General features: G+C 45.7%; 1 protein-coding gene across 3 annotated transcripts; it reads right to left on the minus strand.

Moving 5' to 3' along the window:
• Positions 1 to 26,824: 26,824 nt before the first annotated feature.
• tle3a (TLE family member 3, transcriptional corepressor a) lies at positions 26,825 to 119,685 on the minus strand. 3 transcript variants are annotated; one of them, XM_041849871.2, is made up of 21 exons: positions 119,290 to 119,685; positions 118,698 to 118,900; positions 115,500 to 115,606; positions 113,668 to 113,731; positions 103,788 to 103,832; positions 78,030 to 78,092; positions 77,365 to 77,439; positions 54,061 to 54,253; positions 50,516 to 50,523; positions 47,427 to 47,546; positions 47,003 to 47,053; positions 44,690 to 44,839; positions 43,929 to 44,061; positions 37,907 to 38,073; positions 36,950 to 37,020; positions 36,066 to 36,315; positions 35,517 to 35,764; positions 30,318 to 30,465; positions 29,669 to 29,819; positions 28,330 to 28,406; positions 26,825 to 26,943 (listed from the first exon to the last, which is right to left on the minus strand). In XM_041849871.2, exons 2-21 carry the CDS (start codon positions 118,719 to 118,721, stop codon positions 26,836 to 26,838), a joined length of 2,253 nt encoding a protein of 750 aa, XP_041705805.1. In that variant the 5' UTR covers positions 118,722 to 118,900; positions 119,290 to 119,685; the 3' UTR covers positions 26,825 to 26,835. The 3 variants fall into 3 exon arrangements, with proteins under 3 accessions (XP_041705805.1, XP_041705804.1, XP_045063835.1); XM_041849870.2 differs by having other exon boundaries at positions 77,335 to 77,439; XM_045207900.1 differs by lacking the exons at positions 115,500 to 115,606; positions 118,698 to 118,900; positions 119,290 to 119,685 and adding an exon at positions 115,079 to 115,099 and having other exon boundaries at positions 77,335 to 77,439.
• Between the last annotated feature and the right edge of the window lie 24,494 nt (positions 119,686 to 144,179).

Genomic DNA, 144,179 nt, shown 5'->3' on the forward strand with positions numbered 1-144,179 from the left:
CAGCTCTTCACTGGGAATAGAGACAGCTCTTCACTGGGAATAGAGACAGCTCTTCACTGGGAATAGAGACAGCTCTTCACTGGGAATAGAGACAGCTCTTCACTGGGAATAGAGACAGCCCTTCACTGGGAATAGAGACAGCTCTTCACTGGGAATAGAGACAGCTCTTCACTGGGAATAGAGACAGCCCTTCACTGGGAATAGAGACAGCTCTTCACTGGGAATAGATACAGCTCTTCACTGGGAATAGAGACAGCCCTTCACTGGGAATAGAGACAGCTCTTTACTGGGAATAGAGACAGCCCTTCACTGGGAATAGAGACAGCTCTTCACTGGGAATAGAGACAGCTCTTCACTGGGAATAGAGACAGCTCTTCACTGGGAATAGAGACAGCTCTTCACTGGGAATAGAGACAGCTCTTCACTGGGAATAGAGACAGCTCTTCACTGAGAATAGAGACAGCTCTTCACTGGGAATAGAGACAGCTCTTCACTGGGAATAGAGACAGCTCTTTACTGGGAATAGAGACAGCCCTTCACTGGGAATAGAGACAGCTCTTCACTGGGAATAGAGACAGCTCTTCACTGGGAATAGAGACAGCTCTTCACTGGGAATAGAGACAGCTCTTCACTGGGAATAGAGACAGCTCTTCACTGGGAATAGAGACAGCTCTTCACTGGGAATAGAGACAGCTCTTCACTGGGAATAGAGACAGCTCTTCACTGGGAATAGAGACAGCCCTTCACTGGGAATAGAGACAGCTCTTCACTGGGAATAGAGACAGCTCTTCACTGGGAATAGAGACCTCTGAGACAGCTCTTCACTGGGAATAGAGACAGCTCTTCACTGGGAATAGAGACAGCTCTTCACTGGGAATAGAGACAGCTCTTCACTGGGAATAGAGACAGCCCTTCACTGGGAATAGAGACAGCCCTTCACTGGGAATAGAGACAGCTCTTCACTGGGAATAGAGACAGCTCTTCACTGGGAATAGAGACAGCTCTTCACTGGGAATAGAGACAGCTCTTCACTGGGAATAGAGACAGCCCTTCACTGGGAATAGAGACAGCTCTTCACTGGGAATAGAGACAGCCCTTCACTGGGAATAGAGACAGCTCTTCACTGGGAATAGAGACAGCTCTTCACTGGGAATAGAGACAGCTCTTCACTGGGAATAGAGACAGCTCTTCACTGGGAATAGAGACAGCTCTTCACTGGGAATAGAGACAGCTCTTCACTGGGAATAGAGACAGCTCTTCACTGGGAATAGAGACAGCTCTTCACTGGGAATAGAGACAGCTCTTCACTGGGAATAGAGACAGCTCTTCACTGGGAATAGAGACAGCTCTGAAGTAAAGAGTGGGAACAAATGAGGTCTGTGATCTAACCTCCCCCCTTCCTCCCACCCATCCCCAATCATCCTGCACCAATGTTCTCTGCTCTCAGTGTGACAGACAACCAAGTCTTTGTTACTGTCTGAATGGAGGTTAAACATCCCTTGAAATCGGAGCTCTTTGGCTTTCTGGACGCATAATTAGAGTACCAGCCTTTCCGTGTCCCAAATGGTACCCTTATTCTCTAATAAGGCTCTGGTCAAAAGTAGTGCACTATAAAGGGAATACGGTACCATTTGGGACGAAGGCCAGCGTACCAAATGCCTTTTTCATGGTAATGTGAGTGTTTTCCTCTCCCTGTAACCATGGTCAGACCAGCAGTATCACGCTGCTGAAGGACGGGCAGAAAGAAAGCTAGTTGGAGATACGGCGCTTCTCTCTCTGCTACTTTCCTCCTCCTCTTGGTCTCCATCCCTTTTCCCCTCTTTTCTCTCTCCATTCCTCTCTCTCTTTTTATAATAATAATAATAATAATAATAATATAAGCTATATGCAATTTAGCAGATGCTTTCATCGAAAGCCACTTAAGTCATATCATCTCGGAGGGCAGGGGGGAGGGAGGGAGGGATCGACGGGGTGATTTACTGGCAGAGCTAAGAAGTGTTGTGGTCTGGCTGCTGGAGACAGGGGCAATTATCCAGCCAGGATACACACACACACACACACCAACAGATTATTAGATGGAAGCAGTGAAGGACTGAGTGTGTGTGTGTGTGTGTGTGTGTGTGTGTGTGCTGGGGTTGGATCTAGCAACTAATATAATAGTTAAAACCACACCAGTGTTTTCTTCAGTAATGAGTCTTGCAGCTATTCTACCTCCAGCTGTGCCTTAATCAAAGAACGGATGTGAACATCTAATGATGATGTTAGCATAAAGAGCATAATGATTATAATAAAACACCTTGTACCTCTTCATCTCCACATCAAAGCAGCAGAATGAATGCTCTCTGGTACCTTCTGGTAATCTGATATTCTGGTACCTTCTGGTAATTTGATATTCTGGTACCTTCTGGTAATCTGATATTCTGGTACCTTCTGGTAATCTGGTACCTTCTGGTATTCTGGTACCTTCTCAGGGCATGTAGCTAGCTAAGTATCACACAAACCTAATGACGGTTTCATGTTGAATTACTGTAGTGGAATTCAGTCAGTGGATACTTGGAATACTTGGAATACTTGGAATACTTGGAATGAACACAAAGGTAAGTCTTTATTGTGTGACTTGACTGTGCTACTCTTCTCTTCTCAATAGTAAACAGCCTTTACCAAAAAAGGGCAGGAACCAGGAGGGTCTGTGAAGCACTTTCTGACAACTGCTGATGTAAGAAGGGCTTCATAAAATACATTTGATTGATTGATTGATTGAGGGTGGTCCTGCCCAGTAGACAGACATCCTTGTGACCCTAATATCCAAAACACAGTGACCCTAATATCCAAAACACAGTGACCCTAATATCCAAAACACAGTGACCCTAATATCCAAAACACAGTGACCCTAATATCCAAAACAAAGAGTGACCCAAACATCCAAAACACAGTGACCCTAACATCAAAAACAAAGAGTGACCCTAATATCCAAAACACAGTGACCCTAATATTCAAAACACAGTGACCCTAATTTCCAAAACGCATAGTGACCCTAATATCCAAAACACAGAGTGACCCTAATATCCAAAACACAGTGACCTTAATATCCAAAAACCTTGAGATGCTTCTTACGGAGCCACTCCTTAGTTGCCCTGGCTGTGTGTTTCGGGTCATTGTCATGCTGGAAGACCCAGCCACGACCCATCTTCAATGCTCTTACTGAGGGAAGGAGGTTGTTGGCCAAGGTCTCGCGATACATGGCCCCATCCATCCTCCCCTCAATACGGTGCAGTCGTCCTGTCCCCTTTGCAGAAAAGCATCCCCAAAGAATGATGTTTTCAACTCCATGCTTCACGGTTGGGATGGTGTTCTTTGGGTTGTACTCAGAGCTTCAAGTTCCTTGGTGTCCACATCACCAACGAACTATCATGGTCCAAACACACCAAGACAGTCGTGAAGAGGGCACGACAAAGCCTATTCCCCCTCAGGAGACTGAAAATATTCGGCATGGGTCCTCAGATCCTCAAAAGATTCTACAGCTGCACCATCGAGAGCATCCTGACTGGTTGCATCACCGCCTGGTATGGCAACTGCTTGGCCTCCGACCGCAAGGCACTACAGAGGGTAGTGCGTACGGCCCAGTACATCACTGGGGCCAAGCTTCCTGCCATCCAGGACCTCTATACCAGGCGGTGTCAGAGGAAGGCCCTCAAAATTGTCAAAGACTCCAGCCACCCTAGTCATAGACTGTTCTCTCTGCTACCGCACGGCAAGCGGTACCGGAGTGCCAAGTCTAGGTCCAAAAGGCTTCTCAACAGCTTCTACCCCCAAGCCATAAGACTCCTGAACAGCTAATCATGGCTACCCGGACTATTTGCACTGCCCCCCAACCCCATCTTTTTACGCTGCTGCTACTCTCTTAATTATTTATGCATAGTCACTTTAACTCTACCCACATGTACATATTACTTCAACTACCTCAACTAGCCGATGCCCCCGCACATTGACTCTGCACCGGTACCCACCTGTATATATAGCCTCCCTACTGTTATTTTATTTTACTTCTGCTCTTTTTTTCTCAACACTTTTTTGTTGTTGTTTTATTTTACTTTTTTTTTTAAATAAATGCACTGTTGGTTAAGAGCTGTAAGTAAGCATTTCACTGTAATGTCTGCACCTGTTGTATTCGGCGCATGTGGCCAATAACATTTTATTTTATTTGATCCTTCTTCTTCCTCCAAACACGGCGAGTGGAGTTTAGACCAAAAAGCTATATTTTTGTCTCATCAGACCACATGACCTTCTCCCATTCCTCCTCTGGATCATCCAGATGGTCATTGGCAAACTTCAGACGGGCCTGGACATGCGCTGGCTTGAGCAGGGGGACCTTGCGTGCACTGCAGGATTTTAATCCATGACGGCGTAGTGTGTTACTAATGGTTTTCTTTGAGACTGTGGTCCCAGCTCTCTTCAGGTCATTGACCAGGTCCTGCTGTGTAGTTCTGGGCTGATCCCTCACCTTCCTCATGATCATTGATGCCCCACGAGGTGAGATCTTGCATGGAGCCCCAGACTGAGGGTGATTGACCATCATCTTGACCCCGTTGGGCGTATTTTTTGTTTTCTTCAGGTGAATGTGATTGGTCGTTGACTCCCCTCTTTCAGGGAACAGTAGTTATATTCATAACTGTACGATCTCCTGTCATTGGTCTATAGCTGTCATACAAGCCCGCTGGTCGTGTTATCAGGGCTCAGCCTGACTGACTGGAGAGACAGAGAGAGACAGAGAGAGAGACAGAGAGAGAGAGAGAGAGAGAGAGAGAGAGAGAGAGAGAGAGAGAGAGAGAGAGAGAGAGAGAGAGAGAGAGAGAGAGAGAGAGAGAGAGAGAGAGAGAGAGAGAGAGAGAGAGAGAGAGAGAGAGAGAGAGAGAGAGAGAGAGAGAGAGAGAGAGAGAGAGAGAGAGAGAGAGAGAGAGACTGTGGATAAGCAGCAGCAGCACAGCCTCTAGTCCAGACAGAGCAGAGTCCAGAGCAGAGCCCAGACAGAGCAGAGCCCAGACAGAGCCCAGAGCAGAGCCCAGACAGAGCAGAGCCCAGACAGAGCCCAGAGCAGAGCCCAGACAGAGCAGAGCCCAGACAGAGCCCAGAGCAGAGCCCAGACAGAGCCCAGACAAGAGCCCAGACAGAGCCCAGAGCAGAGCCCAGACAGAGCCCAGAGCAGAGCCCAGACAGAACCCAGAGCAGAGCCCAGACAGAGCCCAGAGCAGAGCCCAGACAGAGCCCAGACAGAGCCCAGACAGAGCCCAGAGCAGAGCCCAGACAGAGCCCAGAGCAGAGCCCAGACAGAGCCCAGAGCAGAGCCCAGACAGAGCCCAGAGCAGAGCCCAGACAGAGCCCAGATAGAGCAGAGCCCAGACAGAGCAGAGCCCAGACAGAGCCCAGAGCAGAGCCCAGACAGAGCCCAGACAGAGCCCAGATAGAGCAGAGCCCAGATAGAGCCCAGACAGAGCCCAGACAGAGCCAGGACAACAGTAAAGACATTATCTGCATCCCAAATGGCACCTGATTTCCTACATATTATGGGATGACTTTTGACCAGGGGCGATAGGGTAGTGTACCACATAGGAAATATGGTGCCATTTGGGATGCAAACTATATTATTACACAACTGTAATCACCAGGGCACTGTCTATACTGGCTGTGGCCCTGGCTGGCGGCTTTCAGTTTCACATTCATCCAGAGTAGATAACGCCCAGGAGACACACACTCACTTAAAGGCGCTGCGTGGTCAATCCGACGTCTGAATTGGCCGTACAGCATTTAGAGTGATATGGCCTCTGCAGAAGTCAGGGCATTCATACTTCTTGCGCTTCTCGGAGCAGTACAGAGCTGTTATGAAGGAAGTTGTAAAAAACACACACACAAACCCAGGACACACACACACACTAACACCCAGGACACACACACACACTAACACCCAGGACACACACACACACTAACACCCAGGACACACACACACACTAACACCCAGGACACACACACACACTAACACCCAGGACACACACACACACTAACACCCAGGACACACACACACACACTAACACCCTGGACACACACACACACTAACACCCAGGACACACACACACACTAACACCCAGGACACACACACACACTAACACCCAGGACACACACACACACTAACACCCAGGACACACACACACACTAACACCCAGGACACACACACACACTAACACCCAGGACACACACACACACTAACACCCAGGACACACACACACACACACACACTAACACCCAGGACACACACACACACTAACACCCAGGACACACACACACACTAACACCCAGGACACACACACACACTAACACCCAGGACACACACACACACTAACACCCAGGACACACACTAACACCCAGGACACACACACACACTAACACCCAGGACACACACACACACACACACACTAACACCCAGGACACACACACACACTAACACCCAGGACAAACACACACTAACACCCAGGACACACACACACACACACACACACACACTAACACCCAGGACACACACACACACACACACTAACACCCAGGACACACACACACTAACACCCAGGACATACACACACTAACACCCAGCGAGGACAGGACTGGCTAGCAACACTTGGGTGATTAGGGAGGGATTATTACTCTGTCTTTCAGCATTGTGACCGGAGCCAATTAGTCCCTAGCCATTCAGAAACATCACTCAGTGTACCAGCCAAAGGCATCAGCCAGCCAGAACTCTGGTGGACAGAGATCAGTGACTGGCACGAACACAGACACACACAGCAGACACACTCTTACTTCCTCACACACAGCAGACACTCTTACTTCCTCACACACAGCAGACACTCTTACTTCCTCACACACAGCAGACACTCTTACTTCCTCACACACAGTAGAATTATGTCATTATTATTCCATCATGGCACCTCCTTTCTCTTTGGAGTGTCCCTGATCCAAATTAGCAATGACCCACCCCAGTGTCCAGCTCCGCCCCAAATCCCTCTTACAGCGTTTTTAGATTCACTAGACTTGTTACCAGCGCTCCGACCTTTCATCTCCACATATTCCTGTTTGATTTAAGTGAGGACTCGTTCTCTCCTGGCAGACAGCCACTCCGTTCTGCCTACAAAACGCCCTCTGGATGCATGTACACACTTCACTTCAGGGAACAGAAAGACTACAGGAGGTCCTGTGAAGAACAAATGAATCCATGACAGCAGCCAGAGGAGAGGAGAGAGCATAGCCGGCTGCTATAACCTACAGCATCTGAAGAGGAGGCTGTAGTGTGAAATAACGTTTGGACTGGACTATGGACTGGGAACTCTTCTGGGCTGGGTTGTAATGGGGCTCACTTCTGCAGATAAAAAATAAATAAAACAGTATTAGTGTAAAGGACGTCACGCTGCTTAGGGAGTACAGATTCCTTCTGCTCATACAGCGGCTCGAACCAAGGACCTCTGCCTCACAAACACACGTGGCTCCCTCCTGAAGCGTCTTACCCAGTCGTGCTACAGAAAAGCTAGCTATGTGGCAGCGCAAGTGGAGACACTTCAGGCTGAGGAGTGACAAAGAAAACAGAAAACTTGAGCGTGCATAACTATTCACCCCCCCCCCCCAAAGTCAATACTTTGTAGAGCCACCTTTTGCAGCAATTACAGCTGCAAGTCTCTTGGGGTATGTCTCTATAAGCTTGGCACATCTAGCCACTGGGATTTTTGCCCATTCTTCAAGGCGAAACTGCTCCAGCTCCTTCAAGTTGGATGGGTTCCGCTGGTGTACAGCAATCTTTAAGTCATACCACAGATTCTCAATTGGATTGAGGTCTGGGCTTTGACTAGGCCATTCCAAGACATTTAAATGTTTCCCCTTAAACCACTCAAGTGTTGCTTTAGCAGTATGCTTAGGGTCATTGTCCTGCTGGAAGGTGAACCTCCTTCCTAGTCTCAAATCTCTTGAAGACTGAAACAGGTTTCCCTCAAGAATTTCCCTGTATTTAGCGCCATCCATCATTCCTTCAATTCTGACCAGTTTCCCAGCCCTGCCGATAAAAAACATCCCCACAACATGATCCTGACACCATTGTGGGGATGGTGTTCTTGGGGTGATGAGAGGTGTTGGGTTTGCGCCAGACATAGCGTTTTCCTTGATGGCCAAAAGCTCAGAGTACCTTCTTCCATATGTTTGGGGAGTCTCCCACATGCCTGTTGGCGAACACCAAACGTGTTTGCTTATTTCTTTCTTTAAGCAATGGCTTTTTCTGGCCACTCTTCCGTAAAGCCCAGCTCTGTGGAGTGTACGGCTTAAAGTGGTCCTATGGACAGATAATCCAATCTCCGCTGTGGAGCTTTGCAGCTCCTTCAGGGTTATCTTTGGTCTCTTTGTTGCTGCTCTGATTAATGCCCTCCTTGCCTGGTCCGTGAGTTTTGGTGGGCGGCCCTCTCTTGGCAGGTTTGTTGTGGTTTCTGATATTTTTTTATAACCCAACCCTGATCTGTACTTCTCCACAACTTTGTCCCTGACCTGTTTGGAGAGCTCCTTGGTCTTCATGGTGCTGCTTGCTTGGTGGTGTTGCAGACTCTGGGGCCTTTCAGAACAGGTGTATATATACTGAGATCATGTGACACTTAGATTGCACACAGGTGGACTTTATTTAACTAATTATGTGACTTCTGAAGGTAATTGATTGCAACAGATCTTATTCAGGGGCTTCATAGCGAAGGGGGTGAATACATATGGACACACCACTTTTCTGTTATTTATTTTTTTGAAACAAGTTATTTATTTCATTTCACTTCACCAATTTGGACTATTTTGTGTATGTCCATTACATGAAATCCAAATAAAAATCCATTTAAATTACAGGTTGTAATGCAACAAAATAGGAAAAAACGCCAAGGGGGATGAATACTTTTGCACGGCACTGTATATAAGAAGCATTCATGTGTTGAAATTTCCAAATTGTTTGAATAGTCAACTTACGCACAGCTCTGACACACAGACTTACCCCACCAGCTAGGTGTTTTAATGCATGTAGCCCTGTCCTTAAGCTGTTCTTGTTTATTAATATTCTGTATTATGTCATGTTTCATGTGGACCCCAGGCAGAGTAACTACTGCTATCGCCAAAGCTAATAAGGATCCTAATAAATACCCATCAAAAAATAAAAACATTCAAATTAGCCAACATCACTGCAGTTTACAGCCCTAGACAATAATTGTGTACTCACTTGACAACAATAATACATTCCTCAATGCACTGTGTTGTTGTAGCCCAGGTAGAATAATGTTATTGCAGAGCACAGCCTGGAGGAATGCATAGATCAGCACTTTGGTAATGAACTATGAGCTGCTTTGTTTTGCTGACGTCGAGGGAGAGGTTGTCCTGGCACCACACTGCCAGGTCTCTGACCTCCTCCCTATAGGCTGTCTCATCGTTGTCGGTGATCAGGCCAAATCACCGTTGTGTCGTCAGCAAACTTTAATGATGGTGTTGGAGTCGTACGCTGCCACGTAGTCGTGGGCGAACAGGGAGTACAGGAGGGGACGCACCCCTGAGGTGCCCCCGTGTCGAGGGTCAGCGTGGTGGATGTGTTGTTGTCTACCCATAATCACCTGGGGTTATGAAAATTGGAGTGGGTCTAGGTTGTCTGGGATGCTGGAGTTGATATGTGCCATAACCAGCCTTTCAAAGCACTTTATGATTACAGATGTGAGTGCTGCAGGGCGGTAGTCATTTTGGCATGTAGCCGTAGAGTTCTTGGAAACTGGAATGAGACGTGGGGATTACAGACTGGGACAACGACGGGTTGAAAATTACCGTGAATATGCCTGCCAGTTGAATATGCCTGCCAGTTGAATATGCCTGCCAGTTGTTCTGCGCATGATGTAAGAACGCGCCCTGGAATACCATCCGGCCCCGCGGCCTTGCGAGTGTTGACCTGATTAAAGACCTTACGGAGAGCGAGATCACCCAGTCCACTGGGTCGGTGGTTATTTTTAAAGAGTGCATAAAATGCGTTCGTCTGGAAGAGAGGCATCGTTGGGCAGATCACGGCTGGGTCTTCCTTTGTAATCCGTAATAGACTGTAACCCCTGCCACGTGTGGCAGGCGTCGGAGCCTGTGTAATATGATTCCACCTTATTCCTATATTGTCCTTTTGCTCGTTTGATGACTCTGCAGAGGTCATAGCGGGACTTCCTGTTCCTGTCCTCAGCCTTAGTCTCAGGGTTGGCTGTGATAGCCCTGTGTGCGATAGCCCTGTCCTTTAGCTTAGCGCCAACCTCTGTGTTAATCCAGGGCTTTTGATTGGGGAAGCAGCGAACCTTCACTGTGGGGACAACGTCACCGATGCATTTTCTAATAAAGCCGGTGACGGAGGTGGTTAGCTCGTCAATGTTATCGCCGGAGTCTCTGAACATATTCCAATCAGAGCTAGCAAAGCGGTCCTGTAGCATACTCTCTGATTCTGATGACCATTCTTCAAATGGAGCGAGTCACGGGTAAATTCCTGTTTGAGCTTCAGCTTGTAAACAGGAAGCAGGAGTACGGAGTCATGATCTGATTTGCCGAATAGCAGACCAGGGAAGGCCTTGAATGCTTGCTTGTGGGTAGAGCAACATTGGTCTTTATCGCCCCCTAGTGGCGAAGGAGACGTGTTGATGGAAGTTGGGCATCACGTGTCTTAATGACACGGAATTAAAATCGCCGGCGACAATAAAGGCAGACGTCGTTGTACTGCGCTGTTATTTGGCTGTTCGTGGCCCGCCGGTTAGCGCGCCATTCTCCTTCGACCTCTCATCAACGAGCTGTTTTCGCCCACAGGACTGCCACTGACTGGATGTTTTCTGTGTGTCGCACCGTTCTCGGTAAAACCCCTAGACACCGTCCTGCGTGAACAGCCCAGGAGGCAGGCCGTTTCTGAGATACCGGAACCGGCGCGCCTGGCACCGACGAACATACCAGGGTCAAAGCCGCTTAGGTCACTAGCTTTGCCCGTTCTAACGTTCAATCGAACATTAACCGATTCCAAGCCTCGATGCCGGTCTACCTGCTGAATATAACAAACCATGTTCCTGTGACTCGCCGTCTGTAGGAGCGAATCATTTTCGTGAATGGGGGCGGTGTACCTAATAAACTCAGTGCATATTATCCATGTCCTCGTTCAGCCACGACTCGGAGAAACATAGGATATTACAGTTCTTCAGGTCCCGTTGATAGGATAGTCTGGAACGGAGCTCGTCCAGTTTGTTCTCTCGTGATTGGACGTTCGCCAATAGATGTATTTACTCGCCGACGTCGTCTCGTTAAGCAGAACATCCACAGCTGCCGACTCGTTGAAGTAAAAATCAGATCTGCGTTTAAAAAAACACCGAAAATAGCAGAATTGGTCAGGAGCCTGTAAGACGGCAGCTATCCACTGCAGGGCCAACTTCACTTCTCTTCCTGGGTGGACAAAATGGAAAGAACATCATGATGTTTCTGTCACTTAATTTGTCCTGTTGGTAAAGGTTCGTAATGTGCAATAGCACAATGTAAGTCTTAAAATGGTGCGATAGCTACCATTGTTAACTAAATGTTTTATGCCGATTTTGTAACGTTTATTGCCGAGTTGGGAAACCTGTTGACATTGCCAGGGGCTTAGCTAGCTTTCAGCTATGCTCATTAGTGAATAAGGGGGAAACGCTAGGTAGCTTTACCACCCTGTGTTAGTACGTTTCACTCAAATAATGATTGTGGTCTAATATGGGTAATTGAATTTGAATATGAATCTTTGTTAAATCTGTTCAAGAAAAGTAAAACTGAAAAATGTCAATAGTAGGATTCTTCGGCGATGTCCTCAGCAATTGTTTTCTGTGCTGGGCTACACCTGGGAAATTGAAATAAAATGTTCATATTTCCTTTAACATTCTGTGTTGTGTCCGTCTTCTTTTTGATAAGTGAGGCATGTTTACAAATAGACCTTTGATGTTGGCGTTATACCTCAGTGGCAACCTGCAGAGTTAATTACCATGAAGTCCTTAGCTATAAATACTTTATGAATGGGGAAAATAGATTTGACTTTACTTTGACTGCATAGAATTCATAAATAGACTCTTCGTGTGTGCGTTATAGACCAGTATGACCAACTTCATGTGGAAAGTTATGAGAGTTATGACCCTCAACACGATTTGATCTGTAAAATGTACCCTGAGGATTCAAGCCTGTGGGGATCCCCATACACCATTGACCTCAGTGAGAAGAAGGCATGTCACGGGCCTACACTGGCCGGTGGGGGGAAATCGAATCAAATGTTATTTGTCACACGCGCCGAATACAACAGGTGTAGACTTTACCGTGAAATGCTTAGTTACGAGCCTTTTCCCAACAATGCAGAGTTAAAAATATAAAATAGTAACACAACAGATAACAATAAGGCGGCTATAATGAGTAGTGTTACCGAGACAACGTGCAGGGGTACGAGGTGGTTGAGGAAATAAGTACATGTAGGTAGGGGTAAAAGTGACTAGACAACAGGATAGATAATAGACAGTAGCAGCAGTATACTGTAGGTAGGGGTAAAGTGACTAGACAACAGGATAGATAATAGACAGTAGCAGCAGTATACTGTAGGTAGGGGTAAAGTGACTAGGCAATCAGGATAGATAATAAACAGAGTAGCAGCAGCGTATGTGAAGAATGTGAAAGTGTGTGTGTGGTGACGTCAATATGCATTTGTATGTTTTGTGTGTGTGAGCATATGTAGTGTGTGTGTGTTGGAGTGTCAGTGTGTGTGTGAGTAGAGTCCAGTGAGTGCGCATAGAGACAGTGCACGACAGTCAGTGCAAAAAAGGGTCAACGAAAATATTAGCCACTTGATTAACTGTTCAGCAGTCTTATGGCTTGGGGGTAGAAGCTGTTCAGGAGCCTTTTGGTTCCAGACTTAGCGCTGTGGTACCGCTTGCCGTGCGGTAGCAGAGTGATCCGGTACCGCTTGCCGTGCGGTAGCAGAGTGATCCGGTACCGCTTGCCGTGCGGTAGCAGAGTGATCCGGTACCGCTTGCCGTGCGGTAGCAGAGTGATCGGTACGCTTGCCGTGCGGTAGCAGAGTGATCGGTACCGCTTGCCGTGCGGTAGCAGAGTGATCGGTACGCTTGCCGTGGCGGTAGCAGAGTGATCCGGTACCGCTTGCCGTGCGGTAGCAGAGTAATCGGTACCGCTTGCCGTGCGGTAGCAGAGTGATCCGGTACCGCTTGCCGTGCGGTAGCAGAGTGATCCGGTACCGCTTGCCGTGCGGTAGCAGAGTGATCCGGTACCGCTTGCCGTGCGGTAGCAGAGTGATCCGGTACCGCTTGCCGTGTGGTAGCAGAGTGAACAGTCTACGGCCCCTCACACTCAACTCTGAACCTTGAAGCCAGTTCCAATGCATTTTTTTTCATTGTCCCCCTCTAATCAGGGACTGATTTAGAGTTGGGACACCAGGCGGGTGCAGTTAATTATCAGGTAGAACAGAAAACCAGCAGGCTCCGGACCTCGGAGGGTAACAGTTGAATACCCCTGGTCTATGGCTTGGGTGGCTGGGGTCTTTGAACATTTTCCGGGCCTTCCTCTGACACCGCCTGGTATAGGAAATGGGGCTAGTACAGGCTATAACGGCATCATTTTCTAAATGTGGTATGACAGAAACACACTAAGACTGGTATGACAGAAACACACTTTTGAGAACAGCCATAATGATGACTACACTGTCATTGTAATGATGCATCTATTAAGAAACCTAAATATGATCTTTGCATAAAATGACATGAATGCGCTATATAGATATGCTATGGATATATTTCATGAACCTTTAATAATGCAGTTGGGAGCGGTTATAACACGTTGATGAAATGCTTCTAGACGTGTAATGAACGTGTTGTGGATACGTAGTCAAAGTAAATATATATATATATATTTTTTTTATATATATATATACTCCCCTTTATTACTTTTCAACCCCACCATCCTTTCCCTACTTGGAGTAAATTAGTGAACAACAATGCCCAGGCCTCTACTTCCGGTCTATACTTACTATCTACACCTTATGGACAGAGTTAATTTTACAATAATTCTATTATATATATATATATTTTTTTTTTTTGTAATTTTTATTGCTCCTGAACTTCTTCTACTCTCAACCTCTCCGATCATTTTCATGATGTCCATCCGGTTTGCTTCTATATGCCATATCTTTCTAACTGTGCTCTTTCCCAAAAGCTCCCAACATACAACCTATATACTTATTATGGACACAGTATGCTTACATTATTAGCTATCTTTGTTATTATTTGTTGTTATTTGTTATTAGTCCCATCCTTCAACTCTATTCAATACCTCCCATCTATCTCTTAACACCATCCATATAGGATTTCTATTTGCCATATATATTTCAACCGTACTGTGATGTTTTACAAAAGTTCTGAACCTTTCTATTCTCATTGCTTCTACAGATTGTGAATTAAAAATAAACATTTTTGCTAAAAGTATTATTATATTATTGATTGATTGACTATGACTTTTCAGATCACCCAGTAATGCTATCTGCAAGGTTAGTTCCAGGTAAATATTGCAATCCTTTAGCCATTCCTGGACCTGTGACCAAAAACAAGCTACAAATGGACAGAACCAAAACAAATGATCTAATGATTCTGTCTCTTCACAGCAAAATCTGCAGAGCTGGGAAGATTGTATCCCCCATATAAATAACATTCTATTGGTAGCAAGAATTTTATATAATAATTTAAATTGAAAGATTCTAATTTTTGAATCCGGTGTCGTTTTGCGTGTCAGTTCATAAACACTATGCCATGGGATCGGCATCGTCAAAGATCTCTTCCCAACTATTTTGCAATCTATATGGGACGGCTGTCAATCCTTTGGTCCTTAAGTGAAACTGATATACTTTTTTATTTATCACAGTTTTCCTTAACCAATTATGTTCTTTAATGCAAGGCCGACAGACAAGTTCCTTACTTTCTCCCCCTTCCACTTTCCTCTTCCACTTTTGCGGTAAGGCTGCAATTATTTGGTTGTAATTTTGGGTAGAGCAGACATTTCCATATGTTTTTGTCAGCTGCATGTGCGACATAACTCCACCAGTCCTACCGATGATATCATTTACGAAGATTATACCTTTTTTAAACATTCTGTCAAAAATAAAGGTTTTTTGTCAATTAGTATATTTGAATTTAACCACAATATTTGTTGCATTATTTGTTCTGTCGTTTCTGGAGGATTAAATTGAAATTGCAACCAACTTTCTATGGCTTGTTTTAGAAATAGTGACATTTGGGAGATTATTTCCTTTTCAAATAACTGAAAGTGAGAGGTTGTAATCTGAATAAAGGGAAAAAGGCCTTTCTTGAACATTGGGTGAGACAATCTTACTAATTTGCTTGAGAACCAGTTCGGATTTAAGTATAACTTTTGTATGACTGAAGCTTTTAGTGATAGGTATAATGCTTTAATATTTAATAATTTCTGTCCTCCGAATTCATATTCATTATATAAATATGCTCTTTTAATTTTGTCTAGCTTGCCGTTCCAAATAAAATTGAATATTTTTTTCTCATATAATTTAAAAAACTGTTCGCTAGGCGTAGGCAAGACCATAAGCAAATAGGTAAACTGGGATAATACTAAGGAGTTAATCAGGGTGATTTTTCCACAAATTGACAGGTATTTTCCTTTACATGGTAGTAAGATCTTATCTATTTTTGCTAACTTTCTATTAAAATGTATTGAAGTGAGATCATGTATTTCCTTTGGGATATGTATTCCGAGTATATCCACATCACCATCAGACCATTTTATTGGTAAACTACATGGTAATGTAAAAATTGTATTTTTAGTGATCCAATACGTAATATAGTACATTTGTCATAATTTGGTTGTAATCCAGAGAGGTTAGAAAATGTATCTAGATCCTCTATGAGGCTGTGGAGGGATTCTAGTTGTGGATTTAAAAGAAAACATGAATCATCAGCGTACAATGACACCTTTGTTTTTAAGCCCTGTATTTCTAATCCTCTGATATTATTATTGGATCTGATTTTAATAGCTAACATCTCGATGGCCACAATAAATAGATATGCCGATAGTGGACAACCTTGTTTCACTCCTCTTGACAGTTTAAAACTTTCTGAGAAATAGCCATTATTTACTATTTTACACCTAGGGTTACTATACATGATTTTGACCCATTTTATAAGAGATTCTCCAAAATTGAAATGCTCCAGGCATTTATATATAAACCCCAGTCGAACTTTATCAAATGCCTTTTTCGAAGTCTGCTATGAATAGCAGGCCTGGTTTCCCATATTTTCCATAGTGTTCTATTGTTTCCAATACTTGCCTTATATTATCTCCAATGTATCTTCCATGTAAAAAACCTGTCTGATTAGAATGAATAATATCCGACAATACCTTTTTAATTCTATGCGCTATACATTTTGCTAGGATTTTTGCATCACAACACTGAAGTGTAAGGGGCCTCCAATTTTGTAAATGGACTGGATCTTTATATTTTCCACTTGTATCCTGTTTCAGTAATAATGAGATCAGACCTTCTTATTGAGTGTCAGATAATCTACCATTTACATAGGAGTGGTTAAAACATGCTAATAACGGTCCTCTTAGTATATCAAAAAAGGTTTGGTATACCTCGACTGGTATGCCATCCAACCCTGGAGTTTTCCCAGACTTAAAGTCTTTAATTGCATCCAGAAGTTCCTCCTCTGTAATTTCACCTTCACATGAGTCTTTCTGTGTGGCTGTTAATTTGACATTATCAATAGAAAAAAAATCTCTACAATTAGCTTCAGTTAGAGGAGATGGAGGCGACTGAAAAGAAAACATATGCTTAAAGTACTTTGTTTCTTCCTTCAAAATATCATTTGGTGAATTATGGGTGACTCCGTCAATTGTAACCAGTTTCATTAAGTTCTTTTTGGTAGCATTCCTATGTTGAGGAATGCTAAAATAATTTTGTGCATTTTTCCCCATATTCCATCCAGTTTGCATTATTTTTATAATATATTACACTTGATCTTTCTTGAATAAGTTTCTCCATTTCTTTTTGTTTTTCCTCTAATTTATTCTGAGCCTCTATGTTACAGTTTTTATTGCCATCTATCTGTTCTGTTAGACTTTCTATTTCCTTTCTTAGTATAAACTCTTTTGACCTAAATTGCTTTTGTTTTCGAGATGAGTACTGAATTGCATGGCCTCTAAAGGCACATTTAAAGGTGTCCCATACAATAAGGGGATTCGCTGTACCTATGTTATGTTGGAAAAAGTCAGTTATAAATTCCTTTGTTCTAATTATAAATAAATTATCATCCAATAGGCTTTGATTAAATTTCCAATATCCTCGCCCACGTGGAAATTCAGTAAGAGTAATGTACAGTGGGGAAAAAAGTATTTAGTCAGCCACCAATTGTGCAAGTTCTCCCACTTAAAAAGATGAGAGAGGCCTGTAATTTTCATCATAGGTACACGTCAACTATAACAGACAAAATGAGGAAAAATTCTCCAGAAAATCACATTGTAGGATTTTTATGAATTTATTTGCAAATTATGGTGGAAAATAAGTATTTGGTCAATAACAAAAGTTTCTCAATACTTTGTTATATACCCTTTGTTGGCAATGACACAGGTCAAACGTTTTCTGTAAGTCTTCACAAGGTTTTCACACACTGTTGCTGATATTTTGGCCCATTCCTCCATGCAGATCTCCTCTAGAGCAGTGATGTTTTGGGGCTGTCGCTGGGCAACACAGACTTTCAACTCCCTCCAAAGATTTTCTATGGGGTTGAGATCTGGAGACTGGCTAGGCCACTCCAGGACCTTGAAATGCTTCTTATGAAGCCACTCCTTCGTTGCCCGGGCGGTGTGTTTGGGATCATTGTCATGCTGAAAGACCCAGCCACGTTTCATCTTCAATGCCCTTGCTGATGGAAGGAGGTTTTCACTCAAAATCTCACGATACATGGCCCCATTCATTCTTTCCTTTACACGGATCAGTCGTCCTGGTCCCTTTGCAGAAAAACAGCCCCAAAGCATGATGTTTCCACCCCCATGCTTCACAGTAGGTATGGTGTTCTTTGGATGCAACTCAGCATTCTTTGTCCTCCAAACACGACGAGTTGAGTTTTTACCAAAAAGTTCTATTTTGGTTTCATCTGACCATATGACATTCTCCCAATCCTCTTCTGGATCATCCAAATGCACTCTAGCAAACTTCAGACGGGCCTGGACATGTACTGGCTTAAGCAGGGGAACACGTCTGGCACTGCAGGATTTGAGTCCCTGGCGGGGTAGTGTGTTACTGATGGTAGGCTTTGTTACTTTGGTCCCAGCTCTCTGCAGGTCATTCACTAGTTCCCCCCGTGTGGTTCTGGGATTTTTGCTCACCGTTCTTGTGGTCATTTTGACCCCACGGGGTGAGATCTTGCGTGGAGCCCCAGATCGAGGGAGATTATCAGTGGTCTTGTATGTCTTCCATTTCCTAATAATTGCTCCAACAGTTGATTTCTTCAAACCAAGCTGCTTACCTATTGCAGATTCAGTCTTCCCAGCCTGGTGCAGGTCTACAATTTTGTTTCTGGTGTCCTTTGACAGCTCTTTGGTCTTGGCCATAGTGGAGTTTGGAGTGTGACTGTTTGAGGTTGTGGACAGGTGTCTTTTATACTGATAACAAGTTCAAACAGGTGCCATTAATACAGGTAACGAGTGGAGGACAGAGGAGAAGAAGTTACAGGTCTGTGAGAGCCAGAAATCTTGCTTGTTTGTAGGTGACCAAATACTTATTTTCCACCATCATTTGCAAATAAATTCATAAAAAATCCTACAATGTGATTTTCTGGAAAAAAAATTCTCAATTTGTCTGTCATAGTTGACGTGTACCTATGATGAAAATTACAGGCCTCTCTCATCTTTTTAAGTGGGAGAACTTGCACAATTGGTGGCTGACTAAATACTTTTTTCCCCCCACTGTATATGCCTATTATATGATGGTCCGACCGCATTCTGTCCCCTATCAAAACTTTTTTTTTACTTTTGGTGCCAACGAGAATGAGATAAGAAAGAAGTCAAGACGACTAGCTTGATTCAGTCTCCGCCATGTATATCTCACTAGATCAGTATATTTAAGCCTCCATATATCTACTAGTTCTAATGTATCCATGACATTCACAATTTCCTTAAGAGCATGTGGGTGATTGTTTTTGGTGTGATTTCCTTTACGGTCCATTGAGCTATTTGAGCTACTTGCTGCTCAAGTAGGTCTCTGACCGCATTTATTTCTCTGTTTAGGCTGCATATTCACAGCAGGTCCATAAAAGAGATGGGAACTTCTCTTCTCTTTGGTGTATGGGTCGCTCAGGTGGGTGTCCAGGTTATAGGGTTAGGGATCTTTCCATCATGATAGGACAATGAAAAATTAGATCTCCTGAGTGGCGCAGTGGTCTAAGGCTCTGCATCGCAGTGCTAGCTGTGCCACTAGAGATCCTGGTTCGAATCCAGGCTCTGTCGCAGCCGGCCGCGACCGGGAGACTAATGGGCGGCGCACAATTGACCCAGCGTCGTCCAGGGTAGGGGAGGGAATGGCCGGCAGGGATGTAGCTCAGTTGATAGAGCATGGCGTTTGCAACGCCAGGGTTGTGGGTTTGATTCCCACGGGGGGCCAGTATGAAAAAAAAATATATATATATATATATATATGTATTCACTAACTGTAAGTCGCTCTGGATAAGAGCGTCTGCTAAATGACGTAAATGTATACTATATTTAAAAATGTATATCCCTCATCTACACAAAATTGAAAGCTCTCTCTCAGTACCCCTGCTCATAGACCCCCGGTCGGCTCTGGGATATGCAACCATTTCCCCTCTCACTCACTTAACGCCGCACCTTTTCAAACACAAAAATGCACACCACATGGTTGACTGGGGAAGAAATGGGCCGAGCGTGCAAACGCACCCGCATCCACATCTGCCGCAAGGGGGAAAGGACGCCAGAGAGAACACAGGACCAACCACAACAACCTCCCGCCAAAAAAGCCATGTTCTAATTATTTTTATTTAAATATGTATTATTCTGCTTGTTATATCGTTTTATAAAATACTATACTTACTATAAATGTTATTTAATATTACAATCCCTATCATTGCTAGTATCAGGTGCTCCAATATTTGACTCCTCTATTACAACTTTTAGAATAGCCATGGAGTAGTCTTTGTGTCTCTGAACATTTGGTTGTCAATATATAATTTATCCACCACTAGTGCAACACGTTTCCCCTTTTAATCTGTTTTCCTTGAAGATTGGATACAGAACTTTGCGCCTTTCTGCAATCTCCCTCGGGAACTGATCATTCATGCCTATTTTCGTGCCAGCAAGTCTTTTTCCTAGGCTTTTCACCATAGCTTTATCCTTAAAAAAAGCAAATTTGGCAACGAGTGGGCGCTCATATTTCTGTCCTCTTTTTCCGAAACGATGTACACGTTCGAGTTGGATTTTATCGACAGCCTCGAGTGGGATTTGTAGCGCTGTATGCAGGAAGTCCTTCATAATATTCTCTGTTATTTCTCCCTCCTTTTCCTGAATACGCGTAAGTACTAGATTTTCCCTCATCGATCTAGTTTGGATGTCTAGTAAGGCTTCTCTCAGAAGATTGTTCTCCTTTTTTAGTTCCCTAACGTCCGTTTCCATTTTAGAGACTGTCACTTTTAATTCTTTGGTTTCTTTCTCCATTAACAAAGCTTTTTCGTCACTCATTTGAAGACTCGCTTTCAACTCTTTTACGTCTTTACTGACCAATTCTAGTATGCCCAATTTGTCATTTATCGACTTCAACAGGTCGCTTTCCACACTAACCAGACCCAGTGGTGAAAAGCATATATCATCTGTATCAGTCGATGAGTCGCGTTTCCTTTTGGGGATCGGCTCTCCACGCTTGTCTTCAGTCATGTCGGTGTTGCGTGTTGTTGTAATTTTTGTCGATATATTTCTCTAGCTTTATAATCTGTTTTGTGTTATTATCCAGATTGAATTATATTAACTGCGAATATATGAAATGCTAATATTTAGTCTAACTTACTGATTTTGAATATTATGTTTTTATCTTGAGGTGTTTCGTACCGATTTCTATTCAATACGCCATCTTGTCTCTGGTCTATGGCTTGGGTGGCTGGGGTCTTTGAACATTTTCCGGGCCTTCCTCTGACACCGCCTGGTATAGGAAATGGGGCTAGTACAGGCTATAACGGCATCATTTTCTAAACGTGGTATGACAGAAACACACTAAGACTGGTATGACAGAAACACACTAAGACTGGTATGACAGAAACACACTTTTGAGAACAGCCATAATGATGACTTTATCACTGTCATTGTAATGATGCATCTATTAAGAAACCTAAATATGATCTTTGCATAAAATGACATGAATGCGCTATATAGATATGCTATGGATATATTTCATGAACCTTTAATAATGCAGTTGGGAGCGGTTATAACACGTTGATGAAATGCTTCTAGACGTGTAATGAACGCGTTGTGGATACGTAGTCAAAGTAAATTGTTACCGAACACTATGATTAATACGTCTACGTGAACCAATTACCTACATCTCCCCTTCACGGGAGCAATAAAGATTTTCATTAATTCTCATCTACATATAGTTTATATATTCACATAGATATATACTACAGCGATGATAATTGCAGAGATACACTGGTGTGGACAGGTGACTTTTATACAGGTAACAAACTGAGATTAGGAGCACTCCCTTTAAGAGTGTGCTCCTAATCTCAGCTCGTTACCTGTATAAAAGACACCTGGGAGCCAGAAATCTTTCTGATTGAGAGGGGGGGGTCAAATACTTATTTCCCTCATTAAAATGCAAATCAATTTATAACATTTTTGACATGCGTTTTTCTGGATTTTTTGTTGTTGTTATTCTGTCTCTCACTGTTCAAATAAACCTACCATTAAAATTATAGACTGATCATTTCTTTGTCAGTGGGCAAACGTACAAAATCAGCAGGGGATCAAATACTTTTTTTCCCCCTCACTGTATACTACAGCGATGATAATTGCAGAGATACACTGGTGACATTGACAGTTTAGTAAGTCCAAACCTCCAATATGAATGCTAGTTCTCCATTAGCTACCAATAGTAGGGTTATAGCTAGCCTACTCTATAGAAATACAACTTTACGGGGTTATAGGCATTTATTTCACTACAAAAGAGGTTTAAAGTTAAAACCAATGCTAGAGGTCCCATCGGTGTCCCATGTCTCCTCTCCTCACTGTTCAGTTCTCTTGGGACAGCTGTTAACTCATAGCAGAGATGTATTTACAGCCATTTACTGGCCCACTTCCATTTAGTGCCTGTGTTTGAGTACAAATGAGGCCCTGTCCAGAAACAACCCATAGGCCCTAGACGTATGTGGCCCTAGAGATGGTTACTGAAGCACACATCAGCCTGGTCAAAACACCTATTCAGTTGAGATGCATATTGGAATGGTGTTTGTGTGTTTGTGTGCAGGGAGTGCGTCTATAAGCATATTATCCAGGCCTTCTCAAAGGCTTCTCCCACTACTGAGCCTAACCAGGCTGGTCTGGGCTGGCCTGGTTCAACCACAGGAGTAAAGAGGAAACTCATACATTGACATGGCTATAGTTTACAACTGACAGTGGTTAGAATAAAGCATTGTGGTTAATTTTATATTTAAAAAAAACAGTTTATTGAAATATCAACAACCGCACACATGGTCAGTGATGATGCCAAAGAGAACTTGCTACATAATGTTGTGAAACCCTCACCCCTTCCATCCAGTCCATAATGTTGTGAAACCCTCACCCCTTCCATCCAGTCCATAATGTTGAGAAACCCTCACCCCTTCCATCCAGTCCTTAATGTTGTGAAACCCTCACCCCTTCCATCCAGTCCATAATGTTGTGAAACCCTCACCCCTTCCATCCAGTCCATAATGTTGAGAAACCCTCACCCCTTCCATCCAGTCCATAATGTTGAGAAACCCTCACCCCTTCCATCCAGTCCATAATGTTGAGAAACCCTCACCCCTTCCATCCAGTCCATAATGTTGAGAAACCCTCACCCCTTCCATCCAGTCCATAATGTTGAGAAACCCTCACCCCCTTCCATCCAGTCCTTAATGTTGAGAAACCCTCACCCCTTCCATCCAGTCCATAATGTTGAGAAACCCTCACCCCTTCCATCCAGTCCATAATGTTGAGAAACCCTCACCCCTTCCATCCAGTCCATAATGTTGTGAAACCCTCACCCCTTCCATCCAGTCCATAATGTTGAGAAACCCTCACCCCTTCCATCCAGTCCATAATGTTGAGAAACCCTCACCCCTTCCATCCAGTCCATAATGTTGAGAAACCCTCACCCCTTCCATCCAGTCCATAATGTTGAGAAACCCTCACCCCTTCCATTCAGTCCATAGAGAAGAGGAAAGCTACATAATAATATGAAGACAGAAAAACACTTGCAGACTCGAGTGATCACTATCGAACACAACAGCAAGTGGCCACTTGATAAAGGGCTTAAGGGGAGGGGGGCACGTTGTCGGTTTGAGATTCAGCCTCGGACAATCCCGAGCATTACACAACAGTTTTGTTCTAGACCTGCCACCTTCATACATTTACATTTACATTTTACATTTTAGTCATTTAGCAGACGCTCTTATCCAGAGCGACTTACAGGAGCAATTAGGGTTAAGTGCCTTGCTCAAGGGCACATCGACAGATTTTTCACCTAGTCGGCTCGGGGATTAGAACCAGCGACCTTTCGGTTACTGGCACAACCAGTAGTGTAGGTAACTGACTGTGTAACCTGTGTGTATCAGTCACTAACAGTCCAGAGGATAAATATTAGCTAGGGTGTTACAGTTGGATGATTGGAGGATTGTATGCAGAGCCGAGAACAGATCAGATACTGTTCAGTTAGTATATTGAAGAGTGGATATACCCTACCCCATAAATAGGGCTGGATGAGATGGCCAAAATATCATAATATCACAATATATATACTCAACAAAAATATAAATACAGCATGTAAAGGGGTTGGTCCCATGTTTCATGAGCCGAAATAAAAGATCCCAGAAATGTTCCATATGCACAAAAACCTTATTTCTCTCAAATGTTGTGCACAAATTTGTTAGTGAGCATTTCTCCTTTGCCAAGATAATCCATCCACCTGACAGGTGTGGCATATCAAGAAGCTTATTAAACATCATGATCATTACACAGGTGCACCTTGTGCTGGGGACAATAAAAGGCCACAAAAATGTGCAGTTTTGTCACACAACACAACGTCACAGATGTCTCAAGTTTTGAGGGAGCGTGCAATTGGCATGCTGACTGCAGGAATGTCCACCAGAGCTGTTGCCAGAGAATTGAATGTTCATTTCTCTACCATAAGCCGCCTTCAACGTCGTTTTAGAGAATTTGGCAGTACGTCCTCACAACCACAGACCATGTGTAACCACGCCAGCCCAGGACCTGTCATGTGAAATCCATAGATTAGGGCCTAATGAATTTATTTCAATTGACTGATTTCCTTATATGAACTGTAACTCAGTAAAATCTTTGAAATGTTTGCATGTTGCGTTTACATTTTTGTTCAGTATATTTATCATATTTGACGGTATGACAGTATTTTATGGTATTTTATGTTTCTGAATAATAACAGTTATAAACATGTTTTATGAGTAATGCATGACCCTAGAATGGCAACAATTGAATTCCAGGGTTTCCCCTAAGAACGTAAGTGGGGCGCTGCGCCACCTTGTGGACTGGCTGCGCCATGCTATCATTTAAGGCCATCTTTTGCTCTAGATTGCAGAACATGGCTGTTACTGGTGCGCCAAAAAAATCTGAGTCCAAAGGGGGGCACTGTACTGTACCAAATTAACTCCAATGATCCAGGGCCAGGGGTTCCCGAGAGGTCACTGTCTGTCCCTCCTCTCATCCTGAGGTCCTCCACTCCAACCTAATTCCCCCTGAGGTCCTCCACTCCAACCTAATTCCCCCTGAGGTCCTCCACTCCAACCTAATTCCCCCTGAGGTCCTCCACTCCAACCTAATTCCCCCTGAGGTCCTCCACTCCAACCTAATTCCCCCTGAGGTCCTCCACTCCAACCTAATTCCCCCTGAGGTCCTCCACTCCAACCCTAATTCCCCCTGAGGTCCTCCACTCCAACCTAATCCCCCTGAGGTCCTCCACTCCAACCTTATTCCCCCTGAGGTCCTCCACTCCAACCTTATTCCCCCTGAGGTCCTCCACTCCAACCTTATTCCCCCTGAGGTCCTCCACTCCAACCTTATTCCCCCTGAGGTCCTCCACTCCAACCTAATTCCCCCTGAGGTCCTCCACTCCAACCTAATTCCCCCTGAGGTCCTCCACTCCAACCTAATTCCCCCTGAGGTCCTCCACTCCAACCTAATTCCCCTGAGGTCCTCCACTCCAACCTAATTCCCCCTGAGGTCCTCCACTCCAACCTAATTCCCCCTGAGGTCCTCCACTCCAACCTAATTCCCCCTGAGGTCCTCCACTCCAACCTAATTCCCCCTGAGGTCCTCCACTCCAACCTAATTCCCCCTGAGGTCCTCCACTCCAACCTAATTCCCCCTGAGGTCCTCCACTCCAACCTAATTCCCCCTGAGGTCCTCCACTCCAACCTAATTCCCCCTGAGGTCCTCCACTCCAACCTAATTCCCCCTGAGGTCCTCCACTCCAACCTAATTCCCCCTGAGGTCCTCCACTCCAACCTAATTCCCCCTGAGGTCCTCCACTCCAACCTTATTCCCCCTGAGGTCCTCCACTCCAACCTAATTCCCCCTGAGGTCCTCCACTCCAACCTAATTCCCCCTGAGGTCCTCCACTCCAACCTAATTCCACCTGAGGTCCTCCACTCCAACCTAATTCCCCCTGAGGTCCTCCACTCCAACCTAATTCCCCCTGAGGTCCTCCACTCCAACCTTATTCCCCCTGAGGTCCTCCACTCCAACCTAATTCCCCCTGAGGTCCTCCACTCCAACCTTATTCCCCCTGAGGTCCTCCACTCCAACCTAATTCCCCCTGAGGTCCTCCACTCCAACCTTATTCCCCCTGAGGTCCTCCACTCCAACCTAATTCCCCCTGAGGTCCTCCACTCCAACCTTATTCCCCCTGAGGTCCTCCACTCCAACGTAATTCCCCCTGAGGTCCTCCACTCCAACGTAATTCCATCTGAGGTCCTCCACTCCAACGTAATTCCATTTGAGGTCCTCCACTCCAACGTAATTCCATCTGAGGTCCTCCACTCCAACGTAATTCCATCTGAGCTCCTCCACTCCAACGTAATTCCATCTGAGGTCCTCCGCTCCAACGTAATTCCATCTGAGGTCCTCCGCTCCAACGTAATTGCATCTGAGGTCCTCCACACCAACGTAACTCCACTTGAGGTCCACCACTCCAACGTAATCCCATTTGAGGTCCTCCACTCCACCATAATCCAATTTGAGGTCCTCCACTCCACCATAACCCCATTTGAGGTCCTCCACACCACCATAACCCCATTTGAGGTCCTCCACTCCACCATAACCCCATTTGAGGTCCTCCACTCCACCATAACCCCATTTGCGTTCCTCCACTCCACCATAACCCCATTTGAGGTCCTCCACTCCACCATAATCCCATTTGAGGTCCTCCACTACACCATAATCCCATCTGTCCGTCCGTCCGTCTGTCTGTCTCTAGTATATGACCTCGTAGACAGTAGCCTTCTTGTCCCCGGAGCCTGTGACGATGTACTTGTCGTCTGCTGAGATGTCACAGCTCAGGACTGAAGAAGACTCTTTCGACTGTCGGGGGAAGATACAAGATATTTAGTGACTTTCCACTCTCTCTCAAACCAATGTTTAAAGTGGACAGAGGACAGCAGACCACAATGCTATATTTGGTGACATAGATTTGTCAGCTAGCTAGGCCTATTTCACTCTCTCTCAAGCCTTATTTGTGTTTAAATACATGTAAGGGTTAAATTGAAAAAGGACGGCTGACTAAAAGGCCAGGGCCGGGTTTCCCAAAGGTGTCTAAATGCATCTTTAGAACCTTCGTAGGAGCATCGTTAAATCTCTTGAGCCGTTTCCTAAAACCATCGATATTAACGTTGCACTTAAAAAAAGCTCGTAGAACAGCTAAATGTGTCATTAGATGATTTTTTTTTTTGCCCTGCCACGTCACTTTATAACACAGAAGATCTCCACTAAACATAGCCCTGCCACGTCACTTTATAACACAGAGGATCTCCACTAAACATAGCCCTGCCACGTCACTTTATAACACAGAGGATCTCCACTAAACATAGCCCTGCCACGTCACTTTATAACACAGAGGATCTCCACTAAACATAGCCCTGCCACGTCACTTTATAACACAGAGGATCTCCACTAAACATAGCCCTGCCACGTCACTTTATAACACAGAGGATCTCCACTAAACATAGCCCTGCCACGTCACTTTATAACACAGAGGATCTCCACTAAACATAGCCCTGCCACGTCACTTTATAACACAGAGGATCTCCACTAAACATAGCCCTGCCACGTCACTTTATAACACAGAGGATCTCCACTAAACATAGCCCTGCCACGTCACTTTATAACACAGAGGATCTCCACTAAACATAGCCCTGCCACGTCACTTTATAACACAGAGGATCTCCACTAAACATAGCCCTGCCACGTCACTTTATAACACAGAGGATCTCCACTAAACATAGAATCACATGGTTTATCTATTTTGCTCTATTTTATTTGCAGCCGAAGATCCGTCGTCAGCATTGTTCAATCATTCTAATGTTAAGGTACGATTTGAATGGAGAAAGCTGATCTGAGAGCAGCGCTCCCTTTCTTTCCATCCCATCAGTATTGAAACATGCTCCAACGTTGCACTTAGCGACCGTTCTCTCTGCGTGGTGTTTTGGGAAACGCACGTTACATCTTCGGCCGTTGTAGGAAAGATGCATCTGTTAAAACACTAGGAAGCCTAAGTTCAATCACTGTCGGGAAACCGGGCCCAGATGGGCTGATATTACCAACACACCACATACACACACACACACACACACACACACACACACACACACACACACACACACACACACACACACACACACACACACACACACACACACACACACACGCTTATCTTGTCCTGTGCGGTAGTGTATTGATCAGTATATATACCTGGAATATACTGGCACCATATGGAGTCCTCCAGGTGTTCAGCAGGTTGTCCTTCCCTGTAGACACAAACCATTTCCCTGCAGAGAGGAGAGAGGGGAGGGAGGGAGAGAGGGGAGGGAGGGAGGGACAGAGAGAGGTAAGAGGGGAGGGAGGGAGAGAGAGGAGAGAGGGGAGGGAGGGAGAGAGAGAGGAGAGAGGGGAGGGAGGGAGAGAGAGAGAGAGAGGGGAGGGAGGGAGGGAGAGAGAGAGGAGAGAGGGGAGGGAGGGAGAGAGAGAGAGAGGGGGGAGGGAGGGAGAGAGAGAGGAGGGAGGGAGAGAGAGAGGAGAGAGGGGAGGGAGGGAGAGAGAGAGGAAAGGGAGGGAGAGAGAGAGGAGAGAGGGGAGGGAGGGAGAGAGAGAGAGAGAGAGGGGAGGGAGGGAGAGAGAGAGGAGAGAGGGAAGGGAGGGAGAGAGAGAGGAGAGAGGGAGGGAGGGAGAGAGAGAGAGAGAGAGGGGAGGGAGGGAGAGAGAGAGAGAGAGAGGGAGGGAGGGAGAGAGAGAGAGAGAGAGGGGAGGGAGGGAGAGAGAGAGGAGAGAGGGGAGGGAGGGAGAGAGAGAGGAGAGAGGGAGGGAGGGAGAGAGAGAGGAGAGAGGGAAGGAGGGAGAGAGAGAGGAGAGAGGGAGGGAGGGAGAGAGAGGAGAGAGGGAAGGGAGGGAGAGAGAGAGGAGAGAGGGGAGGGAGGGAGAGAGAGAGAGAGAGGGAGGGAGGGAGAGAGAGAGAGAGAGGGAGGGAGGGAGAGAGAGAGGAGAGAGGGGAGGGAGGGAGAGAGAGAGGAGAGAGGGAGGGAGGGAGAGAGAGAGGAGAGGGAGGGAGAGAGAGAGGAGAGAGGGGAGGGAGGGAGAGAGAGAGGAGAGAGGGGAGGGAGGGAGAGAGAGAGGAGAGAGGGGAGGGAGGGAGAGAGAGAGGAGAGAGGGGAGGGAGGGAGAGAGCGAGAGAGAGGGGAGGGAGGGAGAGAGAGATGGAAGAGTAGAAAACAATGTAATCAGGCCATGGAGTCATGGAAATAGGAACTCCACACCAAGAATAGCCACATCAACCTTCACAATGCAGATAATAAGCAGGTGGATCAGGACACTCCTATATGAGGGCTAAGAACTCTAATGCCCTTTTCACACTAGCATGCCAAGTCATCCACAACCAAACTGGGCTGGCGCAGATATTTCCTCTTCCATCGGTACCAGCCACTATGGTGGAGGTGTAAGCAGGTCAGCTCAGTACAGTTTGGTACAGTAATGTCTTCCTGAGCCTCAGTCAGGGGCACACAGCAGTGTACTGTGGTGTGTGTGTGTGTGTTCTTACCACAGTTGGCGAACTTGAGTGAGAGGACACAGCTCTCGTGGAGATGTAGCTGGTACTTGTCAGGTTTGGTGTGATGGAGGACCTCCACGTTACTGCTCTCCATCCCGACAGCTAACCATTCCCCTGTAGGACAGTATCCTAGAGAGAAGATCTGGAGGGGGGACAGATTAACATTGATCCTTATGAATACGTTTGGCTCTCCGCTACATACAACATGCTGAGTTTTTTATTTTTTTATTTTTTACAAGGAGCACTTGTGCCCCTAAGTTGAAAATCAAGATGCACACAAATAAATTTAGGAGCACAATGAAAAATATTTTGAGTTAATAAAAGCTAGAATCCTTCATTTTTCTAGACGCCTAAATTAAAATCCCAGGTCGTAGAACAAAAGTATTTAGGCACATATGCGAGTAAAATGGTCGCACCGTAGGGGCCCTGGTTTGGGGGTTATATGTCTTAATCAAGGGCGCAACTGGGACTTTGATACCAGTGTGTGTGTGTGTGTGTGTGTGTGTGTGTGTGTGTGTGTGTGTGTGTGTGTGTGTGTGTGTGTGTGTGTGTGTGTGTGTGTGTGTGTGTGTGTGTGTGTGTGTGTGTGTGTGTGTGTGTGTGTGTGTGTGTGTGTGTGTGTGTGAGTGAGAGGGCGTACCTGTGAGGTGAAGTCGTGCTGCTGTAGCTGGCGGCCCTCTCTCAGGTCCCAGGAGCGTACCGTGTTGTCCAGACCTCCTGTCCACAGCTTGGTCCCATCGTGAGAGATATCTATACAGCTAGCCCCGTCCGTATGGCCCTGGAACTGCCTGTGAGAAACCACACAGCACGTCCTTATAAACCATGTACGCACAAATAATGTATCCTTCGAAACCATCACTTTACATGTCACCACTTAACACCTGTAGAGCCACGGGCACCTACACAACCACTGGTCGTCTAATAATGTCCTTACAAACCACTGCCCTAAAACCACAAATATGTCCTTAGAAACCACTGCCGTAAAACCATAGGTAGTCTCAAATATGTCCTTACAAACCACTGCCCTAAAACCACAGGTAGTCTCAAATATGTCCTTACAAACCACTGCCCTAAAACCACAGGTAGTCTCAAATATGTCCTTACAAACCACTGCCCTAAAACCACAGGTAGTCTCAAATATGTCCTTACAAACCACTGCCCTAAAACCACAGGTAGTCTCAAATATGTCCTTACAAACCACTGCCCTAAAACCACAAATATGTCCTTAGAAACCACTGCCGTAAAACCGCAGGTAGTCTCAAATATGTCCTTAGAAACCACTGCCGTAAAACCGCAGGTAGTCTGAAATATGTCCTTACAAACCACTGCCCTAAAACCACAGGTAGTCTAATAATGTCCTTACAAACCACTGCCCTAAAACCACAGGTAGTCTCAAATATGTCCTTACAAACCACTGCCGTAAAACCGCAGGTAGTCTGAAATATGTCCTTACAAACCACTGCCCTAAAACCACCGGTAGTCTAATAATGTCCTTACAAACCACTGCCCTAAAACCACAGGTTGTCTCAAATATGTCCTTACAAACCACTGCCCTAAAACCACAGGTTGTCTCAAATACAGTGGGGAAAAAAAGTATTTAGTCAGCCACCAATTGTGCAAGTTCTCCCACTTAAAAAGATGAGAGAGGCCTGTAATTTTCATCATAGGTACACGTCAACTATGACAGACAAATTGAGGAAAAAAAATTCAGAAAATCCCATTGTAGGATTTTTAATGAATTTATTTGCAAATTATGGTGGAAAATAAGTATTTGGTCACCTACAAACAAGCAAGATTTCTGGCTCTCACAGACATGTAACTTCTTCTTTAAGAGGCTCCTCTGTCCTCCACTCGCTACCTGTAGTTAATGGCACCTGTTTGAACTTGTTATCAGTATAAAAGACACCTGTCCACAACCTCAAACAGTCACACTCCAAACTCCACAATGGCCAAGACCAAAGAGCTGTCAAAGGACACCAAAAACAAAATTGTAGACCTGCACCAGGCTGGGAAGACTGAATCTGCAATAGGTAAGCAGCTTGGTTTGAAGAAATCAACTGTGGGAGCAATTATTAGGAAATGGAAGACATACAAGACCACTGATAATCTCCCTCGATCTGGGGCTCCACGCAAGATCTCACCCCGTGGGGTCAAAATGATCACAAGAACGGTGAGCAAAAAATCCCAGAACCACACGGGGGGACCTAGTGAATGACCTGCAGAGAGCTGGGACCAAAGTAACAAAGCCTACCATCAGTAACACACTACGCCGGCCAGGGACTCAAATCCTGCAGTGCGAGACGTGTCCCCCTGCTTAAGCCAGTACATGTCCAGGCCCGTCTGAAGTGCATTTGGATGATCCAGAAGAGGATTGGGAGAATGTCATACGGTCAGATGAAACCAAAATATAACTTTTTTGGTAAAAACTCAACCTCGTCATGTTTGGAGGACAAAGAATGCTGAGTTGCATCCAAAGAACACCATACCTACTGTGAAGCATGGGGTTGGAAACATCATGCTTTGGGGCTGTTTTTTCTGCAAAGGGACCAGGACGACTAATCCATGTAAAGGAAAGAATGAATGGGGCCATGTATCGTGAGATTTTGAGTGAAATCCTCCTTCCATCAGCAAGGGCATTGAAGATTAAGCGTGGCTGGGTCTTTCTAGCATGACAATGATCCCAAACACACCGCCGGGCAACGAAGGAGTGGCTTCGTAAGAAGCATTCAAGTCCTGGAGTGGCCTAGCCAGTCTCCAGATCTCAACCCCATAGAAAATCTTTTTGGAGGGGAGTTGAAAGTCTGTGTTGCCCAGCGACAGCCCCAAAACATCACTGCTCTAGAGGAGATCTGCATGGAGGAATGGGGCAAAATACCAGCAACAGTGTGTGAAAACCTTGTGAAGACTTACAGAAAACGCTTTGACCTGTGTCATTGCCAACAAAGGGTATATAACAAAGTATTGAGAAACTTTTGTTATTGACCAAATACTTATTTTCCACCATCATATGCCAATAAATTCATAAAAAATCCTACAATGTGATTTTCTGGATTTTTTTCCCTCATTTTGTCTGTCATAGTTGACGGTACCTATGATGAAAATTACAGGCCTCTCTCATCTTTTTAAGTGGGAGAACTTGCACAATTGGTGGCTGACTAAATACTTTTTTTCCCCACTGTATGTCCTTACAAACCACTGCCCTAAAACCACAGGTTGTCTCAAATATGTCCTTACAAACCACTGCCCTAAAACCACAAATATGTCCTTAGAAACCACTGCCGTAAAACCGCAGGTAGTCTCAAATATGTCCTTAGAAACCACTGCCGTAAAACCGCAGGTAGTCTGAAATATGTCCTTACAAACCACTGCCCTAAAACCACAGGTAGTCTAATAATGTCCTTACAAACCACTGCCCTAAAACCACAAATATGTCCTTAGAAACCACTGCCCTAAAACCACAGGTAGTCTAATAATGTCCTTACTAACCACTGCCCTAAAACCACAGGTAGTCTCAAATATGTCCTTACAAACCACTGCCCTAAAACCACAGGTAGTCTAATAATGTCCTTACAAACCACTGCCCTAAAACCACAGGTAGTCTCAAATATGTCCTTATAAACCACTGCCCTAAAATCACAGGTAGTCTCATATACATCTTATAAACCACCATGAAAGCCATACAAAATACCAAACATACAAGACCACAGGTAGTCAACGCAAATAGTCCAGGTAGCCATGATTAGCTGTTCAGGAGTCTTATGGCTTGGGGGTAGAAGCTGTTAAGAAGCCTTTTGGACCTAGACTTGCCGCTCCGGTATCGCATGCCGTGCGGTAGCAGAGAGAACAGTCTATGACTAGGGTGGCTAGAGTCTTTCATAATGTTTAGGGCCTTCCTCTGACACCGCCTGGTATAGAGGTCCCAGTGATGTACTGGGCCGTATGCACTACCCTCTGTAGTGCCTTGCAGTCGGAGGCCGAGCAGTTGCCATACCAGGCGGTGACGCAACCAGTCAGGATGCTCTCGATGGTGCAGCTGTATAACTTTTTAAGGATCTGAGGACCCATGCCAAATCTTTTCAGTCTCCTGAGGGGGAATAGGCTTTGTCGTGCCCTCTTCACGACTGTCTTGGTGTGTTTGGACCATGATAGTTTGTTGGTGATGTGGACACCAAAGAACTTGAGCAGGTTGAGCCTGTTCAAGAGACAGCAGAGAAAGCACGCCCCCATCCACATCGACAGGGCCACAGAAGGTGAAAAGCTTCAAGTTCCTTGGCGTGCACATCACTGACAACCTGAAATGGTCCATCCACACAAACAGCGTGGTGAAGAAGGTGCAACAGCGCCTCTTCAAACTCAGGAGGCTGAAGAAATTTGGCTTGGTCCCTAACACCCACATGAACTTCTACAGATGCACCATTGAGAGCATCCTGTCGTGCTTATCACCGCCTGGTACGGTGATAAGCACGACAGAACAGCTAATCATGGCAACTTGAGGGCTCTCCAGAGGGTGGTGCGGTCAGCCCAACGCATCACCGGGGGCACACTGCCTGCCCTCCAGGACATCTACAGCACCTGGTGTCACAGGAAGGCTAAGAAGATCATCAAGGACCTCAGCCACCCGAGCCACGGCTTGTTTACCCGCTACCATTTAGAAGGCGGAGACAGTACAGGTGAATCAAAGCTGGGACCGAGAGACTGAAAAACAGCTTCTATCTCCAGGCCATCAGACTGTTAAACAGTCACCACTAGCCGGCCTCCACCCAGTACCCTGCCCTGAACTTAGTCACTGTTACTAGCAGGCTACCACCTGGTACTCTACCCTGCACCTTAGAGACTGCTGCCCTATGTACACAGATATGGAACACTGGTCCCTTTAATAATGTTTAGATACTGTTTCACCCACTTCATATGTATATACTGTATTCTAGTCATGGCTCATCCTAAATAACTTATAAATAAAAAACAATCTGGATTATGTGTGTAGTGTTTTTCTTTATTGCTAGGTATTACTATGCTGTTGGAGCTAGAAACACAAGCATTTAGCTAGGTATCACTGCGCTGTTGGAGCTAGAAACACAAGCATTTAGCTAGGTATCACTGCGCTGTTGGAGCTAGAAACACAAGCATTTAGCTAGGTATCACTGCGCTGTTGGAGCTAGAAACACAAGCATTTAGCTAGGTATCACTGCGCTGTAGGAGCTAGAAACACAAGCATTTAGCTAGGTATCACTGCGCTGTAGGAGCTAGAAACACAAGCATTTAGCTAGGTATCACTGCACTGTTGGAGCTAGAAACACAAGCATTTAGCTAGGTATCACTGCGCTGTTGGAGCTAGAAACACAAGCATTTAGCTAGGTATCACTGCACTGTTGGAGCTAGAAACACAAGCATTTAGCTAGGTATCACTGCTCTGTTGGAGCTAGAAACACAAGCATTTAGCTAGGTATCACTGCGCTGTTGGAGCTAGAAACACAAGCATTTAGCTAGGTATCACTGCACTGTTGGAGCTAGAAACACAAGCATTTAGCTAGGTATCACTGCTCTGTTGGAGCTAGAAACACAAGCATTTCGCTGCACCTGCGACAACATCTGCAAATCTGTGTTTGCGACCAATAAACGTTGATTTGATGTTCTCAGAAACCCCCACATACCTGTAGAACCCAGCACAGTACAGCAATAGCACAATACACAGCCAGTAACCAGCACAGTACAGCACTGCACAATACACAGCCAGTAACCAGCCCAGTACAGCACTGCACAATACACAGCCAGTAACCAGCACAGTACAGCACTGCACAATACACAGCCACAAACCCACAGCCTTTCCATCTTTTCCTACCTGACGAGAGTCTGGTTGTGCAGGTCCCAGACGGCGATGTTCCCGTCGCTGCAGCAGGAGAAGCAGACCTTGGCGTCGGGGGAGATGGCGAGGGCGTAGCAGGCAGGGGCGGAGGACGTCAGCTCAGCCTTGATACGAGGCGTCTGAGAGGCCAAGTCCCAGATGGTTAAAGTACTGGCCTCTCCTCCTACGATGAGGGTACGACCGTCGGGGAGCAGCTTACAGGAGCGGATGTAGTTATCCCTGTTCTGGAAGACAGAGGGAACAGACGCAATCAATAAACGCTCTGGACACCACAGCTCAAGGGATCAGGACTGAGGTTCTAGCCAGACAGACAGACAGACAGACAGACTGAAGGAAAATTAACTTTATTCCTTCCACCATAGTAAAACATATCTAGACTGTAGCAGAGAAAAGTGGTTCTGTTTGGCTGGTTAAGGCGTGGCACTAGCCATGTCAAGGTCAAGGGTTCAACTCCCACTCAGGGATCACATACACAAACACAAATTCCTTAGATCACAGTAAACAACAGCAGTAGTAGGTCCTCACCAGACAGTCCAGCTGAGAGACGGGGCTCTTGCTGCCCGGCTGGCTGATGTCCCAGATCTTGACACAGCCCTTCCCTCCTGTGTAGACGTGTCTGGTGGGGTTGGAGATGGTGACAGCACACACCACCTCGCCGTGGCTCAGCGTGTTGATCTGGCGGGCGTGCCTGGGGATCCCCGGGCCTATCAGGGCGTCCGGAGGGAACGGCACCGGCTGCATCTGCCCGTCCGCACTCACATGGAAGGAGTAGGCTCTGGAAGATGAGACATGGGCTCTCTTTAGTACTGCGGGGGTAGAGTTCATTTGGTACTAAACGAACTGAAACAGGAAGGGACTACATGCAGTTGTCCAATAACCAACACTCATTTTAGCTTTCCTTTACAAGAGGTTTTGTTACGGTAATGAACATGACCCTGATGATTGTTATTCTAACAGATATGTAGTGTAGGACTGAAGGGCTTCATCTAAGACAGACAGAGAGATAGACAGGGAGAGAGAGAAAGAGAGACAGAAAGAGACAGAGAGACAGACCGACAGACAGGGAGAGAGCGAGAGAGAGAGAAAGAGAGACAGACAGAGAGAGAGAGACAGCCAGACAGACAGAGAGAGAGAGACAGCCAGACAGACAGAGAGAGAGAGACAGCCAGACAGACAGAGAGAGAGAGACAGCCAGACAGACAGAGAGAGAGAGACAGCCAGACAGACAGAGAGAGAGAGACAGCCAGACAGACAGAGAGAGAGAGACAGCCAGACAGACAGAGAGACAGACAGAGAGACAGACAGAGATAGACAGCCATACAAACACAGAGAGACAGACGGAGAGACAGACAGAGACAGACAGACAAAAACAGACAGAGAGCAGAACCCAGAGTGTGTAGGGTACTTACGGTTTTCCTCCAGATATGGAGGTGAGACTGGCAGGAAGACCTGGTCTCATGTGGGGATGAGAATCAAACCCCTGTAACAGAACAAGATAGGGTCAACATGACATAACCTACACAACATACTATTTACATAACATACAGAGTAGCCTTGTCGAGAACCACTGGTGAAGTCAATGGTAGAAAGTAGGTACAAATGGGTGGAAACCCTGTGTAAATCAGTAACGCCTCGCAACACGTCAAACCAATCAAATGCCTTGCATGGGCGGAGCGCCAAAAGGTGCCCACTCATAATGTCTCTTTTCTTTAGTAGAGAGTTCAAACAGAGACGTTGTAATGCCTTCATCAACTGGATGTTGTGTATAAACCAACTTCTGGATAAACGGTTTTTACTGCAGGTTTTCTTCCTTTTTCTGCAAAGTGTTTCCTATCTGGTGGTAAAACAGTGACGAACATAACATAATGCTTCTACGGGCATGTGGGTGGGAAGGTTCTTGAAATGTAACATCCAATCAAAATGTAGCTGCTGGAATCCAGCTGCCCATTCTAACAGTTTTGGCCAAAACTAAATTCTCCAACAAGATGATTTAGGAGGTTTGGCAAGACATTTACATTTTAGTCATTTTAGCAGACGCTCTTATCCAGAGCGACTTACAGGAGCAATTAGGGTTAAGTGCCTTGCTCAAGGGCACATCGACAGATTTTTCACCTAGTCGGCTCGGGGATTAGAACCAGCGACCTTTCGGTTACTGGCACAACGCTCTTAACCACTAAAGCTACCTGCCGCCCCAGAGACGTTGTACACGAGACTATGTACAGTAAACACCTACAGCACAACATAACAACACCTCTTTGATTACTCACACAAACCCACACCAAGACAGATATGAACACCAGTAATCCGCAGCGTGTGTGTGTGTGTGTGTGTGTGTGTGTGTGTGTGTGCGTGTGTGTGTATCTCACCATGGGTGACCGTCCGTACGCGGCGGCGCTCATCTGAGGGGAGATGTGTATTCCAGCGTAGACACCGGGGCTGGTCAGACCTCCGTTCATCTCATGGTGGTGACCCATCATAACAAAGGGAGGGTAGGACCCCGCCAGGGACAGGGGAGTCCGCAGGGCCGGGGCCGCTGGAGAGGGATTCGGATTATTACATATGATCATATTGTTGTTGTTGTTGTTGTTGATGATGATGATGTCATGAATACACAGTATAGTGAATGTCAAGCCGATAAAGCATTGAGCGGTAGAGGTGGACAGAAACAAACTGACAGAGAGAGAAAGAAAGAGAACACATTACTATTAAATACACCCAGGCCAGGTCACAGCAGAGGACAGAGACAGAGAGGATGCCAGCCGTATAAATAGAATGGTGCCAGCCAAAGCCCTTGGCTTCCAGAGAGGCCAGATGCCAGTCCACTGGGTGTGACAGCAGCAGTATTAACCCACAGCCTCCATGCCAAAACAAATATGCACTTTTGTCATGCCATAAAGCATTTTGAATAAAAAACTGAATTGAGAAGAGAGTGAAAGAGAGAGAGACATTACTAAAGGAATACAGCCAGCTCAGTCACAGTAGAGAGAGAGAGAGAGAGAGACATTACTAAAGGAATACAGACAGATCAGTCACAGTAGAGAGCGAGAGAGAGACATTACTAAAGGAATACAGCCAGCTCAGTCACAGTAGAGAGAGAGAGAGAGACAGACAGACATTACTAAAGGAATACAGACAGATCAGTCACAGTAGAGAGAGAGAGAGAGAGAGAGAGACATTACTAAAGGAATACAGACAGATCAGTCACAGTAGAGAGCGAGAGAGAGACATTACTAAAGGAATACAGCCAGCTCAGTCACAGTAGAGAGAGAGAGAGAGAGAGAGAGACATTACTAAAGGAATACAGACAGATCAGTCACAGTAGAGAGAGAGAGAGACATTACTAAAGGAATACAGACAGATCAGTCACAGTAGAGAGAGAGAGAGAGACATTACTAAAGGAATACAGACAGATCAGTCACAGTAGAGAGAGAGAGAGAGAGACATTACTAAAGGAATACAGCCAGATCAGTCACAGTAGAGAGAGAGAGAGAGAGAGAGAGACATTACTAAAGGAATACAGACAGATCAGACAGTAGAGAGGAGAGAGAGAGAGACATTACTAAAGGAATACAGCCAGATCAGACACAGTAGACTAGAGAAAAAAAGCGGTAGCCTCACACTCAGTCACAGATGGAGAACACAGAGAGCATTCAGCTAAAGCCCTGCCAGTCTAACTGGTGTGAGAGTACCAGTACTAACCCCCATAGCAGAAATGGAAAATAGCACTGTGGCGCCGTGGTCGCCTAGGCAGAAATATCTGGAACTATTGGAAATCATTATTTATTTCTATGTGTTTGCTCTGGGGGTTGGTCACTTCCATCTCATGGTGGGGACCAGTAGGAATGAAAACGTATGTACTAACTACTGTCAGTCGCTCGGGAATAAGAGCGTCTGCTAAATTACTAAAATGTAAAATGTGGTCTTGACTTCTCAAAAGTTGCAGAATTGGGATGAAAAGTCTATATTTTTGGCCAGCTATTTATATGGCTGTTTGGATTCAAATCATTTATTGTTTAATCTGTCGGGAAGAACTACATCAAGAACTGCATGCTGTGTCCAGAGAAGGACAGAAGAGGCTCCGGGACTGGTATCACCAAGGTGGGTGCTACATGTTCAGCCATGGTATCACCAATGTGGGTGCTACATGTTCAGCCTTGGTATCACCAAGGTGGGTGCTACATGTTCAGCCATGGTATCACCAAGGCGGGTGCTACATGTTCAGCCATGGTATCACCAAGGTGGGTGCTACATGTTCAGCCATGGTATCACCAAGGTGGGTGCTACATGTTCAGCCATGGTATCACCAATGTGGGTGCTACATGTTCAGCCTTGGTATCACCAAGGTGGGTGCTACATGTTCAGCCATGGTATCACCAAGGCGGGTGCTACATGTTCAGCCATGGTATCACCAAGGTGGGTGCTACATGTTCAGCCATGGTATCACCAAGGCGGGTGCTACATGTTCAGCCATGGTATCACCAAGGTGGGTGCTACATGCTCAGCCATGGTATCACCAAGGTGGGTGCTACATGTTCAGCCTTGGTATCACCAAGGTGGGTGCTACATGCTCAGCCATGGTATCACCAAGGTGGGTGCTACATGTTCAGCCTTGGTATCACCAAGGTGGGTGCTACATGCTCAGCCATCCAGGGTTGTGGGTTCGATTCCCACGGGGGGCCAGTATGAAAAATAAAAATGATGTATGCACTCACTAACTGTAAGTCGCTCTGGATAAGAGCGTCTGCTAAATGACTAAAAATGTAAATGTAAATGTATCACCAAGGTGGGTGCTACATGCTCAGCCATGGTATCACCAAGGTGGGTGCTACATGTTCAGCCATGGTATCACCAAGGTGGGTGCTACATGTTCAGCCTTGGTATCACCAAGGTGGGTGCTACATGCTCAGCCATGGTATCACCAAGGTGGGTGCTACATGTTCAGCCATGGTATCACCAAGGTGGGTGCTACATGTTCAGCCATGGTATCACCAAGGTGGGTGCTACATGTTCAGCCATGGTATCACCAAGGCGGGTGCTACATGTTCAGCCATGGTATCACCAAGGCGGGTGCTACATGTTCAGCCATGGTATCACCAAGGCGGGTGCTACATGTTCAGCCATGGTATCACCAAGGCGGGTGCTACATGTTCAGCCATGGTATCACCAAGGTGGGTGCTACATGTTCAGCCATGGTGGACCAGTACCTGTGGAGGAACTGACTGTTGGAGAAGCAGTGTGGTGCACTGATGAAGCGCTCCGGGTCTGTTTTGGCAGACTTCTAGGCTTGGGCGGTATAACGTACATACCATACACCGGGAGGAAATAGCCACAGGATGGTTTTTCAATACCATTGAAACTACAGTGGGGGAAAAAAGTATTTAGTCAGCCACCAATTGTGCAAGTTCTCCCACTTAGAAAGATGAGAGAGGCCTGTAATTTTCATCATAGGTACACGTCAACTATGACAGACAAATTGAGAGAGAAAAAATCCAGAAAAACACATTGTAGGATTTTTATGAATTTATTTGCAAATTATGGTGGAAAATAAGTATTTGGTCACCTACAAACAAGCAAGATTTCTGGCTCTCACAGACCTGTAACTTCTTCTTTAAGAGGCTCCTCTGACCTCCACTCGTTACCTGTATTAATGGCACCTGTTTGAACTTGTTATCAGTATAAAAGACACCTGTCCACAACCTCAAACAGTCACACTCCAAACTCCACTATGGCCAAGACCAAAGAGCTGTCAAAGGACACCAGAAATAAAATTGTAGACCTGCACCAGGCTGGGAAGACTGAATCTGCAATAGGTAAGCAGCTTGGTTTGAAGAAATCAACTGTGGGAGCAATTATTAGGAAATGGAAGACATACAAGACCACTGATAATCTCCCTCGATCTGGGGCTCCACGCAAGATCTCACACCATGGGGTCAAAATGATCACAAGAACGGTGAGCAAAAATCCCAGAACCACACGGGGGGACCTAGTGAATGACCTGCAGAGAGCTGGGACCAAAGTAACAAAGCCTACCATCAGTAACACACTACGCCGCCAGGGACTCAAATCCTGCAGTGCCAGACGTGTCTCCCTGCTTAAGCCAGTACATGTCCAGGCCCGTCTGAAGTTTGCTAGAGTGCATTTGGATGATCCAGAAGAGGATTGGGAGAATGTCATATGGTCAGATGAAACCAAAATAGAACTTTTTGGTAAAAACTCAACTCGTCGTGTTTGGAGGACAAAGAATGCTGAGTTGTCCAAAGAACACCATACCTAAAAAAAACTCATTTTGTCTGTCATAGTTGACGTGTACCTATGATGAAAATTACATGCCTCTCTCATCTTTTTAAGTGGGAGAACTTGCACAATTGGTGGCTGACTAAATACTTTTTTTCCCCACTGTATTTCTTTGAAGTTTTTCAATACATTTTTATATTTGTAGCTACTTTTTAAGTAAATACCTGCACTTAACTTGTGCAATACTTTAGGAGATTAAGCAAACCCAGTTCTTCATTTCACCTGTCACATTATTTTACAGCTGATGAAACTGAGGAGTATTTCTGTCTGAAATAAAGCCCTTTTGTGGGGAAAAACTCATTCTGATTGGCTAGGCCTGGCCCCCGGTGAGTGGGCCCAGTCATGTGAAATCCATAGATTAGGGCCTAATTAAAGTATTTCAATTGACTGATTTCCTTAAATGAACTGTAACTCAGCAAAATTGTTGAAATTGTTGCATGTTGCGTTTATATTTTTGTTCAGTATACATTATGAAGCTTACCGTAGTTCCCCAGAACAGTTGAGCCAGTCATGTGTTTGTTTGTAAATAACACAACAGGAGAAAGAGGGAGCAGCTGAGTCCAGCTGTGTCTTTGGTTTAACTTGCTAGTTATCTCAGTAAGTGGCTGAATTAATGAGGTGACGGGGCATCATATGGTGTTAGCTTTCTGCCGTGTTTGAGAAGTCAAAGCGCCATAGATGAGTTATCTGTACAGCTCTCCGTTCTCGGCCCATCTGCTCCTCCCCCATCTTCTCAGAGCAGGCAGGCCCGTTGCCCTAGCGACTTCAAACTCCACACAGACACAGCGTGTAGACATGCAGCTCCAGAGCCTGTACAGTTCTTCCTTCAGACAAGCATGTGTCAAAACTTTTGTTCATTTGCTAAATGTATCTCGTTCACATTCGCTTGTAAATATCCAAACTCACCAAAATGACATTCGGTAGCTTCTAACTGTACACTACTGGTCAAAAGTTTTAGAACACCTACTCATTCAAGGGTTTTTCTTTATTTATTACTATTTTCCACATTGTAGAACAATAGTGAAGACATCAAAACTATGAAATAACACATATGGAATCATGTAGTAGCCAAAAAAGTGTTAAACAGATTCTTCATATAGCCACCCTTTGCCTTGATGACAGCTTTGCACACTCTTGGAATTCTCTCAACCAGCTTCACATGGAATGCTTTTCCAACAGTCTTGAAGGAGTTCCCACATATGCTGAGCACTTGTTGGCTGCTTTTCCTTCACTCTGCCGTTCGACTCACCGCCACATCATCATGTGGCGGTCCTCATGAGAGCCATTTTCATCATAGCGCTTGATGGTTTTTGCGACTGCACTTGAAGAAACTTTCAAAGTTCTTGACATTTTCCATATTGACTAACCTTCATGTCTTAAAGTAATGATGGACTGTCATTTCTCTTTGCTTATTTGAGCTGTTCTTGCCATAATATGGACTTGGTCTTTTACCAAATAGGGCTATCTTCTGTATACCCCCCCTACCTTGTCACAACACAACTGATTGGCTCAAACACATTAAGAAGGAAAGAAATTCCACAAATTAACTTTTAAGAAGGCACACCTGTTAATTGAAATGTATTCCAGGTGACTACCTCATGAAGCTGGTTGAGCGAATGCCAAGAGTGTGCAAAGCTGTCATCAAGGCAAAGGGTGGCTATTTTAAGAATCTCAAATATAAAATATATTTCGAATTGTTTATCATTTTTTTGGTTACTCCATGATTCCATATGTGTTATTTCATAGTTTTGATGTCTTCACTATTATTCTACAATGTAGAAAATAGTACAAATAAAGAAAAACTCTTGAATGAGTAGGTGTTCTAAAACTTTTGACTGGTAGTGTATATATAGAACTTAATGAGCTGGATTGCCTGTCTTTGCAATAAGTTATTTTTGTTTGCGCTCTTTATCATATTTAGTTAGCCTCCATCGAAATTCACAATTACTTCTGCTAATTTTGTTAGCATTCTGGTAATAGACTACTTTTGACCAGAGATCTAAGGGGCCTAATTAAAAGTAGTGCGCTACATGGGGAAGTGGGTTCCGTTTTTGGGACGCAGCCAGAGATTGCCAGTGAGAGTGCAGTACTAACCCAGAGCCTCCATGCCAGGGGGTTTGCCCATGATGGGTCGTAGCCCAGGAGTGGTGGAGGTGCCTGGGGTGGGGGCATCGCTACGAGGGGTGGGGGTGGTCGACTTCAGGCCTGGCATTGATGACTTGTCATTCTGCACAGGAAGAGAGAGAGAGAGAGAGAGGGACGGAGAGAGGAAGAGAGATAGAGATTAACAACTGTGGGCCTGCCAACTGCGTTGCAGACTCTCTTCAGTGGTTTTAGGCATAACTGTCGGTTTCCCTGTCCTGTCTGTGTGTTTTCAGTAGATGACCGGACGTCAGCCAGAGAGATAGAGAGATAATATGATAATACTGTAGCTAGACTTCTGTCTTCTAGTCGCTGTAGAATCTCTGTCTCTAACAGCTCACTGGATTTAACTAACCCAACATTTTATAATTATATATTTCTGCCATGTAGACAGAAAAATGTTTGACCGGTGGGCCCTGGTCAAACATAGTACCCTATATATGGAATAGGGATCCATTTGGGAAGCCGTTTAGAGCAAAGCAGTGAGTGAGGGACAGAAGGCTTAATCTCTGTTGTAACTAATAGGGTTTTAATAAATAGCAGTTTATGCACTCTGGAAGGACTATGGGGGTTGACACAACTAGATGGATTAAATTCAGTTTGGACTCCCTTTGCTTTGGGATTGTAAATGCGTTTCTCTCCCTGACCCTCCGTCTCCAAGCTGAATCCCCCCTTCCTTCCCTCTCGTGCTCCACGTCTCACAGCGTTCTTACATGGTGTTCCTTGTTCTTGGAGGACAGCGTGCTGCTGGAGGAAGCTACAGAGGCGGGGCTGGTGGGCGTGTCCTTCTGGGGGCGGGGCTTGCTGATGCCGTTCCCCTCGGGCGAATGAGCGGGGCTAGCCCCCCGAGGGGTGGCGGGGTCCTGGAGTAAACAAACAATCACTCTGAGCACACAGCTAAGTAAATACGGTGACACTCTTACAGAACAAACCACGTCCCCTTACCCCCAGAAACCACACCCCTTTCTGTACTAAGTCACTGAGATGTGCCTGGACACAGTCCGTCTCCATGTACGTATTCAGTCAGAGACGTACCTTGATACAGAGACTTTATCTGGCTAAACATCTATAAACAAAGTAAAGTAAGCAAACAGAGTGTTGAGTAGATCACCTGTATGTTGCTATTAGTACAGACTACTGAGCTGAGTACATCACCTGTACTAATACACCTGTATGTTGCTATTAGTATAGACTACTGAGCTGAGTACATCACCTGTACTAATACACCTGTATGTTGCTATTAGTATAGACTACTGAGCTGAGTAGATCACCTGTACTAATACACCTGTATGTTGCTATTAGTATAGACTACTGAGCTGAGTAGATCACCTGTACTAATACACCTGTATGTTGCTATTAGTACAGACTACTGAGCTGAGTAGATCACCTGTACTAATACACCTGTATGTTGCTATTAGTATAGACTACTGAGCTGAGTAGATCACCTGTACTAATACACCTGTATGTTGCTATTAGTACAGACTACTGAGCTGAGTACATCACCTGTACTAATACACCTGTATGTTGCTATTAGTACAGACTACTGAGCTGAGTAGATCACCTGTACTGATACACCTGTATGTTGCTATTAGTACAGACTACTGAGCTGAGTAGATCACCTGTACTAATACACCTGTATGTTGCTATTAGTACAGACTACTGAGCTGAGTAGATCACCTGTACTGATACACCTGTATGTTGCTATTAGTACAGACTACTGAGCTGAGTAGATCACCTGTACTAATACACCTGTATGTTGCTATTAGTACAGACTACTGAGCTGAGTAGATCACCTGTACTAATACACCTGTATGTTGCTATTAGTACAGACTACTGAGCTGAGTAGATCACCTGTACTAATACACCTGTATGTTGCTATTAGTATAGACTACTGAGCTGAGTAGATCACCTGTACTAATACACCTGTATGTTGCTATTAGTACAGACTACTGAGCTGAGTAGATCACCTGTACTAATACACCTGTATGTTGCTATTAGTACAGACTACTGAGCTGAGTAGATCACCTGTACTAATACACCTGTATGTTGCTATTAGTATAGACTACTGAGCTGAGTAGATCACCTGTACTAATACACCTGTATGTTGCTATTAGTATAGACTACTGAGCTGAGTAGATCACCTGTACTAATACACCTGTATGTTGCTATTAGTACAGACTACTGAGCTGAGTAGATCACCTGTACTAATACACCTGTATGTTGCTATTAGTATAGACTACTGAGCTGAGTAGATCACCTGTATGTTGCTATTAGTACAGACTACTGAGCTGAGTAGATCACCTGTACTAATACACCTATATGTTGCTATTAGTACAGACTACTGAGCTGAGTAGATCACCTGTACTAATACACCTGTATGTTGCTATTAGTATAGACTACTGAGCTGAGTAGATCACCTGTACTAATACACCTGTATGTTGCTATTAGTACAGACTACTGAGCTGAGTACATCACCTGTACTAATACACCTGTATGTTGCTATTAGTACAGACTACTGAGCTGAGTAGATCACCTGTACTAATACACCTGTATGTTGCTATTAGTACAGACTACTGAGCTGAGTAGATCACCTGTACTAATACACCTGTATGTTGCTATTAGTACAGACTACTGAGCTGAGTAGATCACCTGTACTAATACACCTGTATGTTGCTATTAGTATAGACTACTGAGCTGAGTAGATCACCTGTACTAATACACCTGTATGTTGCTATTAGTACAGACTACTGAGCTGAGTACATCACCTGTACTAATACACCTGTATGTTGCTATTAGTATAGACTACTGAGCTGAGTAGATCACCTGTACTAATACACCTGTATGTTGCTATTAGTATAGACTACTGAGCTGAGTAGATCACCTGTACTAATACACCTGTATGTTGCTATTAGTATAGACTACTGAGCTGAGTAGATCACCTGTACTGATACACCTGTATGTTGCTATTAGTACAGACTACTGAGCTGAGTACATCACCTGTACTAATACACCTGTATGTTGCTTACCTCATTGGACACATCTACAACCAGGTCATCACTCTTATCCCCATCACTGTCCTACAGAGAGGAACATTGGAGAAACAGTCAAAATTGACATAAAATACCTTTCTATAAACCAGCAGTTCTACTGCGTTAATTCCAATCCATTGCGTCTGTCTATAGCCCTGAATCTCTAATCAACCGTAGCAACTACTCCTATCTCTAATCAACCGTAGCAACTACTCCTAGGCACTACTGTAGATCTGAGGATTGGATTGGTGTAAACAATGTGGTCATAGCTCCATCTTGCCCTCTGATAGGCCAGCTGGAATTGTTGGCATACTGAGCACACCTATTCTGCCCTCTCAGATCTAGTGCCTGGGGGGGGGGGGGCTAGAGGTTATGGGTCAATATGGGGCTGAGGGTCAGAGTGCAGTGGGCGGGGACTTACATATCTGCTCATACCGTCCTTGTCGTCCACTTTGCGTTTCTTAGAGTCCAGACTGTAGTCAGAGGAGCTGTGGTGCTTCTCACTGGCTGTCCTCAAGCTGTCGGTCGGGGAGACGTTATTCTGGAGGACATGCACACACACACACACATAACACAAAATGTGCCATCCAAGTGAGAATTCTGTCTTTACAATACGTTAATCCCATGCTGTTCACGCTTTGACACGTTAATCTGCTTTCTATAAAATGATTAACGAGAGATAAGGTTTTGTATTTATAATCCCTAGGTTTAACCCAGAAGGGAAATGACTGGTTTTATCACGCTGCTGCCACAGGGATTGACTTGACTGTAATTTCATCACAATTAAAGAAGACTTGGACTACTTGTAATAGGATTGATCTGATCCCCCTATATTATTATCTATTTGGTGGGTCACTGCTGCTAAATTGGCAACCACTGCTGCTAAAAATGTCATTTTTGTATTTATATATCCCTTTAAAGCCCGATGTGTTATACATGTCACAATGTGCTTCAATCACAATGTGCCCCCCCCCCACATATTTTGTTTTATAGAGTGCATTCGGAAAGTATTCAGACCCCTTTTTCAACATCTTGTTATGTTCCAGCCTTATTCTAAAAAGGATTACATTATTTTTCCCCCTCATCAATCTACACACAATAACCCATAATGCCAAAGTGAAGATGGTTTTTATCAAACCTTTTTTATTTTAATTTTTGCAAATGTATGGAAAATAAAAAAATGTTTTTACATAATTGAACAGAAATACATTATTTACATAAGTATTCAGACACTTTGCTATGAGACTCCAAATTGAGCTCAGGTGCATCCTGTTCCCATTGATCATCCTTAAGATGTTTTTACAACTTGGAGTCCACCTGTGGTAAATTCAATTGATTGGACATGATTTGGAAAGGCACACACCTGTCTATATAAGGTCCCACAGTTGACAGTCCATGTCAGAGCAAAAACCAAGCCATGAGGTCGAAGGAACTGTCCGTAGAGCTCCGAGACAGGATTGTGTCGAGGCACAGATCTGGGGAAGGGTACCAAAACATTTCTGCAGCATTGAAGGTCCCCAAGAACACAGTGGCTTCCATCATTCTTAAATGGAAGAAGTTTGGAACCACCAAGACTCTTCCTAGAGCTGGCTGCCCGGCCAAACTGAGCAATCGGGGGAGAAGGGCCGTGGTCAGGGAGGTGACCAATAACCCAATGGTCACTCTGACAGAGCTCTAGAGTTCCTCTGTGGAGATGGGAGAACCTTCCAGAAGGACAACCATCTCTGCAGCACTCCACCAATCAGGCCTGTATGGTGGAGTGGCCAGACGGAAGCCACTCCTCAGTAAAAGGCACATGACAGCCCGCTTGGAGTTTGCCAAAAGGCACCTAAAGACTCTCAGACCATGAGAAACAAGATTTTCTGGTCTGATGAAACCAAGATTGAACTCTTTGGCCTGAATGCCAAGCGTCACGTCTGGAGGAAACCAGGTACCGCTCACCACCTGGCCAATACCATCCCTAAGGTGAAGCATGGTGGTGGCAGCATCATGCTGTGGGGATGTTTTTCAGCAGCAGGGACTGGGAGATTAGTCAAGATTGAGGGAAAGATGAACTGAATAAAGTACAGAGAGATCCTTGATGAAAACCTGCTCCAGAGTGCTCAGGACCTCAGACTGGGGCGAAGGTTCACCTTCCAACAGGACAACGACCCTAAGCACACAGCCAAGACAATGCAGGAGTGGCTTCGGGACAAGTCTGTCAATGTCCTTGAGTGGCCCAGCCAGAGCCCGGACTTGAACCTGAACGAACATCTCTGGAGAGACCTGAAAATAGCTGTGCAGCGACACTCCCCATCCAACCTGACAGAGCTTGAGAGGATCTGCAGATAAGAATGGGAGAAACTCCCCCAAATACAGGTGTGCCAAGCTTGTAGCGTCATACCCAAGAAGACTTGAGGCTGTAATCGCTGCCAAAGGTGCTTCAACAAAGTACTGAGTAAAGGGTCTGAATACTTATATAAATGTGATATTTCCGGTTTTTTTTTTTATACATTTGCTAAAATGTTGAAAAAACTGTTTTTGCTTCGTCATTATGGGGTATTGTGTGTAGATTAAACATTTTCCCTCATCCTTTAATCCATTTTAGCATAAGGCTGTAACGTAACAAAATTATTTTTATCTCACCCGAGTTGTATGCACTCACTAACTGTAAGTCGCTCTGTATAAGAGCGTCTGCTAAAATGACTAAAATGTGAAATGTAAGGCATTGCTCAGTGCTTGAGGCGTCACTACAGACCCCCTGGTTTGATTCCAGGCTGTATCACAACCGGCCGTGATTGGGAGTCCCATAGGGCGGCGCACAATTGGCCCAGCATCGTCCGGGTTTGGCAAGGGTGTAGGCCGTCATTGTAAATAAGAATTTGTTCTTAACTGACTTGCCTAGTTAAATAAAGGTAAAATTAAATTAAATAAATCAAATTCATCCACCGCCATCACCTCATGTTTCAGCATCATAATGCACGGCTCCATGTCACAAGGATCTGTACACAATTCCTGGAAAGCTGAAAATGTCCCAGTTCTTCTTTGGCCTGCATGCTCACCAGACATGTCACCCATTGAACATTTTTGGGATGCTCTGAATCGACGTGTACGACAGTGTGTTCCAGTTCCCGCCAATATCCAGCAACTTCACACAGCCATTGAAGAGGAGTGGGACAACCTTCCACTGGCCACAACAGCCTGATCAACTCTATGCGAAGGAGATGTGTTGCGCTACATGAGGCAAATGGTGGTCACTTCAGATACGGACTGTTTCCTGATCCACGCCCCTACTTTTTCTTAAAGGTAAGTGTGCCCAACAGATGCATGTACTCCATAGATTAGTTTTATTTATTTCAATTGACTGATTTCCTTAAATGAACTGTAACTCAGTAAAATCTTTGAAATTGTTGCATGTTGTGTTTATATTTTTTGTTCAGTGTAGATTCAAGGAAAAGAGTAAATACTATGCACACACATCTTATAGTACATGCAGCAAAAACCAAAGAGATCGAATTTGGCAAAACTCACCGTGTTCTCTGCTTATAGGAATTGACGATGGCAGGAGAGATGACAATCAATCGGTGATGACATGAAAAGAAAAACAAGCCAGTTAGCAGAACAAAACAAAACAAAACAGCACACAGGATTTGACCGCAGGGCAGAACTCTTATCAGTTTGTGACTCATTGAAGCTGCAGAAGAGCTGTTCCAGCCAGTCATCCAGCAGCCTGAGAATGTACCAGCTCATTACCCAAAGAGAATGTAGAAGAAGTCATAAAAGGCTGTGCTCCTCTTAACGAGCTGGCCTAGGGGTAGGGATGGGCGTTTGAAACGATTTCACTGTTCAAACAATATCATGATGTTTTCTTTGGATACCCGGATAGTCGAAATACGTGTTTTACTTCAACGGAGACTTGCTCGCATGACCAGAGAGATTGCCGGTGCGCTGCACTAAGGGTGCGGGAGGCGGGGAGAGAGGAGCAGGGGGTCGGGTGTGTGTGAAAGTAGCCAAACCGACTGGCGCTAGTTAGACAAAATTGTTGGCTATTTTGCTGCGCTTCCCGTCCCGTCTACATTCATTTTAAACCTGTTGGTTGATCATCGTATCAGGTTATCAATCAACCTACCAGGGTAGTTACAAACAGTACAGGAATCAAATCATCAACATGTATTGATCATATCTTTACTAATGCTGCAGAAATGTGTTTGAAAGCAGTATCCAAATCCATCGGATGTAGTGATCACAATATAGTAGCCATATCTAGGAAAACCAAAGTTCCAAAGGCTGGGCCTAATATTGTGTTTAAGAGGTCATACAATACGTTTTGTAGTGATTCCTATGTTGTTGATGTGAAGAATATTTGTTGGTCCGTGGTGTGTAATGAGGAGCAAACAGACGCTGTACTTGACAGATTTATGAAATTGCTTATCCCAGTTACTAATAAGCAAAGAAAATGACTGTGAAAACGGTTAAATCCCTGTGGATTGATGAGGAATTTAAGAATTGTATGGTTGAGAGGGATGAGGCAAAAGAGATGGCAAATAGGTCTGGCTGTACAACCGATTGCCAAACGTGTTGCAAATTGAGAAATCATGTGACTAAACTGAATAAAAAGAAGAAGAAACTACACTATGAAACAAAAATAAATGACATAAAGAATGATAGTAAAAAGCTTTGGAGCACCATAAATGAAATTCTGGGCAAAAAGGCAAATTCCGCTCCATCATTCATTGAATCAGATGGCTCATTCATCACAAAACCCACTGATATTGCCAACTACTTTAATGATTTTTTCATTGGCAAGATTAGCACATTTAGGCATGACATGCCAGCAACAAATTCTGAAAGACAAGCATTGTAATTTTGAATTCCGTAAAGTGACTGTGGAAGAGGTGAAAAATATATTATTGTCGATCAACAATGACAAGCCACCGGGGTCTGTCAACTTGGATGGAAAATTACTGAGGATAATGTCTGACGATATTGCCACTCCTATTTACCATATCTTCAATTTAAGACTACTAGAAAGTGTGTGCCCTCAGGCCTGGAGGGAAGCAAAAGTCATTCCGCTACCCAAGAATAGTAAAGCCCCCCTTTACTGGCTCAAATAGCCGACCAATCAGCCTGTTACCAACCCTTAGTAAACTTCTGGAAAATATTGTATTTGACCAGATAAAATGCTATTTTACAGTAAACAAATTGACAACAGACTTTCAGCACGCTTATAAGGAAGGACATTCAACAAGCACAGCACTCATGATGATTGGCTAAGAGAAATTGATGATAAAAATATTGTGGGGGCTGTTTTGTTAGACTTCAGTGCAGCTTTTACATTTACATTTACGTCATTTAGCAGACGCTCTTATCCAGAGCGACTTACAAATTGGTGCATTCACCTTATAGCCAGTGGGATAACCACTTTTGACATTATCGATCATAGTCTGTTGCTGGAAAAACCTATGTGTTATGGCTTTACACCCCCTGCTATATTGTGGATAAAGAGTTACCTGTCTAACAGAACACAGAGGGTGTTCTTTAATGGAAGCCTCTCAAACATAATCCAGGTAGAATCAGGAATTCCCCAGGGCAGCTGTCTAGGCCCCTTACTTTTTTCAATCATTACTAACGACATGCCACTGGCTTTGAGTAAAGCCAAACCATTTATTAAACCCTAAACCTCAACTAAATCTTGTAATGAATAATGTGGAAATTGAGCAAGTTGAGGTGACTAAATTGCTTGGAGTAACCCTGGATTGTAAACTGTCATGGTCAAAACATATTGATACAACAGTAGCTAGGATGGGGAGAAGTCTGTCCATAATAAAGTGCTGCTCTACCTTCTTAACAGCACTATCAACAAGGCAGGTCCTACAGGCCCTAGTTTTGTCGCACCTGGACTACTGTTCAGTCGTGTGGTCAGGTGCCACAAAGAGGGACTTAGGAAAATTGCAATTGGCTCAGAACAGGGCAGCACGGCTGGCCCTTGGATGTACACAGAGAGCTAACATTAATAATATGCATGTCAATCTCTCCTGGCTCAAAGTGGTGGAGACGATTGACTTCATCACTACTTGTATTTGTGAGAGGTATTAACATGTTGAATGCTCCGAGCTGTCTGTTTGAACTACTGGCACACAGCTCGGACACCCATGCATACCCCACAAGACATGCCACCAGAGGTCTCTTCACAGTCCCCAAGTCCAGAACAGACTATGGGAGGCGCACAGTACTACATAGAGCCATGACTACATGGAACTCTATTCCACATCAAGTAACTGATGCCAGCAGTAAAATTAGATTAAAAAAACAGATAAAAATACACCTTATGGAACAGCGGGGACTGTGAAGCAACACAAACATAAACACACGATAACATACACACTATACACACATGTACACATGGATTTTGTGTTATAGAGATGTGGTAGTGGCCTGAGGGCACACACTTAATATGTTGTGAAATCTGTTATGAATGTATTGTAAATGTTTTTAAAATGTACGACTGCCTTAATTTCACTGGACCCCAGGAAGAGCAGCTTGGGGATCCATAATAAATACAAATACTCCTTCTCATTTAGCCAACTTAATTCTGTAAATGTAACTCCATTTTGCATAGATTAGAAATCTCCCACTTTACTTGCTACACAAGTGTGTAGGCTACCGTAGTGTCTTTTTTAATGGGGCGGGCTCATAAAAACTGTCAGAAAACGGTTGTTTTATTAAAATGCAGAATGTAAATGGTAGGCTATGTAACAATGTCACATAGATCATTTTTTTAAATTAAATTTACAAAAATGAATACTCTCCCAAGTAATCGAATATTAACGTCTGTTCGGATATTCGAATAACCGTTCCAAAACGGGGGGGATTTCGTTTTCAACATAGGGCGGATTCCACTTCTCAAACGTGAAATGATTCACTTTTGGCTACTTTCTTTCACACCTTTTTATGATGTAATTTAGGCTACTATTCTTCACACTGCTGCATGTAGATACTATCACACCAAACACATCTACCTCAATCACTCCTAATAAAGGTGTAGTAAAGGCCAATAGCAGGAGTCCTTTCATCACCTCTGTGTTCCAGGTCGTGTTGGTTCTTCTCATCTTTAACAGGGAGGTTAGCCTGGCTCCCCAGAGCTCCAAGGGCCAGCAGCCCAGACCCTGGGATCACACCAGGGGGCTGGAGCCCCGAGGGGTGGGGGGGCAGGAGGGGAGGACCGCCGTGGGCTGCGTGGGAAAGGTGCTGGACCTGGAGCTGTTGCTGCTGTAGAGGGGCAGAGATGGAGCGAGAAGACGACAAGTGGGTCGGGAGGGAAAGACAAGAGAGACGCCATACACTAAAACACATAGAATTACATGTAGAAGTCATAAATCCTCGGATCTCTGTAACACAAACTTGGGGTAGGTTTCCCAAAGGATTCATTGCTAAAGTAGTAAGTTATTTATTGCACAGATCTAGACTTATGCCACTCGTAGAACAGCAAAGTTATTCAAGTTACGAATTGCGTCCATTCAAGCATAGAAGACTGTCAAACATAGTTTTTTAAAATAATTTTTACTCTGTGGCGGCTGTTTGTATAGGCTGCGGAGATAGCGTAGTCATTTACCTAAGACGGCTTTGGGAAACCAACTATGTTTAACCAGATATACTTTAGAAACACCAGCCACTAAACACAGGCTGATCAGTTAAACCCTGCCTATTTGTGCAGCACGGCGAGATATTAACACATTCACACTATAGTCTATAGCTCTCTGGATCAGAGTGGATGGCAGAGATAGAGAGCCGTATGCCTCACAGTGCTATTCTATTTCCATACCACGCTAGGATGCCAATAAGTCAGGTTTAACCAGGCTATAGAGAGATTAGATATTAACACATTAACACATCTCTATTACGTTCTGGATAGGAGCTACAGAGCCATCCCCCTCTCAGTGCTACAGAGCTGTATCCACCTCTCAGTGCTATTTCAGTACCAGGCCAGGGTGCCATAAGCCACAGATATGCAATGAGATATGAGGCTCTGCTCTGAGGCACCATGAGATGAGACTCTGCTCTGAGGCACCATGAGATGAGAGGCTCTGCTCTGAGACACCATGAGATATGAGGCTCTGCTCTGAGACACCATGAGATATGAGGCTCTGCTCTGAGACACCATGAGATGAGACTCTGCTCTGAGACACCATGAGATATGAGGCTCTGCTCTGAGACACCATGAGATATGAGGCTCTGCTCTGAGACACCATGAGATGAGACTCTGCTCTGAGACACCATGAGATATGATGCTCTGCTCTGAGACACCATGAGATATGAGGCTCTGCTCTGAGACACCATGAGATATGAGGCTCTGCTCTGAGACACCATGAGATATGAGGCTCTGCTCTGAGACACCATGAGATGAGACTCTGCTCTGAGACACCATGAGATATGATGCTCTGCTCTGAGACACCATGAGATATGAGGCTCTGCTCTGAGACACCATGAGATATGAGGCTCCGCTCTGAGACACCATGAGATATAAGGCTCTGCTCTGAGACACCATGAGATATGACGCTCTGCTCTGAGACACCATGAGATATGAGGCTCTGCTCTGAGACACCATGAATCCCAAAACTGTCTAAAAAACTGTCTGCATTAATAAACTAAATTTGCTGGTGTCAAACTTGATACGAAAACATGATACATATTTTATCAGCTCTTTCAAATGATATGACATACAATAGCACCATATCAATCAAATGGTAATCAAGAAAAAACACCTGTGAAAATGTGCATCTAATACTAAAATCTATGCTTTTCTTCCAAACAACTGCCATTCACAAAACGTTGTCATGACGATACAGAAAAACGTTGAGCGCATTGTCTTCCTTATTTTGTCAGGATTGATAATCTGAAATCAGAATAGAAATACCTTTTACTGTGGATGGATTACAGACATTTCAGTGACCGATGGTATTTTTCTCAAATTCTACGGAATGTTCTGTGATCAGACACTTTATCTGGATAGTATATTAACTACCTATATGCACCAATAAGCACCTAGCTGCACCAAAACAATTTACAAATAGCATTTAGTCTTATATATGATAAAGAAAGACAAAAACAAGTGATATAATATTAATAAAATAACTTTATTGAAAGAATAATATTAAGGGAATACATCGTCTCATTCAAACCTGAGAATGAAGACATATAAAATTGCTACCATAACATTATACAACATTAATTTCAGGGCTACTTTCATCAAAATCGAACTGGAATTACAAAATATGAAACAAATAAGATATATAACAACAATTTATTAGCTTTTACAACTTCAATTTCTAAATTCAAATAGCATATCGTCTATTACACAGAGTCAGAACAGGAACAATTCCAAAAGCACAACATTATTTTACCGTCATTACAATTTACAAGTCCTTTACATCCCAGAGGCCAATAAAGTCATGAATGAAACATAAAGGAAGGCGGGCATGCAGGATGTCTTGGATAAGAAAGAGAAAACATGCTAGGGAGAGGGGGCATGCAGGAGAAGGGGGACCTGCAGGAAAGGGCAACATGCAGGAGAAGGGGAACCTGCAGGAAAGGGCAACATGCAAGAGAGAGGGGGCATGCAGGAGAAGGGGGACTTGCAGGAAAGGGCTACATGTAAGAGAGAGGGGGCATGCAGGAGAAGGGGGACCTGCAGGAAAGGGCTACATGTAAGATGAGAGGGGGCATGCAGGAGAAGGGGGACTTGCAGGAAAGGGCTACATGTAAGATGAGAGGGGGCATGCAGGAGAAGGGATGCATGCATTACTAGTGAACATCATTGCATTCAGGTGCCACACAAACAAACCAGGTCCAGTTCTCCTTTCTGTCTTCCTGTAACACAGCCAACCATTTCTAGATGGGGTCTGTAGACTGGGCATGTGCTGTGTGTGAAAAGATGAGCTTACAGTTTTCACAGACAAAAGGTCTGTCAAAAGATACCCGTTATTAACATCAATACCTCCCAACCGATGAGCAAGGTTCTCTCTGAATGTAATCTGGCAGTAACCAGTTTGCCCATTTTCCTAGCCCAAGCGCTACATGATTATACTGCCATTCCTCGACAAAAGGTAACCGTTGACAACTGCAATGTCAACACAGTGGGGAAAAAAAGTGTTTTCTGAAAACTTCTGGGTCTTCTGCAAAACATTGTAGCGGCTGATCAACTGATCAAACTTGTCAACCCCAACCATCTGTCTATTGTAATGGTGGATTACAGCAGGCTGGCGGACCACTTGCCTATTCCAAACACCATCCTGTCTGACTAGCCTCGTTACTGCACTTTTACATTTACATTTTTAGTCATTTAGCAGACGCTCTTATCCAGAGCGACTTACAGTTAGTGAGTGCATACATTATTATTATTATTTTTTAAATAAAAAATCCATACTGGCCCCCCGTGGGAATCGAACCCACAACCCTGGCGTTGCAAACGCCATGCTCTACCAACTGAGCTACATCCCTGCCGGCCATTCCCTCCCCTACCCTACCCTGGGCCAATTGTGCGCCGCCCCATGGGTCTCCCGGTCGCAGCCGGCTACGACAGAGCCTGGATTCGAACCAGGATCTCTAGTGGCACAGCTAGCACTGCGATGCAGTGCCTTAGACCACTGCGCCACTCGGGAGGTTGATTACACAACATGAAAGCTCTAGCACAAAAACCCTGAAGAGACTTTGTACCCCAGTATCGATGAAGGTCAGGCAGTTCGGTAAATCCTGTGTAAATGAGCAGTCCAAGAAACCGGTAGAATTCTGTAGGTGTAACCTCAAGCCACGCTCCGAGGGAATCACCATATAAAACGGGCACTCCAAAAACAAGACCCCCAACCCTGATTATCTGTGAACCCACAAACCTCTGCCACCAATGCCTGCATGAAAAACAACAAGAAGAAGTCTATCTCCCTTAGTCTTTCCGGCGACCGAACTGCTTGACGTACACTGCCAAGATCTAAACCAACTGGACATTCAGGCCTGAAAGGGATGGATTCAGGTGCCTGTGCACCAACATCATCATAGGACTGAAACGTGCTATCGGGCAAGACGGAGCGTTTACGCTTATGGGGACGTGGAGCAAGAAGACAGACAGACTGAAGAGACAAGAGAAAATAGATAATTGTTAGTATACTCCATAATATATGAAGAAAAAATTAATTAATAAATATATATATATATAAAGGCCTGATGATACATAACAATAACACATTATTTCTAGTTGAAGAGCTGAGAGGCCTCAGGTGGCGGCTCCTCAACCTCCTCTGGCTCCTCAACCTCATCTGGCTCCTCAACCTCATCTGGCTCCTCAACCTCATCTGGCTCCTCAACCTCCTCTGGCTCCTCAACCTCCTCTGGCTCCTCAACCTCCTCTGGCTCCTCAACCTCCTCTGGCTCCTCAACCTCATCTGGCTCCTCAACCTCCTCTGGCTCCTCAACCTCCTCTGGCTCCTCAACCTCCTCTGGCTCCTCAGGCTCCTCTGGCTCCTCAACCTCCTCTGGCTCCTCAACCTCATCTGGCTCCTCAACCTCATCTGGCTCCTCAACCTCATCTGGCTCCTCAACCTCCTCAGGCTCCTCAACCTCCTCTGGCTCCTCAACCTCCTCAGGCTCCTCAACCTCATCTGGCTCCTCAACCTCATCTGGCTCCTCAACCTCCTCTGGCTCCTCAACCTCCTCTGGCTCCTCAACCTCCTCTGGCTCCTCAACCTCCTCTGGCTCCTCAACCTCCTCTGGCTCCTCAACCTCCTCAGGCTCCTCAACCTCATCTGGCTCCTCAACCTCCTCTGGCTCCTCAACCTCATCTGGCTCCTCAACCTCCTTCTCTTTATCCTCCTCTTCTCCTAGTAGCTCAGCATCAAGGGCATCTTCCTCCATGGTCCTCCTCATCCTGCATGCTTTCTGCAGAAACGACCCGTAGCTCATCTGCCCTCAGTGTCGTCCTCCTCATGGACAGGGACTGCATTATCCGCTGGTACTGGTCTTCTCTGTCCATTTCTAAAACTCAAAACATAAAGTCAAACAATGAAAATTAACATTTCAAATGTAAAATCAGTGACAACCCCTCCAAAGAATTGTCTAAGATTGACCAAAAAAAAGGTATATTCAGAATACACTTCAGCACATAAAAAAAGGGAATCAATGAAAGTGAATAGTCTATCTACCAGTTATCAATTGCAAGGTGACAAAGTCACATATTTTACTATCCAAAGGTTTTCACCATAACATTTGAGAAAACATGTCATATAATTGCATATCTGATACTCCATAACTGAAATAATATGATCATGTACGCCTGTAAGTAGCAAACGAGCTGGACCAGGAACATTTAGTTACCAAGCTGACCACCACAAAGTCATTATTTATAAGCTATTATCGTAAGGTTTAGTCTATAATGTTACATTCATTCATGCATTCAACAGCCAGAAGGCTTAATATTTGATAGGAATCATACTAAAAATAAAACAGACACCTAATGAGATATAGCCATGTAGTCATCAGGGGATGACTACGGGGTTAATGACTAGCTAGCAAAAAAAATAGCCATCCAATTTTCCTTCACAGCACCCCTCGCTCTTTTGGCTGGCTAGCTAGGGACAGAGTATAAAATCACTAGCCAGTTGTTTTTTTAGCTCTAATACCCAATGCATATTATTTTTGTACAGTTATCAAAGAAAACATGAACATAAAATAGACAAGACGAGCGCTAAATCAAGTAGGCTACCTTGCTCCTTCTTGGGTGACTTAACTTGAATAACATAGATGAACTAGCCATCATAGTTAGCTACATGGCTAGCTAGCGATCTAGACAGATAGCTAACATTATCTGAGGGGGGGAATTAAATTGCTGACTCACTTCATAAAGCTTTTCATGTACTTAAAAAAATATTGGAGTCATTGATCAGATAATATTAACCTTTGCCTCAGATTGAAATTGTAAACTCACTTTCAAGCTGATTTTACTTTTCAAGTCTACTGGGTTTGGTAGCTAGTTGGCTCACCAGGCGTCAAAAGTTCATTTCACAGACTCATCTTATCAATAGGAGAAAAAAAATACTCTAAAACTTAAATATCATTACCAACATAAAAACAAAATATATACAGTTCCTTACCTTGATATTGTTGTCCAAATCTGAACGATTGCGCTGTCAAAATTGGTCATAACCTGTCAGACTGAGTGTGGGAGAGGCGTTTGTAGCACAGAGATATTGACGTGACAATGGACGGGCTGGAAAGGGTTTAATGCACACGTTCATAGACATGTGGATAGAATACATATCGTTGCTTAGCTTTACTTACTGAAGTGTTTCCATTCCCCTTCAGTAGAAACCGATAACTCTAATTCCCACCATTAAATCATGCTGTCACTAAAACCCATCAATAATCTCTGGATGAATTCATATTCCACGTGGCGTTAACATTTACAAAATCACACAGGCAGCCAAAGTGATGATCCAAAACAACAGTGAAAAACCGCACACACACACACACTATATTTACTCTCTTCTCATCCAGTCTGAGGATCCACAGTCGCACGAGTCATCACTATGCTACGTGCGTGCTTGTAATGTCACTATGCTACGTGCGTGCTTGTAATGTCCCTATGCTACGTGCGTGCTTGTAATGGATGTGGGTTAAAAGCACTTAGCAGTACAGGCGCAAGCAGGTTAAACCCAGGTTAAATAACCCTTCAGGAACAGTTAGCAGTACAGGAGTAAGCAGGTTAAAACCAGGTTAAATAACCCTTCAGGAACAGTTAGCAGTACAGGAGTAAGCAGGTTAAAACCAGGTTAAATAACCCTTCAGGAACAGTTAGCAGTACAGGAGTAAGCAGGTTAAAACCAGGTTAAATAACCCTTCAGGAACAGTTAGCAGTACAGGAGTAAGCAGGTTAAAACCAGGTTAAATCACCCTTCAGGAACAGTTAGCAGTACAGGAGTAAGCAGGTTAAAACCAGGTTAAATCACCCTTCAGGAACAGTTAGCAGTACAGGAGTAAGCAGGTTAAAACCAGGTTAAATCACCCTTCAGGAACAGTTAGCAGTACAGGAGTAAGCAGGTTAAAACCAGGTTAAATAACCCTTCAGGAACAGTTAGCAGTACAGGAGTAAGCAGGTTAAAACCAGGTTAAATAACCCTTCAGGAACAGTTAGCAGTACAGGAGTAAGCAGGTTAAAACCAGGTTAAATCACCCTTCAGGAACAGTTAGCAGTACAGGAGTAAGCAGGTTAAAACCAGGTTAAATAACCCTTCAGGAACAGTTAGCAGTACAGGCGCAAGCAGGTTAAAACCAGGTTAAATAACCCTTCAGGAACAGTTAGCAGTACAGGAGTAAGCAGGTTAAAACCAGGTTAAATAACCCTTCAGGAACAGTTAGCAGTACAGGAGTAAGCAGGTTAAAACCAGGTTAAATCACCCTTCAGGAACAGTTAGCAGTACAGGAGTAAGCAGGTTAAAACCAGGTTAAATAACCCTTCAGGAACAGTTAGCAGTACAGGAGTAAGCAGGTTAAAACCAGGTTAAATCACCCTTCAGGAACAGTTAGCAGTACAGGAGTAAGCAGGTTAAAACCAGGTTAAATAACCCTTCAGGAACAGTTAGCAGTACAGGAGTAAGCAGGTTAAAACCAGGTTAAATAACCCTTCAGGAACAGTTAGCAGTACAGGAGTAAGCAGGTTAAAACCAGGTTAAATCACCCTTCAGGAACAGTTAGCAGTACAGGCGCAAGCAGGTTAAAACCAGGTTAAATCACCCTTCAGGAACAGTTAGCAGTACAGGAGTAAGCAGGTTAAAACCAGGTTAAATAACCCTTCAGGAACAGTTAGCAGTACAGGAGTAAGCAGGTTAAAACCAGGTTAAATCACCCTTCAGGAACAGTTAGCAGTACAGGAGTAAGCAGGTTAAAACCAGGTTAAATAACCCTTCAGGAACAGTTAGCAGTACAGGCGCAAGCAGGTTAAAACCAGGTTAAATAACCCTTCAGGAACCACCAATAGACATCATTTATTACAGCCATCTACAAGCACTCAATACTTAAGACTATTATGGCGGTATGTGTTCTCTCACTCCCCCCTCTCTCTTTTACAAGCCTCAGCTCAATCACAGATCATTTATGGAGCTTTTCTGAATATTAGGTCATTCTTTATTGCTACTCCTTTCTTTTCTGAATATTAGGCCGTTTTTTACATTTGCAGGGAGAAGACCTTAGGCCCACTAGGTGTGTGATACTGTGTCTTGGAGAATAATCACAAAGGCATTAACCATACTGTAGATAAACAACCCTGATATACAGTCTATAGAATTAACTCTCGTCCAAGTGAATACCCATAATATCTATATTCATAGCTTCATCATAAGTCAGGGAGGCTGGGATACTCAGAGGGCAGGCACATTATTATCGTCACCATCTATGTGTCCATCGTAGGGCTTTCTAGAGGGCAAAGTTAGCCTAAGTACAGCTCTCCACACACGACTGACACTAACGAGGAAGAAGGTGCTTTCTGTGCCATCATCCTGAGGAAGGCAGACGCTACTCTCAGGTCAGAACAGACACTGGTTTGTTCCTCAATTAAAATGTGAATGACCATAGACGGGTTGGTTGTTAAGCAACAATTCCCGACGCGTGCGTAACTATGGGGCAAAACAGACAGAGTTGGCTTAGATTGTTGACATGTAAACTATATTTTGTCTCCAAATGTTTATTGAAAACATTTGCACAATGAGCACTTGTCTCTCAAATACATCGTTACAGTTGTTAAGCTAGCTAGCGAATATTTGCCATATTAGCACTGTCATGAAATCAGTCAAAACACCTAAAAAAAAAAGACATGATATCAAGATAGATGGAGTTCCTAGATGCATCCTATTACCAGCCATCACCCTCCACTTCCTCTCCACCAATTAGAGATCAGATATTAGTCCTACAGATGGCTGGTTCCTCTCCACCAATTAGAGATCAGATATTAGTCCTACAGATGGCTGGTTCCTCTCCACCAATTAGAGATCAGATATTAGTCCTACAGATGGCTGGTTCCTCTCCACCAATTAGAGATCAGATATTAGTCCTACAGATGGCTGGTTCCTCTCCACCAATTAGAGATCAGATATTAGTCCTACAGATGGCTGGTTCCTCTCCACCAATTAGAGATCAGATATTAGTCCTACAGATGGCTGGTTCCTCTCCACCAATAAGAGATCAGATATTAGTCCTACAGATGGCTGGTTCCTCTCCACCAATAAGAGATCAGATATTAGTCCTACAGATGGCTGGTTCCTCTCCACCAATTAGAGATCAGATATTAGTCCTACAGATGGCTGGTTCCTCTCCACCAATAAGAGATCAGATATTAGTCCTACAGATGGCTGGTTCCTCTCCACCAATTAGAGATCAGATATTAGTCTTACAGATGGCTGGTTTCTCTCCTTCATAGTATTCGGTTGGCATTCTCCCTCACCACCCACACACTCCCTCACCACCCACACGCTCCCTCACCACCCACGCGCTCCCTCACCACCCACGCGCTCCCTCACCACCCACGCGCTCCCTCACCACCCACACGCTCCCTCACCACCCACACGCTCCCTCACCACCCACACGCTCCCTCACCACCCACGCGCTCCCTCACCACCCACGCGCTCCCTCACCACCCACACGCTCCCTCACCACCCACACGCTCCCTCACCACCCACACGCTCCCTCACCACACCTTGCTTGCTGTACAGCCGCTCTTACATGAATTACTAATGCTGCCTAGGTAGTAGTCACAAACAGCACTACACTTCAGTTTATTTAGTACACACTTCCCCCGAACGACAGAGAGATCAAATGAATGCTAAATGATTCAAAGGACTGGAAAACTGTCAGGATGGACCATATATAGAAAACATGTTATTTGTCACGTGCGCCGAATACAGCAGGTGTAGAGCTTACCGTGATATGCTTACTGACAAGCCCTTAACCAACAATGCAGATTTAAGAAAAATAAGAGTTAAGAAAATATTTACTAAATAAACTGAAGTCAAAAAATTAAAGTAACAATAAAAAAACAATAACGAAGCTATATACAGGGGTTACCGGTACCGAGTCAATGTGCGGGGGTACAGGTTAGTCGAGGTAATATCTACATGTAGGTAGGGGTAAAGTGACTATGCATAGATAATAAACAGAGAGTAGAAGCAGCGTAAAAAATGTCAGTGCAAATAGTCCGGGTGGCCATTAGATTAGCTGTTCAGCAGTCTTATGGCTGATATACGCTACATCGGCAGGATAGAACGTCTGCCTTCGGTAAGACAAGGGGTGGCGGTCTGTGTATATTTGTAAACAACAGCTGGTGCATAAAATCTAATACTAAGGAAGTCTCGAGGTTTTGCTCGCCTGAGGTAGAGTATCTGTCACAAACGAGACTCCCGCTGTTCCTCCTGCTCACCACCAGAGGGAACCCTCTCCTGAGTATTAAACCCCTGAACTACATTTCCCACATACCTGGCTCTGATTACCGTTGCACCTGACTCCCATCAGTAGACTATTTAGGTGCTCTCAAACTCTCTCCCCTTGCGAAGTCTTGTTTACCCTGGTGATCATTTCTGTGCGTTTTCGCCTGTGTCTGTCTGCCCGTGGATTTACTCTGGACTGTTTTTCCCTCCTTGATTCTTTGCTGCCTGCCCTGGACTGTATTCTTTACTGGACTGATTTTGGTAAGCTTGCTGCCTGCCCTGACCTTATGCCTGTACCTGGATTACGAGTTGCCTTATCCCTACTGTTGTGTCTGCTGGCGATTGACCCTGTTTGTACGACCCAGATTGTAATAAAACTGCAAATGGATCCTCACTCTCCTGGAGCGTCATTACAGAAGACTTCGCCAACACACGATCCAGCAGCTCTGGTTCAGATGTCCACGGAGATCTCCACTCAAGCTCACCAACTCGCCATTCATCAACAGCAGCTAACCCATTTAACTACAGTAACAGAGGAACTCGTCAGGACGCTACAGAGGTTGCCGGTGTCGCTAACAAACCCAGCCCCTCCTCCACCGAACGCGAGTGTGGCGCTTCTCCACCACCGTCACTCACAGTTAACCCACGTCTGGCTCTCCCTGATAAGTTCGACGGCAACCCAACTAAAAGTAAGGGATTTCTACTGCAATGTTCATTATTCATTGATCAACAACCAGCTATGTATGTCACCGATGCCAGCAAGATTTCCTTGGTATGCTCACTCCTCGCTGACAAGGCGTTAGAGTGGGTGACGGCGGTTTGGAGAGAGGATGGCACTGCTTTTCCATCGTTTGGTACCTTTCTTCAACGCTTCGGGAAATATTTGAACACCCGGAGGAGGTAGGAGAGCTGATGACCGACTACTTGCGTTGAGCCAGGGCAGGAATACCGCAGCAGAATATGCTTTGACATTTCGCACTCTAGCAGCTCAAACCGACTGGGTGGAGAGCACACTTAAACTGCTCTTTCGCAAGGGACTCAGCTTGGAGTTGCAATCCGAACTGGCCTGCCGAGATGAAGGGAAATCGCTGAATCAATTCATCGAACTAACCATTCAGATTGACAATCTGATTCGTTCACGTCGTCCACTCAGAACGGTACCCACCAGCACACAATACCCGGTCACTCTGTCTCAAACTGAACCCATGCAGCTCGGATATACTCACCTGACTCCGGAAGAACGAGAACGCCGCACACGTCAACATCTCTGCCTCTATTGTGGTCAACCGGGCCATCTGAGGGCGTTTTGCCCCACAAGACCACCTCCTCGTAATCCCTCTTCGGTGAGTCCTTGTGTTCAAGCACATCATTCCAGTTCTTGCATCAAAGTACCTATAGTATTATCTCTAGAGGGCAATCATATATCCACATCAGCTCTATTAGACTCAGGAGCAGCCGGGGAACTTTATGTCTCACGAGTTTGCCCAACAACAACAACTCCCATTAATCTCCTGTAACTCTCAATTGGCAGTGGAGCGCTAGATGGACGGCCTCTCGCGATGGGAGGGTCCTGCACACCACCGTGGACCTTCAACTACAGACCGGTACCCTTCACACTGAGGTAATTCGTTTCTACGTCATCTCATCACCTCATAACCCGGTTATTCTTGGACTCCCCTGGCTACGTCAACATAATCCCCTCATCTCATGGAGGGAGGGTCGTATCATCAAATGGGACCCGTCATGTCACTCCAACTGCTTAACTGGCAGCCCTTCACTCTCCATTCAGACCGTCACGCTAAAGGGACAAGCCGGTCCTTTTCCCCCACTCTTCCTATTGAATACTCTGACCTCATCGAAGCTTTTAGCAAGACCAAGGCGATGGAACTCCCCCCACCGATCAAGCGACTGTTCCATCGAACTATTACCAGGCACAACACCACCTAAGGGCCGAATCTTCCCCTATCACAACCCGAATCAGAAGCCATGAACAACTACATCGAGGAGGAACTTTCGAAGGGGGTTCATTAGAACGTCGACATCACCTGCAGCCTCTGGCTTCTTCTTTGTTAAAAAAAAGACGGTGGCCTACGCCCTTGTATCGACTACCGGGGTCTCAACGACATCACCGTCAAGTTTGATATCCTTTACCGCTGGTACCAGCTGCCCTAGAACAACTCCGCAAAGCCAAGTACTTCTCCAAACTGGACCTCCGCAGCGCCTACAATCTCATTCGCATCCGGGACGGTGATGAATGGAAGACAGCCTTCTCTACCAGCACTGGGCACTATGAGTATTTGGTGATGCCTTTCGGGCTGTCCAATAGTCCGTCCGTATTTCAGTCGTTTATCAATGACGTCTTTCGGGACATGCTTAATCGTTGGGTAATTGTTTACATCGATGACATTCTCGTCTATTCCAACACCTATGAGGAACACGTGCAACACGTGAGAACAGTATTACAACGACTCATTGATCACCAATTATACGCCAAAGCAGAGAAGTGCGAATTTCACCAGACTTCCACGTCTTTCTTGGGCTACATCATCAACCAGGAGGGAGTCGCCATGGACGAGAAGAAGGTCAAGGCCGTTCTAGACTGGCCACTGCCAGTAACCTTAAAGGAGTTACAACGCTTCTTGGGATTTGCGAACTTCTACCGACGCTTCATCAGGGAATTTCAGCTCGGTAGCCTCTCCCTTAACCTCTATGACTAAGAGAAATGCACCACACCTCACCTGGTCAACTACAGCACAGGAGGCTTTCGCAGAACTCAAGTCACGTTTCACATCTGCCCCCATCCTCCACCACCCTAATCCTGAAATCCCGTTTACAGTTGAGGTGGACGCTTCCTAATACGGGCATTGGAGCCATCCTCTCACAGCGGCACGGATCCCCACTCAAGCTCTATCCGTGCGCCTATTACTCCCGCAAACTTAGTCCAGCCGAACAGAACTACGACGTCGGGAACCGAGAACTGTTGGCCATGAAAGCAGCTATGGAGGAGTGGCGTCATTGGCTGGAGGGAGCTAAACACCCGTTTGTGATTCTAACTGACCACAAGAATCTGGAATACTTGCAATCTGCCAAGAGACTGAATCCCAGACAAGCGAGGTGGGCTCTCTTCTTTACACGATTTGACTTCACCGTTACCTATCGTCCCGGTTCAAAGAACACCAAAGCAGACGCATTATCACGCCAACACGACGGTGTAGTTCCCACTGAATCCAAGGAAACCCTGCTTCCTGAGTCATTAATCGTGGCCCCTATTCAGTGGGACATCATGACAGAGCTCACCCAGGCCAATTCACAAAAGACCCCTCCTCCCGAATGCCCCCCTAACAAAACTTTTGTACCTCAGGATCTCTGTCAGAAAGTGCTACAGCAAGTTCACTCCGTACTCAGCTCCGGTCATCCTGGAATCGCTGCCACTGTTCACCTGCTTCAGAACAGCTTTTGGTGGCCAACCTTGCGGGCAGACACAATAAAATTCATTAACGAATGCACCACCTGTAACACAAGCAAACATCTCAGACAACTACCATCGGGCCTACTGCAACCACTGCCAGTTCCCCACCGACCATGGTCCCATCTTGCCATAGACTTTATTACCGATCTTCCCAAGTCCAATGGGAACACCACAATACTCACTGTCATAGATCGCTTCTCCAAGGCCTGCCGGTTGATTCCACTTCCCAAACTGCCCACAGCATTGGAAACAGCCGAACTCATGTGCAACCTTGTGTTTCGCTTCTATGGCCTGCCTGAGGACATCGTGTCGGACCGGGGGCCCCAATTCACATCCAGAGTATGGTCAGCATTCTTCCAACAACTCAACATCAACATTAGCCTCACTTCAGGATATCACCCACAATCTAATGGTCAGACAGAACGCCTCAATCAGGAGATCACCCGGTTTCTCAGAGCCTACTGTCATCAGAACCAAGCAGACTGGAGTCGATTCCTCATGTGGGCGGAGTATGCACAGAACTCACTCCAGAAACCCTCCACCGGTCTAACTCCATTCCAATGTGTAATGGGCTTCCAACCTCCCCTATTTCCATGGTCAGGGGAACCCACCGAGGTACCCTCTGTCAACGACTGGCTCCAGAGAAGCGAGGACATCTGGAGTCAGGCTCACACCCACTTGCTACGTGCTGTCAGGAGACAGAAGTTGCAGGCCAATCGTCACCGTCGCCCCAATCCCGAATATACTCCAGGTCAATGGGTCTGGCTATCCACTCGAGACCTACGCCTCAGACTTCCTTGCAAGAAACTCAGTCCCAGGTATGTAGGTCCCTTCCAAATTGTTAAACAGATTACACCAGTTTCCTTCCGTTTGGCATTACCCTCTAATTATCGTATCTCTCCCACTTTTCATGTATCACTTCTCAAACCCGCTGGTGGTCCGAGAGCGGAGGAGGAGGAGCAGACCAGTGATCAGGGCCCCCCACCCATCTTGGTGGACGGCGAGGAGGCATATCAGGTTCGAGATCTACTCGATTCCAGACGCGGGGCAGGCTCCTCCAATATCTGGTGGATTGGGAGGGGTACGGACCGGAAGAGCGATCCTGGGTTAATACAGAGGACATACTCGACCCCGCACTCATGACTGAGTTCCATAGGACGCACCCGGAGAAACCCGGGCCCCGACCTCGAGGAAGACCCCGGCGTCGTTCGCCTCTTCGCGTCAGGAGCCGCTCGCAGGGGGGCTCTGTCACAAACGAGACTCCCGCTGTTCCTCCTGCTCACCACCAGAGGGAACCCTCTCCTGAGTATTAAACCCCTGAACTACATTTCCCACATACCTGGCTCTGATTACCGTTGCACCTGACTCCCATCAGTAGACTATTTAGGTGCTCTCAAACTCTCTCCCCTTGCGAAGTCTTGTTTACCCTGGTGATCATTTCTGTGCGTTTTTCGCCTGTGTCTGTCTGCCCGTGGATTTACTCTGGACTGTTTTTCCCTCCTTGATTCTTTGCTGCCTGCCCTGGACTGTATTCTTTACTGGACTGATTTTGGTAAGCTTGCTGCCTGCCCTGACCTTATGCCTGTACCTGGATTACGAGTTGCCTTATCCCTACTGTTGTGTCTGCTGGCGATTGACCCTGTTTGTACGACCCAGATTGTAATAAAACTGCAAATGGATCCTCACTCTCCTGGAGCGTCATTACAGTATCTCATGATAAGCTGTAGACCACACTATTTACTGTAGACCACACTATTTACCAAAATAGCTGTCTATTTACCACCACAAACAGATGCTGGCACTAAGATTGCACTCAATGAGCTGTATAAGGCCATAAGTAAACAGGAAAACGCTCATCCAGAGGCAGAGCTCCTAGTGGCCGGGGACTTTAATGCAGGGAAACTTAAATCCGTTCTACCTAATTTCTACCAGCATGTTAAATGTGCAACCAGAGGAAAAAAAACTCTAGACCACCTTTACTCCACACACAGAGACGTATACAAAGCTCTCCCTCGCCCTCCATTTGGCAAATCTGACCATAACTCTATCCTCCTGATTCCTGCTTATAAGCAAAAACTAAAGCAGGAAGCACCAGTGACTCGATTAATAAAAAAAGTGGTCAGATGACGCAGATGCTAAGCTACAGGACTGTTTTGCTAGCACTGACTGGAATATGTTCCGGGATTCTTCCGATAGCATTGATGAGTACACCACATCAGTCACTGGCTGCATCGATGATGTCGTCCCCACAGTGACCGTACGTACATACCCCAACCAGAAGCCATGGATTACAGGCAACATCCGCACTGAGCTAAAGGGTAGAGCTGCCGCTTTCAAGGAGCGGGACTCTTAACTCGGACGCTTATAAGAAATCCCGCTATGCCCTCCGACGAACCATCAAACAGGCGAAGAGTCAATACAGGAATAAGATTGAATCGTACTACACCGGCTCTGATGCTCGTCGGATGTGGCAGGATTTGAAAACTATTACAGACTATAAAGGGAAGCAAAACCGCGAGCTGCCCAGTGACACAAGCCTACCAAACGAGCTAAATCACTTCTATGCTCGATTTGAGGCAAGCAACACTGAAGCATGCATGAGAGCATCAGCTGTTCCGGATGACTATGTGATCACGCTCTCCGTAGCCGATTTGAGTAAGACTTTTAAGCAGGTCAACATTCACAAGGCCGCAGGGCCAGACGGATTACCAGCACGTGTACTCCGAGCATGTGCTGACCAACTGGCAAGTGTCTTCACTGACATTTTCAAGTCTGAGTCTGTAATACCAACATGTTTCAAGCAGACCACCATAGTCCCCGTGCCCAAGGACACAAAGATAACCTGCCTAAATGACTACCGACCCCACAGCACTCACGTCTGTAGCCATGAAGTGCTTTGAAAGGCTGGTCATGGCTCACATCAACACCATTATCCCAGAAACGCTAGACCCACTCCAATTTGCATACCGCTCCAACAGATCCACAGATGATGCAATCTCTATTGCACTCCACACTGCCCTTTCCCACCTGGACAAGAGGAACACCTACGTGCAAATGCTATTCATTGACTACAGCTCAGCATTCAACACCATAGTGCCCTCAAAGCTCATCACTAAGCTAAGGATCCTGGGACTAAACACCTCCCTCTGCAACTGGATCCTGGACTTCCTGACGGGCCGCCCCCAGGTGGTAAAGGTAGGTAACAACACATCTGCCACACTGATCCTCAACACGGGGGCCCCTCAGGGGTGCGTGCGCAGTCCCCTCCTGTACTCCCTGTTCACCCATGACTGCATGGCCAGGCACGACTCCAACACCATCATTAAGTTTGCCGACGACACAACAGTGGTAGGCCTGATCACCGACAACGATGAGACAGCCTATAGGGAGGAGGTCAGAGACCTGGCCGTGTGGTGCCAGGATAACAACCTCTCCCTCAACGTGACCAAGACAAAGGAGATGATTGTGGACTGCAGGAAAAAAAAGAGGACTGAGCACGCCCCCATTCTCATCGACGGGGCTGTAGTGGAACAGGTTGAGAGCTTCAAGTTCCTTGGTGTCCACATCACCAACGAACTATCATGGTCCAAACACACCAAGACAGTCGTGAAGAGGGCACGACAAAGCCTATTCCCCCTCAGAAGACTGAAAATATTCGGCATGGGTCCTCAGATCCTCTAAAAATTCTACAGCTGCACCATTGAGAGCATCCTGACTGGTTGCATCACCGCCTGGTATGGCAACTGCTTGGCCTCCGACCGCAAGGCACTACATAGGGTAGTGCGTACGGCCCAGTACATCACTGGGGCCAAGCTTCCTGCCATCCAGGACCTCTATACCAGGCGGTGTCAGAGGAAGGCCCTCAAAATTGTCAAAGACTCCAGCCACCCTAGTCATAGACTGTTCTCTCTGCTACCGCACGGCAAGCGGTACCGGTACCCCCCTGTATATAGCCTCCCTACTGTTATTTTACTGCTGCTCTTTAGTTATTTGCTTTTATTTTGTACTTATTTATTTTTTACTTAACACTTTTTTTTTTTTTTTTACTGCATTGTTGGTTAAGGGCTTGAAAGTAAGCATTTCACTGTAATGTCTACACCTGTTGTATTCGGCGCATGTGGCAAATAAAATGTGATTTGAAACACCCCTGGTAAACCACCCTACTGTATAGGCTACGTAGCTTGTGTTGTAAGCTGGCTGGCTGTGTGTACGTACGGTCACTGTGGGGACGACATCTGGCAGCTGGCTGACTGACTGCTAAGTGTGTATGCTGTGTCAGGCCTCCTGTGGCTGCAGCACCAGCCTAGCACCCCCTGTGTATGCTGTGTCAGGCCTCCTGTGGCTGCAGCACCAGGCTAGCGGAAGAACCGACAGCCTTGTGTTGTTTCTCACCCCCCTGTCTGTAATTCCCACCACCAGCTGCAGTACTAACAGCTATCCTATCCAGGTCAGCAGTGAGCCAGTGAGGGATGAGCTGAGAATCCTTATTAAAACCTTATAGACAATTAAACCATGAGAGGACTAGAGAGGGGGGGGTCTGACAAGTACAGTGAAATGCCTTTCTTGCAAGCTGTAATTCTACAAATACTACAAATTACAAGGTAGAACAAACACACACCAGATATAAAATAAGAAATAAGAAGAACACAATAAAGTAAGCAAGCATACTATATAAATAATTGCATGTGAGTCGGTGTGCGTGTGTGTTGAGTCAGTATAAATGTATGTGAATATTATGTGTGTGTGAGCAAATGATGGATTGAGTGTTTGTGTGAGTGTGCATAAAGATAAGAATAAAATCCAAGGGTCAACTCACAGTCCGTGTAGCCATTCTGTTAGCTATTCAGCAGCCTTACGGCGTGGGGATAGAAGCTGTTCAGGAGCCTGTTGGTGTCAGACTTGATGCACCAAAGCATGCCTAAAATGCATTGAGTTTAATCTGGGTAGGGAGGCATGGTTGGGCAGATCACGGCTGGGTGTAATCCCTAATGGACTGTAGCCCCTGCCACATGGGGCGGGAGGCGGAGCCTGTGGAATACGATTCCACCTTATTCCTATATTGTCCTTTTTGCTCGTTTGATGACTCTGCGGAGGTCATAGTGGGACTTCCTGTTCCTGTCCTCAGCCTTAGTCTCAGGGTTGGCTGTGATAGACCTGTGTGCGATAGCCCTGTCCTTTAGCTTAGCGCCAACCTCAGTGTTAATCCAGGGCTTTTGATTGGGGAAGCAGAGAACCTTCACTGTGGGGACAACGTCACCGATGCATTTTCTAATAAAGCCGGTGACGGAGGTGGTTAGCTCGTCAATGTTATCGCCGGAGTCTCTGAACATATTCCAATCAGAGCTAGCAAAGCGGTCCTGTAGCATACTCTCTGATTCTGATGACCATTCTTCAATGGAGCGAGTCACGGGTAAATTCCTGTTTGAGCTTCTGCTTGTAAACAGGAAGCAGGAGTACAGAGTCACGACCTGATTTGCCGAATGGCGGACAAGGGAGGGCCTTTTATGCTTGCTTGTGGGTAGAATAAACAACGGTCTAAGACTTCATCGGCCCCTAGTGGCGAGGGAGACGTGTTGATGGAAGCAGGGCACGTGTCTTAATGACGCAGAATAAACATCGCCGGCAACCAGAAAAGCAACCTCTGGGTTTAAGTTTTCCTGCTTGGTTACAGCCTCGTACAGTTTGTTAAGTTCCAGCTTGTTATTTTTCTTGTCCTGAGGTGTAATGTATACAACAGTCACGATAACAGCTGAAAACTCCCACGGGAGGTAGAAGGGTCGGCATTTGACCATCTGGTATTCCAAGATGGGTGAACAATGGGTCGACACTTCCACCGCGTTCGAGTCAGCACACCAGTTGTTGTTGATAAAGAGGCAAACGCTTCCCCCCCTCGATTTGCCCGGCTTACATTTACATTTTACATTTTAGTCATTTAGCAGACGCTCTTATCCAGAGCGACTTACAGGAGCAATTAGGGTTAAGTGCCTTGCTCAAGGGCACATCGGCAGATTTTTCACCTAGTCGGCTCGGGGATTAGAACCAGCGACCTTTCGGTTACTGGCACAATGCTCTTAACCACTAACCTACCTGCCGCACGGTGAATGGAGACCATCTTGTCCAAGAGCCATGTTTCAGAAAAGCAGAGAATATTGCAGTTTCAAGAGCCCCGTTGGTAGCAAATCCGCAATCGGAGATCAATCCTCTTATTATCAAGTGATTGGCCAGTAGAATGGAGAGAAAAGGTGGCCAATTCTCCCTTCGCCTTAATCTCACCAGGATCCCCCCTCTCTTGCCTCTAACGTTGGCGTTTCCTCTTGGGTAGCCTGTGTAGTGTATGAAGAATTATGACTTTGCTAATGTTTTCAAGTGGAACCTGAGAGGAGGTTTATTCAGTTTTAGAGGGAGTCGTTTTAGAGTGACACACCATAGAACAGAGGAAGTCTGTTGTGTGGAGAAGGTGATTGGTCTGTAGGGGAACACCCATATCAGATTACATAGCATATATACCACAGATGGGAGAAAGGAAGACAGAATAATCATATTAGAGATGGGGCGATTATTCTCCGGGTATCTGCAGTTATCTGTAAATCGACGCTGTAACCCTTTGTTATGAATAAACCTTATGATGAAAATACAGCGTCAGCGGGTCCTCCTTGGTCATCACAGCATAATTAGCAACGTTACTCGACACTACACCTGACATTTGGGTCGGAATTACAGAACGAGCCCAGGGCAGATGAGTCGAAGTCGAAGTTGAAGCCGGATTTGAGGTAAGTTACTGCAGAGCTGACGTTCAAAAGTTCTCGTCGGTTGTAAGAAATGATAGCAGATACATTTTGTGAAAATAAAGTAAAAATAAACAAAACAATCACAACAGTTGGGTCGGAGCTAAACGGTGGCCATACAGTATGGCGCGAAGAGGGAGAGGAAGGGGGTCTGAAGAGAAAGGGGGTCTGAAGAGGAAGGGGGTCTGACGAGGGAGGGGGTCTGACGAGGGAGGGGGTCTGACGAGGGAGGGGGTCTGACGAGGAAGGGGGTCTGACGAGAGGGAGAGGCGGGGGGTCTGAAGAGGAAGGGGGGTCTGAAGAGGGAGGGGGTCTGAAGAGAGGGAGAGGCGGGGGTCTGAAGAGGGAGGGGGTCTGGAGAGGAAGGGGGTCTGAAGAGAGGGAGAGGCGGGGGTCTGAAGAGGGAGGGGGTCTGAAGAGAGGGAGAGGCGGGGGTCTGAAGAGGGAGGGGGTCTGGAGAGGAAGGGGGTCTGAAGAGGGAGGGGGTCTGGAGAGGAAGGGGGTCTGAAGAGAGGGAGAGGCGGGGGTCTGAAGAGGGAGGGGGTCTGAAGAGAGGGAGAGGCGGGGGTCTGAAGAGGGAGGGGGTCTGGAGAGGAAGGGGGTCTGAAGAGAGGGAGAGGCGGGGGTCTGAAGAGGGAGGGGGTCTGAAGAGAGGGAGAGGCGGGGGTCTGAAGAGGGAGGGGGTCTGAAGAGAGGGAGAGGCGGGGGTCTGAAGCGCTTGCTAGCCGTCCCGACTCGGCCCTCATTTATAAAACACACAAGGATACAGCAGAGGCTAGTCACACGCCTCTCATCTATACCCACACACAGGTACAGAGGATAGCAGAGTTTATAAACACACAACTGATAGCTACTGCAACAGACAGCCCAGTCTAGTGTATCCATCCCTGCACTGTAACATCCATCCCTACACTGTAGCATCCATCCCTGCACTGTAGCATCCATCCCTACGCTGTAGCATCCATCCCTACGCTGTAGCATCCATCCCTACACTGTAGCATCCATCCCTACGCTGTAGCATCCATCCCTGCACTGTAGCATCCATCCCTGCACTGTAGAATCCATCCCTGCACTGTAGCATCCATCCCTGCACTGTAGCATCCATCCCGGCACTGTAGCATCCATCCCTGCACTGTAGAATCCATCCCTGCACTGTAGCATCCATCCCTACACTGTAGCATCCATCCCTGCACTGTAGCACCCATCCCTGCACTGTAGCACCCATCCCTGCACTGTAGCATCCATCCCTACACTGTAGCATCCATCCCTACACTGTAGCATCCATCCCTACACTGTAGCATCCATCCCTGCACTGTAGCATCCATCCCTACACTGTAGCATCCATCCCTGCACTGTAGCATCCATTCCTACACTGTAGCATCCATCCCTGCACTGTAGCATCCATCCCTACACTGTAGCATCCATCCCTGCACTGTAGCATCCATCCCTGCACTGTAGCATCCATTCCTACACTGTAGCATCCATCCCTGCACTGTAGCATCCATCCCTGCACTGTAGCATCCATCCCTACACTGTAGCATCCATCCCTGCAATGTAGCATCCATCCCTGCACTGTAGCATCCATCCCTACACTGTAGCATCCATCCCTGCACTGTAGCATCCATCCCTACACTGTAGCATCCATCCCTACACTGTAGCATCCATCCCTGCACTGTAGCATCCATCCCTGCACTGTAGCATCCATCCCTACACTGTAGCATCCATCCCTACACTGTAGCATCCATCCCTACACTGTAGCATCCATCCCTGCACTGTAGCATCCATCCCTGCACTGTAGCATCCATCCCTACACTGTAGCATCCATCCCTGCACTGTAGCACCCATCCCTGCACTGTAGCATCCATCCCTGCACTGTAGCATCCATCCCTACACTGTAGCATCCATCCCTACACTGTAGCATCCATCCCTGCACTGTAGCATCCATCCCTGCACTGTAGCATCCATCCCTACACTGTAGCATCCATCCCTGCACTGTAGCATCCATTCCTACACTGTAGCATCCATCCCTACACTGTAGCATCCATCCCTGCACTGTAGCATCCATCCCTGCACTGTAGCATCCATCCCTACACTGTAGCATCCATCCCTGCACTGTAGCATCCATCCCTACACTGTAGCATCCATCCCTACACTGTAGCATCCATCCCTGCACTGTAGCATCCATTCCTACACTGTAGCATCCATCCCTGCACTGTAGCATCCATCCCTACACTGTAGCATCCATCCCTACACTGTAGCATCCATCCCTGCACTGTAGCATCCATCCCTACACTGTAGCATATACCGCAGGTCAACTACAGTACTGATACAACATAACAATATCAACATGTCCTTTACAAATAATCCATGACAAAGGCAAAACTGCAGTAGGTGGAGACTGAACTACATTAATAATCTGTAATTAATATTACTTTGTAACAATGTGTAATTCACCGTCCTGTGTCTGCTAATCAGTGTAACTGTTGCCAGACGAGACCTGGCAAGGCCAGCCGCTAGATACAGGTAGTTCTAAACATTACATTAGAATGTGTAGTCAGTAGTCACGTTAATGCAGGTTTGTCCCTGGCCTAGCTGATGTTTAATAAATGAAAGATGTAAAAAAAAATAATGTTTACACACGGTGAGAGGCAGATTGGGAATCCCACGTACCCCGATGATGGCATTGAGCTCAGTCATGGTGACCTGTTTAGCTCTGTCTACTGCCTGGGATACCTGCTGTTGGTGCTATAGGGGGGAGAAACACAGAGGAAAATGGTTAGGAGACTCTTCATTGGTTACACTCCATAATCTAGACAGCTGTAGGGTTGCAAAATGATGGTCACTTTCCCAAAATTCCCTGGTTTTCCAGAAATACTGATTGGAGGATTCCAGATTGCATGCTTATTCCCATCTGATTCCAGAAATCTTCCAACTGGGATTTCTGGAAAACCTGGGAAAGTTACCAGAATTTTGCAACCCTACATTTTGTAAAGAAACAAAAAACAGAGTTGACCTGGAAATGGGACTCATCATTCCCACGCACAATGACACACTTTACATTCACAACTGGAAACACCAATCTAGACGACATTGATAGATTGTGCTTGACAATTTAAACACACAATTCCATTCACACAAGTGGATACATTTGAATTAGGGACAACTGCCACACAATTATTCAAAAGCATCTAACCTTGTTCAAAAGGTATGAAAGTTATAGTTTTCCCAATGGAGTCTTTGACTAAATAAGCACCATAACTACCTCTAAGTGATCACCTCTAATTTTAACACTCCACAATGTGACACTATCAACAAAGGCCATTTTAAACACTCACCTCTTGTGACAGGAAAGGCATAATTTGAGCTAGAATCGCGTTGAGCCGCTTGGCGATCTCTGTCTGAAAAACAAAAAGATGACGAAATTACATAGGCAGTAGAATGACTTCACGCAACCCTGTCAGTACGCTAATATTTACAGCGATTATGGCAATTACTGCTGCGGGCAGCAATCAAAAGTACTTGACTCAACATCCTCTCTAAACCGCATGATATTGACATGAGAGATATTTAAAACATTACACACTGAAAGAGAGAGAGGGTGAGACCGGGGGGGTGGATGTAGAAGAAGTGAGAACAGCTGGGCAGACTGACTAAATGATGAGTGAGTGCTCTTCTCTCCACTCCACTCCACACAAGAGGGAACACGAGGCGGCAGGCGGTGTGTGTGTGTGTGTGTGTGTGTGTGTGTGTGTGTGTGTGTGTGTGTATATCCTCTATCCTCTTTCACTCCGACTGGCTGAACTCCTTCCTCTTACCCTAACTGTTCCATCTGCCATGTCAACTGTCTGTTAACTGCCGACACACACACACGCCACCCGACCTGAAACAACCCAGACTGACCACACTACTTACATTTATAGTTTGACGAAATGACACAGAACATAATTACACATCAGGGTATATCAGAGTGCAAACTGGGTCTGGAGATGGGCCATAAAGGTCTGGCTAGTGGTCAACCCTTTCTAAAGGTCTGGCTAGTGGTCAACCCTTTCTGAAGGTCTGGCTAGTGGTCAACCCTTTCTAAAAGGTCTGGCTAGTGGTCAACCCTTTCTGAAGGTCTGGCTAGTGGTCAACCCTTTCTGAAGGTCTGGCTAGTGGTCAACCCTTTCTAAAGGTCTGGCTAGTGGTCAACCCTTTCTGAAGGTCTCAGTCAGCCCTTGGTCTGGCTAGTGGTCAACCCTTTCTAAAGGTCTGGCTAGTAGTCAACCCTTTCTGAAGGTCTGGCTAGTGGTCAACCCTTTCTGAAGGCCTGGCTTGTAGTCAACCCTTTCTAAAAGGTCTGGCTAGTGGTCAACCCTTTCTGAAGGTCTGGCTAGTGGTCAACCCTTTCTAAAAGGTCTGGCTAGTGGTCAACCTTTTCTAAAAGGTCTGGCTAGTGGTCAACCCTTTCTGAAGGTCTGGCTAGTGGTCAACCCTTTCTGTAATGAATAGCAAGATAGACTCGCTAATTTTTATTAAATAATGAGTAGTCATTTGGGATGCAAGGTGATTAGTAGTCTAGTATGTCAAACATGCACACTGTCTGAGTGTGGTCTCAGGCCTGTCTGTCTGTCTGAGTGTGGTCTCAGGCCTGTCTGTCTGTCTGAGTGTGGTCTCAGGCCTGTCTGTCTGTCTGAGTGTGGTCTCAGGCCTGTCTGTCTGTCTGAGTGTGGTCTCAGGCCTGTCTGTCTGTCTGAGTGTGGTCTCAGGCCTGTCTGTCTGTCTGAGTGTGGTCTCAGGCCTGTCTGTCTGTCTGAGTGTGGTCCCAGGCCTGTCTGTCTGTCTGAGTGTGGTCTCAGGCCTGTCTGTCTGTCTGAGTGTGGTCTCAGGCCTGTCTGTCTGTCTGAGTGTGGTCTCAGGCCTGTCTGTCTGTCTGAGTGTGGTCTCAGGCCTGTCTGTCTGTCTGAGTGTGGTCTCAGGCCTGTCTGTCTGTCTGAGTGTGGTCTCAGGCCTGTCTGTCTGTCTGTCTGGAACTAAGGCCCATTGACTCTAAAGCCTTCATGGCCTCTCCCCGACAGCCTCAGGCCTGTCTGAGACTAAATCATTGTAATGATCCATGCATCCATTCAGAGGTAGCCCTCTGGCCCTGCTCTGAGTGGATCAATACAGGTAAATTCAGATGTCTAACTATTTGGACTGGGATTGGGTCTCTGGCTGCATATTAACAAAGGCTGTGAGTAGGAGGAGGCAGACAGGGTGCAACTAACATCTCAATTGTACTGGATAGGCCTACATTAGCCTGTGGGTTACAGCAGACATTCAACAACTGATGAAAAATGTGTTATGAAATAATGACGTTACAATGATTTTAGAGCTTTTTAATGGAAATTCCAAAGGCCAAAATTGTGAACATTCAAATGAAAATATTCCATGGTCTCTGTCAGGTCCACATTGGGTAGACATCAATAGAAACATAGGAAATTACTATGAACAAATAAAAATATTACTTCGTTTTTATTTGATGCCTTTATTATTTTTTATTCCTTAAAGTCATCATCTCATCTCTGCTCAGGCAGTAGCAGTCAGCCAGCCAGGCCATCTAATGTTCTCTGTTCTCCCCGTACTGTACTGTCTTTAGTCCTCCTATTTAGCTAGGCTAGCCTTCCTAAGTATGCTCCAGAGCTGTCTGACAAAATCATTTGACTAGTTCTTCAAAGTAGATAAGGTATACCGTTCACGAACCGTCTCTGTCCCTCTCATGTTGCGTTGTGTACATTCCTCTCTGTGTATCGAACCGAATGTAGCAGGTGTAAAAGTGTATCCGTCCAGCCATCTGTATACAATGACGAGATGCTCATGTCCAAGCCCTAATAAATGTGAGTGTTTGTCCCAAAGGCGGGAAGGCAGGATACAAGCTTAAATCCAGAATAAGCCCACAGAAACGCATTGCGCTTATTTTAGACATATTTTGGCGAATTAAACCTCTCGCTTCGCCTCTTCCTCTCTGATCAGTCTGAGCCAGAAAAAACTGGCGCAATGGATTATGGTCATTGTAGTTAATTACCACGTTTCTGTGCTGAACTAGGTTGAAAACTACAACTCCCTTCAGCCCAGTATACCACATAGTTCTTGACTTGATTTCCCTAGTGAATTATTTGATTTCTCTCTAGAGAAACAAAAAATAAAAAACCTAAATGGAGTTAAGTAATTGAACTGAAGTCGGTCAATTAGGTATTTAATAACCGAAAAAAAAGAAAGAGAGAGAGAGCAAGCGAGCGAGGGCCTTCTACACCAGCAAAAGGAACATAAAATTCGACATTCCAACTGGGATCTGGCTAAAAATACTTGAATCAGTTATAGAACCCATTGCCCTTTATGGTTGTGAGGTCTGGGGTCCGCTCACCAACCAAGAATTCACAAAATGGGACAAACACCAAATTGAGACTCTGCATGCAGAATTCTGCAAAAATATCCTCAGTGTACATTTTACATTTTAGTCATTTAGCAGACGCTCTTATCCAGAGCGACTTACAGTTAGTGAGTGCATACATTTTTCATAGTGTACAACATAAAACGCCAAATAATGCATGCAGAGCAGAATTAGGCCGATACCCGCTAATTATCAAAATCCAGAAAAGAGCCGTTAAATTCTACAACCACCTAAAAGGAAGCGATTCCCAAACCTTCCATCACAAAGCCATCACCTACAGAGAGATGAACCTGGAGAAGAGTCCCCTAAGCAAGCTGGTCCTGGGGCTCTGTTCACAAACACAAACAGACCCCACAGAGCCCCAGGACAACAACACAATTAGACCCAACCAAATTATGAGAAAACAAAAAGATAATTACTTGACACATTGGAAAGAATTAACAAAAAAACTGAGCAAACTAGAATGCAATTTGGCCCTAAACAGAGAGTACACAGTGGCAGAATACCTGACCAATGTGACTGACCCAAACTTAAGGAAAGCTTTGACTATGTACAGATTCAGTGAGCATAGCCTTGCTATTGAGAAAGGCCGCCGTAGGCAGACCTAGCTGTCAACAGAAGACAGGCTATGTGCACACTGCCCACAAAATGAGGTGGAAACTGAGCTGCACTTCCTAACCTCCTGCCAAATGTATGACCATATTAGAGACACATATTTCCCTCTGATTACACAGACCCACAAATTACAGAGATCCACAAAGAATACAAAAACAAACCCAATTTTGATAAACTCCCATATCTAATAGGTGAAATACCACAGTGTGCCATCACAGCAGCAAGATTTATGACCTGTTGCCACAAGAAAAGGGCAACCAGTGAAGAACAAACACCATTGTAAATACAACCCATATTTATGTTTATTTATTTTCCCATTTGTACTTTAACTATTTGCACATAATGATATTTGAAATGTCTATTATTTTTGAACTTTTGTGAGTGTAATGTATACTTGTTCATCTTTTTCATTGTTTATTTCCATTTTGTTTATTTATTATCTACTTCATTTGCTTTGGCAATGTTAACACACGTTTCCCATGCCAATAAAGCCCTTAGATTGAATGTAATTGAGAGAGCGAGCAAGCGAGCTGAGACTTTTTTTTTCTGGGGGGGATGGATCAGCTTAATATTGCAGATAGATTGTATCTTCTATCAATGTAATTGTCTGCATCACTTCCAATCCCCCATGTTTTTTATATATATACTCCCCTTTATTACTTTTCAACCCCACCATCCTTTCCCTACTTGGAGTAAATTAGTGAACAACAATGCCCAGGCCCGTACTTCCAGCCTATACTTACTATCTACACCTTATGGACACAGTTAATTTTACAATAATTCTATTATATATATATTTTTATTTATTTTTTTATTTTTTGCTCCTGAACTTCTTCTACTCTCAACCTCTCCGATCATTTTCATGATGTCCATCCGGTTTGCTTCTATATGCCATATCTTTCTAACTGTGCTCTTTCACAAAAGCTCTCAACCTATAACCTATATACTTATTATGGACACAGTATGCTTACATTATTAGTTATCTTGTTGTTATTAGTTGTTGTTAGTTGTTATTAGTCCCATCCTTCAACTCATTCAATACCTCCCATCTATCTCTTAACACCATCCATATAGGATTTCTATTTGCCATATATTTTTCAACTGTACTGTGATGTTTTACAAAAGTTCTGAACCTTTCTATTCTCATTGTTTCTACAGATTGTGAATTAAAAATAAACATTTTTGCTAAAAGTATTATTATATTATTGATCGATTGACTATGACTTTTCAGATCACCCAGTATCCAGTATTGTTTGTGGATGGATCACATGGACTAGAGCCACCAGGCTTGGCTGTCTATTTCATGCTCATCATTGTACCTCTCCACGGTGCATCCCAAAGTGTACCCTATCCCGTATATAGTTTACCATGTAAGGAAAAGGCTGTCATTATGGACACAACCCTTGTCCCCATGGCTGACAGCAGCAGACAGAGCTTTCAGCAGGCACAGTGTGTGTGTGTGTGTGTGTGTGTGTGTGTGTGTGTGTGTGTGTGTGTGTGTGTGTGTGTGTGTGTGTGTGTGTGTAAGCAGAGCAGGTCCATTGTTGACAGGCTGGCTTTAGCGTTTTGGCATGGTTCTCTCCAAAGAATGTAACGCCACCTTGTGGACTGGCTGCGCCAATATGTAAAAAAAAACTAACAAAAAAACATTAAAAATAAAAATACTCAGCAGCAGCACCTTCTTTAAAAAATCCTGGGGAGAACCCTGGAGTGCTCTTAATGTGCTGCTTGACAGATCTGAGTACCTGCTGTAATTAACAGATCCGAGTACCTGCTGTAATTAACAGATCTGAGTACCTGCTGTAATTAATGCTGTAATTAACAGATCTGAGTACCTGCCTGTAATTAACAGATCTGAGTACCTGCCTGTAATTAACAGATCCGAGTACCTGCTGTAATTAACAGATCTGAGTACCTGCTGTAATTAACAGATCTGAGTACCTGCCTGTAATTAACAGATCTGAGTACCTGCTGTAATTAACAGATCTGAGTACCTGCTGTAATTAACAGATCTGAGTACCTGCTGTAATTAACAGATATGAGTACCTGCCTGTAATTAACAGATCCGAGGACAGGCCTGTAATTAACAGATCTAAGTACCTGCTGTAATTAACAGATACGAGTACCTGCCTGTAATTAACAGATCCGAGTACAGGCCTGTAATTAACAGATCCGAGTACAGGCCTGTAATTAACAGATCTGAGTACCTGCCTGTAATTAACAGATACGAGTACCTGCCTGTAATTAACAGATCTGAGTACAGGCCTGTAATTAACAGATCCGAGTGCCTGCCTGTAATTAACAGATCCGAGTACCTGCCTGTAATTAACAGATACGAGTACCTGCCTGTAATTAACAGATCTGAGTACAGGCCTGTAATTAACAGATCCGAGTGCCTGCCTGTAATTAACAGATCCGAGTACAGGCCTGTAATTAACAGATCCGAGTACCTGCCTGTAATTAACAGATCCTAGTACCTGCTGTAATTAACAGGTCTAGGTACCTGCTGTAATTAACAGGCCTGAGTACCTGCTGTAATTAACAGATCCGAGTACCTGCCTGTAATTAACAGATCTGAGTACCTGCCTGTAATTAACAGATCTGAGTACCTGCCTGTAATTAACAGATCTGAGTACCTGCTGTAATTAACAGATCTGAGTACCTGCTGTAATTAACAGATCTGAGTACCTGCTGTAATTAACAGATTTGAGTACCTGCCTGTAATTAACAGATCTGAGTACCTGCTGTAATTAACAGATCTGAGTACCTGCCTGTAATTAACAGATCTGAGTACCTGCTGTAATTAACAGATCTGAGTACCTGCTGTAATTAACAGATCTGAGTACCTGCCTGTAATTAACAGATCCGAGGACAGGCCTGTAATTAACAGATCTAAGTACCTGCTGTAATTAACAGATACGAGTACCTGCCTGTAATTAACAGATCCGAGTACAGGCCTGTAATTAACAGATCCGAGTACAGGCCTGTAATTAACAGATCCGAGTACAGGCCTGTAATTAACAGATCTGAGTACCTGCCTGTAATTAACAGATACGAGTACCTGCCTGTAATTAACAGATCTGAGTACAGGCCTGTAATTAACAGATCCGAGTGCCTGCCTGTAATTAACAGATCCGAGTACAGGCCTGTAATTAACAGATCCGAGTACCTGCCTGTAATTAACAGATCCTAGTACCTGCTGTAATTAACAGGTCTAGGTACCTGCTGTAATTAACAGGCCGGAGTACCTGCTGTAATTAACAGATCCGAGTACCTGCCTGTAATTAACAGATCTGAGTACCTGCTGTAATTAACAGATCTGAGTACCTGCTGTAATTAACAGATCTGAGTACCTGCCTGTAATTAACAGATCTGAGTACCTGCCTGTAATTAACAGATCTGAGTACCTGCTGTAATTAACAGATCTGAGTACCTGCTGTAATTAACAGATCTGAGTACCTGCTGTAATTAACAGATCTGAGTACCTGCCTGTAATTAAAAGGTCTGAGTACCTGCTGTAATGAACAGATCCTAGTACCTGCTGTAATGAACAGATCCTAGTACCTGCTGTAATTAACAGATCCTAGTACCTGCTGTAATTAACAGATCCGAGTACCTGCCTGTAATTAACAGATCTGAGTACCTGCCTGTAATTAACAGATCTGAGTACCTGCTGTAATTAACAGATCTTTGGGATTCTCTAGCTGCTGCAGCAGGCGCCGTTCCTCCTATGGGTTGTAAACCGGCCATTCACACCTCTGTTGCTAGGCCAGGTTGCTAGGGTTGCCTTATCTAATCTCCTGAACAAGTCAGCCGACTGGGGTCAGCCAATTAGGGGCACACCTGTAGTAGGAGAACCACAATTCACTATTCCATCAGTCCTCTTCCTATCGCTGTCTGTTCAGTGTGGTAATAAAGTGTGGATTGTATCCCTGTCGCCTACTGGTCATTTACGTTCTCTAACCAGAAAGCCGGGCAGTTGCACTTATAATCAAAATCAGCACCTCTTTTGGAGAGCACCACATGGTGGCGCTCTATTTTACCACAACTTCTCCACTGTAACAGAAAGCTTGAGAGAACAAATGGAGCTCCAGGCCTGGGATGGAGGGGAGGTGCAAACAATCGAGATGGTGGTGAGACAAGAGAGTAAAACCTAATAAAGCGCCCGGACCAGATAACATCAATGGACGGCTGCTGAAGGAATGCTCAGACGAGCTTGCAGACATCTTCTGCACTTTCTTTAACAGCTCCCTCTCAGAACACACGGTTCCCTCACTGGAAGACCTCTGAGATCCTCCCTCTCAGAACACACGGTTCCCTCACTGGAAGACCTCTGAGATCCTCCCTCTCAGAACACACGGTTCCCTCACTGGAAGACCTCTGAGATCCTCCCTCTCAGAACACACGGTTCCCTCTCTGGAAGACCTCTGAGATCCTCCCTCTCAGAACACACGGTTCCCTCTCTGGAAGACTTCTGAGATCCTCCCTCTCAGAACACACGGTTCCCTCACTCCGGAAGACCTCTGAGATCCTCCCTCTCAGAACACACGGTTCCCTCACTCCGGAAGACCTCTGAGATCCTCCCTCTCAGAACACACGGTTCCCCTCACTCCGGAAGACCTCATAGATCCGACCAGTACCGAAGAAGAACCACCCAGCGGAGCTGAATGACTACTGTCCTGTGGCATTAACGTCAGTCGTCGTGAAGTGCCTTGAGCGCTTGACACTAAACGCGTCTCAGGTCACATGTGGATGTAATAAAGAAAAATACTTTGAATGTAATAATGAAACAAAATGCCTTATTGGGCGATACAGTCAAAAAGTGCCTTTTTAATTCACTTTTAGAAACATGAGTTTGGCCAGTCTTTGGTTTGAGGATCATGTGGTGAGCTATGCATGCCTAGTTTGTTAAGTTAGCCTAGCAGATGCTCATATACTCCCATGCCCTATTCACAGTCAACACAAATCTATTTTGAAACAACAATAGTATAATATAATAATAATAATAATAATAATAATAATAATAATAAGCCATTTAGCAGACGCTTTTATCCAAAGCGACTTACAGTCATGTGCGCATACATTTTTACGTATGGGTGGTCCTGGGGATCGAACCCACTACCCTGGCGTTACAAGCGCCGTGCTCTACCAATTGAGCTACATAAAATAGAATAAATTACAAAATGAGTTTTCCAAATGAAAAGTTACAAGTGCATATAGGCCTACCGGATGACGTGAGGCTGCTGTGTTAAACAACAAATGGCTTTTTCTCTAATTCATTGATGATCAGATACTTCACTTGTAACTGGTTCTGTTTTTACAGTTGATAGTCAACTTTAGCACTGTTCCAAAACATAAGACTATCCTAATTGTTAACAATAGCCTGTATAGACATCAAAACGTCTCCGGTGCTGCTGCATGCGCTCATTCGTTGTCATGCTTTGTTTTGGTGTAAAAAAAAATATTTTGCTCGTCTCCAGTCATGTAAAATGATGCAGAATCGCATGAAATGCGTTTATAAAATGATTTTTTTTTTCTCCATCAGACCGCAAATAAGATACAATAAAAGCACTGTATGAATCTAATGGAGACCTTTTCACCCTTACCCTTGTCCGCAGTGGTCTGCGAATCCATAACCTTCTGGCTACTTTGCCATGTAATACTTCCAAAACGAAGTACAGTTTCTAAAACTGCTTATCTAAAGGCTCTGGTCTGTCCTAGGAGTGTTCACTAACTGTAAGTCGCTCTGGATAAGAGCGTCTGCTAAATGACAAAAAAAAAAAAAAGGGTAAATGGTAGACATGTTCTCTGCTACCCACTTTGTTTTCATTATTATTTGCGGTATAGGGGAGGGTGACTTGTTTATCACTTGTGTATTTTTTTTTAAGCGTTCAGGAAGGGTCAGGTAAAAATATATTTTACTGAAGGGAGGGCCATCCATTTTCATTTCAGAGAGGTCAGATTTTCTCCAGGGATACCTCGTTATAAATAAGGTCCCTTATCCATCATCATCATTAAAACAGCCTACCTAAAAGATGACACGAGTGTCTCCATCTCAACAGAACACTGACATCACTAAGCCCCGGTGAGGATGGAATGTACTCTTGAGTTCCGTCACAGCGTTCCGAGGCCTTTTAACAAATACTGTCAAAATGTTCCTGGAGGCTATTGACTGGGCTTATCCCTCCAAACAAGCATTACATTATACTAGTCACCAGCTCTACTGTGTGTGATGTTCTCTCTAGCTGATGAATACTTGGGATGAGGAAACAGGATATACTAGCTGCAGTTCTATCTCAGTGTCAGATTACTGTCAGTGGTTCAAAGCATTTGCTCTCTCTGCCTGCTGGTGCAGTTTTCTATCTAAAGCTCCATTTAGCTGGCTGCTTGTCCCAATGTCCCAATCCTTCAATCCTCCCTTTCTGAAAGTAATCACTATTACAACAGGGCCTTCCAAGGACAGAGGAGTGCCTATTCTGCATTAGATTGCGGCCGGCACGGCATGGCTCTTTCCTCTGGACATCACACACCAATCAACCTGCCCACTGATTATGTCTGCTGTTCAGACCGCTAATGCAGCATCTCATTTCTCCCATCTGCTGCCAAACGCCTTTCTGCTGCCCGTGTAATAAATAAGACTGTCTGGCCTCTACCTGGTCTGGCCTCTACCTGGTCTGGCCTGTACCTGGTCTGGCCTCTACCTGGTCTGGCCTGTACCTGGTCTGGCCTGTACCTGGTCTGGCCTCTACCTGGTCTGGCCTGTACCTGGTCTGGCCTGTACCTGGTCTGGCCTCTACCTGGTCTGGCCTCTACCTGGTCTGGCCTCTACCTGGTCTGGCCTCTACCTGGTCTGGCCTCTACCTGGTCTGGCCTCTACCTGGTCTGGCCTCTACCTGGTCTGGCCTGTACCTGGTCTGGCCTGTACCTGGTCTGGCCTCTACCTGGTCTGGCCTCTACCTGGTCTGGCCTCTACCTGGTCTGGCCTCTACCTGGTCTGGCCTCTACCTGGTCTGGCCTCTACCTGGTCTGGCCTCTACCTGGTCTGGCCTCTACCTGGTCTGGCCTCTACCTGGTCTGGCCTCTACCTGGTCTGGCCTCTACCTGGTCTGGCCTCTACCTGGTCTGGCCTCTACCTGGTCTGGCCTGTACCTGGTCTGGCCTCTACCTGGTCTGGCCTCTACCTGGTCTGGCCTCTACCTGGTCTGGCCTCTACCTGGTCTGGCCTGTACCTGGTCTGGCCTCTACCTGGTCTGGCCTCTACCTGGTCTGGCCTGTACCTGGTCTGGCCTCTACCTGGTCTGGCCTCTACCTGGTCTGGCCTCTACCTGGTCTGGCCTCTACCTGGTCTGGCCTGTACCTGGTCTGGCCTGTACCTGGTCTGGCCTCTACCTGGTCTGGCCTGTACCTGGTCTGGCCTCTACCTGGTCTGGCCTGTACCTGGTCTGGCCTGTACCTGGTCTGGCCTGGTCTGACTGCAGAGTTCATTGTGTAGAATGCTGTGCTGCTTCATTCTCATGAGAAATGGTAGAAAACCCCAGTGTGATGTGTGTGTTATGAGAAATGGTAGAAAACCCCAGCGTGATGTGTGTGTTATGAGAAATGGTAGAAAACCCCAGTGTGATGTGTGTGTTATGAGAAATGGTAGAAAACCCCAGTGTGATGTGTGTGTTATGAGAAATGGTAGAAAACCCCAGTGTGATGTGTGTGTTATGAGAAATGGTAGAAAACCCCAGTGTGATGTGTGTGTTATGAGAAATGGTAGAAAACCCCAGTGTGATGTGTGTGTTATGAGAAATGGTAGAAAACCCCAGTGTGATGTGTGTGTTATGAGAAATGGTAGAAAACCCCAGTGTGATGTGTGTGTTATGAGAAATGGTAGAAAACCCCAGTGTGATGTGTGTGTTATGAGAAATGGTAGAAAACCCCAGTGTGATGTGTGTGTTATGAGAAATGGTAGAAAACCCCAGTGTGATGTGTGTGTTATGAGAAATGGTAGAAAACCCCAGTGTGATGTGTGTGTTATGAGAAATGGTAGAAAACCCCAGTGTGATGTGTGTGTTATGAGAAATGGTAGAAAACCCCAGTGTGATGTGTGTGTTATGAGAAATGGTAGAAAACCCCAGTGTGATGTGTGTGTTATGAGAAATGGTAGAAAACCCCAGTGTGATGTGTGTGTTATGAGAAATGGTAGAAAACCCCAGTGTGATGTGTGTGTTATGAGAAATGGTAGAAAACCCCAGTGTGATGTGTGTGTTATGAGAAATGGTAGAAAAGCCCAGTGTGATGTGTGTGTTATGAGAAATGGTAGAAAACCCCAGTGTGATGTGTGTGTTATGAGAAATGGTAGAAAACCCCAGTGTGATGTGTGTGTTATGAGAAATGGTAGAAAACCCCAGTGTGATGTGTGTGTTATGAGAAATGGTAGAAAACCCCAGTGTGATGTGTGTGTTATGAGAAATGGTAGAAAAGCCCAGCGTGATGTGTGTGTTTTCAGCATTTGCCCTGGGGTCGAACTGAGGCTTCATGAATTCCACAGATGATCTAGCCCTGCCAGTGAGTTGTCCTGCGCACAGCAAAAAGCCTGAGACCTCAGAGCTGCTGAGACGTTATCATTTCTCATCCTGGGAGGGAGAGAGGTGACGCCAAATGGGTCATCATATCATATCAAATGTTATTTGCAACATGAGCCGAATACAACAGGTGTAGTAGAACTTACAGTGAAATGCTTATTTACAAGCAGTTAACCAACAATGCAGTTTTAATTAAAAAAAATTAAAAAGTGTTAAGTAAAAAATAGATAAGTAAAAAATAAAACTAGCAAATAATTAAAAATCAGCAGTAAAATAAAATAACAGTAGGGAGGCTATATACAGGGGGTACTGGTGCAGAGTCAATGTGGGGGGGCACCAGTTAGTTGAGGTAATTGAGGTAATATGTACATGTGGGTAGAGTTAAAGTGACTATACATACATAATAAACAGAGTAGCAGCAGCGTAAGAGGCGGTGGGGTGGGGGGGCAATGCAAATAGTCCGGGTAGCCATGATTAGCTGTTCAGGAGTCTTATGGCTTGGGGGTAGAAGCTGTTGAGAAGCCTTTAGGACCTAGACTTGGTGCTCCGGTACCGCTTGCCGTGAGGTAGCAGAGAGAACAGTCTATGACTAGGGTGGCTGGAGTCTTTGACAATTTTTAGGGCCTTCCTCTGACACTGCCTGGTATAGAGGTCCTGGATGGCAGGAAGCTTGGCCCCAGTGATGTATTGGGCCGTACGCACTACCCTCTATAGTACCTTGCGGTCGGAGGCCGAGCAGTTGCCATACCAGGCGGTGATGCAACCAGTCAGGATGCTCTCGATGGTGCAGCTGTAAAACTCTTTTCAGTCTCCTGAAGGGGAATAGGCTTTGTCGTGCCCTCTTCACGACTGTCTTGGTGTGTTTGGACCATGATAGTTTGTTGGTGATGTGGACACCAAGGAACTTGAAGCACTCAACTTGTTCCACTACAGCCCCGTCGATGAGAATGGGGGTGATCAGTCCTCTTTTTTTCCCCTGTAGTCCACAATCATCTCCTTTGTCTTGATCACGTTCAGGGAGAGGTTGTTATCCTGGCACCACACAGCCAGGTCTCTGACCTCCTCCCTATAGGCTGTCTCATCGTTGTCGGTGATCAGGCCTATCACTGGTAGTCATTTAGGCAGGTTATCATTGTGGTCTTGGGCACAGGGACTATGGTGGTCTGCATGAAACATGTTGGTATTACAGACTCAGTCAGGGAGAGGTTGAAAATGTCAGTGAAGACACTTGCCAGTTGGTCAGCGCATGCTCGGAGTACACGTCCTGGTAATCCGTCTGGCCCTGCTGCCTTGTGAATATTGACCTGCTTAAAAGTCTTACATTGGCTACGGAGAGCGTGATCACAGAGTCATCCAGAACAGCTGATGCTCTCATGCATGTTTCAGTGTTGCTTGCCTCGAAGCAAGCATAGAAGTGATTTAACTCGTCTGGTAGGCTTGTGTCACTGGGCAGTTCATCAGACGAGCGTCATCGATGCACTTATTGATGAAGCCAGTGACTGATGTGGTGTACTCCTCAATGCTATCGGAAGAATCCCGGAACATATTCCAGTCTGTGTTAGCAAAACAGTCCTGTAGCTTAGCATCTGCATCATCTGACCACTTCCTTATTAACCGAGTCACTGGTGCTTCCTGCTTTAGTTTTTGCTTATAAGCAGGAATCAGGAGGATAGAATTATGTTCAGATTTGCCAAATGGAGGGCGAGGGAGAGCTTTGTACGCGTCTCTGTGTGTGGAGTAAAGGTGGTTGATATGATGAGGATATGGGGCCATTTCATATGAGTGTGTAACTAGTTTAAAGTTAGTAGAGAGAAGTGGTTCTGGGTGACTAAGTCTGGGGTAGTAAATTCCAATGTGTCCAATGAAGATAGTGGGGTTTATATTAGAATGATGTATGGAGAGAACGTCCTGCTTGGGGGTAAGAGGCCATGACAGAGAAGGGGTAGTGCTCATTGACGATGGCCAGATGTGGTTGAAGAAATGTGTAACCAAGAGTATAAAAGATGTGAGATTTGTGTATGTGGGCAGTTCAACTGACAAGGGGGCAAGGCTATGTCCGTTTGTTAGATGAACCCACGGGCTCGTGATCAAATAAATGCTTGGTAAAATCTCCACAGAATGTCTAAGTAAATTCTTGCATCTTGAACTTCTCAATACCAGAAACTCATAACAGTGGTCTAGAGTTTTTTTTCCTCTGGTTGCACATTTAACATGCTGGTAGAAATGAGGCAGAACGGATTTAAGTTTCCTGCATTAAAGTCCCCGGCCACTAGGAGCGCTGCCTCTGGATGAGCGTTTTCCTGTTTACTTATGGCCTTATACAGCTCATTGAGTGCAATCTTAGTGCCAGCATCGGTTTGTGGTGGTAAATAGACAGCTATTTTGGTAAATAGTGTGGTCTACAGTAAATAGTGTGGTCTACAGTTTATCATGAGATACTCTACCTCAGGCGAGCAAAACCTAGAGACTTCCTTAGTATTAGATTTTGTGCACCAGCTGTTGTTTACAAATATACACAGACCGCCACCCCTTGTCTTACCGGAGTCAGCCGTTCTATCCTGCCGATGTAGCGTATAGCCCGCTAGCTGTATGTTATCCATGTCGTCGTTCAGCCACGACTCGGTGAAACATAAGATATTACAGTTTTTAATGTCCCGTTGGTGTCCCGTTGGTAGGATAACCTTAGTCTTAGGTCGTCCAATTTATTTTCAAATAATTGAACATTGGCTAATAGGATTGATGGAAGAGGCAGATTACTTGCTCGCCGTCGGATCCTTACAAGGCACCCCGACTTACGTCCACGATATCTGTCTCTTTCTAATGTGAATGACGGGGATTTGGGCCTTGTCGGGTGTCTGTAGGATATTCTTCGCGTCCGACTCGTTGAAGAAAAAATCTTCGTCCAATACGAGGTGAGTAATCGCTGTCCTGATATCCAAAAGCTATTTTTGGTCATAAGAGACGGTGGCAGAAACATTATGTACAGAATAAATTACAAATAACGCGAAAAAACACACATAATAGTACAATTGGTTAGAGGGCTGTAAAATGGCAGCCATTCTTCTCCGGCACCATTCCCTCATGAGGAGGGATCAACCAATGAAGTTGGAAGTACCACCCAGTTGACTATTTCATAAGGGTGACGCCTTTATCCATCTCTGTAGGGGGTTTACACACACTCCACACGTACACACAACCTGAGCTGTGTTTCTGTTCCGTCTGTGTGCATGCTGTCAGCTGATCTGCTCCTCCTCCTCAGTAATAACAAGGAACTGTTTGAGGAATGGATTTCCTCAGATAAATCCCCTGCTTGGATATAGGTCTCTTATTGACTGTAAAGCCAATAACCTCAAAGCCTGTCAACCCTGTCCTCCCCCTACTCCCTCCTCCCTCCCCCTACTCCCTCCCCCTACTCCCTCCTCCCTCCCCCTACTCCCCCTTCCCCTTACTTCTCCCTCCCCCTTCCTTTCTTCCTCCCTCCCTCTTCCTCTCCTCCGCCTTAGCTGCTCTGTTTGCTTTTCACAAACCCCCTGTTCAGATGGTTAGGGCTTCCTCCTCCTCCTCTTCCTCCCTTGTCAATGAGCCTTGGGCTGCTCTGCTTACTAACACTGTGTTCAGCAGGTTCAGGTTGGGGCCTGGTTAGACTGATGAATAATTCAGTCAGCTTCCATCAGCTCGGTCTCGTTGAGGTTCCTGATTAAAGTCAGCCTGCCTGCTGCTAAAATGGATCAACTCGATTAACCTATTTACACAGGGCCTGGAATGTCACCCCCTCCACCCCTCCCTCATCTCCCCCTCCACACCTTCTAGCTACACCCATCCCTTTCTATCCTCCACCCCTCCCTCATCTCCCCCTCCACACCTTCTAGCTACACCCATCCCTTTCTATCCTCCACCCCTCCCTCATCTCCCCCTCCACACCTTCTAGCTACACCCATCCCTTTCTGTCCTCCACCCCTCCCTCATCTCCCCCTCCACACCTTCTAGCTACACCCATCCCTTTCTGTCCTCCACCCCTCCCTCATCTCCCCCTCCACACCTTCTAGCTACACACAGTAATGAACTACCAGAGGAGAGGACTTTTACCACCTGGCTTCCTGTAATGAACTACCAGAGGAGAGGACTTTTACCACCTGGCTTCCTGTAATGAACTACCAGAGGAGAGGACTTTTACCCCGGGCTTCCTGTAATGAACTACCAGAGGAGAGGACTTTTACCCCCGGGCTTCCTGTAATGAACTACCAGAGGAGAGGACTTTTACCACCTGGCTTCCTGTAATGAACTACCAGAGGAGAGGACTTTTACCCCTGGGCTTCCTGTAATGAACTACCAGAGGAGAGGACTTTTACCACCTGGCTTCCTGTAATGAACTACCAGAGGAGAGGACTTTTACCCCGGGCTTCCTGTAATGAACTACCAGAGGAGAGGACTTTTATCCCGGGCTTCCTGTAATGAACTACCAGAGGAGAGGACTTTTACCCCCGGGCTTCCTGTAATGAACTACCAGAGGAGAGGACTTTTACCCCGGGCTTCCTGTAATGAACTACCAGAGGAGAGGACTTTTACCACCTGGCTTCCTGTAATGAACTACCAGAGGAGAGGACTTTTACCACCTGGCTTCCTGTAATGAACTACCAGAGGAGAGGACTTTTACCACCTGGCTTCCTGTAATGAACTACCAGAGGAGAGGACTTTTACCACCTGGCTTCCTGTAATGAACTACCAGAGGAGAGGACTTTTACCCCTGGGCTTCCTGTAATGAACTACCAGAGGAGAGGACTTTTACCACCTGGCTTCCTGTAATGAACTACCAGAGGAGAGGACTTTTACCCCCGGGCTTCCTGTAATGAACTACCAGAGGAGAGGACTTTTATCCCCGGGCTTCCTGTAATGAACTACCAGAGGAGAGGACTTTTACCCCCGGGCTTCCTGTAATGAACTACCAGAGGAGAGGACTTTTACCCCCGGGCTTCCTGTAATGAACTACCAGAGGAGAGGACTTTTACCACCTGGCTTCCTGTAATGAACTACCAGAGGAGAGGACTTTTACCACCTGGCTTCCTGTAATGAACTACCAGAGGAGAGGACTTTACCACCTGGCTTCCTGTAATGAACTACCAGAGGAGAGGACTTTTACCACCTGGCTTCCTGTAATGAACTACCAGAGGAGAGGACTTTTACCACCTGGCTTCCTGTAATGAACTACCAGAGGAGAGGACTTTTACCACCTGGCTTCCTGTAATGAACTACCAGAGGAGAGGACTTTTACCACCTGGCTTCCTGTAATGAACTACCAGAGGAGAGGACTTTTACCACCTGGCTTCCTGTAATGAACTACCAGAGGAGAGGACTTTTACCACCTGGCTCTACCAGAGGAGAGGACTTTTACCACCTGGCTTCCTGTAATGAACTACCAGAGGAGAGGACTTTTACCACCTGGCTTCCTGTAATGAACTACCAGAGGAGAGGACTTTTACCACCTGGCTTCCTGTAATGAACTACCAGAGGAGAGGACTTTTACCACCTAGCTTCCTGTAATGAACTACCAGAGGAGAGGACTTTTACCACCTGGCTTCCTGTAATGAAATACCAGAGGAGAGGACTTTTACCACCTGGCTTCCTGTAATGAACTACCAGAGGAGAGGACTTTTACCACCTGGCTTCCTGTAATGAACTACCAGAGGAGAGGACTTTTACCCCCGGGCTTCCTGTAATGAACTACCAGAGGAGAGGACTTTTACCACCTGGCTTCCTGTAATGAACTACCAGAGGAGAGGACTTTTACCACCTGGCTTCCTGTAATGAACTACCAGAGGAGAGGACTTTTACCACCTGGCTTCCTGTAATGAACTACCAGAGGAGAGGGCTTTTACCACCTGGCTTCCTGTAATGAACTACCAGAGGAGAGGACTTTTACCCCCGGGCTTCCTGTAATGAACTACCAGAGGAGAGGACTTTTACCACCTGGCTTCCTGTAATGAACTACCAGAGGAGAGGACTTTTACCCCCTGGCTTCCTGTAATGAACTACCAGAGGAGAGGACTTTTACCACCTGGCTTCCTGTAATGAACTACCAGAGGAGAGGACTTTTACCCCCGGGCTTCCTGTAATGAACTACCAGAGGAGAGGACTTTTACCACCTGGCTTCCTGTAATGAACTACCAGAGTAGAGGGCTTTTACCCCGGGCTTCCTGTAATGAACTACCAGAGGAGAGGACTTTTACCACCTGGCTTCCTGTAATGAAATACCAGAGGAGAGGACTTTTACCCCGGGCTTCCTGTAATGAACTACCAGAGGAGAGGACTTTTACCCCGGGCTTCCTGTAATGAACTACCAGAGGAGAGGACTTTTACCCCGGGCTTCCTGTAATGAACTACCAGAGGAGAGGACTTTTACCACCTGGCTTCCTGTAATGAACTACCAGAGGAGAGGACTTTTACCCCGGCCTTCCTGTGATGAACTACCAGAGGAGAGGACTTTTACCCCCGGGCTTCCTGTAATGAACTACCAGAGGAGAGGACTTTTACCCCCGGGCTTCCTGTAATGAACTACCAGAGGAGAGGACTTTTACCACCTGGCTTCCTGTAATGAACTACCAGAGGAGAGGACTTTTACCCCGGGCTTCCTGTAATGAACTACCAGAGGAGAGGACTTTTACCACCTGGCTTCCTGTAATGAACTACCAGAGGAGAGGACTTTTACCCCGGGCTTCCTGTAATGAACTACCAGAGGAGAGGACTTTTACCACCTGGCTTCCTGTAATGAACTACCAGAGGAGAGGACTTTTACCCCCGGGCTTCCTGTAATGAACTACCAGAGGAGAGGACTTTTACCCCGGGCTTCCTGTAATGAACTACCAGAGGAGAGGACTTTTACCACCTGGCTTCCTGTAATGAACTACCAGAGGAGAGGACTTTTACCCCCTGGCTTCCTGTAATGAACTACCAGAGGAGAGGACTTTTACCACCTGGCTTCCTGTAATGAACTACCAGAGGAGAGGACTTTTACCCCCGGGCTTCCTGTAATGAACTACCAGAGGAGAGGACTTTTACCACCTGGCTTCCTGTAATGAACTACCAGAGTAGAGGGCTTTTACCCCCGGGCTTCCTGTAATGAACTACCAGAGGAGAGGACTTTTACCACCTGGCTTCCTGTAATGAAATACCAGAGGAGAGGACTTTTACCCCCGGGCTTCCTGTAATGAACTACCAGAGGAGAGGACTTTTACCACCTGGCTTCCTGTAATGAACTACCAGAGGAGAGGACTTTTACCCCCGGGCTTCCTGTAATGAACTACCAGAGGAGAGGACTTTTACCACCTGGCTTCCTGTAATGAACTACCAGAGGAGAGGACTTATACCACCTGGCTTCCTGTAATGAACTACCAGAGGAGAGGACTTTTACCCCGGGCTTCCTGTAATGAACTACCAGAGGAGAGGACTTTTACCCCGGGCTTCCTGTAATGAACTACCAGAGGAGAGGACTTTTACCACCTGGCTTCCTGTAATGAACTACCAGAGGAGAGGACTTTTACCCCGGGCTTCCTGTAATGAACTACCAGAGGAGAGGACTTTTACCACCTGGCTTCCTGTAATGAACTACCAGAGGAGAGGACTTATACCACCTGGCTTCCTGTAATGAACTACCAGAGGAGAGGACTTTTACCCCCGGGCTTCCTGTAATGAACTACCAGAGGAGAGGACTTTTACCCCCGGGCTTCCTGTAATGAACTACCAGAGGAGAGGACTTTTACCACCTGGCTTCCTGTAATGAACTACCAGAGGAGAGGACTTTTACCCCCGGCCTTCCTGTGATGAACTACCAGAGGAGAGGACTTTTACCCCCGGGCTTCCTGTAATGAACTACCAGAGGAGAGGACTTTTACCCCGGGCTTCCTGTAATGAACTACCAGAGGAGAGGACTTTTACCACCTGGCTTCCTGTAATGAACTACCAGAGGAGAGGACTTTTACCCCGGGCTTCCTGTAATGAACTACCAGAGGAGAGGACTTTTACCACCTGGCTTCCTGTAATGAACTACCAGAGGAGAGGACTTTTACCCCGGGCTTCCTGTAATGAACTACCAGAGGAGAGGACTTTTACCACCTGGCTTCCTGTAATGAACTACCAGAGGAGAGGACTTTTACCCCCGGGCTTCCTGTAATGAACTACCAGAGGAGAGGACTTTTACCCCCGGGCTTCCTGTAATGAACTACCAGAGGAGAGGACTTTTACCACCTGGCTTCCTGTAATGAACTACCAGAGGAGAGGACTTTTACCCCCTGGCTTCCTGTAATGAACTACCAGAGGAGAGGACTTTTACCACCTGGCTTCCTGTAATGAACTACCAGAGGAGAGGACTTTTACCCCCGGGCTTCCTGTAATGAACTACCAGAGGACTTTTACCACCTGGCTTCCTGTAATGAACTACCAGAGTAGAGGGCTTTTACCCCCGGGCTTCCTGTAATGAACTACCAGAGGAGAGGACTTTTACCACCTGGCTTCCTGTAATGAAATACCAGAGGAGAGGACTTTTACCCCCGGGCTTCCTGTAATGAACTACCAGAGGAGAGGACTTTTACCACCTGGCTTCCTGTAATGAACTACCAGAGGAGAGGACTTTTACCCCCGGGCTTCCTGTAATGAACTACCAGAGGAGAGGACTTTTACCACCTGGCTTCCTGTAATGAACTACCAGAGGAGAGGACTTATACCACCTGGCTTCCTGTAATGAACTACCAGAGGAGAGGACTTTTACCCCCGGGCTTCCTGTAATGAACTACCAGAGGAGAGGACTTTTACCCCCGGGCTTCCTGTAATGAACTACCAGAGGAGAGGACTTTTACCACCTGGCTTCCTGTAATGAACTACCAGAGGAGAGGACTTTTACCCCCGGCCTTCCTGTGATGAACTACCAGAGGAGAGGACTTTTACCCCCGGGCTTCCTGTAATGAACTACCAGAGGAGAGGACTTTTACCCCCGGGCTTCCTGTAATGAACTACCAGAGGAGAGGACTTTTACCACCTGGCTTCCTGTAATGAACTACCAGAGGAGAGGACTTTTACCCCGGGCTTCCTGTAATGAACTACCAGAGGAGAGGACTTTTACCACCTGGCTTCCTGTAATGAACTACCAGAGGAGAGGACTTTTACCCCCGGGCTTCCTGTAATGAACTACCAGAGGAGAGGACTTTTACCACCTGGCTTCCTGTAATGAACTACCAGAGGAGAGGACTTTTACCCCCGGGCTTCCTGTAATGAACTACCAGAGGAGAGGACTTTTACCCCCGGGCTTCCTGTAATGAACTACCAGAGGAGAGGACTTTTACCACCTGGCTTCCTGTAATGAACTACCAGAGGAGAGGACTTTTACCCCCGGCCTTCCTGTGATGAACTACCAGAGGAGAGGACTTTTACCCCCGGGCTTCCTGTAATGAACTACCAGAGGAGAGGACTTTTACCCCCGGGCTTCCTGTAATGAACTACCAGAGGAGAGGACTTTTACCACCTGGCTTCCTGTAATGAACTACCAGAGGAGAGGACTTTTACCCTCGGGCTTCCTGTAATGAACTACCAGAGGAGAGGACTTTTACCACCTGGCTTCCTGTAATGAACTACCAGAGGAGAGGACTTTTACCACCTGGCTTCCTGTAATGAACTATTAGAGGAGAGGACTTTTACCACCTGGCTTCCTGTAATGAACTACCAGAGAGGACTTTTACCACCTGGCTTCCTGTAATGAACTACCAGAGGAGAGGACTTTTACCACCTGGCTTCCTGTAATGAACTACCAGACGAGAGGACTTTTACCCCCTGGCTTCCTGTAATGAACTACCAGAGGAGAGGACTTTTACCACCTGGCTTCCTGTAATGAACTACCAGAGGAGAGGACTTTTACCCCCGGGCTTCCTGTAATGAACTACCAGAGGAGAGGACTTTTACCACCTGGCTTCCTGTAATGAACTACCAGAGGAGAGGACTTTTACCCCCGGGCTTCCTGTAATGAACTACCAGAGGAGAGGACTTTTACCACCTGGCTTCCTGTAATGAACTACCAGAGGAGAGGACTTTTACCACCTGGCTTCCTGTAATGAACTACCAGAGGAGAGGACTTTTACCACCTGGCTTCCTGTAATGAACTACCAGAGGAGAGGACTTTTACCACCTGGCTTCCTGTAATGAACTACCAGAGGAGAGGACTTTTACCACCTGGCTTCCTGTAATGAACTACCAGAGGAGAGGACTTTTACCACCTGGCTTCCTGTAATGAACTACCAGAGGAGAGGACTTTTACCCCCGGCCTTCCTGTAATGAACTACCAGAGGAGAGGACTTTTACCACCTGGCTTCCTGTAATGAACTACCAGAGTAGAGGACTTTTACCCCCGGGCTTCCTGTAATGAACTACCAGAGGAGAGGACTTTTACCCCCGGGCTTCCTGTAATGAACTACCAGAGTAGAGGACTTTTACCACCTGGCTTCCTGTAATGAACTACCAGAGGAGAGGACTTTTACCACCTGGCTTCCTGTTATGAACTACCAGAGGAGAGGACTTTTACCCCCGGGCTTCCTGTAATGAACTACCAGAGGAGAGGACTTTTACCACCTGGCTTCCTGTAATGAACTACCAGAGGAGAGGACTTTTACCACCTGGCTTCCTGTAATGAACTACCAGAGGAGAGGACTTTTACCACCTGGCTTCCTGTAATGAACTACCAGAGGAGAGGACTTTTACCACCTGGCTTCCTGTAATGAACTACCAGAGGAGAGGACTTTTATCCCCGGGCTTCCTGTAATGAACTACCAGAGGAGAGGACTTTTACCACCTGGCTTCCTGTAATGAACTACCAGAGGAGAGGACTTTTACCCCCGGGCTTCCTGTAATGAACTACCAGAGGAGAGGACTTTTACCCCGGGCTTCCTGTAATGAACTACCAGAGGAGAGGACTTTTACCCCGGGCTTCCTGTAATGAACTACCAGAGGAGAGGACTTTTACCACCTGGCTTCCTGTAATGAACTACCAGAGGAGAGGACTTTTACCCCCGGGCTTCCTGTAATGAACTACCAGAGGAGAGGACTTTTACCACCTGGCTTCCTGTAATGAACTACCAGAGGAGAGGACTTTTACCACCTGGCTTCCTGTAATTAACTACCAGAGGAGAGGACTTTTACCCCCGGGCTTCCTGTAATGAATACTTGTCTTGACATCAGCAGTGTTCTGCCTGTAGTCATAAAGTCAAAGGCCTCACCTGACACTCACCTGCCTTTAATCTCATCAAAGCTGTCTGACCTCACGGCTGACTCTGTGCCACTTTGCCAATCTCCAAACAAAGGCTGTGTGTGTGTGTGTGTGTGTGTGTGCGTGTGTCTCCAGACCTGGTAAGTGAACCAAGGCCTTGTCACTGATTCACAGCTCAGCTCACAACACAAGCATGTCTCCAGCTCCTCCCTCTCCAGTTCCTCCCTCTACTCCTCTGAGCTGTTCCCTGACACTGAGACAATCTCTCTAACCGAGAGAAGCTCCGAGGGACTATATAGTAGCGTACAGTGCCTTCAGAAAGTATTCATATCCCTTGACATATTCCACATTGCTGAGTTACAGCCAGAATTCAAAATGGATTGAATATATAACTCTTTTTTTTTCTCGCACCCATCAACACACAATACCCCATAATTACAAAGTGAAATCAAGTTTAGATTTTTTTTCAAATGTATTGAAAATGAAATACAGAAATACCTAATTTACATAAGTATTCACACACCGAGCGATTACAGCTGTGAGTCTTTCTGGGTAAGTCTAAGAGCTTTGCACACCTGGATTGTTTAATAATTTTTGCACATTATTCCTTTTTTAATTCTTCAAGCTCTGTCAAGTTGGTTGTTGATCACTGCTAGACGGCCATTTTCAAGTCTTGCCATTGATCTTCAAGCCAATTTAAGTTAAAACTGTAACTAAGCAACTCAGGAACATTCAATGTTGTCTTGGTAAGCAACTCCAGTGTATATTTGGCCTTGTGTTTTAGGTTATTGTCCTGCTGAAAGGTGAATTCATCTCCCAGTGTCTGATGGAAAGAACCATATGAAGAGTGGTACTCAGTGATGGGTTGTGTTTGCACCAAACATAACACTTAGTATTCTGGAAAAAAAGTTAATTTCTTTGTAAAATTTTTTGCAGTTTTACTTTAGTGCCTTATTGCAAACAGGATGCATGTTTTGGAATATTCTGTACAGGCTTCCTTCTTTTCACTGTCATTTAGGTTAGTATTGTGGAGTAACTACAATGTTGTTGATCCATCTTCAGTTTTCTCCTATTACAGCCATTAAACTGTAACTGTTATAAAGTCACCATCGGCCTCATGGGGAAATCCCTGAGCGGTTTCCTTCTTCTCCGGCAACTGAGTTAGGAAGGATGCCTTTATCTTTGTAGTGACTGGGTGTATTGATACACCACCCAAAGTGTAATTAACCCTCCCGTTGTCCTAGGGTCAAAATGACCCGCCACTGTGTTGAACCAACTTTATTTAATTTTTATATTTTGGGGATCATTTGTGAGAAGGAGGCAGTGATACTTTCTTTAAAGTCTCACTGCCTCCTTCTCACAAATGATCCCAAAAATATAAAAATTAAATAAAGTTGGTTCAACACAGTGGCGGGTCATTTTGACCCTAGGACAACGGGAGGGTTAATAACTTCCCCATGCTCAAAGGGATATTCAATGTCTGTTTTTTGTTAGTTTTTTACCCATTTGAGGCATTGGAAAACCTCCCTGGTCTTTGTGGTTGAATCTGTGTTTGAAATTCCCTGCTCAACTGAGGGACCTCACAGATAATTGTATGTGTGGGGGTACAGAGATGAGGTAATCATTCAAAAATCATGTTAAACACTATTATTGCACACAGAGTGAGTCCATGCAACTTATTATGTGACTTGTTAAGAACCTTTTGACTCCTGAAATTAAGGCTTGCCATAACAAAGCGGTTGAATAGTTATTGGCTCAAGACATTTCAGCGTTTCATTTTTAATTAATTTGTAAAAATGTCTAAAAAACATAATTCCACTTTGACATTATGGGATATTGTGTGTAGGCCAGTGACAGAAAATCTAAATGTAATCCATTTAAAATTCAGACTAACAACAAAATGTGGAAAAAGTCAAGGGGTGTGAATACCTTCTGAAGGCAATAAGCAGACACTTTTATCCAACACACAGTGCAGTGAGTATACATTGTTACTGTATGTAATCCCTGCGAACATTGTTAGCACCCACTGAGCCACACAGATAGGACCACAGCAGGTCAGAGGACAAAGAGGAGTGTGGTCCGCTGTAGCTCAGCTGGTAGAGCACGGCGCTTGTAACGCCAAGGTAGTGGGTTCGATCCCCTGGACCACCCATATGTAAAAATGTATGCACACATGACTGTAAGTCGCTTTGGATAAAAGCGTCTGCTAAATGGCATATTATTATTATTATTATTATGAGTGGTAGTGATGGTAACATACCTGTTTCTGCATCTCTATGTTGAGCCCATAGGACATCTCGTAATACTGCAATAGAAGAGGAGATATGATTATTTTGAATACAAGATTATTTTAGCCAAAACAACATGACGGCGTCTGAAATATTCCCTACAGTTCACTACACATGGCACCATATTCCCTACAGTTCACTACACATGGCACCATATTCCCTACAGTTCACTACACATGGCACCATATTCCCTATAGTTCACTACACAGGGCACCATATTCCCTACAGTTCACTACACATGGCACCATATTCCCTATAGTTCACTACACAGGGCACCATATTCCCTATAGTTCACTACACAGGGCACCATATTCCCTACAGTTCACTACACATGGCACCATATTCCCTATAGTTCACTACACATGGCACCATATTCCCTATAGTTCACTACACATGGCACCATATTCCCTATAGTTCACTACACATGGCACCATATTCCCTATAGTTCACTACACATGGCACCATATTCCCTACAGTTCACTACACAGGGCACCATATTCCCTATAGTTCACTACACATGGCACCATATTCCCTATAGTTCACTACACATGGCACCATATTCCCTATAGTTCACTACACAGGGCACCATATTCCCTACAGTTCACTACACATGGCACCATATTCCCTATAGTTCACTACACATGGCACCATATTCCCTATAGTTCACTACACAGGGCACCATATTCCCTACAGTTCACTACACAGGGCACCATATTCCCTACAGTTCACTACACATGGCACCATATTCCCTATAGTTCACTACACAGGGCACCATATTCCCTACAGTTCACTACACAGGGCACCATATTCCCTACAGTTCACTACACATGGCACCATATTCCCTATAGTTCACTACACAGGGCACCTGATTGGCAGGAACTGGAACACGCGGTCGTACACGTCGATCCAGAGCATCCCAAACATGCTCAATGAGTATCATGTCTGGTGAGTATACAGGCCTTGGAAGAACTGGGACATTTTCATCTTCCAGGAATTGTGTACAGATCCTTGAGACATGTGGCCGTGTATTATGATGAAACATGAGGTGATGGTGGCGGATCAATGGCACGACAATGGGCCTCAGGATCTCATCACGGTATCTCTGTGCATTGAAATTGTAATCGATAAAATGCAATTGTGTTCGTTTTCGGTAGCTTATGCCTGCCCATACCATAACCCCACCACCACCATGGGGCACAATTCTCTGGCAACACCTCTGGTGGACATTCCTGCAGTCAGCATCCCAATTGCATGCTCCCTCAAAACTTCAGAAATCTGTGGCATTGTGTTGTGTGACAAAACTGCATATTGTAGAGTGGCTTTTTAATTGTCCCCAGCACAAGGTGCACCTGTGTAACGATCACGCTGCTTAATCAGCTTCTTGATATGCCACACCTGTCAGGTGGATGGATTATTTTGGCAAAGGAGAAATGCTCACTAACAGGGATATACACAACATTTGAGAGAAATAAGCTTTTGTCCGTTGTGCATATGGAAAATTGAAAATGAAAACAACACTTTACATGTTGCGTTTATATTTTTGTTCAGTGTAGTTGGTCACTATCTATATACAGTGGGGAAAAAAAGTATTTAGTCAGCCACCAATTGTGCAAGTTCTCCCACTTAAAAAGATGAGAGAGGCCTGTAATTTTCATCATAGGTACACGTCAACTATGACAGACAAATTGAGGAAAGAAAATCCAGAAAATCACATTGTAGGATTTTTAATGAATGTATTTGCAAATTATGGTGGAAAATAAGTATTTGGTCAATAACAAAAGTTTCTCAATACTTTGTTATATACCCTTTGTTGGCAATGACACAGGTCAAACGTTTTCTGTAAGTCTTCACAAGGTTTTCACACTGTTGCTGGTATTTTGGCCCATTCCTCCATGCAGATCTCCTCTAGAGCAGTGATGTTTTGGGGCTGTCGCTGGGCAACACGGACTTTCAACTCCCTCCAAAGATTGTCTATGGGGTTGAGATCTAGAGACTGGCTAGGCCACTCCAGGACCTTGAAATGCTTCTTACGAAGCCACTCCTTCGTTGCCCGGGCGGTGTGTTTGGGATCATTGTCATGCTGAAAGACCCAGCCACGTTTCATCTTCAATGCCATTGCTGATGGAAAGAGGTTTTCACTCAAAATCTCACGATAAATGGCCCCATTCATTCTTTCCTTTACACGGATCAGTCGTCCAAGGCCCTTTGCAGAAACACAGCCCCAAAGCATGATGTTTCCACCCCCATGCTTCACAGTAGGTATGGTGTTCTTTGGATGCAACTCAGCATTCTTTGTCCTCCAAACACGACGAGTTGAGTTTTTACCAAAAAGTTCTACTTTGGTTTCATCTGACATTCTCCCAATCCTCTTCTGGATCATCCAAATGCACTCTAGCAAACTTCAGCAGGGGGACACGTCTGGCACTGCAGGATTTGAGTCCCTGGCGGCGTAGTGTGTTACTGATGGTAGGCTTTGTTACTTTGGTCCCAGCTCTCTGCAGGTCATTCACTAGGTCCCCCCATGTGGTTCTGGAATTTTTGCTCACCGCTCTTGTGATCATTTTGACCCCACGGGGTGAGATCTTGCGTGGAGCCCCTGATCGAGGGAGATTATCAGTGGTCTTGTATGTCTTCCATTTCCTAATAATTGCTCCCACAGTTGATTTCTTCAAACCAAGCTGCTTACCTATTGCAGATTCAGTCTTCCCAGCCTGGTGCAGGTCTACAATTTTGTTTCTGGTGTCCTTTGACAGCTCTTTGGTCTTGGCCATAGTGGAGTTTGGAGTGTGACTGTTTGAGGTTGTGGACAGGTGTCTTTTATACTGATAACAAGTTCAAACAGGTGTCATTAATACAAGTAACGAGTGGAGGACAGAGGAGCCTCTTAAAGAAGAAGTTACAGGTCTGTGAGAGCCAGAAATCTTGCTTGTTTGTAGGTGACCAAATACTTATTTTCCACCATAATTTGCAAATAAATTCATTAAAAATCCTACAATGTGATTTTCTGGATTTTTTTTCTCTCAATTTGTCTGTCATAGTTGACGTGTACCTATGATGAATTAATTACAGGCCTCTCTCATCTTTTTAAGTGGGAGAACTTGCACAATTGGTGGCTGACTAAATACTTTTTTTCCCCACTGTAGTAGTGATAAAAAATTAATCGATAGTTACATATCACAATATTATTTTGGACAATATCGCAATATTATTTGTGCACTAGTCAGCTGTACCTGCACAATAATGCCAGTATTTTTCCTTCATAGCTTGTTCTCCATCTTATTTTTAAATAGTGAGCAATTTGTTTCTAGTGCTTTTATTTCCATGACTGATCAAAACTAAATTATCTTGTCCCTCTGCAGCAGACATATGGTGAGCAATATGTTTGGAACATAGAACCGCAATAAAATTGCAGTATCGAATCGCAATACATAGAATCGCAATACATAGAATCGCAATACATATATTATCAGCACCTAAGCATTGTGAGGTCCCCTCCATTATAGACTAGCCCTACTACATAGCATACTACATACTGTAGGGAATAGGGTGCAGTTTGGGACGTACCCAGGACTGGTCTATAATGGAGTCCCTACGACCCACTGTAGCCTGCCATAGTCTACAGCACAGGCGAGCAAACTTTTTTGGCTCGTGGGCCACACCAGGGATTTCAAAATTAGATGGGAGGGCCGCACACAGACCTTTATTTGTTTGTCAAAATCAATTTGCAGGCCAGAAAAAGTGTACTTATTAGAAAATATAGGCCCATTATATACATACATATTTTTATTTACCAACTTTTAATTTTGTTTTGTAATTTTTTATTTTTCAGAGGGCAGTTACATGTACAAGAACAATCAAATAAATGCATACAACGATAACCCCGACCCACCCCCCCCCCCAGTCCCCCACCCGCATCCTCCCTCCCCAACCAGAAACCATGCTTCCCACCCCACCTAACTGCAGGAAATTGGTTTTAAAACCTGCAAAATGTTCTCCCCTGCAAGATGACGACCTCCAATGTTCTTGGCCAGATCCCAGACAGAACTCAGCCCATTATCACGCCCCGTCATGCCCACCACCTAAGCCCCTTTTTTAAATCCAGATAAACCCCCTGCATTGTTACAATTAATTTCATAAAAAGGGCAACTCCACCACTTTTCAACCTTATTTTCATAATCTCTAGCAAAATACAAGTGTAAACATATATGAAAACTGCGCATTTCTAAGTTTTGTAGAAAAAAATATTTTGTTAAAAAGTTCGACCTGATGACAACAAAAGCTAAACCAAGTTTAAAAACAGCTATTTTCAAATACTATGAGATTCGAGGTGATGTGGGGAGCAAGAAAATACCCTCCCTAGGCTAGAAACTTGTTGCAGCTTTAGAAAATCACTGTTTTTTTTTACATTTAATTCTACCCTGTGATGTCACAGAGAAGCATTATTTTAGGACCTTCTGATCTTTTGAACCACAGATCATTGAAACACGCTGTTTTCACACAGTAGACACTGGTTTGGTGCTGGAGATTATGAATATAAGGTTCAAAAGTCTACATTCAGTTAAATTGTTTAAAGAAGAGGGTATTATTACAATCAGTTGTGTGAACCTTTAAAACAAAAATCCCTAAACGAAATACATGTTTTGGGGGGTTTTTCCCCCTACTAAATTAAAATCACAGTGCAGTTATCACAAATCATATTATTTTCCATGTTATAGCCTAACTAAGCTATAAAGGCCTGGAGAAAGTTGTGTTACATTACATTACGTTACCACTTACATTACATTGTCAGAGCAGCTTACCGATCACCTGCACCTGTACACAGCCTTTCTGAAATTATCCCACCCAACTACCTCATCCCCATATTATTTATTTTGCTAATTTGCACCCCAGTATCTCTATTTGCACATCATCTTCTGCACATTTATCATTCCAGTGTTAATACGAAATCTTAATTATTTTGCACTATGGCCTATTTATTGCCTTACCTCCATAACTTACTACATTTGCACACACTGTATATAGATTTTCTGTTGTATTTTTGACTTTATGTTTTGTTTATTCCATATGTAACTCTGTGTTGTTGTTTTTTAATCGCACTGCTTTGCTTTATCTTGACCAGGTCGCAGTTGTAAATGAGAACTTGTTCTCAACTGGCTTACCTGGTTAAATAAAGGTGCATTTTTTATTTTTTTTTGCATAGCTGTGTGCCGAGGGAAAGACAAAAATTCACAAAATTTGTCATTTACAACTCCTGTATTAGCAGACCGATAACCAACAACCCCAAACCATTGCTGACAGCAGCGCAGCCGCATTATGAATTCACCTGGAATTTTATGTAATTTTCTTATAGTTTTAATGGAAAACAGATTTTTTTTTTTTTATGGCTGTTTTTTCACCACACAACACGTACGGTGGGTCGTGACTCAAAAGATACCTCAATAGGTGGGTCACGGAGCAAAACAGATCGGAAACCCCCTGCTCAATAATTTGTAGTTCTGACATAGTTCTGTTGTACCATGATGATGCAATCAGTTGGTTCCTCTATGGAAGTGTATTCTGTTATCCCTAGGTAAACAGGAGAGCAGGGATGGAGGCTAAACCAATAGCAGAGCAGGGATGGGGCCTAAACCAATAGCAGAGCAGGGATGGAGGCTAAACCAATAGCAGAGCAGGGATGGGGCCTAAACCAATAGCAGAGCAGGGATGAGGATTAAACCAATAGCAGAGCAGGGATGAGGATTAAACCAATAGCAGAGCAGGGATGAGGATTAAACCAATAGCAGAGCAGGGATGAGGATTAAACCAATAGCAGAGCAGGGATGAGGATTTAACCAATAGCAGAGCAGGGATGAGGATTTAACCAATAGCAGAGCAGGGATGAGGATTTAACCAATAGCAGAGCAGGGATGAGGATTAAACCAAAAGCAGAGCAGGGATGGAGGCTAAACCAATAGCAGAGCAGGGAAGGGGCCTAAACCAATAGCAGAGCAGGGATGAGGATTAAACCAATAGCAGAGCAGGGATGAGGATTAAACCAATAGCAGAGCAGGGATGAGGATTAAACCAATAGCAGAGCAGGGATGAGGATTTAACCAATAGCAGAGCAGGGATGAGGATTTAACCAATAGCAGAGCAGGGATGAGGATTACACCAATAGCAGAGCAGGGATGAGGATTAAACCAATAGCAGAGCAGGGATGAGGATTAAACCAATAGCAGAGCAGGGATGAGGATTAAACCAATAGCAGAGCAGGGATGAGGATTAAACCAATAGCAGAGCAGGGATGAGGATTTAACCAATAGCAGAGCAGGGATGAGGATTAAACCAATAGCAGAGCAGGGATGAGGATTAAACCAATAGCAGAGCAGGGATGGAGGCTAAACCAATAGCAGAGCAGGGATGAGGATTAAACCAATAGCAGAGCAGGGATGAGGATTTAACCAATAGCAGAGCAGGGATGAGGATTAAACCAATAGCAGAGCAGGGATGAGGATTAAACCAATAGCAGAGCAGGGATGAGGATTTAACCAATAGCAGAGCAGGGATGAGGATTAAACCAATAGCAGAGCAGGGATGAGGATTAAACCAATAGCAGAGCAGGGATGAGGATTAAACCAATAGCAGAGCAGGGATGAGGATTAAACCAATAGCAGAGCAGGGATGAGGATTAAACCAATAGCAGAGCAGGGATGAGGATTAAACCAACAGATTTAAATTCAACATTGCGTAGTGAGGGAGTGAGGAAGTTAGGTAAACATGAGGTTAGGTAAACATGAGGTTAGGTAAACATGAGGTTAGGTAAACATTTCCATTTAAAAACGTAGAGGAGAGGGAGGAGTAGCACAGTGCTGTCTATCTCCGTCCCAAATGGCACCCTATGTAGCACACTACTTTTGACAAGGGAAATGGTACCCTATTGCCTATAGAGTAGTGCACCACCTAGGGAATAGGGTACCATCTAGGGAATAGGGTACCATCTAGGGAATAGGTTACCATCTAGGGAATAGGTTACCATCTAGGGAATCCGGTTACACCAGGGAAGGCCCAGTGTCTCTCTGATCTGCTATCAGACGTACCGGCTCTCTCCTCGTCTTGTCTCGGTTGAAAGGTCATTTTTGGAAGAAGCTAATGGACTGAACAGTGCATCGAGCTTCTCAAAGTAATTACACACACAGCAGAGCCTCTGACCGCCGCTGCCCGTGGTCTCAACGGATTACATTTCACTCAGACACACCTGCCTGAGGTATCATAGGAGAACAGAGCAACAGAGTTAAGCTGAGCAAATAGACATTTCTGTGTGTATGATTTTCTAGATGTGTGTGTGATCTTCTAGAAGTGTGTGATTTTCTAGACGTGTGTGTGATCTTCTAGAAGTGTGTGATCTTCTAGACGTGTGTGATCTTCTAGACGTGTGTGATCTTCTAGACGTGTGTGATCTTCTAGACGTGTGTGATCTTCTAGACGTGTGTGATCTTCTAGACGTGTGTGATCTTCTAGACGTGTGTGTGATCTTCTAGACGTGTGTGATCTTCTAGACGTGTGTGTGATCTTCTAGAAGTGTGTGAGCTTCTAGACGTGTGTGATCTTCTAGACGTGTGTGTGTGTGATCTTCTAGAAGTGTGTGATCTTCTAGACGTGTGTGTGTGTGATCTTCTAGAAGTGTGTGATCTTCTAGATGTGTGTGCGGTGTGGTGCGGTGTGGTACGGTGTGGTGCGGTGCAGTGCGGTGTGGTGCAGTGCGGTGTGGTGCGGTGTGGTGTGGCGTGGTGCGGTGTGGCATGGTGCGGTGCGGTGCGGCGTGGTGTGGTGCGGTGTGGTACGGTGTGGTTCGGTGTGGCGTGGTGTGGTGCGGCGTGGTGCGGAATGGCGTGGCGTGGCGTGGTGCGGTGCGGTGTGGTGCGGTGTGGCGTGGTGCGGTACGGTGCGGTGCGGCGTGGTGCGGTACGGTGCGGTGTGGTGTGGCGTGGTGTGGTGCGGTGTGGTGCGGCGTGGTGTGGTGCGGTGCGGTGCGGTGTGGCGTGGTGCGGCGTGGCGTGGTGCGGTACGGTGTGGTGCGGTGTGGCGTGGTGTGGTGCGGTGTGACGTGGTGCGGTACGGTGTGGTGCTGTGTGGCGTGGTGTGGTGCGGCGCGGTGTGGTGCGGTGCGGTGTGGTGCGGTGTGGCGTGGTGCGGTACGGTGCGGTGTGGTGCGGTGTGGCGTGGTGTGGTGCGGTGTGGCGTGGTGTGGTGCGGTGCGGCGTGGTGTGGTGCGGTACGGTACGGTGTGGTGCGGTGTGGTGTGGTGCGGTACGGTACGGTGTGGTGCGGTGTGGTGTGGCGTGGTGTGGTGCGGCGTGGTGTGGTGCGGTGTGGCGTGGTGCGGTGTGGCGTGGTGCGGTACGGTGTGGTGCGGTGTGGCGTGGTGTGGTGCGGTGTGACGTGGTGCGGTACGGTGTGGTGTGGTGTGGTGCGGCGTGGTGCGGTGCGGTGTGGTGCGGTGTGGCGTGGTGCGGTACGGTGCGGTGTGGCGTGGTGCGGCACGGTGTGGTGCGGTGTGGCGTGGTGTGGTGCGGCGTGGTGTGGTGCGGTACAGTACGGTACGGTGTGGTGCGGTGCGGCGTGGTGCGGTACGGTGCGGTGTGGCGTGGTGCGGCACGGTGTGGTGCGGTGTGGCGTGGTGCGGTGCGGCGTGGTGTGGTGCGGTACGGTACGGTACGGTGTGGTGTGGTGCGGTACGGTACGGTGTGGCGTGGTGTGGTGCGGCGCGGTGCGGTGCGGCGTGGTGTGGCGTGGTGTGGTGCGGCGTGGTGTGGTGCGGCGTGGCGAGGTGTGGTGTGGTGCGGTGTGGTGTGGTGTGGCATGGTGTGGTGTGGTGCGGCGTGGCGTGGTGCGGTGTGGTGCGGTGCGGTGCGGTGTGGCGTGGTGTGGTGCGGTGTGGCGTGGTGTGGTGTGTTCTAGACATCTCCGTGGTCTAATGGGTTCACAGCAGATCCTCTTTTATTCCTGTTGTCCAGAGGTGATGTAACATCATCAACACGATGCTGCTATCGTGATGCAGAGACGTACAGCACTAGTGCATAGTTGGACCAGATAACCTGACTATTGGTTGGATTCTTTAGCATCATTTAGCCTTGTGGTTTCATGTGTTTGGTTCTCCGTTTTAGCTCAAATAATGAAGCATTTCTTATTGAACGAGTCAAGGTAGTAAGTCCCTTCCTGTTTCAGTCCATTTTCTTCTGTTTGGTGTCTAATGAACCGGACACAGGTCCCCCCCAGGGCTTTTCTCAGGCCTGTACCTACCTGGCTGTCTACCTGAGATTAACCTGTAATAATCCACCTATCAGATTAACCTGTAATAACCCACCTATCAGATTAACCTGTAATAACCCACCTATCAGATTAACCTGTAATAACCCACCTATCAGATTAACCTATCAGATTAACCTGTATTATAAACTGGGTGGTTCAAGTCCTGAATGCTGATTGGCTGACAGCCGTGGTATATCAGACCATATACCATGGGTATGACAAAAAAAAAAAACATTTGTACTGCTCTAATTACGTTGGTAACCAGTTTATAACAGCAATAAGGCACCCCGGGGGTTTGTGGTATATGGCCAATATACCACGGCTAAGGGCTGTATCCAGGCACTCCGCGTTGCGTCGTGCTTAAGAACAGCCCTTAGCCGTGGTATATTGACCATATACCAAACCCCCTCGTGCCTTATTGCTTAAATAACCCACCTATCAACCACAGGTACAACACACACACACACACATCCACCTATCAACCACAGACAGGTACATGAAACACCTCTCCACAAGCCTGCTCATTTGGACCCTTAATCGCCTCCTAGTGTACCATAATCTTACCATGACATAGTGGCGCTGCATCTCTGTCTTCTCATTGGACAGCTTGTCGTACTCCACCTTAAGACTTTAAATAGGGAGACAATGTGTCAATTTACAGGCGTCGCTCTGGATGCGTCCCAAATGGCACCCTATTCCCCAATGGGCCCTGCTCAAAAGTAGTGCACTATATAGGGAATAGGGTGCATTAAGGACGCAATCTCTCTCTGCTGTGCCTGCCTCTTCAATAAATCATTCAGTCAGTCTAGTTTGAAACCACTTTACGACATTGTTGCATTTGTCAACTTCAGCACCTTTGTTTTCCCCTCTAAAACGTCGACAACATTGAGTGGTCAAACGTGGCGCTAAATAGCTCTCACAATTTAGATGATGTACAGCCAGGTAATATGAAGCACTTTGTTCAATTCAGATCACATTCAGCGTCTGTCACTGACATTTACCACAGTGAAGATATTGGCTAGTTTTTAAACCATGTCCAAGCTTTTCCATATTGATAGACTAGACTAGCGTCATAAAAAACTGAAATCACAAACGTAGCGGAATTCAGTTGGGATGACAGCAGGGGGCTCTACGCTGACCATTTTTACAGGGAGCACACGTGTGCCCCTAAGCTGAACAATTTAGAAGCACACAAAATAAATTTAGGAGCACAATAAAGAAATATTTGAGGTAATAAAGCTGTTTTCTTTGTAGTATTGACGCAAGCATGAATCTCAGTGTGTTCTCCACTCAGGGCTGCGGTACAGTGAAGTATTATCACCTGGGTGATGTTTTTCTAGGCACACTGGTGCTCCTAAATTAAAAATTTCCAGGTCACACAGCAACATTTTTAGGCACATATGCTAGTAAAATGGTCGCGCTGTAGAGCCCTGCGCAGGCTGCCATACTGCGACGATATAGGCTTATAGGTGACTAGTTACCTGTGATATTGGGCCTGCGGGAAGTGACTAGTTACCTGTGATATTGGGCCTGCGGGAAGTGACTAGTTACCTGTGATATTGGGCCTGCGGGAAGTGACTAGTTACCTGTGATATTGGGCCTGCGGGAAGTGACTAGTTACCTGTGATATTGGGCCTGCGGGAAGTGACTAGTTACCTGTGATATTGGGCCTGCGGGGAAGTGACTAGTTACCTGTGATATTGGGCTCTGCGGGAAGTGACTAGTTACCTGTGATATTGGGCCTGCGGGAAGTGACTAGTTACCTGTGATATTGGGCCTGCGGGGAAGTGACTAGTTACCTGTGATATTGGGCCCTGCGGGAAGTGACTAGTTACCTGTGATATTGGGCCTGCGGGAAGTGACTAGTTACCTGTGATATTGGGCCTGCGGGAAGTGACTAGTTACCTGTGATATTGGGCCTGCGGGAAGTGACTAGTTACCTGTGATATTGGGCCTGCGGGAAGTGACTAGTTACCTGTGATATTGGGCCTGCAGGAAGTGACTAGTTACCTGTGATATTGGGCCTGCGGGAAGTGACTAGTTACCTGTGATATTGGGCCTGCGGGAAGTGACTAGTTACCTGTGATATTGGGCCTGCGGGAAGTGACTAGTTACCTGTGATATTGGGGCCTGCGGGAAGTGACTAGTTACCTGTGATATTGGGCCTGCGGGAAGTGACTAGTTACCTGTGATATTGGGCCTGCGGGAAGTGACTAGTTACCTGTGATATTGGGCCTGCGGGAAGTGACTAGTTACCTGTGATATTGGGCCTGCAGGAAGTGACTAGTTACCTGTGATATTGGGCCTGCAGGAAGTGACTAGTTACCTGTGATATTGGGCCTGCGGGAAGTGACTAGTTACCTGTGATATTGGGCCTGCAGGAAGTGACTAGTTACCTGTGATATTGGGCCTGCAGGAAGTGAAACTCGTCTTTGATCCTGTCGCAGGACTCTGCTACGGTGAACTTGAACCCAGGCTGACTGGGCTGACCATGACCAGGTGCCTGGAACAACAAGGTGAGAACATCACATCATCAGATGAGATCATTAGAAAGGCTGTGTAGGGAGAGATATGGTGCACATGCAAGAAGTACATGTTTTATCTTGTTTAGTCTTCATATTTACTGAATTCAATAGGCTATATTTCAGCCCATCATTAGGACAGGACATATATTTCAGCCCATCATTAGGACAGGACATATATTTCAGCCCATCATTAGGGCAGGACATATATTTCAGCCCATCATTAGGACATGACATATATTTCAGCCCATCATTAGGACAGGACATATATTTCAGCCCATCATTAGGACAGGACATGTATTTCAGCCCATCATTAGGACATGACATATATTTCAGCCCATCATTAGGACAGGACATATATTTCAGCCCATCATTAGGACAGGACATGTATTTCAGCCCATCATTAGGACAGGACATATATTTCAGCCCATCATTAGGACAGGACATGTATTTCAGCCCATCATTAGGACAGGACATGTATTTCAGCCCATCATTAGGACAGGACATATATTTCAGCCCATCATTAGGACAGGACATGTATTTCAGCCCATCATTAGGACAGGACATATATTTCAGCCCATCATTAGGACAGGACATATATTTCAGCCCATCATTAGGAGAGGACATATATTTCAGCCCATCATTAGGACAGGACATATATTTCAGCCCATAATTAGGGCAGGACATGTGTATATATTTCAGCCCATCATTAGGACAGGACATGTGTATATATTTCAGCCCATCATTAGGACAGGACATGTGTATATATTTCAGCCCATCATTAGGACAGGACATATATTTCAGCCCATCATTAGGACAGGACATATATTTCAGCCCATAATTAGGGCAGGACATGTGTATATATTTCAGCCCATCATTAGGACAGGACATGTGTATATATTTCAGCCCATCATTAGGACAGGACATGTGTATATATTTCAGCCCATCATTAGGACAGGACATGTGTATATATTTCAGCCCATCATTAGGACAGGACATATATTTCAGCCCATCATTAGGACAGGACATATATTTCAGCCCATAATTAGGGCAGGACATGTGTATATATTTCAGCCCATCATTAGGACAGGACATGTGTATATATTTCAGCCCATCATTAGGGCAGGACATATATTTCAGCCCATCATTAGGACAGGACATATATTTCAGCCCATCATTAGGACAGGACATGTGTATATATTTCAGCCCATCATTAGGACAGGACATGTGTATATATTTCAGCCCATCATTAGGACAGGACATGTGTAAATATTTCAGCCCATCATTAGGGCAGGACATGTGTACATATTTCAGCCCATAATTAGGACAGGACATGTGTATATATTTCAGCCCATCATTAGGACAGGACATGTGTATATATTTCAGCCCATCATTAGGGCAGGACATGTGTATATATTTCAGCCCATCATTAGGACAGGACATGTGTATATATTTCAGCCCATCATTAGGACAGGACATGTGTATATATTTCAGCCCATCATTAGGACAGGACATATATTTCAGCCCATCATTAGGACAGGACATATATTTCAGCCCATAATTAGGGCAGGACATGTGTATATATTTCAGCCCATCATTAGGACAGGACATGTGTATATATTTCAGCCCATCATTAGGGCAGGACATATATTTCAGCCCATCATTAGGACAGGACATATATTTCAGCCCATCATTAGGACAGGACATGTGTATATATTTCAGCCCATCATTAGGACAGGACATGTGTATATATTTCAGCCCATCATTAGGACAGGACATGTGTAAATATTTCAGCCCATCATTAGGGCAGGACATGTGTACATATTTCAGCCCATAATTAGGACAGGACATGTGTATATATTTCAGCCCATCATTAGGACAGGACATGTGTATATATTTCAGCCCATCATTAGGGCAGGACATGTGTATATATTTCAGCCCATCATTAGGACAGGACATGTGTATATATTTCAGCCCATAATTAGGACAGGCCATGTGTATATATTTCAGCCCATAATTAGGGCAGGACATGTGTATATATTTCAGCCCATCATTAGGACAGGACATGTGTATATATTTCAGCCCATAATTAGGGCAGGACATGTGTATATATTTCAACCCATCATTAGGACAGGACATGTGTATATATTTCAGCCCATCATTAGGACAGGACGTGTGTATTTTTGACACTAGACTGGTCAGTCTGCATCCATAGCTCGTGTTACAGTTTCTTCTATATTAGAAGGGGACGTCAATATTTCACATTGGATGGGTAGGGTGCATCAAATGTGTATTCCACACTGTCTGCTGTTTGGCACTCTGGGACAGTATTCATGAAGTGTCTCAGAGGAGAAGTGCTGATCTAGTATCAGGTCCCCCCCCCCCCTGTCCAATGTAATATAATTCATAATGAAAGGCTAAACTTTACTGATCCTAGATCTGCACTCCTACTCCGAAACACTTAGTGAACACAGGATTTCATTCATAGATCTGGCTATGATTGTGTTCCAGAGTCTATGAGTGTTTGTGTATGGGTCCATCTGGAGTAGCTAACGTAACACTCCTAGCTACTGCAGTAGCCGTTCTGACAAAAGGGAGGGAGTGAGATTTTACAGCCCAGCTCCATACGTTGCAGCCCTTGTAATGCTGAGCACAAACACCATCACATTCACAGCGCCTACTTCGCATGGATGGATGGGCTGACTGTGCCAGAGGAGAAGGGGCTGGTCTAAAACACTTTTTTTTTTTTTTTTTTAAGCTATGGAATTCAAAGCAGGTGTCACTTTAAAAAAAAAATGTGGGTAGAGCATGTCAACAATCATCTGTCCAACTCACACACAAACTTGACTTCTGATAGGAGTATGATATCTAATATTGTTGTTAATGTAGATAGCTACAGTAAGAGTAGCAATACTATTTCAGTCATTTCAGTTCAAGGCAACGTTATGGTGAAATAAATATTTTGAAAGCCAGATAGCTAGAACTGAACTCAAGTCTTGCGGGACTCTCCGTGCAAAAATGCAATTCTGTGTTCAGAGAAAGATAAAACATTACAAAGAGGCAACAACATACCGGATGTCGGCCCTGCGGATACATCTTGAAATGTATCCTTTGTTTATTTGTGGGAGAAGCGAGAGGTTCTCTGGTGATGAGACGGTCAGTGTCTGGCTCGCCACTGTCTCTGCTCCTCTCACAACAACAGTCAGTGGGGGGGAGAACTCCTCCTTGTCAAAAATCCTCTGGTGCAAAATCCTTCGTTGATGACGCGATTTAATCTGTTGGTTGAAAACAGGAGAAAACTAAGAATGTTTCAGCCCAGACTGGCTAATAAAATCCGTGGGCAAAAACTGTCAAAGGCAAAAGGAAATGTATTACAAAGGCGGCGCACAACATTCACATGATCATCATTAACTAGCTAACAGTAACGTTAGCTAGATAGTTCCACATTTTTACACCAGAAGCAGTGTGCCCGATCTAACCACGGTGTGGCTGTAAATTCCACTTTCCCCAATTTGATACAGCAGCGACCGATAGCTAACGGTAAGTAACCTGTTTAGCTAGCCTAGCCACAAACGTTAACGGTTAGCTATGTGGCAAGTGAAGCTAGCTAGCTAAGTTACCTAACTACGTAATCTTGTCTTGACTTTATTTGTACTCCTCCTACCTGTGTGTTTAGTACTCATATGATTTGATGTAAAAAATAAAAATAAAAAAGTACGGATATTTAGCTACACAAATCAGCTTTTAAATCCCTCCGAGGGTGTCTGGATGCCGAGAAGGTTCTTGATCAACGCAGACTGTCCGCTTCTCGAGAAGGACTAGCCAGCCAGCGGTCTGCTTCAAGACGAGCGGTTTCTCTAGCTACTGTACTTGAGCCGTTTTGTTTGAAGAAAAAAAAGATGGCTGCTTAATCCCAAGGTATGTTCTCAAATATATCTTCCGAATTTGAAGAGTTTTGAAATTCTTTAAAAGCGTAGCTAACATGTTAACGGTTAACTCCGTCGACGGTCTCACATATCGCAGTTGTGGACAACTAGCTTTCCCCGTCCGTGCCACACACAGGCAGTCTACAGCACTAGGGCTGAACGGCAGTGAAAGCGCGCCTCTGTCTGTCCAATCAGATTTGCTCTGAAGGAGTACGGCTGCTCGGGCCTATCAGAGAACGATGTCCCCACGTGGGGCAGCGGTTTCTACTTGAGCGTTCGTTTTGTATTACGGTTCGGGTTAGTACAGTTTGCATTCGTCTCGCCAGATGAGCCAGATGAGTCGGTTCAAATCAAAGTGACGGAGGGTAAGGACAGCCTTGGAGGGATTTAAAAGCGGATAGCCATAATACTGCTAAATAGTTCATTAATGGTTACCGGGACTATCAGCACCGACCCTATCTTGTTCTGACTCTATGCATGAGGGCTATATATATATATATCACAAAGCTATATACACACTCACACCGACAACACAAACACACTGACACAACACAAATAATAATATGCCATTTAGCAGACGCTTTTATCCAAAGCGACTTACAGTCATGCGTGCATACATTTTTACGTATGGGTGGTCCCGGGGATCGAACCCACTACCTTGGCGTTACAAGCGCCGTGCTCTACCAGCTGAGCTACAGAGGACCACAAACACACGTGCACACACTTTTACAGTCATCATATGCTGCTGCTACTCTGTTCTTTATTTTGCACTTATTATTATCTATCCTGATGCCTAGTCACTTTACCCTGCCTTCATGTACATATCTACCTCAACTACCTTATTATTATCTATCCTGATGCCTAGTCACTTTACCCTGCCTTCATATACATATCTACCACAAATACCTTATTATTATCTATCCTGATGCCTAGTCACTTTACCCTGCCTTCATGTACATATCTACCTCAAATACCTTATTATTATCTATCCTGATGCCTAGTCACTTTACCCTGCCTTCATATACATATCTACCACAAATACCTTATTATTATCTATCCTGATGCCTAGTCACTTTACCCCTGCCTTCATGTACATATCTACCTCAAATACCTTATTATTATCTATCCTGATGCCTAGTCACTTTACCCTGCCTTCATGTACATATCTACCACAAATACCTTATTATTATCTATCCTGATGCCTAGTCACTTTACCCTGCCTTCATGTACATATCTACCTCAAATACCTTATTATTATCTATCCTGATGCCTAGTCACTTTACCCTGCCTTCATGTACATATCTACCACAAATACCTTATTATTATCTATCCTGATGCCTAGTCACTTTACCCTGCCTTCATGTACATATCTACCTCAAATACCTTATTATTATCTATCCTGATGCCTAGTCACTTTACCCTGCCTTCATGTACATATCTACCTCAAATACCTTATTATTATCTATCCGGATGCCTAGTCACTTTACCCTGCCTTCATGTACATATCTACCTCAAATACCTTATTATTATCTATCCTGATGCCTAGTCACTTTACCCTGCCTTCATGTACATATCTACCTCAAATACCTTATTATTATCTATCCTGATGCCTAGTCACTTTACCCTGCCTTCATGTACATATCTACCTCAAATACCTTATTATTATCTATCCTGATGCCTAGTCACTTTACCCTGCCTTCATGTACATATCTACCTCAAATACCTTATTATTATCTATCCTGATGCCTAGTCACTTTACCCTGCCTTCATGTACATATCTACCTCAAATACCTCATACCCCTGCACATTGATCTGGTACTTCCTGTATATAGCTTCATTCTTGTGTATTTTATTCCTCTTTTGTTACTATTTATATTTTTATTATTACTTTTTAACTGTGCGTCGTTGAGAAGGGCTCCTAATCAAGCATTTTAATGGTTAAGTTGCATTCAGCCCATTTGACAAATAAATGTGATTTTCACCGGTTTCCTCCTGTCACGTGAGGAAATCGCTGGCCGGTGCAGTCAAATGGAACGCACCTAATGTTATACGACATCGTCCTTTTCGCCATTATTGTACCGACGAGAATATTAAGACGCAATACTTACTCTGCATGTTCTATAGATGTACTTATTCTCTTTTTTATGCCCATAGGCCTAAATTCAAAGTATGTGCTCCATTCAGAACAAATAGGTCGGCTGCTCCTGTTCCTAGCCCGGCTACTGTCCGTTTAGCCATCATTCCACCCCTTGACAAGAAATGAGAGCTAAACAGATGGTACCCGGGTTATCCTGCTTCTGCTGCGAAGTGAACTACGTCCTTTCGTGCATAATAGTACATCATGTGGGTAACGTTATGCAGGCGTTGTCTCATCATGACCACTGAACCATTAATTAATTCCTATTACAGTTGATCTCTCTACAACCCCCGAACACGTCTTTGGCCTAGGCTATAGAAAATCATGCCTAGCCACAGTGGTTCCTAACCTTCTTCGGTTACTGAAATTTTGCTCTGCCAGGAGTACCCCTGAAGTATCCCCTCATGTGCATTTTACTAGTAAGCCTATGGTTTCATGAGTCTTCTCAATTACCCCCTGTGGATAGGCCAAGTACCCCCAGGGGTCTTAGTACCCCTGTTTGGGAACGACATACTGGCCTAATAGATATAGGGTATATATTGATGTTTACTAAATTGCACAGCATCTTAACAACATATAGATCAGAGTGCACATTGTCAACATCTGGATGTTACTGAGCTCGAGCTGATTGTTCAGGGTCTGATCCGCGTGAACAACGTCGAGCTTCCCCTGCCAGAGCTCGCGCTGGGCTCCATAACTACAGCGGCTCTGACCCACGTGGGTTCCCTTCGCCATTTTACAGCTCCTCCTCCAATTGCTGCGCAGCACTCTTACTCGCTCGCCTGCCATTGGTCGGGTTGTGTCAAGACTGTCACGCAAGAGCTAGGCTGTCAATCAAAGGCCACGTGGGGTCAAGCACTGACAAACGCCTGCTCCTCGGTCGGGGCATTGCTCTGGCGGTGAATAGTGGTCTGCCTGGAATGGATGCTTCATTAATTAGCTTAGAATGCTTTCCACTCCAGTTCAAACAATCTGTTCTGTTACCACCACGTGGTAATGAGAGGCTATATTAAACAAAGGAAAAGGGAAGCATGCAAACACTTACTAACAAGCTGTAGTGGGGTTTGTTGGTCACTGACAGCAGCACACACATCTACAAGGAATTCATTAATTCATTATCAAACACGATGGGAAGAAATCAACATATTCTGTTAATGTAACCTTAATAGTGAAAACTGGAATATGATTAAGTGCCACTAACACTCAAACGAGCAACAGAATAATGCAGGTGTGATAATGCCAGTTGGTGCATGAGTGAGTGGTACGCCATCCTTCAACCACCAAGGTCACTAAACACACTGCTACATATTATCAGGCCCTTTCAAACACAAACTATCAAAATTACAGTTTGAATCTCTCGCTATATATACATTATCAAGCATAATGTGGCCTTGCTGGTTTTACATTTTAGCAGATGCTCTTATCCAGAGCAGTTAGGGTTAAGTGCCTTGCTCAAGGGCACGTCGACAGATTTGTCACCTAGTCGGCTCGGGGATTAGAACCAGCGACCTTTCGATTACTGGCACAACGCTCTTAACCACCAAGCTACCTGCCGCCCCGTTTGTGGTGTAGGTCATGAAGGACACAGTGAAAAAACATTTGAATATGAGAGTGACTAACACATTGACTACATTTGATTTGATTTGATCCTCACCAACAAGCAAAGGGACGTGGGATATGTGTGTTATTTCCAAGGTAGAGAGAAGCATTGGCCTGTGAGAAACTCAAGCAGGACTGTAGACAGGATAAGCTTTCACAGGCTACCACCCCCACGCCTTTCAATAGAGAGTGATCTTGGATTAAATGCATCAAAAGGCCTGATCCTAACCTTCCCCAAGGAGGGCGATCAGGAGCCCTCCCCTCCACCCCCTCCACCCAGCTACACCTCCACAGTGTTTATTTACAGCCCCTCCTCCTCCCCCAGCCCCAGCCAACCCCGCAGCCACAGCCCCTCCCCCTCCCCCATCCCCAGCCCTAGCCTCCACCCTGCAGCCCCTCCCCCTCCCCCAGCCCCAACACCAGCCCTAGCCTCTCACCCTGCAGCCACAGCCCCTCCCCCAGCCCTAGCCCCAGCCTCCACCCCCCAGCCACAGTCCCTCCCCCAGCCCTAGCCCCAGCCTCCACCCCCCAGCCACAGTCCCTCCCCCAGCCCTAGCCCCAGCCTCCACCCCCCAGCCACAGTCCCTCCCCCAGCCCCTCCCCCAGACTCCACCCTGCAGCCACAGTGAGACTCCCAGCCCAGCCCCATCCTCTCTCTTTGTGGGTATACAGCAGCAATAACAAGGCATAGATCGATGATATGTTGCAACAATTTATTATGAGCTGATATTGGTGGTAGCCTATTTGCAGATTGCTGCAGTCATTAGTGTGACCGACAGTTAATAAATGACTGGGGTAGTTTCCCCACTCTTGGCTGGTCATGAGGCAGAACACGAGGACACCTTGTCTGCATGGGTGGGTGGGTGACAGACTCACACATAAACACAGCTGTTTGATGACTTAGTATCCAGAACTGTAGGGCTGCCAATGTGTTAGCCCCTTCCTTTCAGCGAGCTGCAAGCCACTTCCAGCAGGTGTAATTTGTGACACTCTCTCCCACTCTTAGTTTCTCTCTCACACCCTTCACAGTATTATCAGGGAGTAGAGTTCCACTAGGAGATATTACTCAAGAGGACCCTTGGCTTGGCAACTCCATAGAGCCACATCACATCACTCCAGTATCAACTGTCTTGTGAAGACACACAGGGCCAAGCACTGTTTAGTTACACAAACACCTGATAGTAATACTGCTGGAGAGCTTTGAATGAAACTCTGAATTATACTCTGTTGAGATTAATACAGTGAGTCCCTAGTGCAGGACACAAATAATTTTACATTTTAGCAGATGCTATTATCCAGAGCGACTTACAGTTAGTGAGTGCATACATCATTTTAAATTTTTTAAAACTGGCCTCCCGTGGGAATCGAACCCACAACCCTGAGCTACATCCCTGCCGGCCATTCCCTCCCCTACCCTGGACCAATTGCGCGCCGCCCCATTGGTCTCCCGGTCGCGGCCGCCTACGACAGAGCCTGGATTTAACCAGGATCTCTAGTGGCACAGCTAGCACTGCGATGCAGTGCCTTAGACCACTGCGCCACTCGGGAGGTGAAGTGAAAACATTAAACAATGCATCAGCAGTGAAATATATCTACATATTCTAATGAGATCACTCATTAGCATCAGGGGCCAGTTTTTCCAAAACATTTAATCTGGATCAGAATGATCCGGATTCCGTAATCCATTGTTTCGCTATCCAGGATCAGATCAGTCTGGCTGTTTTTGCTATCCAGGATCAGATCAATCTGTCTGGTTTTTTAGAAGGTTTTTCAGAAAATAATTGGATAGGATCATTCTGATCCAGATGCCACAATGTCAAGATCACAGAATCCGGATTTTCAGTGCTTTAAACAGGCCTACAGGACAGGTTGTGGTATTACTTCTACACTGTGAAACAGAGATGATTAAACTACATGAATAAATGTACCTTGATAATAAAACAAACTATCCTAATTACTACCTTTTGAGTTTTGAAAAACACAAAAAAAAAATGACATTCAATCCTGATTAAAGGTCAGATTGGATTACCAAATCCTTATCCCTGTCCGGAGGATCAGAATCGAATTGTTCAGTTTTGAAAAACCCAATGCTAACATTTAATCCTATGCGATTGCCGAAATCCAATAAGATAACTTTTGAAAAACTGGCGCATGATGAATTACATGAAGATAGCTAAAACAAAGAGCTTGCATGTCACTTGTAAGGACATGTATTTGCATAACTCTTAATATAACAACTAAAAAAGCGTTAAATATATATATATATAAATATATACAGTGGGGGAAAAAAGTATTTAGTCAGCCACCAATTGTGCAAGTTCTCCCACTTGAAAAGATGAGAGGCCTGTTATTTTCATCATAGGTACACGTCAACTATGACAGACAAATTGAGAAAAAAAAAATCCAGAAAATCACATTGTAGGATTTTTAATGAATTTATTAGCAAATTATGGTGGAAAATAAGTATTTGGTCAATACCAAAAGTTTCTCAATACTTTGTTATATACCCTTTCTTGGCAATGACACAGGTCAAACGTTTTCTGTAAGTCTTCACAAGGTTTTCACACACTGTTGCTGGTATTTTGGCCCATTCCTCCATGCAGATCTCCTCTAGAGCAGTGATGTTTTGGGGCTGTCGCTGGGCAACACAGACTTTCAACTCCCTCCAAAGATGTTCTATGGGGTTGAGATCTGGAGACTGGCTAGGCCACTCCAGGACCTTGAAATGCTTCTTACGAAGCCACTCCTTCGTTGCCCGGGCAGTGTGTTTGGGATCATTGTCATGCTGAAAGACCTAGCCACGTTTCATCTTCAATGCCCTTGCTGATGGAAGGAGGTTTTCACTCAAAATCTCACGATACATGGCCCCATTCATTCTTCCTTTACACGGATCAGTCGTCCTGGTCCCTTTGCAGATAAAACAGCCCCAAAGCATGATGTTTCCACCCCCATGCTTCACAATAGGTATGGTGTTCTTTGGATGCAACTCAGCATTCTTTGTCCTCCAAACACAACGAGTTGAGTTTTTACCAAAAAGTTATATTTTGGTTTCATCTGACCATATGACATTCTCCCAATCCTCTTCTGGATCATCCAAATGCACTCTAGCAAACTTCAGACGGGCCTGGACATGTACTGGCTTAAGCAGGGGGACACGTCTGGCACTGCAGGATTTGAGTCCCTGGCGGCGTAGCGTGTTACTGATGGTAGGCTTTGTTACTTTGGTCCCAGCTCTCTGCAGGTCATTCACTAGGTCCCCCCGTGTGTTCTGGGATTTTTGCTCACCGTTCTTGTGATCATTTTGACCCCACGGGGTGAGATCTTGCGTGGAGCCCCAGATCGAGGGAGATTATCAGTGGTCTTGTATGTCTTCCATTTCCTAATAATTGCTCCCACAGTTGATTTCTTCAAACCAAGCTGCTTACCTATTGCAGATTCAGTCTTCCCAGCCTGGTGCAGGTCTACAATTTTGTTTCTGGTGTCCTTTGACAGCTCTTTGGTCTTGGCCATAGTGGAGTTTGGAGTGTGACTGTTTGAGGTTGTGGACAGGTGTCTTTTATACTGATAACAAGTTCAAACAGGTGTCATTAATACAAGTAACGAGTGGAGGACAGAGGAGCCTCTTAAAGAAGAAGTTACAGGTCTGTGAGAGCCAGAAATCTTGCTTGTTTGTAGGTGACCAAATACTTATTTTCCAACATAATTTGCAAATAAAATCATTAAAAATCCTACAATGTGATTTTCTGGATTTTTTTTCTCTCCATTTGTCTGTCATAGTTGACGTGTACCTATGATGAAAATTACAGGCCCTCTCATCTTTTTAAGTGGGAGAACTTGCACAATTGGTGGCTGACTAAATACTTTTTTTCCCCACTGTACCTAATTCTCACTTTGTGTTTAATGGGCTAAACTACACATTCTGTTAACCTCTGACTCCAGAGTGATCTGTCTTGCAATTTGTATGACATTTCAGATGTAGATATGATAATGTTTCACAAAGTAGTTTGAATGTAGTGAACTACTTTTTCAAAGTAACTTTAGTTAACTAAACTATATATTTTTTAAACTATATTAGCTTTAGTGTAGTTTAACTTCTTCCAGTATGAAGTAATTGGTAGCTTGGTAAACTATATTTTCAGAGTAGATTCCCCCAACACTGCTAATCACTACCTTTGAGTAACTTTTTACTCCCAAAACAACATTTCATCCTGATTAAAGGTGAGATTGGATTACCAAATCCTTATCCCTATCCGGAGGATCAGAATCTCCGTTTTCAGTTTTCAGAAAAACACAACTGTAACCTCTAATACTATCTGATTGAGGGGAAGTCCTAGCAGATAACTTTGGAAAAACTGGCCCCAGATCTAAAGCTCTCTCTCTCTCCATCAACGCTGTTGTCACTCTAATCCAGTTTGTTAAGTGGTTGATTTGTTTAAACCTCCTTAGGACAAATTAGTTAATTCAGTAACATGGTTCATCATTACATTCACATGATATGGGAATGACTTCACGTGACTTTGTAGCCTACTAGGCAAGGAGAAAATAGGACTGTGTTGTTATGGGAACGCTCAATAAACATGTACAACTTCTAGAGATTTAAATGATTACAATTAGCAGACACTCGGTTGTTGCTCACATATGGTAGAGTACGTGAAGGGTGCTACAGAGTGAGGACAAATTGTTTGCATTCATTATTCTCTGAGGTGTTTTAGTATTGTAGGACAGGCTTGTAGATTTTGTAAGATTGCCTGGCATGTATAAATAATCATAATAAATAATATGCCCTTTAGCAGACGCTTTTATCCAAAGCGACTTACAGTCATGTGCGCATACATTTTTACGTATGGGTGGTCCCGGGGATCGAACCCACTACCCTGGCGTTACAAGCGCCGTGCTCTACCAATTGAGCTACAGAGGACCACGTAAATGTACGACAGCTCATGTTTTCAGAACTACAGTATATACTGTAGTATTATCCCCTTATATATACAGTACCTTGTAGACATCTCTAGCAAGGCCATTAGGATTTTGTTCTTAGACTCTGTCATTTCAGGCCTCCTCTTAGATGCTGTGATTTCAGTATGTCCTCTCAGACAGGCCTACTGTCATTTCAGGCCTCCTCTTAGATGCTGTGATTTCAGTATGTCCTCTCAGACAGGCCTACTGTCATTTCAGGCCTCCTCTTAGATGCTGTGATTTCAGTATGTCCTCTCAGACAGGCCTACTGTCATTTCAGGCCTCCTCTTAGAAGATGCTGTGATTTCAGTATGTCCTCTCAGACAAGCCTACTGTCATTTCAGGCCTCCTCTTAGATGCTGTGATTTCAGTATGTCCTCTCAGACAGGCCTACTGTCATTTCAGGCCTCCTCTTAGATGCTGTGATTTCAGTATGTCCTCTCAGACAGGCCTACTGTCATTTCAGGCCTCCTCATAGATGCTGTGATTTCAGTATGTCCTCTCAGACAGGCCTACTGTCATTTCAGGCCTCCTCTTAGATGCTGTGATTTCAGTGTGTCCTCTCAGACAGGCCTACTGTCATTTCAGGCCTCCTCTTAGATGCTGTGATTTCAGTGTGTCCTCTCAGACAGGCCTACTGTCATTTCAGGCCTCCTCTTAGATGCTGTGATTTCAGTGTGTCCTCTCAGACAGGCCTACTGTCATTTCAGGCCTCCTCTTAGATGCTGTGATTTCAGTATGTCCTCTCAGATAGGCCTACTGTCATTTCAGGCCTCCTCTTAGATGCTGTGATTTCAGTATGTCCTCTCAGACAGGCCTACTGTCATTTCAGGCCTCCTCTTAGATGCTGTGATTTCAGTATGTCCTCTCAGACAGGCCTACTGTCATTTCCGGCCTCCTCTTAGATGCTGTGATTTCAATGTGTCCTCTCAGACAGGCCTACTGTCATTTCCGGCCTCCTCTTAGATGCTGTGATTTCAGTATGTCCTCTCAGACAGGCCTACTGTCATTTCAGGCCTCCTCTTAGATGCTGTGATTTCAGTGTGTCCTCTCAGACAGGCCTACTGTCATTTCAGGCCTCCTCTTAGATGCTGTGATTTCAGTGTGTCCTCTCAGACAGGCCTACTGTCATTTCAGGCCTCCTCTTAGATGCTGTGATTTCAGTATGTCCTCTCAGACAGGCCTACTGTCATTTCAGGCCTCCTCTTAGATGCTGTGATTTCAGTATGTCCTCTCAGACAGGCCTACTGTCATTTCCGGCCACCTCTTAGATGCTGTGATTTCAATGTGTCCTCTCAGACAGGCCTACTGTCATTTCCGGCCTCCTCTTAGATGCTGTGATTTCAGTATGTCCTCTCAGACAGGCCTACTGTCATTTCAGGCCTCCTCTTAGATGCTGTGATTTCAGTGTGTCCTCTCAGACAGGCCTACTGTCATTTCAGGCCGCCTCTTAGATGCTGTGATTTCAGTGTGTCCTCTCAGACAGGCCTACTGTCATTTCCGGCCTCCTCTTAGATGCTGTGATTTCAGTGTGTCCTCTCAGATAGGCCTACTGTCATTTCCGGCCTCCTCTTAGATGCTGTGATTTCAGTGTGTCCTCTCAGACAGGCCTACTGTCATTTCAGGCCTCCTCTTAGATGCTGTGATTTCAGTATGTCCTCTCAGATAGGCCTACTGTCATTTCAGGCCTCCTCTTAGATGCTGTGATTTCAGTATGTCCTCTCAGACAGGCCTACTGTCATTTCAGGCCTCCTCTTAGATGCTGTGATTTCAGTATGTCCTCTCAGACAGGCCTACTGTCATTTCAGGCCTCCTCTTAGATGCTGTGATTTCAGTATGTCCTCTCAGACAGGCCTACTGTCATTTCCGGCCTCCTCTTAGATGCTGTGATTTCAATGTGTCCTCTCTGACAGGCCTACTGTCATTTCCGGCCTCCTCTTAGATGCTGTGATTTCAGTATGTCCTCTCAGACAGGCCTACTGTCATTTCAGGCCTCCTCTTAGATGCTGTGATTTCAGTATGTCCTCTCAGACAGGCCTACTGTCATTTCAGGGCTCCTCTTAGATGCTGTGATTTCAGTGTGTCCTCTCAGACAGGCCTACTGTCATTTCAGGCCTCCTCTTAGATGCTGTGATTTCAGTATGTCCTCTCAGACAGGCCTACTGTCATTTCAGGCCTCTTCTTAGATGCTGTGATTTCAGTATGTCCTCTCAGATAGGCCTACTGTCATATCAGGCCTCCTCTTAGATGCTGTGATTTCAGTATGTCCTCTCAGACAGGCCTACTGTCATTTCAGGCCTCCTCTTAGATGCTGTGATTTCAGTATGTCCTCTCAGACAGGCCTACTGTCATTTCCGGCCTCCTCTTAGATGCTGTGATTTCAATGTGTCCTCTCAGACAGGCCTACTGTCATTTCAGGACTCCTCTTAGATGCTGTGATTTCAGTATGTCCTCTCAGACAGGCCTACTGTCATTTCAGGCCACCTCTTAGATGCTGTGATTTCAGTATGTCCTCTCAGATAGGCCTACTGTCATTTCAGGCCTCCTCTTAGATGCTGTGATTTCAGTATGTCCTCTCAGACAGGCCTACTGTCATTTCAGGCCTCCTCTTAGATGCTGTGATTTCAGTGTGTCCTCTCAGACAGGCCTACTGTCATTTCATGCCTCCTCTTAGATGCTGTGATTTCAGTGTGTCCTCTCAGACAGGCCTACTGTCATTTCAGGCCGCCTCTTAGATGCTGTGATTTCAGTATGTCCTCTCAGACAGGCCTACTGTCATTTCCGGCCTCCTCTTAGATGCTGTGATTTCAGTGTGTCCTCTCAGATAGGCCTACTGTCATTTCCGGCCTCCTCTTAGATGCTGTGATTTCAGTGTGTCCTCTCAGACAGGCGTACTGTCATTTCAGGACTCCTCTTAGATGCTGTGATTTCAGTATGTCCTCTCAGACAGGCCTACTGTCATTTCAGGCCTCCTCTTAGATGCTGTGATTTCAGTATGTCCTCTCAGATAGGCCTACTGTCATTTCAGGCCTCCTCTTAGATGCTGTGATTTCAGTATGTCCTCTCAGATAGGCCTACTGTCATTTCAGGCCTCCTCTTAGATGCTGTGATTTCAGTATGTCCTCTCAGATAGGCCTACTGTCAAATCAGGCCTCCTCTTAGATGCTGTGATTTCAGTATGTCCTCTCAGATAGGCCTACTGTCATTTCCGGCCTCCTCTTAGATGCTGTGATTTCAGTATGTCCTCTCAGACAGGCCTACTGTCATTTCAGGCCTCCTCTTAGATGCTGTGATTTCAATGTGTCCTCTCAGACAGGCCTACTGTCATTTCCGGCCTCCTCTTAGATGCTGTGATTTCAGTATGTCCTCTCAGACAGGCCTACTGTCATTTCAGGACTCCTCTTAGATGCTGTGATTTCAGTATGTCCTCTCAGACAGGCCTACTGTCATTTCAGGCCTCCTCTTAGATGCTGTGATTTCAGTATGTCCTCTCAGACAGGCCTACTGTCATTTCAGGACTCCTCTTAGATGCTGTGATTTCAGTATGTCCTCTCAGACAGGCCTACTGTCATTTCAGGCCTCCTCTTAGATGCTGTGATTTCAGTGTGTCCTCTCAGACAGGCCTACTGTCATTTCAGGACTCCTCTTAGATGCTGTGATTTCAGTATGTCCTCTCAGACAGGCCTACTGTCATTTCCGGCCTCCTCTTAAATGCTGTGATTTCAGTATGTCCTCTCAGACAGGCCTACTGTCATTTCAGGCCTCCTCTTAGATGCTGTGATTTCAGTATGTCCTCTCAGACAGGCCTACTGTCATTTCAGGCCTCCTCTTAGATGCTGTGATTTCAGTATGTCCTCTCAGACAGGCCTACTGTCATTTCAGGCCTCCTCTTAGATGCTGTGATTTCAGTATGTCCTCTCAGATAGGCCTACTGTCATTTCAGAGCTTCCATCCACACTGAGAGGAGCATTCCCTCTTTACCATTTCCTGCCAGTCACACAGTAATATAGCTCTTCTCCTCCAGGGTGAATTGACTTCACACAAGTGCTCCTCCAGCTGATGACTGACACACGCTAACTCGCTGTGTGTGCAGGGCCGTAACTACATATGAGGACACCGAGGTCCGGACCTCTGTCATTAAAATAAATAAAAAACAATGTGGGAACTCAGTCGGGGTCTCAATTTATGATTGAGAGTTAGAATAGTAGAATACACGAGGTGCCATTTTGAAACTTTGGTGGTGAATCAGCAGTTCTCCTCTTGTAATATGTTACTCACTGACAGGCACACAATAATGCCATTATTGTGGAAAGTCCGATTTAATATAATAGTTTGATTTAAACGTTTACATGCTTTGCAAGAAGAACGATTTCCCTAATAATTATGGTACCCGTTTACAAGGACACATCTGAAATCAGGGTACGTGATGGGACTTTGATAAATGCAGAAAATGGCCAATCAAAATAATTTTATATTTTATTTGGTTGGTTTTTATCTATGTTTTTACACTTTTAGTGTCATTTACAACAGCCTCAATGCTGTGTTTTTCGTGTTTTTTGGGAAGCCTATTTGATAGTGTGTGAAAAGTATTTCTAAGATGCATAATTTCAGTTTTTCCAAACTCACTTCACATAAGAGGGATGCTTTCGCTACTGGTTCTGGCAGATGAAATACACTGCTGGAACTCTGATTAAGCTGTTTACATGTCCTAATAATGTGCAAGATTGCTCAGAAAACCTGGTGTTTTAATTAGTGTATTCTTACTTCGATTATGACCTTATGCCGAGTAATGTTAAGCAGAGTAAGGTGTTTACATGACTAATGCCATACTCTGCCTACTGCCATAATCAGTTTAACATCGAGTTATTAGTGTGTATGTAAATGTATCCAGTGAGCCCATGTCAGTAAAGAAAAAATAGATTGGTAAATCAATCTAGTTAGTCTAGCCAGCTATCTACACTTGTAGTTATCATGGCCGAATTACCAACCAGGGTATGTGCCCAGGGGCTCTGACCTCCAGGGGCCCTGACCTCCAGGGGCCCTGACCTCCAGGGGACCTGACCTCCAGGGGCCCTGACCTCCAGGGGCCCTGACCTCCAGGGGCCCTGACCTCCAGGGGCCCTGACCTCCAGGGGCCCTGACCTCCAGGGGCTCTGACCTCCAGGGGCCCTGACCTCCAGGGGCCCTTACCTCCAGGGGCTCTGACCTCCAGGGGCCCTGACCTCCAGGGGCCCTTACCTCCAGGGGCTCTGACCTCCAGGGGCCCTGACCTCCAGGGGACCTGACCTCCAGGGGACCTGACCTCCAGGGGCTCTGACCTCCAGGGGCCCTGACCTCCAGGGGCTCTGACCTCCAGGGTCTCTGACCTCCAGGGGCCCTGACCTCCAGGGGCCCTGACCTCCAGGGGACCTGACCTCCAGGGGACCTGACCTCCAGGGGCTCTGACCTCCAGGGGCCCTGACCTCCAGGGGCTCTGACCTCCAGGGGCTCTGACCTCCAGGGGCCCTGACCTCCAGGGGACCTGACCTCCAGGGGCCCTGACCTCCAGGGGACCTGACCTCCAGGGTCTCTGACCTCCAGGGGGCCTGACCTCCAGGGGCCCTGACCTCCAGGGGACCTGACCTCCAGGGGCTCTGACCTCCAGGGGCCCTGACCTCCAGGGGCCCTGACCTCCAGGGGGCCCCCATTGATTTTGTTAGTCACTCTCATTCAGATATCATATTCACATGGCATAAGTCATGGCAAAATGTGTAGAATTGCAGGACATTAGCTTTAAAACTGCAAAAATGTCTCCCCACCCCATGGATTTTTTAAATGTATTGTAGAATATTAGCTGTAAAAATGCACACCTTTTGTTAATGAAATACTTTTTCTGCTAGCAGATCCCTCTATAAAATCAGTGTTTCTAATCCCAGTGCTGAGTTAAAGTGAGTTGATGTGTAACGGCTATTTGTATAGCTAATAGGCTGTGTGTTTTGTAGATGGACTGAAGTGAATAAACCTGCAGCAGCCAAGGTGATAATGGCTGGGGTCATTTTGGCTTGTTTTTGCTGTTTTTAAATTGTATAGGAATGCAACTTTCTTAAAATTTAAGATTTCTTGGATGGGCCTCACTAAAACTCAGACCCTGGTTACGGCCCTGTGTGTGTGTGTGTGTGTGTGTGTGTGTGTGTGTGTGTGTGTGTGTTCCTTCAGCTGAGGACTGACACATAGCTAGCTCTCTGGAAATGTGGAAGCTTCAGTGGCAGCAACGCCGGTAGTAATAGTGGTAGTTGCTCTGCAGGGAGAGGAATATTACATTCTGTTATTAAGTTGGAAAAAAAGGATAGAGAGGGGAGAGAGTAGGGGAGAGCAGAGGAAGAGAGAGAGAGAAGAAGAGATATCAGTAGATGTGGAGGGCAGAGGGAGAGAGAGAAGAAGAAGTGATCAGTAGATGTGGAGGGCAGAAGGAGAGAGAAGAAGAAGTGATCAGTAGATGTGGAGGGCAGAGGGAGAGAGAGAAGAAGAAGTGATCAGTAGATGTGGAGGGCAGAGGGAGAGAGAGAAGAAGAAGTGATCAGTAGATGTGGAGGGCAGAGGGAGAGAGAAGAAGAAGTGATCAGTAGATGTGGAGGGCAGAGGGAGAGAGAAGAAGAAGTGATCAGTAGATGTGGAGGGCAGAGGGAGAGAGAGAAGAAGAAGTGATCAGTAGATGTGGAGGGCAGAGGGAGAGAGAAGAAGAAGTGATCAGTAGATGTGGAGGGCAGAGGGAGAAAGAGAAGAAGAAGTGATCAGTAGATGTGGAGGGCTGAGGGAGAGAGAGAAGAAGTGATCAGTAGATGTGGAGGGCAGAGGGAGAGAGAAGAAGAAGTGATCAGTAAATGTGGAGGGCAGAGGGAGAGAGAAGAAGAAGTGATCAGTAGATGTGGAGGGCAGAGGAAGAGAGGGAGAGAGAAGAAGAAGTGATCAGTAGATGTGGAGGGCAGAGGGATAGAGAGAATAAGAAGTGATCAGTAGATGTGGAGGGCAGAGGGAGAGAGAGAAGAAGAAGTGATCAGTAGATGTGGAGGTCAGAGGGAGAGAGAAGAAGAAGTGATCAGTAGATGTGGAGGGCAGAGGGAGAGAGAAGAAGAAGTGATCAGTAGATGTGGAGGGCAGAGGGAGAGAGAGAAGAAGAAGTGATCAGTAGATGTGGAGGGCAGAGGGAGAGAGAAGAAGAAGTGATCAGTAGATGTGGAGGGCAGAGGGAGAAAGAGAAGAAGAAGCGATCAGTAGATGTGGAGGGCAGAGGGAGAGAGAGAAGAAGTGATCAGTAGATGTGGAGGGCAGAGGGAGAGAGAAGAAGAAGTGATCAGTAAATGTGGAGGGCAGAGGGAGAGAGAAGAATAAGTGATCAGTAGATGTGGAGGGCAGAGGAAGAGAGAGAGAGAAGAAGAGATATCAGTAGATGTGGAGGGCAGAGGGAGAGAGAGAAGAAGAAGTGATCAGTAGATGTGGAGGGCAGAGGGAGAGAGAAGAAGAAGTGATCAGTAGATGTGGAGGGCAGAGGGAGAGAGAGAAGAAGAAGTGATCAGTAGATGTGGAGGGCAGAGGAAGAGAGAGAGAAGAAGAGATATCAGTAGATGTGGAGGGCAGAGGGAGAGAGAGAAGAAGAAGTGATCAGTAGATGTGGAGGGCAGAGGGAGAGAGAAGAAGAAGTGATCAGTAGATGTGGAGGGCAGAGGGAGAGAGAAGAAGAAGTGATCAGTAGATGTGGAGGCAGGGCCGGCTCCAGGCATAAGCATCATAAGTGGTCGCTTAGGGCCCCAGGCCTCTAGGGGGCCCCAGACCAATATATCCTGTATATATATATAGATGTATACAGTGCATTCGGAAAGTATTTGACTTTTTCCACATTTTGTTACGTTACAGCCTTATTCTAAAATTGATTAAATTGTTTTTTCCCTTCATCAATCTACACACAATACCCCATAATGACAAAGCAAAAACAGGTTTTTAGAAATTTAAAAATGTATTAAAAATAAAAAAGGAAATATCACATTTATATAAGTATTCAGACCCTTTATTCAGTACTTTGTTGAAGCACCTTTGGCAGCGATTACAGCCTTGAGTCTTCTTGGGTATGACGCTACAAGCTTGGCACACCTGTTTTTGGGGAGTTTCTCCCATTCTTCTCTGCAGATCCTCTCAAGCTCTGTCAGGTTGGATGGGGAGTGTTGCTGCACAGCTATTTTCAGGTCTCTCCAGAGATGTTCGATCGGGTTCAAGTCCGGGCTCTGGCTGGGCCACTCAAGGATTTTCAGAGACTTGTCCTGAAGCCACTCCTGCATTGTCTTGGCTGTATGCTTAGGGTCATTGTCCTGTTGGAATAATAATAATAATAATAATAATAATAATATGCCATTTAGCAGACGCTTTTATCCAAAGCGACTTACAGTCATGTGTGCATACATTTTTATGTATGGGTGGTCCCGGGGATCGAACCCACTACCCTGGCGTTACAAGCGCCATGCTCTACCAATCCAGGCTCTACCATCCAGGCTCTGTCGTAGCTGGCCGTGACCGGGAGACCCATGGGGCGGCGCACAATTGGCCCAGCGTCGTCCAGGGTATGGGAGGGAATGGCCGGCAGGGATGTAGCTCAGTTGGTAGAGCATGGCGTTTGCAATGCCAGGGTTGTGGGTTCGATTCCCAAGGGGGGCCAGTATGAAAAAAATAATTTAAAAAATAATGTATGCACTCACTAACTGTAAGTCGCTCTGGATAAGAGCGTCTGCTAAATGACTTAAATGTAAAATGTAATTGAGCTACAGAGGACCACGTCTTCACTATTATTCTACAATGTAGAAAATAGTAAAAATAAAGAAAAACCCTGGAATGAGTAGGTGTTCTAAAACTTTTGACTGGTACTGTATACATTACACACACATTGGCCAGTTCATTAGGTACACCACCCCGTTCACAAAAATGGATCGCTCATACAGACAGTTAGTCACATGGCTGTGGCTTGTTATATAAAGCAGGCAGACATCGAGGCATTCAGTTACTGTTCGATTGAACGTTAGAATGGTCAAAAACGAGTGGCCTAAGCGACTTTGAGCGTGGTATAATCGTCGGTGCCAGGCATGCCGGATCCAGTATTTCACGCACGACAGTGTCTATGGTTTACCGAGAATGGTGCGAAAAACTTGGTGATCCTTGTCACGGATGGGCTATTGCAGCAGACGACCAAATCGGGTTCCACTACTATCAGCTAAAAACAAGAAGAAGCAGCTCCAGTGGGCACGTGATCACCAACATTGGACAACTGAGTGGAAAAACGTTGCCTGGTCCGACTCTCAGTTACTGTTGAGTCATGCTGATGGCAGAGCCAGGATTTGGCATAAGCAGCATGAGTGCATGGACCCATCGAAGGTGAACCTTCGCCACAGTCTGAGGTCCTGAGCGCTCTGGAGCAGGTTTTCATCAAGGATCTCGCTGTACTTTGCTCCGTTCATCTTTCCCTCGATCCTGACTAGTCTCCCAGTCCCTGCAGCTGAAAAATATCCCCACAGCATGATGCTGCCACCACCATTCTTCACCATAGGGATGGTGCCAGGTTTCCTCCAGATGTGACGCTTGGCGTTCAGGCAACTCTAACTACTCTCCTCTCTCCTAGAGACAACAGAGGCTCAGTACTGAATATAACTAACTACTCTCCTCTCTCCTAGAGACAACACAGGCTCAGTGACCTGGTTCTACTAACACCTGGCCTCACCACCAGACCATCCATCATTAGCAGTGAGTTGGATCTAAAATAGCCTAGAGCGTTCTGTCCTCTAGCATCAAGTTGGATCTAAAATAGCCTAGAGCGTTCTGCCCACTAGCATCAAGTTGGATCTAAAATAGCCTAGAGCGTTCTGTCCACTAGCAAATCAAGTGCACCTATAGGCCAACCGCTGGCCAATCAGATAGCTCAGATCACTGTGTCTGCACAGTTTCCTTGAGCCATAGACTGTAAAAAGAAACCTTGAACGACGAAGTTGACACTGTGAGATTTCAAACATTTAAAACCGTGACTAGAGAGCGACTCAATGAATACAGTAAAGAGCTGCTGTTTTTATGAGTAAGTTCATGTTAAAGTTGTTATTCAGCGCTGTCAACACTTTGTTCGACACTTTTATATGACATAAAAGTTCTCCCTACTTCCACCCACACTACAACCAGCACTGCAGCTGTAATGAATGAGTACAGCAAAGTGTTCTGATAAGCTTGTGTTGTTATTATTAGCAGCTTGTGTCTTTTTTCATATCGAGGAATATTTCCCTTTCTCTGGTCATAGGAGGAACAACATGCATTGGTGCATGAGGCAGAAATAATGCAGTGCGACTTGAGTTTCACCATCAGCTGGAAGACTGTGTCCCCTTTTCTCAGCGGAGGGAGGGAGGGAGGGAGGGAGGGGGGAGGGAGGGAGGGGGGATAGGCTGAGTCAGGTGAGAGGCAGCGCTGCTCCATCCCTCCCCACAGACTGACCATCAGATGCAGGCCATCAGGCAGCCTCAGCGCTGCTCCATCCCTCCCCACAGACTGACCATCAGATGCAGGCCATCAGTCCAGTGAAAAAATACAAAATATGCTCACTCAGCTGTGCCTCACAAGTAACACAACAAATTATCTATTACCAGTGTGATCATACACCTACATTTTAATTTCAAAATGGTCTGAGAAGAACAGGGCAATTCAAGCATAGCCAATATGCAGTGATAATGTATTGGACTTATAGCCTACTGCACAAACCTCATTGCTACAGAACTGTTTTTAATTGATTAATGTTGCATAGGCTTACGTTTTTTAAAAGTCATGTTAAAAAGGAACTCTGAGCGGTAGACCTTCTCGGCTTGCATCTTGACTCAGAAGTGATTCTTGACTCAGAAGAGGTTGGTGACCACTGGTTTAGACACTGTGACGTCACGAGAGGCTACACAGCTTTCAGTTCCTTCTCTCTCTCTGCCTCCGCATTCTTCATCTTGTTCTCCAACACCTTGTACTTCTCCTCTGCCTTCTTCTGGACCTCCTTACTACTGCGCAGGGTCTCCTCACACTCCTCGATGGTCCTGCGCAGCCTCTCCAGCTCCTCCTGTTGCTTATGGAAGGAGCTCTGTTGGAGTTTAGCCTGGAGGATATCTAACTCTTCTGTCTTCATGTCTAACTGTTGCTTTAACAAACGATACCTCTCAGCGGTCCCCTTCAGACCAGACAGTTCTTTGTCCAGATTCTGTAGCTCCGTCTCTGTGTCGGTCTGGGCACCTGCCATCCCTATCAGAGCCCGGGCGGGAGTGAGTAATTCGGAGGATTGCACCGGAGCCTTCCCAGGATGAGTCTTGCCTCTCCGTTTCCGAGGTACTCGGGTTATCCTCTCCTGAGACTCTCTCCAGAGTGGGTAAAAGGCTGGGCAGTCTCGTCCAATTAGGACAGGGACGGGGAGGGAATCAACCACCCCCGCCGTCGTGTGTATGGTTCCCCGTGTGCTGGTCATTGTAAGTTCAGTAATGGGGTATTCTCTGGTGTCCCCATGGACACAGGAAACTGGGAGGACTTTCCCCGGGGTCAGACACGTTGGGCCCACCAAATCCTTACGCACCAGGGTGGCCCGGCTACCAGAATCCAGTAAGGCCTCCACATCATGGTGATTCACAGTTACCGGGCAGGTGGGGGGTCGATCTGGGCCGCCATCTACGACTCCCAAGAGCGAGGCAAAACGGTGTGTGGGTGCTGAGCTGGAGGACTCCGCAGTGGGCATAGGTTCCTCGGCTGGTTTCCCACACTGCCAGGAGATATGTCCCATCTCCCCCACACCGGTAACACTGTCGAAGTTTCCCCCTCCTGGTGTACTCTTCTTGGACCCGCCTGGTTTCTGGCTCCCCCTGGAGCCGGGATAAGTCCTGACGTGGCTGGGTTCGAGACCTTGGGGGTCCTTTGGACGGGTTCTTCCCATTTGTGGTGGGGCCGCACTCCTGGGGTCTTTTCGGGAAGCATTCAGCATCTCCGCTGTGGCCTGGTACTTTTCCACAGCTTCCACGGTCAGATCAGCCGTGGTCAAGGCCTGTTGACTGATGAACCGTTTTTGCCTCATAAGGCAGGGCGCGTAGGTAACGATCCACCACAACGGCCTCCACCACCGCCGCTGCTGTATTCCTCTGCGGATCCAGCCATTTCCTTGCGATTCGGACAAGTTCATGCATCTGCGCCCGAGGAGGTTGGTCTGGTTGGAAGGTCCAGCTGTGAAAGCGCTGGGCCATACCAAACTTTGTGAGTCCATATCTGCTGAGGATCTCAGACTTCAGGGCATCATAGTCAGTAACCTGGTCAGGGCCCAGGTCCCGGACAGCATTCAGCGATTCCCCGGTTAGAAAGGGGGGCTAACAGACCAACCCACTGTTGCTTGGGCCAGGCTTCCCTAGTGGCCGTGGCCTCAAATGCATGCAGGTATGCCTCAATGTCATCGGTAGCTCCCATCTTAGATATAAAGTCACTTGCCTTTATTGGGCGGGTATTTTGGACCACCCTCTGTCTCTGCAACTGCAATTCCTCTGCCTTCAGAAGGTTGGCTTTCTTTTGCTCCTCCAAGAGAGCCACGTTTGCTTGCATCTGGGCTTGCTGGCCAGCAACAAGGGCTTTCAATATGTCCTCCATTTCAGTCGGGCGGGGAGCCTACGGCCAACTTGGAAAACTGGGTGATCAAACCTTCGGTATCCTCCTCTGACATGCACTATTAACGCTTGAGCGTGCCCGTATTCTCCACCATCTGTGACGTCACGAGAGGCTACACAGCTTTCAGCGGGGTTGCTCAAGTAGTGCAAGGAGACAAGGTTCAAACAAAACAAGGATTTTATTATAGGTCTTGGGAAATTAACGAAAATATAACAAAATTCTGTTCTCTTGTGGCTCTTTAAGGGTTAACAGTTCAGGGATGTCTCTTCCACATCCAAAGTCATAATTCTCACTCGCTCAGATAACTTTTCCCCAGCCTTACTGTAGTCCACGTTGCAGCTAGTGGCCAACCCAGCAAAAAGTCCTTCCGGGGTCTCTCACGTATTTCCACCGGTGCATATATCCAAAGGTGAGTATTTCCCAAAGGTAAGTATCTCCAAATCCTTATATTCCTCATGGAAGTGGACGTGCAGCACTCTTGTCCTCCAGAGAGCCCAGGTTGGAGACTGTGTCTCTTCCCTTCCCAACCCTCCAGCTCATCAGCTCCTCATTTGTTTCAGCTGCGTGGGAAGATTGGCCATAGAGGGGTGGAGTTCCCGACCATACCAGCAGATGGAGCCATAGCTGTCTGGGTTTGCAGCCACCTCAGGGGGATGTAACGTCCCTCCAGGACACAGCCTCTCGTGACATCACAACACACACACACACACACACACACACACACACACACACACACACACACACACACACACACACACACACACACACACACACACACACACACACACACACACACACACCACATACACATACACACACACACACACACACACACACACACACACACACACACACACACACACACACACACACACACCGGCCACGCTCAGGGCGCTCCAGAGGGTACGGCCTCCCCAGTACATGTATATAGCCAAGTTATCGTCACTCGGTGTCGGTGTTTTCCATGAATTCCTGGTCTTCATATTTGTCTATCCGTTCCTCATGTATTAGTTTGGTATTGTCTCTCTGCATTGTGGGTAAGGGCCCGTCAGTATGCATTTCACTGTTAGTCTACACCTGTTGTGTAGACACAGGTGAGCAACCGTCACGTGGGCCGGCAAGGCAGGCCGGTGGCTGGCTGGTTTAACGTTTTACTTGCTGTGGCCTAAATCAGGGTCACACAGAGTGTTTCTTGGTAGTCTTAAATACATCTACTTTGAAACAAAAGTATCCACCTCACACACATGGTTATGGGCTTAATAATTTTTAAAAAAGAAGACACGTACCATGTCAGATATAGAGTTGAAATGTATTCAACTTTGAGTTTGCATCCAAATATTACACTTTATATACATCACAGAAGACTGAAATAATCGGATTTTCTGCGAAAACAAAAAAAAGATCATGTTTATGAATTATGAAATTATGAAAAATATTACTAACATTCCACCTATGAGGCAACTAGTGGGCGATTTGGTCATTTGACTGTAGGAAAGGGTTTCAAGGGGGCCGTCCTTTGGAGCGTCCTCATTAGAGCACCCGGTAGGAGTGCTGCCTCCTGGCCCAGAGGTCTCGTGTTTGAGCCTCATTGCCGCCTCCCATATTTTAACATTACATTTGAGTAATTTAGCAGTTTCTCTCCATCCATCCATGCATGCATCAGTAGGCCCACTATGCAGTGAAATACCACTCTGGGTCGTCGGAGGGATAGCTGTCTTCAAAGAGTGAGAACCGGGTGTCTGAAGGACCCAGAACACTCAAAATAGTCCGTTTCCAATAATCCGCACATGGGTAAAAGAACCCGACCATCCCCAGAAGTCTCCGCCATGGTTCTCTAGTTGTGAAAAAACAGGTTTCTGAAATCGCGCCGGTACCTGTCTGGTCGACCTGGAACTGAGTGGGGCTAGTATGGGAGAGGACATAAGCCCTGGCACCCACGGGAGGCCCCGCTTTCACGGTCTGTATTCATACTGAAAATCAAAGATCAAGCGAGCTTTTGCCCTTCTGCTCCACGGGAGGTTTCTGTCCTCCCTGAGCTCGCCTTAGGACACCTGCGTTACCGTTTGACAGGTGTACCGCCCCAGTCAAACTCCCCACCTGCCACTGTCCCCGGAGCGGCTTGCTCGGGGCTCGCCTCCCCGCCTCACCGGGTGAGTGAAAAAAAACGATAAGAGTAGTGGTATTTCACCGCCGGCCGAGGCCTCCCACTTATTCTACACCTCTCATGTCTCTTCACAGTGCCAGACTAGAGTCAAGCTCAACAGGGTCTTCTTTCCCCGCTGATTCCGCCAAGCCCGTTCCCTTGGCTGTGGTTTCGCTAGATAGTAGGTAGGGACAGTGGGAATCTCGTTCATCCATTCACGCGCGTCACTAATTAGTTACCTTGCGGGTTTACCCGCTCTTCATTGATTTTGATCACTTTGACATGAGGAGCACAACTTCCCGACAGGTGTTAGCACCTTTGGCTATCAACAAGCAGACAACAGGTTGGCTAAACGAGCTGACTTCTCCGTGTGTTATAAACTGCACATCAGTTGCCACCCTACTGCCAGGTGGCCTTAAATATCAACACAATGCAACACACTTGTGAGGTAACAATTTCCCTTCTTCCACTCCTCATATGAAGCTTAACCCAGCTCCTTCGATGAGCACCATTTTGGCGTAACCAGACATAATTTACTGGCTCTTTTCATCTGCTACATGGGATGGAACGAGGGGTACATGTTTACTTCACTGGTTCCCTTGACCCAGCCTATACTCCTCGGGGCAAACCGTGTTTGAGAAGGTGGACGGCGGCCAGGAACAAAAACTCCCTATTAGTAGGCCCCATGGAGAAAACCTGGGGGGACCAGGCTCCTCGGAGTGACCATTCCTCTTTGGCTGTACTGAGCCAAGATTAGAAGATTTCACCAGTGAAGTGCATCCTGGCTGTCCCTTTTTCTGATCAGTCTTGCTTTTCTGACACCTCGATACCATCTTGTCTTGATAGCAACTTCTTTACGATCCTCACAGGTGGATCATCGTCGGGACACTGGGAGAGACGGGTTAACTGGGTCTCGCTCGGACAGGCCTTGGACGCAACGTATCAGAGAACGGGTGAAGCGTCTCCGAAAGGGGCCTCTGCCTATGGAGGTGAATCCATGTGGGGCGGGAGGAACCATCCGTCTGAGACGGGGGCCAATCAGTCAGTAGGAGTGAAACTCCGCCACACCCAAGCTGGGGCCTGGGCTGAAGAGCCAGCCCCTCCCAGAGGCTAAGAGAACAACC

The sequence above is a fragment of the Coregonus clupeaformis genome, chromosome 26 (genome assembly GCF_020615455.1).
Source record: "Coregonus clupeaformis isolate EN_2021a chromosome 26, ASM2061545v1, whole genome shotgun sequence".
Taxonomy (NCBI): domain Eukaryota; kingdom Metazoa; phylum Chordata; class Actinopteri; order Salmoniformes; family Salmonidae; genus Coregonus; species Coregonus clupeaformis.

Excerpts from the sequence above, each read along its gene's own strand:
- tle3a (XM_041849870.2), bottom strand. The coding sequence starts at position 118,721 with ATGTATCCGCAGGGCCGACATCCG. Across the intron at positions 113,732-115,499 it reads CTGCAGGCCCAATATCACAG|TCTTAAGGTGGAGTACGACA; the intron begins GTAACTAGTCAC and ends CCCTATTTAAAG. Across the intron at positions 103,833-113,667 it reads TGCAGCGCCACTATGTCATG|TATTACGAGATGTCCTATGG; the intron begins GTAAGATTATGG and ends CTTCTATTGCAG.